The sequence below is a fragment of the Heteronotia binoei genome, chromosome 1, assembly GCF_032191835.1.
Source record: "Heteronotia binoei isolate CCM8104 ecotype False Entrance Well chromosome 1, APGP_CSIRO_Hbin_v1, whole genome shotgun sequence".
Classification (NCBI taxonomy): Eukaryota; Metazoa; Chordata; class Lepidosauria; order Squamata; family Gekkonidae; genus Heteronotia; species Heteronotia binoei.
In genome coordinates, this window is record NC_083223.1 from 279,311,007 (window position 1) to 279,453,559 (window position 142,553).

At 48.6% G+C, this 142,553-nt stretch overlaps 4 protein-coding genes across 5 annotated transcripts in view; 3 read left to right on the plus strand and 1 right to left on the minus strand.

Annotated features, from left to right (window-relative positions):
- The first annotated feature begins 9,973 nt into the window (after positions 1-9,973).
- On the plus strand, positions 9,974-31,911 carry LOC132586359 (zinc finger protein 436-like). The gene is made up of 9 exons (XM_060258432.1): positions 9,974-10,042; positions 13,007-13,510; positions 14,869-14,983; positions 15,925-15,980; positions 16,162-16,288; positions 19,298-19,417; positions 19,777-21,268; positions 31,412-31,460; positions 31,855-31,911. The coding sequence occupies exons 2-9, from the start codon at positions 13,085-13,087 to the stop codon at positions 31,909-31,911; spliced, it is 2,442 nt and encodes an 813-aa protein (XP_060114415.1). The 5' UTR covers positions 9,974-10,042; positions 13,007-13,084.
- Positions 31,912-35,190: 3,279 nt separating this feature from the next.
- Positions 35,191-66,377, plus strand: LOC132586432 (zinc finger protein 436-like; the record flags this gene model as incomplete). The annotated part of the gene is made up of 7 exons (XM_060258547.1): positions 35,191-35,298; positions 55,084-55,587; positions 57,233-57,347; positions 59,489-59,544; positions 59,713-59,839; positions 64,361-64,480; positions 64,831-66,377. Coding segments are annotated over exons 1-7 (2,577 nt in total), but the record flags the coding sequence as incomplete, so codon positions are not given.
- Positions 66,378-82,592: 16,215 nt separating this feature from the next.
- APH1A (aph-1 homolog A, gamma-secretase subunit) lies at positions 82,593-108,384 on the plus strand. Of its 2 annotated transcripts, XM_060261191.1 has the most exons (7): positions 82,593-82,770; positions 88,656-88,826; positions 91,124-91,197; positions 92,495-92,617; positions 100,779-100,906; positions 102,769-102,892; positions 106,317-108,384. In XM_060261191.1, exons 1-7 carry the CDS (start codon positions 82,658-82,660, stop codon positions 106,379-106,381), a joined length of 798 nt encoding a protein of 265 aa, XP_060117174.1. In that variant the 5' UTR covers positions 82,593-82,657; the 3' UTR covers positions 106,382-108,384. The 2 variants fall into 2 exon arrangements, with proteins under 2 accessions (XP_060117174.1, XP_060117183.1); XM_060261200.1 differs by lacking the exon at positions 100,779-100,906 and having other exon boundaries at positions 82,649-82,770; positions 106,317-106,401.
- Positions 108,385-115,190: 6,806 nt separating this feature from the next.
- CA14 (carbonic anhydrase 14) overlaps positions 115,191-142,553 on the minus strand; it is a 91,418-nt gene continuing 64,055 nt past the window's right edge. Inside the window, exons 10-11 of the mRNA XM_060261212.1 lie at positions 117,836-117,920; positions 115,191-115,260 (exon numbers count right to left, since the gene is read on the minus strand). Coding sequence (XP_060117195.1) covers positions 115,191-115,260; positions 117,836-117,920 — 155 coding nt within the window. The remainder of the gene's footprint in view (positions 115,261-117,835; positions 117,921-142,553) is intronic.

Consider the following 142,553-nt stretch of genomic DNA (forward strand, 5'->3'; position numbering starts at 1 on the left):
GCATCCAGAAGGTCCCAGGTTCAATCATCAGCATCTCCAGGTGAAAGGACCAGGCAGGAGGTGATGGGAAAGACCTCAGCCTGAGACACTGGAGAGCCGTGGAGAGGGGCCCTAGCTCAGTGGCAGAGCCTCTGCTTGGCATGCGGAAGGTCCCAGGTTCAATCCCTGGCATCTCCCAGTTAAAAGGACCATGCAGGAGGTGATGGGAAAGACCTCAGCGTGAGACCCCGGAGAGCCATGGAGAGGGGACATAGCTCAGTGGCAGAGCCTCTGCTTGGCATGCAGAAGGTCCCAGGTTCCATCCCTGGCATCTCCAGTTAAAAGGAGCAGGCAGGAGGTGGTGGGAAAGACCTCAGCCTAAGACCCTGGAGAGGCATAGAGGGGCCATAGCTCAGTGGCAGAGCATCTGCTTGGCATGCAGAAGGTCCCAGGTTCCATCCCTGGCATCTCTCAGTTAAAAGGACCAGGCAGGAGGTGATGAGAAAGACCTCAGCCTGAGAATCTGGAGAGCCATGGAGAAGAGCCCGAGCTCAGTGGCAGAGCATCTGCTCAGCATGCAGAAAGTCCCAGGTTCAGTCCCCAGCATCTCCCAGTTAAAAGGACCAAGCAGGAGGTGATGAGAAGGACCTCAGCCTGAGACTCTGGAGAGCCATGGAGAAGGGCCATAGCTCAGTGGCAGAGCATCTGCTTGGCATGCAGAAGGTCCCAGGTTCCATCCCTGGTATCTCCCAGTTAAAAGGACCAGGCAGGAGGTAATGAGAAAGACCTCAGCCTGAGACTCTGGAGCGCCATGGAGAAGGGCCCTAGCTCAGTGGCAGAGCATCTGCTCAGCATGCAGAAGGTCCCAGGTTCAGTCCCCAGCATCTCCCAGTTAAAAGGACCAGGCAGGAGGTGATGAGAAAGACCTCAGCCTGAGACTCTGGAGAGCCATGGAGAAGAGCCCGAGCTCAGTGGCAGAGCATCTGCTCAGCATGCAGAAGGTCCCAGGTTCAGTCCCCAGCATCTCCCAGTTAAAAGGACCAGGCAGGAGGTGATGAGAAAGACCTCAACCTGAGACTCTGGAGAGCCATGGAGAAGGGCCATAGCTCAGTGGCAGAGCATCTGCTTGGCATGCAGAAAGTCCCAGGTTCCATCCCTGGCATCTCCAGTTAAAAGGAGCAGGCAGGAGGTGGTGGGAAAGACCTCAGCCTAAGACCCTGGAGAGCCATGGTGGCAGATAATGTAAAAGACCTTCGCCTAAGACCCTGAAGAGCTGCTGCCAATTTCAGCAGATCGTCTGACCTTGATTGACCTAGGGTGTATTAGTGAGGGGCTGTGGCTCAGTGAGAGCCTCTGCTTGGCATGCAGAAGGTACCAGGTTCAATTTCTGGCATCTCCAGTTAACAGGTCAGAGGGTGATGTGAAAGACCTCAGCCTGAGACTCTGGAGAACTGCTGCCAGTCTGAGTACACAAGACCGACCATGACGGCGTGAGAGTCTGGTTCAGTATAAGGCAGTGTTTTGTGTCTTTCTGCCTTAAAGAGTCCAAGGCAACCTCTAATGTATATGAAGTTCATAAAATGAAGTGTGTAAGAATACATCAATCCAACACATTTAAAATATCAGTTTAGGGCAGCTTTAATCAATTGCAGTCCTGTAGTCGTGTTCTGTTACCTCTTAAAGGCCGAAGGTGTGGGGTTCAAGCACACCTTCCAGGGGAGCTTGTAGAATTGTGGAGCTGCCACTGAAAAGGCCGTGTCATATGTACCCCCCAAATGGTCAAGGGAGGAGGGAAAGATGGGAACCACTGCTGGAAACTATTGCTGTGGGATGCTGTTAACCTCTCAAGTTTACTAGATCTATCAGCGACGAAAGGTGTCTTGGTGCAGAGTTAGAGTCCAGTCTTTTTGAATCTGGGAGACTTGGAGCAGAATGGGCTTTCTCTGGCTGGCAGGCCCTGTTCCCCCCTGCCCTCTTGGTTCTCCTCAACACCTGCCTCTCCATTCAATCGCAGCTGCCACAGCCTGACTTTTGTAGGGATCGCCCGCCAGGAGGGTCAGGACTCCAAACTTCTCTTCCACGGCCTGCTGCAGCCCAGCCCCTGGTTGCCATGGGGACAGCTTTCTGCCTTGTGCCCCCGCTGGGGGAGGAGCCAGTGGCTGGCAGACTGCCTCCCCTTCCTTCCGGTGCTTCTTTTGGAATAGCATCTCCCAGACGACGGAGGTCAATGTGGCACAGAGAACCACTACCAGGATCCAAAATTAGAAAGTGGTTATTTTAAAACAAATGTTCACCAGCATACTTTCAGCTCAGCACCAGACTGAGCAAAGAATTGTAAAGAAAAGGGTAAAATGCAAACCCTCCTTCTATACATGCCCTAGCTGGGGTTGCCAATTCCCAAGGGATCCCCTGGTTTGAGCCCCCCCCCCTTTCAGGGTTTTCAGAAAACAGGGGAGGGGGTTGAATGTCCAATCAACACTCCATTATACTCTAGGGAGACTGGTCCCCATAGGATATTATGGCCTTAGACTGTGACAGAAAAGCTATCCAATGCAGGGAGTTTTGACTGGGAAGCTAACTTAGAGGGGCTGGGAAAGAAGGAAGGAGCCAGCTTTACCAGGAAAAGGACAGGAATCACACCGTGGATGCCATTGAGAGTCAAACTAGGCATAACGGATGACACAAGTCAGGACTTAGGTGTGCGCGAGCCAAGACTCGGGCGTCCAACCAACGGGACTCTTTGCCAGACACATAGAAGGTGGAAAGCACCTAGAAAGGGCTCTGGTCTGTTCCGTTCAACTCCCGATCGCTGAAGGGAGCAGGACGCCTACTGGTTTTGGTGGCCAGTGGAAATGGACATGGATCCAGAGGAAGGTGCTAAGCGGACCCCTTGACATTGCCAGCGGTGAAAACAGAATGACGAAGACACTCTACCTCATCAGAGTTCTCCAGAGCCAAAGAAAGTGCATTTAGGGTAAGTGCCACCTGTCCCAAGTGTGACAATGAGTCAGATTAGACGCCCGCATCTGATTCTTGCCACTAGAAGGATCCAGCCTGGCTCTTGGAGAGAGTAAGAGGAAGAGGGATCGTTCCCTTCCTAGAAAAGATAAATTCCTCTCCTGGCTGGTCTCCTATCCCTTTTTTGTCCGGTTGCCATGAAGGAGGGGAGGAAGCTGGATTGGTCCAGTCATCCACCCACTGAAATCCAACGGAACTGGGAACTTCCAACTTTGCCCACTGGGATTTCAGGTGGATCTTTACGGCATTGGGGAGGGCAGAAGTGCCCCAGAGATTGGGGAGGGGGTCCTGATGAAATTCATATGCTTGTTCTGTTTGCCAAATTGCCCTCGAAAGAGATGTGGGGGGATTTCGTTAGGTGGCTAAAGACGGCGAATGCACGGGGTCAATACCCTGTGTATGCGAGATATAAGGGCCTTAGACCGTGACAGAAAAGCTATCCAATGCAGGGAGTTTTGACTCTGGGAAGCTCCTACCCCCAACTCCTTGCTGGTCTCTGAGATGCCACCAGACTCGAATCTAGAGAAATATACCAGGTGACTGATAAAAATATAGAAGCACTTGGAGGGGCTTCAAAAGAAGGAAGGAGTCAGCTTTACCAGGAAAAGGACAGGAACTGCTCCGTGGATGCCAGTTAGTCAAACTAGCCTCATGGGTGACGCAAGCCAGGACTCGGGCGCCCAACCATGCAACGGTCACCTCGAGGTTAGACTACTGTAATGCCCTCTACATGGGGCTGCCCTTGTGCCAAACCTGGAAGCTGCAGCTAGTGCAGAACGCGGCCGCCCGGCTGTTATTGGGGCTCCCCACGTGGGAGCACATTCAGCCGGGACTGCGGGAACTGCACTGGCTGCCAATAGTATACCGCAGGGGTGGCCAACGGTAGCTCTCCAGATGTTGTTTGCCTACAACTCCCACCAGTGCCAGCCAGCATGGCCAATGGCTGCAGCTGATGAGAGTTGTAGGCAAAAAACATCTGGAGAGCTAACGTTGGCCACCCCTTGTTAACAGATAAAGTATACAGGGTTCAACCCCATATAATAAAAGGGGATCTTTATTCCGATACTCTGGGAAGAACACCCCTCAGGGACAAAGACACCAGACTATCAGGTTCTGACAGATATTGAGAATTTATTTAAATCTTAATTACTGCAGTATTCTGACAAGACCAGGGACAAATGTATAATCCCAAGGTTTCATGATTACATAGCTACATGGGCTCATGGGTGTATGGTTACATGACCCATGGGTCCAAGGTTACATGATTACATAGTTTCTTAGTTACATGGCTATACTCTTTCGACTGCTCAGGTTCCTTAGCCTATTACATTTAGTAAAAGCAAAGCCATTGTATAGATAGCAAAAAGCATTTCATCCTCACCTCTCTTATGGCTTCAGGTGGTTGTCTATGCAGAAGTGCGGAGGGGTCTTGCTTCCCAGGAGGCTTCCCTTAAACTCACTGTTAATGAGCTAACTGACCAACCCCTTTGATCTCCTCCTAAGTTATACTTTTCTCCACAATGTCTACCCCTTCCTTCTATCCAATCAAAAACCAGAAAGCCAGATTCTGGCATCTTTTGGCTGGAAAGCCCCCGAAAACCCGTTACATAAGAAAACCACCTATTGTTGCCAAATACTTCTGCTAATTAGTACCAGATAGGCCACTGAACCCTAAAGGGAAAAATCCCCATCTGGGACCAAAGACTTTCCCACGAAAGCTTGGGGACCCTATCTCACCCATCCTAATCAATACCTTAATACCTATAATAAAGCATGCAATATATATATATAGAAAAGGGAAAGACTATGTATGTGTGTATATGCAGAGAGCTATATAAAGCCCACAAAGATTCTGTATAGCCACTATACTTGCCCTGCATGATTTTCTAACCATTCGATCCACTGTAGTTCCCTAGCCTGAATTCCTGACAGGTTTTCCCCTTTTGGCAATCTCTCTCTCATTCTCCCTCCTTTTTCCATTTCACTACGGTATTGGGATAATTGTTATAGAAACCCCCTATAGGAGATCATTTCGGCCTCCTAGCGATCTCATCTCTTCCCAACAGGGTATAGACAAACATCCATAATATTATTCTATAGAATTCAGGCTGTTTAACAATATTTCTCCACGCCGGACGCATTGGAGCTCCATACGAGGCCATCGTCAAAGTCCACGTGCTCCTAAAAACTGGGATATGAATTCCAGCAGACATGGGGGCTCGGCAAGGGAGTGGAGCGTACTCTCCGTGTTGGTTTATTGCAGCCAAGTGTTGATCATTTAAGGTGACATACAACTAGAAAGTGGTGGTGGTGGAGGAAAGTGCTGTCAAGTTGCAGCCGTGGCAACCCTGTAGGGTTTCCAAGGCATTTCCTGCGTCTGCACCATGACCCTGGAATTCCTTGGTGGTCTCCCATCCAATACTAACCAGGGCCAACCCTGCTTAGCTTCTGGGATCCGAAGAGACTGGGCTAGTCTGGGCCATCCAGGTGACGGCCAACTAGAAAGACGCTCCCCATATAGCTGGTGATAGTTCATGGGTATTCCAAGCTATTCCATTTGTTTTTCCCCCAAGGAATTGTTAAAAGTGTTTTTTAGAGCCAGTTTGGTGTAGTTGGAGCCAGTTTGGTGTCGTGGTTAAGTGTGCAGACTCTTATCTGGGAGAACCGGGTTTGATTCCCCACTCCTCCACTTGCACCTGCTGGCATGGCCTTGGGTCAGCCATAGCTTTCGTAGCAGTTGTCCTTGAAAGGGCAGCTGCTGTAAGAGCTCTCTTAGCCCCACTTACCTCACAGGGTGTCTGTTGGGGGGGGGGAAGGTAAAAGAGATTGTAAGCTGCTTTAAGACTCTGAGATTCAGAATATAGGGCAGGATATAAAGCCAATATCTTCTTTTTAAAAAAATGTGTTCACTGCCTGATCCATGCTAGCGAGTCTATGTGAACAGATGAAACCAGGTTTGGACCAAGGACAGCGGATTTTAAAGTAGTGTAGGTTGGTTTACATTCAGCATTACTATTTACCCTACAACAGGAATGCTTGCTGGCTTTTCTGGAAAGTAAAGCTGTGTGTGTAGAGGCTTTATTATGAAAATGTGGGTGTTACATGGAGTTTTTCTCTAGGGCAGACTGGCAGACACTTAGCAGAAACAGTGGTGATATCTTCTGCAATTGCAATGCCATTATTTCATAAAACACAGAAGTTTAAAAATGTAAGTTGGAGGAGGGACAGTACATTGCTTTCTGGAGGGTGCCTTGCAACCTGTCCACAAGTAGATTGTACCAGATGGGGCCACAACCATCTTTTGATGAGAGAGAAAAAGAGATGGATTAACAGTAAAAGGAGAAAGTCTAACAGAGAAAAGGCGAAAGACACAAACGTCTTGATCTAGCTTTGTATACTTAAGCCAGTTCCCCACATTCCACCACAGTGTGCTCTAGTGTATCCAAGAAATAGAACCTTGGCTGCTATTGTTGCAGAGGGAAAGTGGCTTGATTCTTGCTGGCCAGAATTGTGAGACTGGGAACAGGTTTGATCCCTTCTGTGATGGTATCTCCAAGACCACTTTTTATTTCTGCCATATAAGTGAATGATTGCCATTCTCTCCTATGGGAGAAATGCAAACACTGCATCCAGGACGCTGTTAGAGAGTGAAGATATAATCTGCCATCCACCTATGGGAGGCCTAGTGCTCACTGATATGGATCTCCCCCCCCCTGCCCCCCAGGGACTGCCACACTCTCTAACAGTGTCCTGGATGCAGTGCTTGCATTGGGTAGGAACGGTGGCTCAGTGGTAGAGCATCTGCTTGGGAAGCAGAAGGTCCCAGGTTCAATCCCTGGCATCTCCAAAAAAGGGTCCAGGCAAATAGGTGTGAAAAACCTCAGCTTGAGACCCTGGAGAGCCGCTACCAGTCTGAGAAGACAATACTGACTTTGATGGACCCAGGGTCTGATTCAGTAGAAGGCAGCTTCATATGTTCATATGCTCTTCCGCAATGAGATTAATAGACTTGTTTTCCCAGATCCTCATTAGTACTCCATGTGTTGAGGACACCGTTATCAAAGTTTACTTTATCATCTTCAGATGTTTTGGGAACAAACTTGTTTACAGCATTTTTGTGCAACTATGCAGTCACATAACAAGATATTGACTCCACACATACTTTTGCCGCTAAGTTTATCCGGCCAGCCACTAAGTAGTACCAAATGTGTTTTCCCAGATAAGTTCATTCGTCGGCCAACCGTCCCTTTTTATTAGAGAAATACGGGCCCTTCAATAAGAACAGTCATATAGAAACATCATATATATAAAAATCCAACACACCCCTCATCCAGATCACAAGCAATACTCCTTCTAAGCCAGGGGTGTCAAACATGCAGCACGGGGGCCGAATCAGGCCCTAGGAGGGCTCCTATCAGGCGCCCAAGCAACTGGCTGTCTTCTGCTTCCTTCTCCCTCTGTCTTTCTCCCTTCTGCATCACAGCTTGCTCTGCATGGCTTGCTCAATCGTACAGGAACTACAGAGCAAAACCTCTATTTTCTCCATTGGCTGAGGTTTCTCCAGGAGGAAGGGGAGGAGGGAGGCAGAGCTTGTTTTTCCAGGCTCTCTCAATCACACAGCAGAGCTACTGAGCCAAGCCACTCTTCCTTCAGTTGGCTGAGGCTCCTCCCCCATCAGTCTCCTGGGGAAGGAAGGAAAAAGCCAGTTCTCTGGATCCCATGGGAGAAATACAAAGAAAGCACCTTTAAAACCAACAAGCGCTAACATTTTAAGAATGTTTTGTTTTTTTTCTAAATAGTTAATTGTGTTTGTCTGTGTCCTTTATAAAGTTTATATCTCTGCTATCTAATCTTAAAAAGGTACACACATGGCTTAGCTCAACATGGCCCGTCCCCACCCAATATGGCTCAGCCCAACAAGGTCTAATTTATGTCAGATCCGTCCCTCATAATAATTGAGTTTAACACCCCTGCTCTAAACTGCGTTGTGAGCAAAAATTCTACTTTGTGTTCTACTGGCATTAAAGGTGTGAGCTACTGCAGCAATAGTTTGTTCTGGGGCCATTTTTCCTGAACTGAGACAAAAAATGTGTCAGCCAGAGGCTAAAAAGCGGTGAGCTAGCTCACACTCACTCAGCTTAGAGGGGACACCGAATTCACAAGACGTCCTAGTCCCAATGTGCACAGCGCTGTTCAGGCCACACCTGGAGTGTCGTGTGCAGTTCTGGAGGCTTCACTTCAAGAAGGAGGTGGACTAGGGTTGCCAAGTCCAATTGAAGAAATATCTGGGGACTTTGGGGGTGGAGCCAGAAGACATTGGGGGTGGAGCCAGGAGCAAGGGTGTGACAAGCATAATTGAACTCCAAAGGGAGTTCTGGCCACCACATTTAAAGGGACCACACACCTTTTACATGCCTTCCCTCCATTGAAAATAATGAAGGAGAGGGGCACCTTCTTTGGGGGCTCATAGAATTGGACCCCCTGGTCCAATCTTTTTTGAAATTTGGAGGGAGGGGGGCTTTTGAGGAAATGCACCTATGCTGAAAATCTGGTGCCTCTACCTCAAAAAAAAGGACCCCTCCCCAAACCCCAGATACCCACAGATGGATTCTTCTTTATACCCTATGGGAACCAGTCTCCATAGGGAATAATGGAGTGTCCCCCCTGCTTTCTGCTAACCCTGAAGGGGGGAGGGCCTCCAAACCAGGGAATCTCCTGCCCCCAAATGGAGATTTAGACAACCCGAAAGGTGAACGATTCAGTGAGGCCTACAGCCCTCCAGAAGGCCTCTGAGGCCTGGTATAAAGTTTGCAAGAGGCCTGTGTTTCCCAGGCAACCTCTAAGCCCTGTGATTGGACTGGGGTGAGAGTGGAGGAAAAGGAAAGCCCAATCACCATCCAGGGGGGCTGGTCCATGGGAGAGAGCATATAAGGCCCTGTTGCCGGGGGCGGGAATTCAGTCTTCTCCAGGGAGCTGAGTGAGTGGAAGAAGGGCTGCTGCCAGCTGAAGGGGAACACCCTCTCCAATCCATCCGAGGACAGTGGTGGGCTGAGCTTAGGAGCACCCCCCCCCCGGGTTAGGGTTGCCAATCCCCAGGTGGCGGCAGGGGATCCCTCAGTTTTGAGCCCAACCCCCCGTTCAGGCTCATCAGAAATTGAGTGTGGGGGGGGGGGGAATGTCTGCTGGGTGCTCCATTATTCCCTATGGAGACCGATTCATAGAATCCTAGAGTTGGAAGGGACCTCCAGGGTCATCTAGTCCAGCCCCCTGCACGGCAGGAACTCACAAAGACCTCTCCCTAAATTCACAGGGTCCTCAGTGCTGTCAAATGGCCATCTAGCCTCTGTTGAAAAACCTCCAAGGTAGGAGAGCCCACCACCTCCCAAAGAATCTTAGAGTTGGAAGGGACCTCCAGGATCATCTAGTCCAACCCCCTGCACAAGGCAGGAGACTCCCAAACACCTCTCCTTAAATTCACAGGATCTTCATCACTGTCAGGTGGCCATCCAGCCTCTGTTGAAAACCCTCCAAGAAAGGAGAGCCCACCAGCTCCCAAGGAGGACTGTGGAAACTTAGAATCATAGAGTTGGAAGGGACCTTCAGAGTCATCTAGTCCAGCCCCCTGCACGGCAGGAACTCCCAAACACCTCCCCCTAAATTCACAGGATCTTCATCACTGTCAGGTGGCCATCCAGCCTCTGCTGAAAACCCTCCAAGGAAGGAGAGCCCCAAACCTCCCGAGGAGGAAGCCTGTGGAGTCCCAGGGTTGGAAGGGAAGCGAAGGGATTCTCTCCCAAGGCCAACGGGAGGGACTGGGAGGCAGCCCAGGGGGAGAAGGAGCCTGGCGGATTCCTCCTTGAAACATGCTGCTTCCTGCTCTCCCAATCACCAGACAGCGGCGCCATGGGATGACGACACCAGTGGGGGCGCTCCACTCCCAACCAATCACCAGCCAGTGCTGTGAGATGACGACAGCGGGCAGCGCCGAGCACCGTTGGCTGCTGGGAAAGCGAGGCAGGCAGGCGCAGGCAGCGGTGAATGGGAGGTAAGGGCTGCGGGGCGCGGCTGGGCAGAGCTGATGTGTGGGGCTTCCTTCAGGTAGGCGGGCAAGGCTTGGTGTGGCTGCCCTGCGGCCAGGGGGCGCCCCAGGCAGCCGCCTACTTGGAATCAGAATCCTGGGCGGCGGCAGCGGAGCGCGAGCGGCGGGTGCAGCGCAATGCACTGGCCAGCTTATCTTCATCCCTCAGGACTGGGCTTGCAAGCCTTGAGGGGGGTCTGAAAAGCGCGCGCGGCAACCATTTTGTCTGCCGCACGAGGCCGCTTGTGTGGCTAATTTTGGTGGCAATAAGTGGCACGGGGGGGGGGGGGTCCTTTGTGGGCATTTGACATCTCCCCCACCCCCCTACCCTTTAGGCCAGGGTGGGTAGGAGCTCGCCTTGTCAAAGGGAATACAGGGCAGTGCTTGGGGCTTGGTTTTCCTGCACTTTTCTGCCGCCAGGCACCCCCCCCCCCCCGCCAAGTTGCTCAGGCCTGGACTGGGTTTCCGTCCCCTTGGGGCTAGAGGTTTAATTGTATTTCATCTTTATGTGGGGGATTCCGTGGGTTAGTGGGGCAGAGGAGCTCAAGTTCAATCCCCGGCATTTCCAGTTACAAGTTAGGACAGTGGAGGCGATCAGGCAGCAGGCAAGGGGTAAGATCTCTGCCTGGGACCCTGGAGAGCCACAGCTGGGGCTTCGTGGAGAGGGACGGTGGCTCAGTGGAAGAGCATCTGCTTGGTAAGCAGAAGGTCCCAGGTTCATTCCCCGGCATCTCCCAAAAAGGGTTCAGGCAAAGAGGTGTGGAAAACATCAGCTTGAGACCCTGGATCACAGGATCCTCATTGCTGTCAGGTGGCCATCTAGCCTCTGTTGAAAAACCTCCAAGGAAGGAGAGCCCACCACCTCCCACGGAGGAAGCCTGTTCCACTGAGGAACCGCTCTTAACAGTCATAGAATCCTAGAGTTGGAAGGGACCTCCAGAGTCATCTAGTCCAACCCCCTGCACAAGGCAGGAGACTCACAAACGCCTCCCCCTAAATTCACAGGATCCTCATTGCCAAATCATTAATGATTTGGAGTTGGGAATAAGCAGTGAAGTGCCCAAGTTTACAGATGACACTAAATTATTCAGGGTGGTGAGAACCAGAGAAGATTGTAAGAGTTGGGAGTGAGCAGTGAAGTGGCCAAGTTTATAGATGACACTAAATTGTTCAGGGTGGTGAGAACCAGAGAGGATTCTGAGGAACTTCAAAGGGATCTGTTGAGGCTGGGTGAGTGGGCGTCAACGTGGCAGATGCGGTTCAATGTGGCCAAGTGCAAAGTAATGCACATTGGGGCCAAGAATCCCAGCTACAAATACAAGTTGATGGGGTGTGAACTGGCAGAGACTGACCAAGAGAGAGCTCTTGGGGTTGTGGTAGATAACTCACTGAAAATGTCAAGACAGTGTGCGTTTGCAATAAAAAAGGCCAACGCCATGCTGGGAATTATTAGGAAGCGAATTGAAAACAAATCAGCCAGTATCATAATGCCTCTGTATAAATCGATAGTGCGGTCTCATTTGGAATCCTGTGTGCAGTTCTGGTCACCGCACCTCAAAAGAGATATTATAGCATTGGAAAAAGTGCAGAAAAGGGCAGCTAGGATTATTACAAGGTTGGAACACTTTTCCTATGAAGAAAGGTTAAAACGCTTGGGGTTCTTTAGCTTGGAGAAACATCGATTGAGGGGTGATATGATAGTTGTTTACAAGATTACACATGGGATAGAGAGGGTAGAGAAAGAAGTACTTTTCTCCCTCTCTCACAATGTGGGCATTCAATGAAATTGCTGAGCAGTAGGTTTAGAACTGATAAAAGGAAGTACTTCTTCACCAAAGCGTGTCTTACACATGGAATTCATTGCCACAGGAGGTGGTGGCGGCTACAAGCATAGCCAGCTTCGAGATTGGATAAATATGGAGCAGAGGTCCATCAGTGGCTATTAGCCAGAGAGTATTGTTGGAACTCTGTGTCTGGGGCAGTGATGCTCTGTATCCTTGGTGATTGGGGGGGAGGGGGCACAGTGGGAGGGCTTCTAGTGTCCTGGTCCCACTGATGGCTCCTGCTTTTTTTGGCTACTGTGTGACACAGAGTGTTGCATTGGAGGAGCCATTGGCCTGATCCAACATGGCTTCTCTTATGTGACACAGAGTGTTGCATTGGAGGGGCCATTGGCCTGATCCAACATGGCTTCTCTTATGTGACACAGAGTGTTGCATTGGAGGAGCCATTGGCCTGATCCAACATGGCTTCTCTTATGTTCTTATGTTGGACTTGATGGGCCACTGGCCTGATCCAACATGGCTTCTGTTATGTTGTTATGGACCTCCTGATGGCACCTGGTTTTTTTGGCCACTGTGTGACGCAGAGCGTTGGACTGGATGGGCCACTGGCCTGATCCAACATGGCTTCTCTTACGTTCTCAAGTGACACAGAGTGTTGGACTGGATGGGCCATCAGCCTGATCCAACATGGCTTCTCTTATGTTCTTCTAGTAGTGACGAAACCATGAGGAGTTGGTTTTCAGGCTCCCCAAAATCCAGGATCTAATCAAGTGAATCCCACAGTTCAGAAAGGGACCTCCATTGTTTTTGGAGGTGTTGTTCTTCTTACCTAACGCTTTATGTCTATTGAAGAGGTCACCAGTCCCTGTGGTCGTTTGGGGGTCCAGCTCCCCTGAAGAATTAGCCCCTTGCCAGACTGAACCCATGTAAGGTGGGCTAAGCTTTTAACTTTCTTAGAACCAGAGATGGCCAACTTTCCCAAAGAACCCTGGAGGTATATCTAAAATCTCTTGGTATGTAATATAGCAAAATGATATGAAACCTGGTCTGCAAGCCACAGCAAACCCTCTTGAGCTGACCTGCCAAGGCGATTCTCAGATTCTCTCCTTGTGATAACCTTACAGTCTCTGTCTCTCCTTCCCTCTAGAAAGAAGTCTGTCTTCATAGCCGAGTCATTCAAGGTACCTTTACCCAGCTGGAGGTGACCCAAGAGCAGGTGAAGGAGATGGAAGAGGAGGACCCAGGAGAACCTGGAGGTGGCACGATATCGAACAGAGGCCCCCGTCGCACCCAAGCTGGGAGTGGTGCTGCTGAATTACAGGAAAACACTGTGCCAGCTATGTCTTTCCAGGTCATGCCTATCTCAGACGTGCATTGCCAACGCTTCCGGCAGTTCCTCTACCGAGAGGCGGATGGGCCCCGAGAGGTTTGCAGCCAGCTCCATCGACTCAGCAACCGCTGGCTGAAGCCAGAGAGGCGCTCCAAAAAGGAGATCCTGGACGTGGTGGTCCTGGAGCAGTTCCTCGCCATCCTGCCCCTGGAAGTGCAACGCTGGGTCAGAGAATGTGGGCCAGAGAGCAGCTGCCAGGCGGTGGCCTTGGCTGAAGGCTTCCTGCTGAGTCAGGCCGAGGAGGAGAGGCCGGCAGAGCAGGTGAGGGGGTTCCCTCCAGGTATGTCCCCTTCAAATCACATTCCCTGACCTGATCCTGAAGTTCCCCTGAGAGATATTTGTCCACGTGGTTTCTTCTTTTGAAAGATATAATACTTACTGGACTCCAGCAAGATATAAATTGTTCTATTTCCCCAAGTGTTAATCCTCCGTATGGGAAATGAACAGCCTCCTTCGGCAGCCTCTTCTGCTAGGAAATTTCTTATCCCCCCGGATATCTCACCAGGTGCGGCTGGAAGGGTGCAGACTCCAGGAGCGGCGAACAACATCAAAAATGGGCTCCTGTGTTAAAACAGTGCACAGCTATAGAAAAGAAAGGGAAATGCACTCCTCATACAATTCAGTATCATACATCACAGTGAACTTTATATGTTTTGTACTACAGTATATCTGTAGCTATATGCAATTACTGTGTTAATACAAAACGTTCAAGAGCAGCTTGGGCTTGTCAGACGCATAAATTGTAGGTCAGAGTGGCCACTTTTGGAACTGTGGAAGACTTTACCGTTCCGTACGAATTCTTGGTGAGGAGGAAATCTTGAAAAAGACCTCACTTCTGGGGGAAACGGTCGTTGGGCAAGGGGCCCCAGGTGCAAGAGACTTCAGCGTCTTTCGAAGAGTTTCATTTTCTCCCAGAGTTTTTTGTATTGTTAAATAATTCTTTGAGCACTCTGTTTGAAGGACTTTTGCTTGGTGTAGTGATTAAATGTGCGGACTCTTATCTAGGAGAACCGAGTTTGATTCCCCCCTCCTCCACTTGCAGCTGCTGGAATGGCCTTGGGTCAGCCATAGCCCTTGCAGAGGTTGTCCTTGAAAGGGCAGCTGCTGGGAGAGTACTCTAAACCCCACCCACCTCACAGGGTGTCTGTTGTGGGGGAGGGAGATAAAGGAGATTGTGAGCCGCTATGAAACTCTTGAGTGGAGGGAGGGATATAAATCCAATGTCATCGTCTTCTTTTTTAGAGTGCACTTGTTTAATGAGATATGGACTGAGTAACCTACTTCTGGAGACAAAGGACCTGAACGTTTTGTATTGATGAAGTCATTGCATATAGTTTCATATTAGTCGTTGTTGTTCGGTCGCAGTCGAGTCCGACTCTTTGCGACCCCATGGACAAAGTCATGCCAGGCCCTCCTGTCTTCTACCATCCTCCAAAGTCTGCTAGTTTCATATTTCCTGTTGTATAAAACATATAAAGTCCACTGTGATATAAGGTGTTGAATTGTATGAGGCGTGCATTTTCCTGTATTCCATATAGCTGAGTATGGGAGTGGGGCGGGAAACATTGCTCACTCTCTTCCATTCCATCTCTTTCCGTTCTCCCTGGCTGCTGTTCCAGGTGTGGGGACCATCCGTGGAGAGAGACGCAGCATTCCCCGAGGCGGAAGAAGCTTCCCTGGAGCGAGAGCAGAGGGCGCACACCCAGGAGGGTGCCCAAGATGCCCTCTCCTGTGGTAAGGACCCATTTTGCTTGCATGCGGTTGGGGTGCCCTGTGAACCGGATGGGTAGAGAGTTCAGGACAGGAAAAGAATTAAATACTTCTTCACATAACAAACAGCACTCAACGCCAACGAACTGCGATTCTTCTTGAAGGGGATTGGAGAAAATTATAGAGATGGTACATTCCTCCCATTCATTGAAATTCTCATATCTCACCTTCCTTCCATAAAAGGAAGTCAGGGTGGCTCAAGAAAGAAAAGAAAAGGCAGACAGACCGGGGCAGAGCTATTCCACCTGGAGGGCACAGGGAGCCTCTGTCTCTTGGGGCAGCATTGAGCGCTGAAAGCCAGTTCCTAGGGGCCAGTAATCATGCGGAAATGTGGCTTCTGTGCCCAGGCTTATAGGGGCACTGGGGGGAATAGGATGCTGAGGTAGGAATGAGAGGCTGTGGTCTGGCACCCCAGGAGATTGGGGGGAGGCCTTAGCTTGACACTGATATTACCCTGGCTTCTCCAGAACGCTCAAGTGATGTCTGGTTTTTGGCTGAATGCGATGGTGACATGTCATGTGATGTCATTTCCATTCCCTTTTCCCACCACTAGACCTGACCTGAAGGCCCAGACAGCAGGAGAACGGGATTCCTGGGCTTTTGGTCTGATCCAGCAGGGATGCTGTGACCTTTGAACTCCAGAGTTCATAGGGCACATTTCAGGTCTCAAAGAAGCCTGAAATACGTTGGTGGCCTTTGTCACCCCTGAGGCTCATGCGTACTTCTCTTCTGCCTCTCCCAGAATTGAGTAAAAGAATGTGTTGCGTGTACGCAGGGCAAGGTTTCAGCCTCCTGGGAAGGGAGTGTGTGAAGAGGGGAACAAACCTGCTAATGGAATAGGAAGTCACGACAAACACCCTTCTTTGTTTCAACTTTCTCCTTCCTTCTTTCTCCTTCCTCCCCAGGTAGCGGAGAGATGCTGTTGAGTCCTCATGTGTTTGGGGGTGTGGAAACAGTCCAGGTAGGAGAAATAAACAGGGAACAGCCTGGGTTCCCCCCTCCTTTCTTGGGGGGAGGGCTTTTGCTCCTGCGGTTTCTACAATGGTCCAGGAGAGAGAGGCTGTCCCCAAGTCAAGCCATACATCCTGTGCCCTTTAGACCAGTGTGCAGTCTCTGAGGACTAAATCTGCTTGTTCTTTCAGTGTCCCTTTTCCTTTGAGGAGGTGTCTGTCCGTTTCACTCCAGCAGAATGGGCCCTGCTGGACCCAGGCCAGAGAACTCTTTACAGGGAAGTCATGCGGGAGAACTATTGGAGCGTCATCTCTCTGAGTAAGGAAGATCTTCCACGAGTGCCGAAGTTAGAACTTGAACAGCAGTACATCATTTTGAGGACTTTCCAGCTCCTTGCCCAGTGTTGTGGCCTTCGCCCAAGCCAGAGAAATTGTCCTGGTCAGAGGCCAGAGGCAAAGGTGGGGATGAGAGACTGGTATGTAGCAGCTGCAGGCCAACAAGCCAGACATGTCCAGGTGCTCACAAGCTGGGGGGTGGCTCTGGATCAGCTGTTGGTAGTGAGTGTTGGTCAGCCTGCAGCTCACCAGCCTGTTTGCTGGCTTCTGCAGACTCAGAGCCAGCCATATGTGGCTCCCTATCTCCTGAGGAGTCCTCTCCCCCAGGGGACTTTGTGGAGAGCTCAGGCTGGCGCACGACAGAGACGCTCGGAAAGACTCTGGGAGGGGCCAGATCCTCATTTCTCTCTTGCTAAAATTTACAACACCCCCTCTACTCCCCGCGATGGGATTACAGACATCCCCTTGAACTGAGATCTGGAAATGATCCCGTTAAGAACCCAAGCCTGGGTCCCCCTGGGTTACTAGTCTTTGTACCGGAACAGCACCCAGTTCAGTCGGTTCACAAGGAGAGTGGACACAAGTCAAGCAGGGACTTTTAAAACTATATAAAGATTTATACAGAATGTAAAAACAAGTCATCTACAGTTCTAAAGATTTATGAAGGATGTAAAAACAAGTCATATATAGCTCAGAAGGACAAGAAGATATCGGATATATATACCCTGCCCTTCTCTCTGAATCATAGTCTCAGAACGGCTCACAATATACTTTATATTCTTCCTCCACAACACACACTCTATGAGGTAGCTAGGGCTGAGAGAGCTCTCACCGAAGCTGCCCTTTCAAAAACAACTCTGCAAGAACTATGGCTAACGCTGCATCTGGATCGGGGTGGTGTGGCGGTGCTGATGTTGCTAGACCTGTCGGCCGTGTTCGAAACGTTCGACCATCGGCTACTGACCCACCGCCTCGCCGATATAGGGGTTAGGGGGTCAGCCTTACAATGGCTTTCCTCCTTCCTCGAGGATCGGGGACAAAGGGTGGCAATCGGAGGCGAACTGTCCCAGAGGCGCACACTGGAGTGTGGGGTGCCTCAGGGAGCAGTTCTCTCACCGATGTTATTTAATATCTACATGCGCCCCCTTGCCCAGATTGCCAGGAGATATGGGCTTGGGTGCCACCAATATGCCGATGACACCCAGCTCTATCTACTAATGGACAGCTGGCCTGACTGCGTCCCAGAGAACTTGGACCGGGCTCTGCAGGCTGTGGCAACATGGTTAAGGCAGAGTGGGCTGAAACTGAATCCAGCGAAGACAGAAGTCCTTTGCCAAGGTCGGGGCGCCCGGGGAAGGGAAATACCTCTCCCGGTCTTCGACGGGGCGCCGCTGAAAGTGGCATGCCGGGTCAGGAGCCTGGGAGTTTTACTGGAGCCTTCATTAACAATGGAGGCCCAGATTGCAGCCACTGCCGAGTCAGCCTTCTTCCACCTGAGGCGGGCAAGGCAGCTGGCTCCCTTCCTAGAGCGTCAAGATCTGGCAACGGTGATTCATGCAACGGTCACCTCGAGACTGGACTATTGTAATGCCCTCTACATGGGGCTGCCTCTGTACCGAACCCGGAAGCTGCAGCTGGTGCAGAACGCGACGGCCAGATTGCTGTTGGGGCTCCCAAAGTGGGAGCATATACAGCCTGGGCTGCGTGAACTGCACTGGCTGCCAGTTGTATACCGGATTCGTTACAAAGTGCTGGTTATCACCTTTAAAGCCCTATATGGCCGAGGACCTGCCTACCTTAGGGACCGTCTCTCCCCATATGAACCCCAGAGAGCACTGAGGTCAGCTGAGAAAAACCTGTTGACTATTCCCGGGCCGAAAGAGGTGAAGCTGCAAAGCACCCGCGATCGGGCCTTCTCTACTAAGGCTCCACGCCTATGCAACCAACTTCCAGAGGAAACGCGGGCCCTGTGGGACCTTGAACAGTTTCGCAGGGCCTGCAAGACTATCCTCTTCCGACTGGCCTTCACTGACTAAGAGGGAAGCTGCTAGGAAATTCGCCATCGTAAAATAGCACTAGCATATTATTTTCTTAATTTTAGAATTTTAACCGGAATTTTAATTAAATTGTTAATGTAATTGTTTAAATATTTTGTATAACTAATGTTAGCCGCCCTGAGCTTGCTGCGGCGGGGAAGGCGGGATATAAATAAAAATTGTTGTTGTTGTTGTCGTAACCCAAGGCCCTTCCAGTAGCTGCAAGTGAAGGAGTGGGGAATCAAACTCGGTTCTCACAGATAAGAGTCCACACACTTAACCAGTACACTTATGTTAGCCACTACACCAAACACTTAACCAGTTCGGCAACAGAAAAACTATCTTATGTTCATGAAATGTCTGGCATTAGGTGGTACCTCTCCTTACAGCATAAGTATTCCAGCTGTAGCTTAAGTTACTCTACATAAAAACAGTTCGTCAGAACAAAGGAAGAAACATCCAAGTGCACCAGCATGGCATGAGCATAGAGTCTGCATGGCTTCTCTCTGGTCTATATCGGTATTATACTTTCCACCCCTCTAGGATCAGGTGGCTCAAATGAGCCAATCAAGGGTCCTCCAAGACGGAATCTTCCAGAGGCTGGTAGCACCATTCCCCTCCCCCCTCCATCCTGATTACACAGCGGGATTAATCTCACAGTTAACCAATTACCAGAGTCTTGAGTCTGGCCTTGAAAGAGATAAGGATGTTACCTGCAGGGAGAGTCAAATCATGAACACCTGCAAGGCAGACCAGGCCGCTTAAGAATCCTGTTACACCTTGCAGGGAAATGGGGTGCTTTGCCTCACAGATCCGTACCAGTTGGGGTTATGGGCTATGATCTCGACCACGGTTCCATCCTCCCAGAAGAATTTTTACTCTTGAATTTCTTTCCTTCCCCATATAAGAATGATCTCTCTCTCCCTCTCTATCTCTGTGTGTGTGTGCAAAAGAAGACCGAAGTGTAAGAGAGACGTTGGTGGAGAAAGACAAGAGTCTCGCATCTGAAGAAAGGCTGCAGAGTTTCTCGGGAGGATCCCAAAAACATGTATCCTTCCCAAAGGAGGTGACTGACAGTGAGTACCCTTCACGGTTATGTCAAGAGAACAGGCAAGGAATAGCCATGGAAATTTCTGATTCACTTCTGAGCAACATTTGGCTTGGTACAGTCCTACAGCCTGCTGGGTAAAGAGGCCTTTTGGGAACTGGGATTTGGAGGGTCAGGAGTTCCTTCTGAGCAAGAGCTGTGGCTCTTGAGGGGATGAGGGATCCTTAAATATAATATATCCTAGGTATGTTGTGGGGGGGGGGGGTTATGTCCAGGAAAGCTGGAGGAGGTGAAAGGGCCATCAATCCTTTCTTCCTGAAGTCATGTTGGTGCTTTGGGATCTTACCTGCTCCCTCAGGTATAAATGGAATTTCTTTATTCCAGCAGAGGATGATCAGAAGAATGAAGAGGGTGATGAACTTGATCAGCAGTTGCCAGAAGGAGTTAAGATCGAAGACTTGAGAGAAAACATCAGGAGTCGAGGCAGACCTAAGAGAATGAAAGTCAGGCATATAATTGAGAAAAGAGATATAAGATGGCGTATTGTACATTTTCCAAATCAGAGAATAATAAAGGCAAGTACATCCATTCAATGTGGAAAGTATTTCAAAAGTAGATCGGAGCTCCTTGTGCACCAAAGAACCCACAGAGGCGAGAAACGCTTTGGCCATCTTCAAGAACATAGAAAAAGCCACACAGGGGAGAAACCTTTTGAATGCTCAGACTGTGGAAAGAGATTCAGTCAGAGTGGCCATCTTCAAAGCCATCAGAGAACCCACACAGGGGAGAAACCTTTTGAATGCTCAGAGTGTGGAGAGAGATTCAGTCAGAGTGGCCATCTTCAAAGCCATCAGAGAACCCACACAGGGGAGAAACCTTTTGAATGCTCAGAGTGTGCAAAGAGATTCCGTCACAGTGGCCATCTTCAAAGGCATCAGAGAACCCACACAGGGGAGAAACCTTTTGAATGCTCAGAGTGTGGAAAGAGATTCAGTCGGAGTAGTCATCTTCAAAGCCATCAGAGAACCCACACAGGGGAGAAGCCTTTTGAATGCTCAGAGTGTGGAAAGGGATTCAGTCGGAGTGGCCATCTTCAAAGCCATCAGAGAACCCACACAGGGGAGAAACCTTTTGAATGCTCAGAGTGTGGAGAGAGATTCAGTCAGAGTGGCCATCTTCAAAGCCATCAGAGAACCCACACAGGGGAGAAACCTTTTGAATGCTCAGAGTGTGCAAAGAGATTCCGTCACAGTGGCCATCTTCAAAGGCATCAGAGAACCCACACAGGGGAGAAACCTTTTGAATGCTCAGAGTGTGGAAAGAGATTCAGTCGGAGTAGTCATCTTCAAAGCCATCAGAGAACCCACACAGGGGAGAAGCCTTTTGAATGCTCAGAGTGTGGAAAGGGATTCAGTTGGAGTGGTGATCTTCAAAATCATCATAGAACCCACACAGGGGAGAAGCCTTTTGAATGCTCAGAGTGTAAAAAGAGATTCAGTCACAGTGCCAGTCTTCAAAAGCATCAGAGAACCCACACAGGGGAGAAACCTTTTGAATGCTCAGAGTGTGGAAAGAGATTCAGTTGGAGTAGTCATCTTCAAAGCCATCATAGAACCCACACCGGGGATAAACCTTTTGAATGCTCAGAGTGCGGAAAGAGATTCAGTCAAATTTACAATCTTCAAAACCATCAGAGAACCCACACAGGGGAGAAGCCTTTTGAATGCTCAGAGTGTGGAAAGAGATTCAGTCAAAGTAGCCATCGTCAAAAGCATCAGAGAACCCACACAGGGGAGAAGTCTTTTGAATGCTCAGAGTGTGGAAAGAGATTCAGTCACAGTGGCCATCTTAAAAGCCATCAGAGAACCCACACAGGAGAGAAACCTTTTGCATGCTAAGAGATTCAGTCACAGTGGCCATCTTCAAAGCCCTCACAGGGGAGAAGCCTTTTGAATGCTCAGAGTGTGGAAAGAGATTCAGTCTGAGCGTCCATCTTCAGAGGCATCAGAGAACCCATACAGGAGAGAAACCTTTTGAATGCTCAGAGTGTGGAAAGAGAGTCAGTCACAGTAGTATTCTTTAAAGCCATCAGAGAACCCACACAAGGGAGAAACTTTTTGAATGCTCAGAGTGTGAAAAGAGATTCCGTCAGAGTCGCCATCTTAAAAACCATAAGAATACTCACACAGGGGAGTAACCTTTTGAATTCTCAGAGTGTGGAAAGAGATTCAGCATGGCGGTCTTTGACAGTATCTAAGAATCCAGAGAATTAGAAATCACGGAACATCTTAGTTCATTAAAAGACTTCTCGAAAACATGAATCTACATAGAATTTTTGCCGTCAACAGGCAGAAATGTTAAAAATAGGCTATTGAAGGAGCTTAGCCATATTTGAAGTCCTCAAGTACATCCCACTATCCCACATGGTATTAACGAAATGTTTACCCCCTCCAGATAGTTGGCAACTCATGATTAAGTGTTACGTTATGAGCAGGAGAAAACAAAACTCATTTACGGGAGGGTCATAGCTCCTTAAAGAGATGATTATTTGTTTCAAGTAAATGAGACATTTTGTTTGCGGTGCTTTCTGGAAGTTTTTATGAGTCCTGTCCTGGAGTCCAGGAGGCAAGCCTGATCTTCAGATCTGGGAAGCTAAGCAGGAGTCAACTCCGGCTTGTACTTAGATGGGAGACCTCCAGGAAATATCTGCAGTTGGGAGTATAGGGGCAGGCTTTATTCAGCCACTTCTCTGAATATCCTCTAGTCCCCTAGTAGGGGTCAGTCGCTGTAGGTCGCCCTAATCTCCAGGTGCAGACACGCACACAACCATGCATAATAAATAAATAGAAGTAGAAGGAAAATTCTCTTGCAGATGCTTGAAACCCACACTATGGGCATGACTGATATTCGTGAATGAATGAAACCAACCCAGTTCTCCCCCATTCATGAGGTTGGTCAGTTGAAGAGTGTTGGGTTTAGACTTGGTGGGTCTGGGTTCAAATCCATTGTAAGAATATTAAAAAAGTAAGAGCATAAGAGAAGCCATGTTGGATCAGGCCAATGGCCCATCCAGTGGAACAAAAAACAGGCGCCATCAGGAGGTCCATTAGTGGGGCCAGGACACTAGAAGCCCTCCCACTCTGCCCCCCTCCCAAGCACCAAGAATACAGAGCATCACTGCCCTAGACAGCGAGTTCCAACAATATGCTGTGGCTAATAGCCACTGATGGACCTCTGCTCCTCACGCTTATCCAATCCCCTCTTGAAGCTGGCTATGCTTGTAGCCGCCGCCACCTCCTGTGGCAGTGAATTCCACATGTTAATCACCCTTTGACTTCCTTTTATCCGTTTTAACCCGACTGCTCAGCAATTTCATTGAATGCCCACGAGTTCTCGTATTGTGAGAAAGGAAGAAAAGTCCTTCTTCCTCTACCTTCTCTATCTCATACATAATATTGTAAACCTCTGTCATGTCACCCCTCAGTCAATGTTTCTTTAAGCTAATAAAGCTCTGTGGATGCCCTTTAGCCAGGCATATTTTCAGCCTAAAAGATCGTCTTTGACTTTCTTTCTCCCACTCCTCCGCATGCAGCTGGTGGTTTGACCTTGAGCCGGTCGTAGTTCTCTCAGAGCTGTTGTCCCAAGAGCAGTTCTCTTGAGAGTTCTCTCAGCCCCACCTACCTCTCAGGATGACATTTGTGGGGAGGGGGAGAGATGGAGATTGTAAGCTTCTAGGAGACTCCAAGAGAACGGCAGGGTATAAATTAAAACTTTCTTCCTTATTACCTTTTGGAGCGCCTGTGATTAGGGGGATCTTGACTAAAAGAAAACCCACATTGTTTACTAAAGGAAAATATGTTTGACAGACATTTGGTGACCAAATACCAAATGTTGAAGGCTGTGCTCAACTTTCGGGGCTTCTCTTTTGTTTGATTTTTACCCACAGGGATAATTTGTTAACTGTCATTCTGTGGGGCCATGGCTCAGTGGCAGAGCATCTGTTTGGCATGCAGAAGGTCCCAGGTTCCATCCCCGGCATCTCCAGTTAAAAGGACCTGGCAGGAGGTGATGGGAAAGACCTCAGCCTGAGAGCCATGGAGAGGGGCCATAGCTCAGTGGCAGAGCCTCTGCTTGGCATGCAGAAGGTCCCAGGTTCCATCCCCGGCATCTCCAGTTGAAAGGACCAGGCAGGAGGTGATGGGAAAGACCTCAGCCGGAGATGCTGGAGAGCCATGGAGAGGGGCCATAGCTCAGTGGCAGAGCATCTGCTTGGGATGCAGAAGGTCCCAGGTTCCATCCCCGGCATCTCCAGTTGAATGAACCAGGCAGGAGGTGATGGGAAAGACCTCAGCTGGAGAGCCATGGAGAGGGGCCATAGCTCAGTGGCAGAGCCTCTGCTTGGCATGCAGAAGGTCCCAGGTTCCATCCCCGGCATCTCCAGTTGAAAGGACCAGGCAGGAGGTGATGGGAAAGACCTCAGCCGGAGATGCTGGAGAGCCATGGAGAGGCGCCATAGCTCAGTGGCAGAGCATCTGCTTGGGATGCAGAAGGTCCCAGGTTCCATCCCCGGCATCTCCAGTTGAAAGGACCAGGCAGGAGGTGATGGGAAAGACCTCAGCCGGAGATGCTGGAGAGCCATGGAGAGGCGCCATAGCTCAGTGGCAGAGCATCTGCTTGGGATGCAGAAGGTCCCAGGTTCCATCCCCGGCATCTCCAGTTGAATGAACCAGGCAGGAGGTGATGGGAAAGACCTCAGCTGGAGAGCCATGGAGAAGGGCCAGAGCTCAGTGGCCATAGCTCAGTGGCTTGGCATGCAGAAGGTCCCAGGTTCAATCCCCAGCATCTCCCAGTTAAAAGGACCAGGCAGGAGGTGATGTGAAAGACCTCAGCCTGAGACCCTGGAGAACTGCTGCCAGTCTGAGTACACAAGACCGACCATGACGGCATGAGAGTCTGGTTCAGCATAAGGCAGTGTTTTGTGTCTTTCTGCCTTAAAGAGTCCAAGGCAACCTCTAATCTAAATGAAGTTCATAAAATGAAGTGTATAAGAATACATCAATCCAAAACATTTAAAATATCAGTTTAGGGCAGCTTTAATCAATTGCAGTCCTGTAGTCGTGTTCTGTTACCTCTCAAAGGCCGAAGGTGTGGGGTTCAAGCACACCTTCCTGGGGAGCTTGTAGAATTGTGGAGCTGCCACTGAAAAGGCCGTGTCGTATGTACCCCCCCAATGGGCAAGGGAGGAGGGAAGGATGAGAACCACTGCTGGAAACTATTGCTGTGGGATGCCGTTAACCTCTCAAGTTTCCTAGATCTATCAGCAACAAAAGGCGTCTTGGTGAAGCGTTAAGAGTCAAGTCCAATTGGACCCTGGATCCCGTCCTGCACTCTGAATCACAGAGTCTCAGAGAAGCTTACAATCTCTTATACCTTCCTCTCCCACAACAGACATCACACAACAGAGAGCCAATTTGGTGTAGCACTTAAGTGTGCGGACTCTTACCTGGGAGAACTGGGTTTGATTCCCCACTCCTCCCCTTGCACCTGCTGGAATGGCCCTTGGGTCAGCCATAGCTCTTGTAGGAGTTGTCCTTGAAAGGGTAGCTGCTGGGAGAGCCCTCTCAGCCCCCCCCCCCCACCTCACAGGGTGTCTGTTGTGGGGGAGGTAGATTTAAGAGATAGTAAGCTGCTCTGATTCAGAGATTTGGGTGGGGTATAAATCTGCAATTCTTCTTCTTCTGTGAGGTGGGTGGGGCTGAGAGAGCTCTCCCAGAAGTTGACCTTTCAAGGATAGCTCTGCCATAGCTGACCCAAGGCCATTCCAGCAGCTGCAAGTGGAGGACTGGGGAATCAAACCCGGTTCTCCCAGATCAGAGTCTGCGCACTTAACCACTACACCAAACTGGCTCTCCCTGCCCCTTCAGGGTAATCAGAAAGTGGGTGTGGGGTTGAATGTCCACTGGACACTCCACTATACCAGGGGGTCCAATTCTATGAGCCTCCAAAGAAAGTGCCCCTATCAATTATTTCGAATAGAGGGAAGGCCTTTAAAAGTTGTGCAGTCCCTTTAAGTGCATTGGCCAGAACTCCCTTTGGAATTCTATTACGGTTGTCACACCCTTTCTCCTGGCTCCACTCTCAAAAGTCCCCAGATATTTCTTGGACTTGGCAACCCTATCACTCGGAGAGCTGCTGCAGACCACAAAGGTTAGTTAGGATCCTTAAATTAGGATGCGGTTGTAGGGAGCAGCCAAAAATCCTGTTAAAACAGAAGAATACTTTGTGTAGAATTCAGCTGGGAATACTTGGGTGGGTGATCACCCGTGTCTGTGCTGCAGCAATCTTGCATATGCTGTTCAGGTGTGTGTGTGTGTAAGTTGCAAACCTACGTTTGATTTATTAGCATTCATTACAGAAATCTCATGGTCAGTAGTTCGAGCCTGAGACCCTGGGGAAACATGAGATGGCGCAGCAACTGAAAGGCATGGGATGTGAAAACTTCTTGAGAGCGGTGGAAGCAATATATTCTTCATAAAATGCAAGGGTGACAGTGAACAGCGAACTAACATGTAATTGAACATATGAAGCTGCCTTCTACTGAATCAGACTCTCGGTCCATCAAAGTCAGTCTTGTCTACTCAGACTGGCAGCGGCTCTCCAGGGTCTCACGCTGAGGATTTTCGCGCCTACTTGCCTGGACCCTTTTGAGTTGGAAATGCCATGGATTGAACCTGGAACCTTCTGCTTACCAAGCAGGTGCTCTACTACTGAGCCACTGTCCCTCCCCTAACTGGCAGCTGCTCTCCAGGGTCTCAAGCTGAGGTTTTTCACGCCTGCTTGCCTGGACCCTTTTTGGTGGAGATGCCGGGGATTGAACCTGGAACCTTCTGCTTACCAAGAAGATGCTCTACCACTGAGCCACCGTCCCTCCTCTAACTGGCAGCTGCTCTCCAGGGTCTCAAGCTGAGGTTTTTCACGCCTGCTTGCCTGGACCCTTTTTGGTGGAGATGCCGGGGATTGAACCTGGAACCTTCTGCTTACCAAGAAGATGCTCTACCACTGAGCCACCATCCCTCCCCATTAATTTTGAATTAACATTCAAACAGGTACAAGACAAGGCTGTCCATTGTCTCCTCTACTTTTTATTTTATCTCTGGAGGTATTGAATAATCAAATAAGGGAAGATACAAGTATAAAGGGAGCTGTGATAAAAGATGAACAATACAAAATGAGAGCTTTCGCAGATGACCTAGTTTTTATACTAGAACAACCGATGGACTCAATAGACTATCTTATAAATAAGATTAAACAATTTGGTCACTGGGCAGGATTAAAGATTAACTATCATAAAACGAAATTTCTGACAATATGACGATGGAACAAATTCAATCCTTCCAGCAAAAATCAGGGTTTTTGTATGAAAAAAATAATCCAATATCTAGGTGGTGTTATTTCAGATAAGTGTAGTAATTTGACAACAGATAATTATGACAAATTGTGTAAAGAAATTAAAAAAGATTTGGAAAAATGGCACGACTTGAAACTATCCTTAATGGGAAGAATAGCTTTAATAAAGGCACACCATCCATCAGGCTGTCTCTTCCTTTGAGAACGCACACATAGCTGGTCTTGAGGACAAAAGGAGATTGAGGAAGAATCGCACTGCTACAGCACCAACCCCAAATCAGACTTTTCCCTGCAGCCACTGTGGCCGGACCTGCCTGTCCCGCATTGGTCTTGTCAGCCACCAGCGAGCCTGCAGCAGACGTGGACTACTGCACCCTTCTTAAATCTTCGTTCGCGAAGTCAAGCCGAGAGAGAGAGCTTTAATAAAGATGAATATCCTTTCAAGGTTGCTATTCATCTTTCAAACAATTCCAATATTTTTAAATAGTGGATTCTTCCAAGAACTGAACAAGATGGTTGCTAAATATGTTTGGCAAGGCAAAAAACCTAGAATTAAAGACATTACAAGGCTCTAAATTAAGAGCAGGTATGAGTCTTCTAGACTGGCAATTGTATTATAAAGCTTCTGCGCTTCTATGGGTAAGAGACTGGATACTGCTGAACGACAAGACAATTGTTGTTAGAAGTACATGATCTCACTATGGGGTGGCATGCATTTTTATGGTATCAAAGACTTGAAGGCCATTCCTATTTTAAGAATCACTGGTTTCGAAAATCCTTATACCATACGTGGTCATGGCTAAAGACTAGAATTTATCAAAAAAATTCCGAGATGAGTTTCTCCAGTAGAAGCATTTACTCATCCAAATCTCCTAAAATTAAATCAGAACTATAGGTATGAAGATCTGTTGGGAAAAGATAATCAATTGAAAACCAGAGAAGAGCTGGAAAATATGGATGTTAAAATGAATTGGTGGTTAAGAATGCAAGTTGAATCCAGATATGCCAAAGACAAGGTGACAAGGTTTCAACACAGAACAATATCTATTTGATAAAATCCTTTTGGATCCACAGGAAAAACTAATCTCCAAATTATATGTGTCAGACAATGTTTCATTGAAGTCTTTTTTGCTTTATGAATGTATTTAATCCCTGCTTACTAATATCACTACTGAATAAAATGCCATGCTACTAACACATGTGTCCTGCAAGAAAAAGAAGGAGGGGTGGGAATGGAGGCTGCCAAAACTCCAAAGGCCAGTAGGGCCTTTGAAGTGCAAAACACTCGGCTAGCCTCCTTGCGCCTCCTGAGCAAAGCAAGGACATCACAAAGGGGGGGAATGTAAACATCACCGGTAAGAGATAAGCGGGAGTGTGAAAGTGTTACTTGCAGGAACTGTTGGAACTCAGTCCTAAAATGGCTGGCTGACTCCATCTTAGTAATAGTAAATGTTGTTTCTGCAATGTCATGCTGAGTCATGCTGCATCATGGCCCAGCTGTTACCTGTTACTGAGGTAAGGTGGAATGACCTCACCTGTAATTAGGCTTTGTGCTGACTCACAGAGCTGATGCAACCTCTGGTGAGGTTGCATGATTGGTGTGTGTATTTAGGGAAGCTCAGTGAGCTTGCTCTGCCTGCCTGTAAGGATTGTGGGTACTGTGAGACTCACTGTCTGGGTGGCAGCAAACACTGCTGGTGTTGGATCCTATGCTACCATGCTTGGATCGTGCTGTGTATACTTACTGGTGTATACTGTTATCTCCTGAAGTGTGTACTGATTACTGTGTATGACCTTGGCCTGGCAACGACTCTGAATATTGGATACTATCCTGGTAATATATTCTACCATTGAATACAGTTATCTCTCTTGTCTATTAATTCCTGTGTTTGCCTGTCCCTCTCCTTCAGTATTTTTCTGCTGCCCTGCAAAATTCTCTAACAACTGTAGGTTTTATTATGAGAAGGAATTTAAAGCCCAAAGCCTTTGACGTGTATACATAAATGCCAATGGTTCAAGCTATCTGTTATCAGTTTCAATGAATCCATGTAGAGAGTAACATTGTTGTAATCAATAAATGAAACTTAGTTTTCAACAAAGCCAAGTCTGATCATTTTGAAACTTCAATGAACCCTTTGCTGACATTATGCATATTTACTTCAAATGAAGACACAAGACGAAGTTGTAAAAGATTGTATGGTCCAATGGGCAAAAAAATTTGGTCATAATATTACATTAGAAGAATGTGAAAGCTTAACGTTAAATTAACTAGATCAGCAATGTTTAAAGAAAATTTGTATAAGATGTTTTCTAGATGCTACCTGACTCCACATAAATTGTGTAAGATTTATACTAATATGTCGAACAAATGTTGGAAATGCACTAAACAGGTTGGTTCTTATTACCATAAGTGGTGGACATGCGAGATGGTGAAGGGTTATTGGAAAATGAAATATTACAGAAGATTATGAAGACACAGATTCATTTCAAACCAGAACTATTTTTATTGAACATATTTCCTGAGGACTATTCCAAAGAAATGAGACATTTGTTGGCACACTTTAACACAGCAGCTAGAATTCTTCCGGCACAGAGATGGAAATCTCAGGAAATTCCCATGAGAATGGACTTGGTGGGAAAAATTCTAGAAACAGCAGAGCTAGACTTTCTATCCCAGCTGTTGGCTGGGAAATCTAAAGAAGAAGCAAGAAAATATTAGATGAAATTTTATGCCTGGTTGACATTCAAGACTCTTAAGATTCTCTGGTGTGAACTTATTTCTCCTTCCCCCCTCCCCTGTGTTTTATATTACAAAATTGCCTTTACTAGAATTGTCAAAACTAATAGATAATTGTAACAATAGTTTTATGCTATAAAATTTTAAAATGTGGATGATGTTTAGTTTAGACATAATAATATGGGACACTTCATGTAAAGAAAATATTGTAGAACTAAGCTTGTACTTTTTGAAAATATTCTATGCAGAACAAAGTCAAAATGAATTGTGTTTTCTACTCCCTCTATTCCCTACCCCCAATCTTTCTGAAATCAATAAAACTTTTGAAAACTGGAAACATGAGATGGCTGGGCATAAGAACATAAGAGAAGCCATGTTGGATCAGACCAATGGCCCATCCAGTCCAACACTCTGTGTCACACAGTGGCCAAAAAAATTATATATCTATACACACACACTGTGGCTAATAGCCAGTGATGGACCTCTGCTCCATATTTTTATCTAACCCCCACTTGAAGCTGGCTATGCTTGTAGCCACCACCAGCCCCTGTGGCAGTGAATTCCACACGTTAATCACCCTTTTTTAAAAGTTTTATTAAGAAAAAATAATACAAATAAAAGAAAAGACAAAGAAATAAAATAAAAATAAACAGAGAATACATAAACAATCATCTCTCACAAACCACAAACAAGATAGATACAAACAATCAACTACAAACTAACATCTAACAACTGACATCTACCCAACCATACACACTGGGAGATGGAGAGAGTTAAACATCAAAAAAGGCAAAGGGGGAAAAACCCCATGGTTACTCCGATCCCACACCTTTGCTTTTAACCCATTTATAAATAGGGTCCCATTCCTCTTGACATTTTTGCACATTGCCATTTCTTAATCTTGTGGACATTAGGTCAGATTCTGCGGCTGCCAACAATTTGTTGATAAATTCCTCTCTATTGGGAGTTTTCCCATTTTTCCAATATTTAGCATACAAAATTCTAGCTGTGGTAACTATATACAATAACAGTTTCAATTTAGAAAGAGGCAAGCTTTATCTACAGATATTTAACAAATACAATTCCGGCACATGGTTAATTTGCATTTTTAAAATTTTTTGGATCCAAATATTAACCTGTGACCAATATTTTTTAGCATATTTACATTTCCACCATATATGAAACAGGGAGCCTTTGACTTCTAGACATTTCCAACATTTGTCAGAGTATGTAGGATAGATTTTTGCCAACCTATCAGGCGTAAGGTACCATCTATAGACCATTTTATATAAATTCTCTTTCAGTTCTGCTGGTTTGATCAATTTTATGTTACGCTTCCATAATTGTTCCCATTCCTCCAAATCTATATTGTAACCAAAGTCCTTCAACCAACGTATCCATGTTTCTTTCACAACCTCGTCCTGCATCTTAATTTGAAGTAGCCAGTCATAAACTTTAGAAATTATCTTCTGTTTAAATTCTAGTATGAGATCTAGATCAAGTGGAGTGTTCGTAAAGCCCTTTTCTTTATCTTTGCGAAATCTTGACTTAAGTTGGCACTGGAGCCACCAACTTAACTTAGAAAGTTCCTCCTCAATCAGCTCATTCTGGCTGTTTAACAGGAAGGCATAGTCTTGTAAAATGTCCCAGTTGTACAAGTTTGGATGGGTCAGAGCTTCTACCGGAGATAGCCATCTTGGAGTATAAGTATAATGTACTTTAATTTCTTCCCAGATCTTGTACAGAGATCTTCTTATTTCATGTCTAAGAAATCGGCCAGTTTTGCTAGGAGGATGATACCAGATATAACTGTGCCAGCCTTCCCCCAGGCCAGCACCCTCAATAGTCAATAATTTTTTATTGTCTAACTTACACCAGGCTCTCAGCCAAGCAATACAACAAGCTTTATAATACAAGTTCCAGTCAGGTAAGGCTAGACCACCTCTTAGTTTACTATCTTGTAAAACTTTCAATTTAATTCTAGCTTTCTTGCCTTGCCAAATGAAGGTCTTGGTGATAGAGTTGAGTTGCTGGAAGAATGATTTAGGTAAGGTAATTGGGATTGTTTGAAACAAAAACAAAATTCTTGGGAGGATGTTCATTTTTATTGTGGCAATCCTGCCTAGTAGTGAAATTTGTAAGTCTTTCCAGTTGGTTAAGTCATTGCGGATTTCTTTCAATATTTTTTCATAATTGTCTCTATATAAAGACTTTAAGTCACTTGTAAGCTGAATCCCCAAATATTTTATCTTTTTTTCATGCTTAAAGCCTGAAAGCTGCTCTAAGATTTCGATTTGGTCTTTTCCCATATTTTTCGTTAGAATTTTGGTCTTAGCGACATTCAATTTGAATCCGGATACTTCTCCAAACTCTCTTAATCTTTGCTTTAAAGGAACTATCGAGGAAGAGGGTTGTTCCAAGGAAAACACAAGATCATCCGCAAACGCCATAGTCTTAAACTCTATGTTATTTATTCTAGTTCCTCGTATTTGAGAGTCTTCCCTGATCTTCTTAATCAACGGTTCTAGAGTGAGAATGAAAAGCAAAGGGGATAACGGACATCCCTGTCTGGTACCTTGTTCTATCTCAATTGAGTCAGTCATTACTCCATTAAAGCTCACTTTTGCAGCCTGCTTCGAGTAAACCGCTTCAACCATTCTGGAATATCTCTCACCACAGCCGACTGCAGACAATGTCGCTTTAATAAAGTTCCAGTTAACATTATCAAAGGCCTTCTCAGCGTCCACAAATATGGCAGCAAATTCTTTGTCAGGATGTTCTCTATAATATTCAAACGCGTTCAACAATAGCCTCACGTTCTGGTTCATTAAACGACCTGGAACAAAACCAGTCTGATCTTCATGAATTAAGCCAGCAATTACTTTCTTCAACCTATTTGCCAATATGGCTGCGTATATCTTGTAATCACTGTTCAAAAGCGAAATTGGTCTATAATTTTTGATTTCTGAAGGATCTGTACCTTCCTTATGAATAAGCGTAATTAAAGCTTCTTTCCAAGAGTCTGGAATCTCAGCTGTGTTATAGGCATTCTCAACTACTTTTTTGAAGGGTAGCAATAATAAATCTTCAAAGGCTCTAAAAAACTCAATCGGAAGTCCATCCGGGCCTGGAGTCTTGTTACTTTTTTGAATTCTGATTACGTCCACAATCTCCTGTATTGAGATGGGATTCTCCAAACTTGTTTGCTGTTCCCTTGTTAATTGCTTCATTTCTACCCCCTTTATGTAATCTTCTTGTTTTGGCAAATCAATCCTCTGCTTTTTATAAAGATTCCGGTAGAAATCAATTTCCTCCGCCAAGAGAGCATTTATTTGATGTTGAAAAAACATGATTCTGGTCTTCCTTTGGCTGGAGTTTCCGGTTTTCCGGGAAGATGGCCGGGTGACGCGGAGCTCCTTTCCTTGTCTGAGGAGGGAACTCTGTTTGGGGGGTAAATTGAAGGGGTTTCCCGGTTGGGAGGCACCTCTTAAGGAGCTGTCAGGAGACGCTCCGAAGCCTGGAGGGCTTCTGGACGTGAGTAACGGAGGTTCCTCATTCAGAGCCAGTTTCCTCCTGGCCATTACCCCACCAACACTTCGGTGCCTAACTGGGCCGCCGGAGAGGGAGATTGGAGAGACACCGTTAATCTCCTTTAACTATACTATACCCACTAGCCTTCTTTCTAGTAGGGTTGCCTTACCTTTCAAGTGTACTTGGAGAAGCGTGCAGCTTTGTTTGGGAACGGTCTGTCGGGTATGCAGTGGCGGCATGTTGAGCGTCGCCGGAGGAGCGAGCGGCTGAGAGACGGTCGGGCGAGCGATCGAGGGGAAGCAAGCAGAGGCTGAGACTGAGTGGATCGACCTGGCTGAGGTGAAGCAAGGGCGTGAAGTGGCGAGAGAGCGAGGGGGGAAGAGGCGCTTCATGCTTTTGAAGGACTGGCCTTTGCTGTTGTTGCAATCGTCGTCCCTACGGTGTGGGGGCTAGACTGGAGTGGGTGACCTGTAATGGCGGACACGGCAGCGGCTTGAAGTAGTGGAAGACACCGGGAGCGTCTGAATTCTAAGGCTGTGTGAGACCCCTACGCTTTATTTCTGATCTGCTTCGTTTTTCTTTTTTCGGCTTCTGTGCTGTTTTGACTCTGTACTTGTTTATTCCTTATATTTTGTTGTGGAAGGGGTTTTGTTACTGAAGGGGATTGTTTTGTCTTTTGATTGGAGCACTTCCGGGATGATTACAACTTAAAGGGTAAAGTAGCAGTTCTGAGCGGCTTTGCTGCGGCTGCACTTTACTGAAGACTCTGGGTCCTAGTGCTATAACTATTACCAATAGAGAACAGAGACATAGACTGGCAGTGTAATTGGTACTCAAATAGGAGTTAGACTTGTGGATTGTGGATTGTACTTGGACATTAAGACTGGGAACTGGAAGAAGAAAGAACTGGAGAAGGGAAGAGAGAAGAAGGAAGAGGAAGAGAGAAGAGGAAGTAAGATAAGACTGTCCACATAATTTTATTGGTAGTTTCTTGGGCTCAGCAATTTGTCTTTTGTGATCTACCATACACTCTGATTTCTTGGGCTCAACAATTTGTCTCTTGTGATCTACCATACACTCAGATTGTTGCTAATTAATTGAAGTTGTTTGATCCCAATTAATTTTTGATGCCTTAAATTTAAGCGCTTAGTCTTACTGCTCTATGTTTATGTGGGGTGGGGAGTTTGAATTTTGGAATTGTTGATCTGATTTGTAGATTCACTGTCTTGATTCTGTATATTATTGTAGTACATACTGCCTAGGGTTGGCTACGATAATTTTGAAATTGAGTTAAAGGTACTGGGACGTGGCAGTATACTAGCATGACAGAAACTAAGGTAAAAAAGTATTTGCAGGGTACTCCCCCGGCAGGAGGAGGTAAAGTAGTCCCTGGCGCCACCGATCATGATGCTTTGGAAAAATTACAGAATACTGTTACAGCTGGCTTTAAAAAGAACCAAGAAGCTCTTAACGAGATGAAAATAGACTTGATGTTCCAGATTAAGAAAACTAATGACCAGCTGGCAGACTTTCAGAAACAAGTATTGGCTAACACGCAACAAGTCCATGACTTAACTGCCAAGGTTGAGAGAATGGAAGATCGAGATAAGAGAACTTTTAATATAGTTAGAGAAAACCAAACAGAATTGATGGAGCTGGAGGATCGTGTGATGAGGCTTGAAATGGAAAAAGCTGCAACTATTCTTTGATTTCAAAATTTACCAGAAGAGAAGGAGGAAGATTTGATTAGTAAGATTATAGATATCCTGATAGTGGATGACGAAGACTTACTGGAAGAAGGACCCAAGGACATCCTTTGGGCCAAAAGAGTGTCCTCAAGATATATAAGGAAATTTAAACTTCCCAGGGAAGTCCAAGTAAAGTTCATCCGCCCTGAAACCACGGAGAGAATTCTGCGGAAAGCAAGAGAGTGTGACATGAATTGGAAGGGAACCAAGATCAAAATTTTGAAAGAGATACCCTGGAGTGTGCGACAACGGAGATTTAAATTTAAGAAACTGTCCACTTGGCTGATTAAACATGAAGTCCAATTTAGATGGCTTATTCCTCAGGGCCTTTTTTTTACATACCAAGCTAAGAGATACAACATCACCACTGAGGCAAAGATGGAAGAATTTTGGGAAGAATGGGTGGAGCGATCTGATTCAGGAGAAGAACAAGAAGGTGCTAAGAAACCTCTTGACGAGGAGTCCCCCAAAAAACAACGTGAGAAAGTTAAAACCAGACTTCAGAGTAAGAAAGACTTAGCTAAGATACCTGATAGTATTGACCAAGAAAAATGAATTCTAAGGTGGGAACTAAGATACTTTCCCTGAACGTTAATGGCTTAAATGAACCTGGAAAAAGAAAGAGGACTTTCCAACAATTAATTAAATCTGGTGCGCAAATTATTTGTTTACAAGAAACCCATATTAGGACAGATGACGTGAAGTATTTGAAAAACAAGAAGTTGGGTACTTTATACTCATCATGTGATCCTCTTAAAAAGAAGAAGGGGGTAGCTATATATATATCTCATCATATTAAGTCAAACTGTTTATATTCGGATGAACAAGGAAGAACTATCATTGTTGAATTGGAATTAAATGGCCTCAAAACAATTGTTGGGAACATTTACGCTCCTAATGAAAACCAGGACAAATTTTACCAAGATCTGTATTTAAAATTTAGAGAATTTAATTCGGACAGGTACTGCATTGTTGGGGACTTTAATGCAATATTTGACATCAAAATGGACAAAAAATATGATGATCCCCGAAAAAAGAAGAAGAATCGGAATTTACTACCTGGTTCTTTCTTGAAAATGGTAGAAGAACTAAATTTAGTAGATGCCTGGAGAACAAAAAATCCGACTACAATGGACTTTACCTTCTATTCCCATGCACACAAATCTTGGTCAAGAATAGATATGTTCTGGATATCTATGAGTATGATATTGTCAGTTAATCAAGCTGATATTCTTCCTCAGTCTTATGCAGATCATAACCCAATTGTCTTGACATTACAGGAACAGCAAAGAAGTCCTAGGTGGTCCTTAAATTTACAAATTTTAAAAGAGACTAAATTCTTGGAGGTGGCTAAAAAAGAGATACAGGAATTTTTTAAACTCAATGTTGAAAAAGATACGAAAATCCCAATTATCTGGGACGCATTTAAGGCCTTTTTCAGAGGAGTTGCGATTAGATATTCATCAGAGAGAAAGAGAGAACAAAGGAAAACCTACAATGAACTTATAACAAAACTGAAGCATTGCGAGAAGTACCTCCTTTTATCCGTTTTAACCTGACTGCTCAGCAATTTCATCGAATGCCCACGAGTTCTTGTATTGTGAGAAAGGGAGAAAAGGACTTCTTTCTCCACTTTCTCCATCCCATGCATTATCTTGTAAACCTCTATCATGTCACCCCGCAGTCGACGTTTCTCCAAGCTAAAGAGCCCCAAGTGTTTTAACCTTTCTTCATAGGGAAAGTGCTCCAACCCTTTAATCATTCTAGTTGCTCTTTTCTGCACTTTTTCCAATGCTATAATATCCTTTTAGAGGTGCGGTGACCAGAATTGTACACAGTATTCCAAATGAGACCGCACCATCGATTTATACAGGGGCATTATGATACTGGCTGGTTTGTTTTCAATTCCCTTCCTAATAATACCCAGCATGGTGTTGGCCTTTTTTATTGCAATCACACACTGTCTTGACATTTTCAGTGAGTTATCTACCACAACCCCAAGATCTCTCTCTTGGTCAGTCTCTGCCAGTTCACACCCCATCAACTTGTATTTGCAGCTGGGATTCTTGGCCCCAATGTGCATTACTTTGCACTTGGCCACATTGATCCTCATCTGCCACGTTGACGCCCACTCACCCAGCCTCAACAGATCCCTTTTGCGTTCCTCACAATCCTCTCTGGTTCTCACCACCCTGAACAATTTAGTGTCATCTGCAAACTTGGCCACTTCATTGCTTACTCTCAACTCCAAATCATTTATGAACAAGTTAAAGAGCATGGGACCCAGTACCGAGCCCTGCGGCACTCCACTGCTTTCCGTCCCCCACTACGAAGACTGTCCATTTATACTCACTCTCTGCTTCCTATTATATCGCCAGTTTTTGATCCACAAGAGGACCTGTCCTTTTACTCCATGACTCTCGAGCTTACTAAGGAGCCTTTGATGAGGAACTTTATCAAAAGCTTTCTGGAAGTCATGGTAAACAATATCTATCGGGTCTCCTTTGTCCACATGTTTGTTCACCCCCTCAAAGAAATGTAACAGATTAGTGAGGCAAGTTCTTCCCTTACAGAACCCATGCTGAGTCTTCCTCAATAACTCGTGTCCATCAATAATGCTTTCTACCAACTTTCCCGGTATTGAAGTCAGACTGATTGGCCTGTAGTTTCCCATATCTCCTCTGGAACCCTTTTTAAAGATGGGGTGACATTTGCTATTTTCCAATACTCAGGAATGGAGGCAGATGTCAATGAAAGATTACATATTTTTGTCAGAAGATCCACAAGTTCAACTTTCAAACCTATTGGATATATGCCATCTGGACCTGGTGACTTATTAGTTTTTAATTCGTCTATCAGCTGTAGGACCTTCTCTCTTGTCCCCTCAATCTGACTCAGGTCTTTCAACACCCCTTCCAATATAAGTGGTTCTGGAGCAGGCAAACACTTCTCATCTTCCACAGTGAAGACAGAGGCAAAAAATGCATTCAGCTTCTCAGCCATTTCCCTATCCTCCTTCAGTAATCCTTTGACCCCTTGATCATCCAAGGGCCCCACTGCCTCCCTGGCTGGTTTCTTGCTTCTAATATATTTGAAGAATTTTTTATTGTTGGTCTTTATGTTTTTTGCAATATGCTCCTCATAGTCCCTTTTTGCCTGCCTGATCACAGTCTTGCATTTGATTTGCCACTGCCTGTGTTCCCTTTTATTAATTTCACTTGGACTAGCTTTCCACCGCTTAAAGGAGTCTTTCTTACCTTTTACAGCTTCCATTACTTTGTTTGTTAACCATGCAGGCCTTTTCTTATGCCTGTTTGTGCCTTTCCTAACTTGTGGTATATATTTTATCTGAGCTTCTAGGATTGTAGATTTAAATAGCCTCCAACCTTCCCCAAGGGTTTTGACCGTATTTACCTTTCCTTTCAGTTTCCTCTTCACATGCCTCTTCATCTCAGAGAATTTACCCCTTTTAAAGTTAAACGTGGTTGAACTGGTCTTTTGGGGCAACTCTCTGTTTATACAGATGGTGAAATCAATAATGTTATGGTCACTGCTCCCAAGCGGTGCAATCACTTTTGCATCTCTCACCAAGTCTTGGGCATTACTTAGGACCAAATCCAGGATCGCCCCACCCCTGGTAGGTTCAGAGACCATCTGTTCCATAGCACAGTCATTGAGAGCATCAAGAAACTCAATCTCTTTCTCTCGACCAGAACACATATTGACTCAATCAATCTGCGGGTAGTTAAAATCACCTGTTACGACACAGTTTTTACGTCTAGCCACTATCTTTAAGGCTTCCATCATATTATAGTCATCCTCTATCTTTTGATTTGGTGGGTGATAACAAACTCCCATAGTTAAATTTCCTTTTGGACCCTCTATTTCAACCCAAAGCATTTCTAGAAGGGAATCTAATTCTCTGACCTCAGTCTTACTGGACCGTATGCCCTCTCTGACATACAGAGCCACCCCACCTCCAACCCATCCCTCCCTATCCTTACGATATAACTTATATACAGGAATCACCGTGTCTCACTGATTCTCCTTATTCCACCATGTTTCTGAAATTCCCACAATGTCTATGTTTTCTCCCAACACTAAACATTCCAACTCACCAATTTTACTTTGAACACTTCTAGCATTTGTGTACAAACATCTATAATTTCCCAGGCAAGCTAGGCCCGCCACTTTCCTCCTGCCGCCTCAAGACTCTGGCAGGCAGTCCATTCTGTTTGTCACCATCTCAGTGGACAACTCTGATCCATTACCCGGTAGAAAAGTAACAGCTAACTCTTCATCTCTTTGAGATGAGTTCTCCCGAACCAGAGATATTTCATCTCCTGTCTGCTTTCCTCCAAGATTTAGTTTAAAAACTGCTCTGCCACATTTTTGATTTTAAGCGCCAGCAGCCTGGTTCCATCTGGGGACAAGTGGAGACCGTCTTTTTTGTACAGCTCCCACTTGTTCCAGAAAGCATCCCAGTGCCTAACAAACTTAAACCCTTCCTCCTTACACCATCGTCTCATCCACACATTGAGACTTCTAATTTGTGCCTGTCTCTCCAGCCCTGCACGTGAAACAGGTAGCACTTCTAAGAAGGCTTCCTTTGAGGTCCTGGCCTTAAGTCTCCCGCCTAGCAGCCTAAATTTTTCCTCCAGGACCTCACGACTGCATTTCCCCACATTGTTGGTGCCAACATGCACCACAACCACTGGCTCCTCCCCAGCACTGTCTATCAGCCTATCTACTACACGCGTAATGTCCGCTATCTTCGCACCAGGCAGGCAAGTCACCATACGGTCAGTACGTGGTTTTGCCACCCAGCTGTCTACTTGCCTAAGGATCGAATCACCAGCTACCAAGACCCCCCCTCTCTCCCTGCCCAGGGATGGTTCCTTAACGTGAAAGGATTCCCGCTCACCAACTGAAGAAGAGGTCCCTTCTGAGGGCGCATTCCCCTTATCCTCAGCCCGGTGCCCTGTTCCATCTCGACCCTCATGCTCCGTGGCAGCAACGGGGCTGCCACATTCAGAGCGGGGCTCATTTAACACGTCCCCGAGAGTCTTCTCCGAGTGCCTAACTGACTGTCTCTGCTTTGCCAGGCCAGTCACTTCAGCCTTAAGGGTACAAACTCGTTCCCTGAGGACCAGGAGCTCCTTGCATCTAGCACACACCCAAGACTTCTGTCCTGTGGGAAGATAGTCATACATATGACACTCAGTGCAAAACACTGGAAAGCCCCCACCCCTGTGCTGGAATTCTACCTTCATGATAGCTTTTTAAAAATATACAGTCTCCTTTTAAACCCTGTTTGTTTATGTGGCTCCCCGCCTGGAGAGTCTACTTACCTTATTGGGAACGCAAGGAATCTGGGTTCCTGGTCCTTACACAGCCCCCTGGCTAAGAGTAACAGGCCAAGAGCCCTTTAGCTTAATAATGCAAAGAGGGTGGGGAACACAGCCACTCCTAATCAATCAGCAACAATCACCTTCAATCACCTTCACCTTCAGCCCTTCACACGAACTCAGAAGTTTTCAGAAACTTCTCAGCTTGACTTCACGAACGAAGATTTAAGAAAGGTGCAGTAGTCCACGTCTGTTGCAGGCTCGCTGGTGGCTGACAAGACCAATGCGGGACAGGCAGGTCCGGCCACAGTGGCTGCAGGGAAAAGTCTGATTTGGGGTTGGTGCTGTAGCAGTACGATTTTTCCTCGATCTCCTTTTGTCCTCAAGACCAGCTATGCGTGCGTTCTCAAAGGAAGAGACAGCCTGTTGGATGGTATGCCTCCATGCTTTGCGATCTGAGGCTAGGTCAGACCACTGGTGATGGTTAATGCAACAGGTACCAAAAGAATTATTTTAGGAGTCCTTGTACCTCTTCTTTGGTGCCCCTCTATTTCGATGGCCGGTGGAAAGTTCGCCATAAAGGGCAATCTTGGGAAGGCGGTGGTTTTCCATCCTGGAGATATGCCCTGCCCAGCGCAGCTGCGTCTTCAACAGCAATGCCTCGATGCTTGTAACCTCCGCCCGCTTGAGGACTTCAGTGTTGGTCACAAAGTCACTCCAGTGAATGTTGAGGATGGTGCGAAGGCAGCGCTGATGAAAGTGCTCAAGGAGTCGCAGGTGATGATGGTATAAAACCCATGATTCGGAGCCGTAGATGAAGGTTGTCATCACAACCGCTGAAGAAATCCTCGGGTTCTCCACGAGGAAGAACAAGGACTGGTTTGACGAGAACAATCAAGCGATCCAAGAATTACTGGCGAAAAAGAGATCTGCCTACCAAGCACATCTTGCTCAGCCCTCCTGTCCCGGGAAAAAAGCAACCTTTCGCGCTGTATGTAGCAACCTCCAGCGCAAGCTTTGAGACATTCAGAACGAGTGGTGGACCAAGCTTGCAGAGAGAACCCAGCTGTGTGCAGACACTGGTGATTTAAGATGGTTCTACGAAGCCCTGAAGGCAGTATATGGTCCATCATATCAGGCTCAGAGTCCCTTGTGTAGTGCAGACGGCCAAGTGCTCCTCACAGACAGGGCATCCATATTGAACCGGTGGTCGAAGTATTTTCAGGTTCTCTTCAGTGCCAGTCGCGTAGTTCAAGATTCAGCAATCCACCTCACCCCACTTCAACCAGTGAAAACAGAGATGGATGTGATCCCCACGCTAGAAGAGACTGTTAAAGCCACCAAGCAACTGAAAAGTGGAAGGCAGCGGGAGTTGATGGAATTCCACCAGAGATCTGGAAGCATGGGGGCATAGTACTACATAGTACACTTCACAAACTACTTGTCACCTGCTGGGAACAAGGCAAACTACCACGGGACTTTCGCGATGCAATCATCATTACTCTTCATAAGAACAAAGGGGAAAAGTCAGACTGCTCCAACTACCGGGGGATAACCCTGCTCTCCATCGCAGGCAAAATCCTTGCCAGAATACTCCTGAACAGACTGGTGCCCACCATTGCAGAAGAACTCCTCCCAGAGAGCCAGTGTGGCTTCAGAGCTAACAGGAGCACCACCGACATGGTATTTGTTCTCAGGCAGCTCCAAGAGAAATGCAGGGAACAGAACAAGGGTCTATATGTGACTTTTGTCAACCTTACCAAAGCTTTTGATACCGTTAGCAGGAACGGCCTGTGGCAAATCTTGGAACATTTAGGATGTCCCCCAAGGTTCCTCAGTATGGTCATCCAGCTACATGAAGACCAGCGAGGCCAAATCAGACATTGCAACGACTTCTCGGAGCCCTTCCCAATAGGCACAGGTGTAAAGCAAGGCTGTGTTCTCGCGCCAACTCTCTTTACGATCTTTTTTAGCATGATGCTTCAAAGAGCCGCAGTAGATTTAGATGATGGCGATGGTGTCTACATCCGCTATCGCACCAATGGCAGCCTGTTCAACCTGAGGTGACTAAAGGCCCACTCCAAGACAATGGAAAAACTTATCCGAGAGCTACTGTTTGCTGATGCTGCTGCACTTGTCTCCCACTCGGTATCAGCTCTGCAGCATATGACGTCCTGCTTTGCAGAGGCTACCAAGCTATTCGGCCTAGAAGTATAAGAATACATCAATCCAAAACATTTAAAATACCAATTTAAGGCAGCTTTAAAAAATTGCAGTCCCATAGTCATGTTTTGTTACCTCTTAAAGGCCGAAGGTGTGGGGTTCAAGCACACCTTCCTGGGGAGCTTGTAGAATTGTGGAGCTGCCACTGAAAAGGCCGTGTCATATGTACCCCCCAAATGGGCAAGGGAGGAGAACTTGCATTTTACCCTTTTCTTTACAATCCTTTACTCAGTCTGGTGCTGGAAACTATTGCTGTTGGATGCTGTTAACCTCTCAAGTTTACTAGATCTATCAGCGACGAAAGCTGTCTTGGTGTAGAGTTAGAATCCAGTTTTTTTTAATCTGGGAGACTTGGAGCAGAATGTGCTTTCTCTGACTGTTCCCAGCTGCCCTCTTGGTTGTCCTCAACACCGGCCTCTCCATTCAATCGCAGCTGCCACAGCCTGAGTTTTGTAGGGATTGCCCGTGAGGAGGGTCAGGACTCCAAACTTCTCTTCCACGGCCTGAGGCCTTGTCTCTGTAGCTGCTGCAGCCTAGCCCCTGGTTGCCATGGGGACAGCTTTCTGCCTTGTGCCCCCCTGGGGGAGGAGCCAGTGGCCGGCAGACTGCCCTCCCCTTCCTCCTGGTGCTTCTTTTGGAATAGCATCTCCCAGACGATGGAGGTCCATGTGGCACAGAGAACCACTACCAGGATCTAAAGTTAGAAAGCGTTTATTTTAAAACAAATGTTCACCAGCACCAGACTGAGCAAAGGATTGTAAAGAAAAGGGTAAAATGCAAATCCTCCCTCTATACATGCCCTACCTGGGGTTGCCAGGGGATCCCCTAGTTTGAGCACCCCCCCCCCCTTTCAGGGTTTTCAGAAAATAGGGGAGGGGGTTGAATGTCCACTCAACACTCCATTATACTCTAGGGAGACTGGTCCCCATAGGATATAATGGCCTTAGACTGTGACAGAAAAGCTATCCAATGCAGGGAGTTTTGACTCTGGGAAGCTAACTTGGAGGGGCTGGAAAAGAAGGAAGGTGTCAGCTTTACCAGGAAAAGGACAGGAATCACACCGTGGATGCCACTGAGAGTCAAACTAGGTCTCATGGATGACACAAGCCAGGACTCAGGAATGCACGAGCCAAGACTCGGGCGTCCAATCAACGGGACTCTTTGCCAGACACTTAGAAGGTGGAAGGCACCTAGAAAGGGCTCTGGTCTGTTCCGTTCAACTCCCGCTCGCTGAAGGGAGCAGGACGCCTACTGGCTTTGGTGGCCAGTGGAAATGGATGTGGATCCAGAGAAAGGGGCTAAGCGGACCCCTTGACGTTATTGCCAGCGGTGAAAACAGAATGACGAAGACACTCTACCTCATTCAAGTTCTCCAGAGTCAAAGAAAGTGCATTTGGGGTAAGTGCCACCTGTTCCAAGTGTGACAATGAGTCAGATTAGACACCTACATCTGATTCGTGTCACTAGAAAGATCCAGCCTGGCTCTTGGAGAGAGTAAGAGGAAGAGGGAACGTTCAATTACTAGAAATGATAAATTCCTCTCCTGGCTGGTCTCCTATCCCCTTTTTGTCCACTTGCCATGAAGGAGGGGAGGAAGCTGGATTGGTCCACCCACTGAAATCCAACAAAACTGGGAACTTCCAACTTTGCCCTCTGGAATTTCAGGTGAATCTTTACGGCATTGGGGAGGGCAGAAGTGCCCCAGAGATTGGGGAGGGGGTTCTGATGAAATTCAAATGCTTGTTCCGTTCGCCAAATTGCCCTCGAAAGAGATGTGGGGGGATTTAGTTAGGTGGCTAAAGACGGTGAATGCATGGGGTCAATACCCTGTATATGCAGGATATAAGGGCCTTAGACCATGACAGAAAAGCTATCCAATACAAGGAGTTTTGACTCTGGGAAGCTCCTACCCCCAACTCCTTGCTGGTCTCTGAGGTGCCAGCAGTCTCGAATCTAGAGAAATATACCAGGTGACTGATAAAAATATAGAAGCACTTGGAGGGGCTTGAAAAGAAGGAAGGAGTCAGCTTTACCAGGAAAAGGACAGGAATTGCTCCGTGGATGCCAGTTAGAGTCAAACTAGCCTCATGGGTGACACAAGCCAGGACTCGGGTGCCCAACCATGCAACGATCACCTCGAGGCTGGACTACTGTAATGCCCTCTACATGGGGCTGCCCTTGTGCCGAACCCGGAAGCTGTAGCTAGTGCAGAACACGGCCGCCTGGCTGTTATTGGGGCTCCCCAGGTGGGAGCACATTCAGCCGGGACTGCGGGAACTGCACTGGCTGCCAATAGTATCCCGCAGGGGTGGCCAACGGTAGCTCTCCAGATGTTTTTTGCCTACAACTCCCACCAGTGCCAGCCAGCATGGCCAATGGCTGCGGCTGATGGGAGTTGTAGGCAAAAAACATCTGGAGAGCTAACGTTGGCCACCTCTTGTTAACAGATAAAGTATACACGGTTCTACCCCTATATAATAAAAGGCGATCTTTATTCAGATACTCTGGGAAGAACACCCCTCAGGGACAAAGACACCAGACTCTCAGGTTCTGACAGATATTGAGAATTTATTTAAATCTTAATTACTGCAGTATTCTGACAAGACCAGGGACAAATGTATAATCCCAAGGTTTCATGATTACATAGCTACATGGGCTCATGGGTGTATGGTTACATGACCCATGGGTCCAAGGTTACATGATTACATAGTTTCTTAGTTACATGGCTATAGCCTTTCGTGTGCTCAGGTTCCTTCGCCTATTACATTTAGTAAAAGCAAAGCCATTGTATAGATAGCAAAAAGCATTTCATTCTCGCCTCTCCTATGGCTTCAGGTGGTTGTCTATGCAGAAGTGCGGAGGGGTCTTGCTTCCCAGGAAGCTTCCCTTAAACTCACTGTTAATTAGCTAACTGACCAACCCCTTTGATCTCCTCCTAAGTTATACCTTTCTCCACAATGTCCACCCCTTCCTTCTATCCAATCAAAAACCAGAAAGCCAGATTCTGTCATCTTTTGGCTGGAAAGCCCCCCAAAACCCTGTTACATAAGAAAACCACCTTTTGTTGCCAAATACTTCTGCTAATTAGTACCAGATAGGCCACTGAACCCTAAAGGGAAAAATCCCCATCTGGGACCAAAGACTTTCCCACGAAAGCTTGGGAACCCTATCTCACCCATCCTAATCAATACTTTAATACATATAATAAAGCATACAATCACAGTAACATATATGAGACCAGAAATATTACCCATATGTAAATATAGAAAAGGGAAAGGCTATGTATGTGTGTATATGGAGAGAGCTATATAAAGCCCACAAAGATTCTATATAGCCACTATACTTGCCCTGCATGATTTTCTAAAAGGGACTATGAGGAGCATATTGCAAAAAACATAAAGACCAACAATAAAAATTTCTTCAACTATATTAGAAGTAGGAAACCAGCCAGGGAGGCAGTGGGGCCCTTGGATGACCATGGGGTAATAGGATTACTGAAGGAGGATAGAAGAAGAAGAAGAAGATATTGGATTTATATCCCGCTCTCCACTCCGAAGAGTCTCAGAGCGGCTCACAATCTCCTTTACCTTCCTCCCCCACAACAGACACCCTGTGAGGTGGGTGGGGCTGGAGAGGGCTCTCACAGCAGCTGCCCTTTCAAGGACAACCTCTGACAGAGCTATGGCTGACCCAAGGCCATTCCAGCAGGTGCAAGTGGAGGAGTGGGGAATCAAACCTGGTTCTCCCAGATAAGAGTCCGCACACTTAACCACTACACCAAACTGGCTGAGGGAAATGGCTGAGAAGCTGAATGAATTTTTTGCCTTCATCTTCACTGTGGAAGATGAAAACTTTTTGCCCGCCCCAGAACCACTAATTTTGGAAGGGGTGTTGAAAGATCTGAGTCACATTGAGGTGACAAAAGAGGAGGTCCTACAACTGATGGACAAATTAAAAACTAATAAGTCACCGGGTCCGGATGGCATACATCCGAGAGTTCTGAAAGAACTCAAAGTTGAACTTGTGGATCTTCTAACAAAAATCTGTAATCTTTCATTGAAATCTGCCTCCATTCCTGAGGCCTGGAAGGTAGCAAATGTCACCCCCATCTTTAAAAAGGGTTCCAGAGGAGATCCAGGAAATTACAGGCCAGTCAGTCTGACTTCAATACCGGGAAAGTTGGTAGAAAGCATTATCAAGGACAGAATGAGTAGGCACATTGATGGGCACGGGTTATTGAGGAAGACTCAGCATGGGTTCTGTAAGGGAAGATCTTGCCTCACTAACCTGTTACATTTCTTTGAGGGGGTGAACAAACATGTGGACAAAGGAGACCCGATAGATGTTGTTTACCTTGACTTCCAGAAAGCTTTTGATAAAGTTCCTCATCAAAGGCTCCTTAGAAAGCTTGAGAGTCATGGAGTAAAAGGACAGGTCCTCTTGTGGATCAAAAACTGGCTGAGTAATAGGAAGCAGAGAGTGAGTATAAATGGGCAGTCTTCGCAGTGGAGGACGGTAAGCAGTGGGGTGTTGCAGGGCTCGGTACTGGGTCCCATGCTCTTTAACTTGTTCATAAATGATTTAGATTTGGGAGTGAGCAGTGAAGTGGCCAAGTTTGCGGATGACACTAAATTGTTCAGGGTGGTGAGAACCAGAGAGGATTGTGAGGAACTCCAAAGGAATCTGTTGAGGCTGGGTGAGTGGGCGTCAACGTGGCAGATGCGGTTCAGTGTGGCCAAGTGCAAAGTAATGCACATTGGGGCCAAAAATCCCAGCTACAAATACAAGTTGATGGGGTGTGAACTGGCAGAGACTGACCAAGAGAGAGATCTTGGGGTCGTGGTAGATAACTCACTGAAAATGTCAAGACAGAGTGCGTTTGCAATAAAAAAGGCCAACACCATGCTGGGAATTATTAGGAAGGGAATTGAAAACAAATCAGCCAGTATCATAATGCCCCTGTATAAATCGATGGTGCGGTCTCATTTGGAGTACTGTGTGTAGTTCTGGTCGCCGCACCTCAAAAAGGATATTATAGCATTGGAGAAAGTCCAGAAAAGGGCAACTAGAATGATTAAAGGGCTGGAACACTTTCCCTATGAAGAAAGGATGAAACACTTGGGACTCTTTAGCTTGGAGAAACGTCGACTGCGGGGTGACATGATAGAGGTTTACAAGATAATGCATGGGATGGAGAAAGTAGAGAAAGAAGTACTTTTCTCCCTTTCTCACAATACAAAAACTCGTGGGCATTCGATGAAATTGCTGAGCAGACAGGTTAAAACGGATAAAAGGAAGTACTTCTTCACCCAAAGGGTGATTAACGTGTGGAATTCACTGCCACAGGAGGTGGTGGCGGCCACAAGCATAGCCACCTTCAAGAGGGGTTTAGATAAAAATATGGAGCACAGGTCCATCAGTGGCTATTAGCCACAGTGTGTGTGTGTGTGTGTATAAATTTTTTGCCACTGTGTGAAAAAGAGTGTTGGATGGGCCATTGGCCTGATCTATCATGGCTTCTCTTATGTTCTTATGTTATAGTTCCCTAGTCTATTAGGAAAGTCTAACAAATCCATTTAATAAAAATCTCTTCTCTGTGTCCATGCCTGAATTCTTGACAGGCTCTCCCCTTTTGGCAATCTTTCTCTCATTCCCCCTCCTTTCTCCATTTCACTACGGTATTGGGATAATTGTTATAGAAACCCCCTATAGGAGATCATTTCGGCCACCTATCTATCTCATCTCTTCCCAACAGGGTATAGACAAACATCCATAATATTATTCTATAGAATTCCTCCACGCCGGACTCATTGGAGCTCCATACAAAGGCATTGTCAAAGTCCTCTTCCGCAATGAGATTAATAGACTTGTTTTCCTAGAGCCTCATTAGTACTCCATGTGTTGAGGACATGGTTATCAAAGTTTACTTTATCATCTTCAGATGTTTTGGGAACAAACTTGTTTACAGCATTTTTGTGCAACTATGCAGTCACATAACAAGATATTGACTCCACACATACTTTTGCCACTAAGTTTATCCGGCCGGCCGCTAATTAGTACCAAATGTGTTTTCCCAGATAAGTTCATCCGTGGCCATCCATCCCTTTTGATTAGAGAAATACAGGCCATTCAATATGAACAGTCATATGGACACATCATATATATAAAAATCCAACACACCCCTCATCCAGATCACAAGCAATACTCCCTCTAAGCCAGGGGTGTCAAACATGCGGCACGGGGGCCGAATCAGGCCCTAGGAGGGCTCCTATCAGGTGCCCAAGCAACTGGCTGTCTTCTGCTTCCTTCTCCCTCTGTCTTTCTCCCTTCTGCATCACAGCTTGCTTTGCATGGCTTGCTCAATCGTACAGGAGCTTCAGAGCAAAACCTCTGTTTTCTCCATATTTTCCTAGGAGGAAAGGCTGAGGGACTTGGGAAGCTTCGGGGGGGGGGGGGGGGACAGGATGGATCTCTTGAAGTCTCTGAAGGGCTGTCCCCTAGAGGAGGGCAGGGAGCTGTTTTTCCTGGCAGCGGAGAAGAGGACTCATAATCATGGGTTTAAATTAAGGATGGGAAGGTGCAGAGCTGGATATTAGGAACAACTTTTTTTACAGGGTCGTTCAGTGGTGGAATCAGCTCCCAAGGGAGGTGGTGCGTTCCCCCTAGCTGGCAATCTTCAAGCAGCGGCTTGACAAACACAGGTCAGGGATGCTCTAGGCCAGTGGCCAAACTGGCTTAAGATAAGAGCCACACAGAATAAACGTCAGATGTTTGAGAGCCTCACGGAAGGAAGGAAGGCCAACAGATAGGGGGAGGGGGAAAGAAAGCAACTTTCATTTTAAAAGCACTGTCCAAGCTACCAACTGGCTTGTCTTGGAGAAGAGTTTTCTATAGACAAATGCCTTCTCCAAGCCAGTTAATGATGGGATGATGGGGGTTCAAGAGCCACACAATGTGTGTGAAAGAGCTGCATGGGGACTCCTGAGCCGCAGTTTGGCCTCCGCTGCTCTAGGCTGACCTGCATTGAGTAGGGGGTTGGACTAGATGGGCTCTGCGGCCACTTCTAACTCTATGATTCTATAAACTTAAGGAGATCGTCCAAACCTGTTTTAACAGATAAACAGGAGTAAGAAGCTAGGTTACCCTGAATAAAACTCTGTTGATCGTAAAAGTGCCACTGGACTCAAAGTCTGTTCTGCTAGGAAGCGTACAGCAGTTAACAATAGGGCATTTGGGAGGTCTGCAGACTGTAAAGCTGAATTATTCCAGATGGCTTTTTCTATGCAGGCAATAGAGTCACACTGTAATAAATGATTCACAAGGTAAACTTGGGAAAATTATTAGGGACTGCGGTCTGTCCTACCATGCATAGCTGGGGTGGCCAAACTTGCTTAATGTAAGAGCCACATAGAATAAATGTAAGATGTTTGAGAGCTGCAGAACTCAGGAAATATCTGGGGACTTTGGGGGTGCAGCCAGGAGCAAGGGTGTGGCCAGCACAATTCAACTCCAAAGGAAGTTCTGGCCATCACATTTCAAGGCACCGTGTCCCTTTTAAATGCCTCCCCTCAGTTTAGAATAATGAAGGATAGGGGCACCTTCTTTGGGAGCTCATAGAATTGGACCCCCTGGTCCAATCTTTTTGAAACTTGGGGGGAGGGGGGCTTTTGAGGAAATGCACCTATGCTGCAAATCTGGTGCCTCTACCTCAAAAAACAGGACCCCTCCCCAAGCCCCAGATACCAACAGATTGATTCTCATTTATACCCTATGGGAACCAGTCTCCATAGGGAATAATGGAGTGCCCCCCTCCCCGCTTTCTGCTAACCCTGAAGGGAGGGAGGGCCTCCAAACCAGGGAATCTCCTGCTCCCAACTGGAGATTTAGACAACCCGAAAGGTGAAAGACTCAGTAAGGTCTACAACCCTACAAAAGGCCTATGAGGCCTGGTATAAAGTTTGCAAGAGGCCTGCGTTTCCCAGACAACCTCTAAGCCCTGTGATTGGACTGGGGTGAGATTGGAGGGAAGGGAAAGCCCAATCACCATCCTGGGGGCGGGGCCATGGGCCATATAAGGCCCTGTTGCCGGGGGTGGGAATTCAGTCTTCTCTGGGGAGCTGAGTGAGGGGGTGAAGGGCTGCTGCCAGCCGAAGAGGAACATCCAATCCAATCCATCCGAGGACGGTGGTGGGCTGAACTAAGGAGCACCCCCCCGGGTTATGGTTGCCAATCCCCAGGTGGGGGCAGGGGATACCCCAGTTTGGAGCCCAACGCCCCTTCAGGCTCATCAGAGAGTGGGGGGGGGGATGTCTGCTGGGTGCTCCATTATTCCCTATGGAGACCGATTCATAGAATCCTAGAGTTGGAAGGGACCTCCAGGGTCATCTAGTCCAACCCCCTGCACAATGCAGGAAACTCACAAACGCCTCCCCCTAAGTTCACAGGATCCTCATTGCTTTCAGGTGGCCATCTAGCTTCTGCTTAAAAACCTCCAAGGAAGGAGAGCCCACCACCTACAACGGAGGAAGCCCGTTCCACTGAGGAACCGCTCTTAAAAGTCATAGAATCATAGAGTTGGAAGCGACCTCCAGGGTCATCTAGTCCAACCCCCTAAACAAGGCAGGAAATGCACAAAGACCTCTTCCTAAATTCACAGGATCCTCATTGCTGTCAGGTGGCCATCTAGCCTCTGCTTAAAAACCTCCTAGGAAGGAGAAACATGGAATCAGAATCCTAGAGCTGGAAGGGACCTCCAGGGTCATCTAGTCCAACCCCCTAAACAAGGCAGGAAACGCACAAAGACCTCCCCCTAAATCCACAGTATCCTCATTGCTGTCAGGTGGCCATCCAGCCTCTGCTTAAAACCCTCCAAGGAAGGAGAGCCCACCACCTCCCGAGGAAGCCTGTGGAAACTTAGAATCCTAGAGTTGGAAGGGACCTCCAGGGTCATCTAGTCCAACCCCCTGCACAAGGCAGGAGACTCACAAACACCTGCCCCTAAATCCACAGGAACCTCATTGCTGTCAGGTGGCCATCTAGCCTCTGCTGAAAACCCTCCAAGGAAGGAGAGCCCCAAACCTCCCGAGGAGGAAGCCTGTGGAGTCCTATGGTTGGAAGCAAAGGGATTCTCTCCCAAGGCCAACGGGAGGGACTGGGAGGCAGCCCAGGAGGAGAGGGAGCCGGGCGCATTCCTCCTTGAGGAAACATGCTGCTTCCTGCTCTCCCAATCACCAGCCAGCGGCGCCATGGGATGACGACACCAGGGGGGGTCCACTCCCAACCAATCACCAGCCAGTGCTGGGGGATGACGACAGCAGGGGATGCAAAGCACTGTGGGCTGCTGGGAAAGCGAGGCAGGCAGGAGCAGGCAGCGGTGAATGGGAGGTAAGGGCTGCGAGGCGCGGCTGGGCAGAGCTGATGTGTGGGGCTTTCTTCAGGTAGGCGGGCAAGGCTTGGTGTGGCTGCCCTGCGGCCAGGGGGCGCCCCAGGCAGCCGCCTACTTGGAATCATAGAAAACTAGAGCTGGAAGGGACCTCCGGGGTCATCTAGTCCAACCCCCTGCACAAGGCAGGAGACTCACAAACACCTCCCCCTAAATTCACAGGATCCTCATTGCTGTCAGATGGCCATCTAGCCTCTGCTTAAAACCCTCCAAGGAAGGAGAGCCCACCAACTCCCACGGAGGAAGCCTGTTCCACTGAGGAACTGCTTTTAACAGTCATAGAATCCTAGAGCTGGAAGGGACCTCCAGGGTCATCTAGTCCAACCCCTTGCACAAGGCAGGAAACCCACAAATACCTCCCCCTAAATTCACAGGATCTTCATCGCTGTCAGATGGCCATCTAGCCTCTGTTTAGAAACCTCCAAGGAAGGAGAGCCCACCACCTCCCAAGGAGGAAGCCTGTTTCACTGAGGAACCGCTCTTAACAGTCATAGAATCCTAGAGTTGGAAGGGACCTCCAGAGTCATCTAGTCCAACCCCCTCCACAATGCAGGAAACCCACAAATACCTCCCCCTAAGTTCACAGGATCCCCATTGCTGTCAGGTGGCCATCTAGCCTCTGCTTAAAAACCTCCAAGGAAGGAGAGCCCACCACCTCCCGAGGAAGCCTGTGGAAACTTAGAATCCTAGAACTGCAAGGGACCTCCAGGGTCATCTAGTCCAGCCCCCTGCACAAGGCAGGAGACTCACAAACGCCTCCCCCTAAATTCACAGGATCTTCATTGCTGTCAGATGGCCATCTAGCCTCTGTTTAAAAACCTCCAAGGAAGGAGAGCCCACCAACTCCCACGGAGGAAGCCTGTTCCACTGAGGAACCGCTCTTAACAGTCATAGAATCCTAGAGTTGGAAGGGACCTCCAGAGTCATATAGTCCAACCCCCTGCACAAAGCAAGAGACTCACAAACGCCTCCCCCTAAATTCACAGGATCCTCATTGCCAAATCATTAATGATTTGGAGTTGGGAGTAAGCAGTGAAGTGCCCAAGTTTGCAGATGACAGGGTGGTGAGAACCAGAGAGGATTGTAAGAGTTGGGAGTGAGCAGTGAAGTGGCCAAGTTTATAGATGACACTAAATTGTTCAGGGTGGTGAGAACCAGAGAGGATTCTGAGGAACTTCAAAGGGATCTGTTGAGGCTGGGTGAGTGGGCGTCAACGTGGCAGATGCGGTTCAATGTGGCCAAGTGCAAAGTAATGCACATTCGAGCCAAGAATCCCAGCTACAAATACAAGTTGATGGGGTGTGAACTGGCAGTGACTGACCAAGAGAGAGCTCTTGGGGTTGTGGTAGATAACTCACTGAAAATGTCAAGACATTGTGTGATTGCAATAAAAAAGGCCAACGCCATGCTGGGAATTATTAGGAAGGGAATTGAAAACAAATCAGCCAGTATCATAATGCCTCTGTATAAATCGATAGTGCAGTCTCATTTGGAATCCTGTGTGCAATTCTGGTCACCGCACCTCAAAAGAGATATTATAGCATTGGAAAAAGTGCAGAAAAGGGCAGCTAGGATTATTACAAGGTTGGAACACTTTTCCTATGAAGAAAGGTTAAAACGCTTGGGGTTCTTTAGCTTGGAGAAACATCGATTGAGGGGTGATATGATAGTTGTTTACAAGATTACACATGGGATAGAGAAGGTAGAGAAAGAAGTACTTTTCTCCCTTTCTCACAATGTGGGCATTCAATGAAATTGCTGAGCAGTAGGTTTAGAACTGATAAAAGGAAGTACTTCTTCACCAAAGCGTGTCTTACACATGGAATTCATTGCCACAGGAGGTGGTGACGGCTACAAGCATAGCCAGCTTCAAGATTGGGTAAATATAGAGCAGAGGTCCATCACTGGCTATTAGCCAGAGAGTATTGTTGGAACTCTGTGTCTGGGGCAGTGATGCTCTGTATTCTTGGTGATTGGGGGGGAGAGGGCACAGTGGGAGGGCTTCTAGTGTCCTGGTCCCACTGATGGCTCCTGCTTTTTTTGGCTACTGTGTGACACAGAGTGTTGGACTTGATGGGCCACTGGCCTGATCCAACATGGCTTCTGTTATGTTGTTATGGACCTCCTGATGGCACCTGGTTTTTTTGGCCACTGTGTGACACAGAGCGTTGGACTGGATGGGCCACTGGCCTGATCCAACATGGCTTCTCTTATGTTCTCAAGTGACGCAGAGTGTTGGACTGGATGGGCCATTAGCCTGATCCAACATGGCTTCTCTTATGTTCTTATGTGACACATTGTTGGACTGGATGGGCCACTGGCCTGATCCAACATGGCTTCTCTTATGTTCTCAAGTGACACAGAGTGTTGGACTGGATGGGCCATTAGCCTGATCCAACATGGCTTCTCTTATGTTCTTATGTGACACATTGTTGGACTGGATGGGCCACTGGCCTGATCCAACATGGCTTCTCTTATGTGACACAGAGTGTTGGACTGGAGGGGCCATTAGCCTGATCCAACATGGCTTCTCTTATGTTCTTATGTGACACATTGTTGGACTGGATGGGCCACTGGCCTGATCCAACATGGCTTCTCTTATGTGACACAGAGTGTTGGACTGGAGGGGCCACTGGCCTGATCCAGCAGGGCTTCTCTTCTGTTCTTATGTGACACAGAGTGTTGGACTGGATGGGCCACTGGCCTGATCCAACATGGCTTCTCTTATGTTCTCAAGTGACACAGAGCGTTGGACTGGATGGGCCACTGGCCTGATCCAACATGGCTTCTCTTATGTTCTTCTAGTAGTGACGAAAGCCATGAGGAGTTGGTTTTCAGGCTCCCCAAAATCCAGGATCTAATCAAGTGAACCCCACAACTTCCATTGTTTTTGGAGGTGTTGTTCTTCTTACCTAACACTTTCTGTCTATTGAAGTGATACATACAGTGGTTAAGAGGTCACCAGTCCCTGTGGTCGTTTTGGGGTCCAGCTCCCCTTAAGAATTACCCCCTTGCCAGACTGAACCCATGTAAGGAGTGGCTAAGCTTTTAACTTTGTTAGAGCCAAACAGAGATGGCCAACTTTCCCAAAGAACCCTGGAGGTATATCTAAAATCGCTTGGTATGTAATATAGCAAAATGATATGAAATGATATGGTCTGCAAGCCACAGCAAACCCTGTTGCGCTGACCTGCCAAGGCGATTCTCAGATGGTCCCCTTCTGATAACCTTACAGTCTCTGTCTCTCCTTCCCTCTAGAAAGAAGTCTGTCTTCATAGCCGAGACACTCAAGGTACCTTTACCCAGCTGGAGGTGACCCAAGAGCAGGCGAAGGAGATGGAAGAGCAGCACCCAGGAGAACATGGAGGTGGCACGATATCGAGCAGAGGCCCCCGTCGCACCCAAGCTGGGAGTGGTGCTGCTGAATTACAGGAAAACACTGTGCCAGTTATGTCTTTCCAGGTCATGCCTATCTCAGACGTGCATTGCCAACGCTTCCGGCAGTTCCTCTACCGAGAGGCGGATGGGCCCCGAGAGGTTTGCAGCCAGCTCCATCGACTCAGCAACCGCTGGCTGAAGCCAGAGAGGCGCTCCAAAAAGGAGATCCTGGACGTGGTGGTCCTGGAGCAGTTCCTCGCCATCCTGCCCCTGGAAGTGCAACGCTGGGTCAGAGAATGTGGGCCAGAGAGCAGCTGCCAGGCGGTGGCCTTGGCTGAAGGCTTCCTGCTGAGTCAGGCCGAGGAGGAGAGGCCGGCAGAGCAGGTGAGGGGGTTCCCTCCAGGGATGTCCCCTTCAAATCACATTCCCTGACCTGATCCTGAAGTTCCCCTGAGAGATATTTGTCCGCGTGGTTTCTTCTTTTGAAAGATATAATACTTACTGGGCTCAAGCAAGATATAAATTGTTCTATTTCCCCAAGTGTTAATCCTCCGTATGGGAAGTGAACAGCCTCCTTCGGCAGCCTCTTCTGCTAGGAAATTTCTTATCCCCCCGGATATCTCACCAGGTGCGGCTGGAAGGGTGCAGAGTCCAGGAGCGGCAAACAACATCAAAAATGGGCTCCTGTGTTAAAACAGTGCACAGCTATAGAAAAGACAGGGAAATGCACTCCGCATACAATTCAGTATCATACATCACAGTGAACTTCGTATGTTTTGTGCAGCATTAAATATGTAGCTATTTGCAATTACTCTGTTAATACAAAACGTTCAAGAGCAGCTTGGGCTTGTCAGACGCATAAATTGTAGGTCAGAGTGGCCACTTTTGGAACTGTGGAAGACTTTACCGTTCCGTACGAATTCTTGGTGAGGAGGAGATCTTGAAAAAGACCTCACTTCTGGTGGAAACGGTCGTTGGGCAAGGGGCCCCAAGAGCAAGAGACTTCAGCGTCTTTCGAAGAGTTTCATTTTCTCCCAGAGTTTTTTGTCCCGTTAAATAATTCTTTGAGCACTCTGTTTGAAGGACTTTTGTTTGTTGTAGTGATTAAATGTGCGGACTCTTATCTAGGAGAACCGGGTTTGATTCCCCACTCCTCCACTTGCACCTGCTGGAATGACCTTGGGTCAGCCATAGCCCTTGCAGAGGTTGTCCTTGAAAGGGCAGCTGTTGTGAGAGCCCTCTCAGCCCCACCCACCTCACAGGGTGTCTGTTGTGGGGGGGGGAGATAAAGGAGATTGTGAGCCGCTATGAAACTCTTGAGTGGAGGGAGGGATATAAATCCAATGTCATCGTCTTCTTTTTTAGAGTGCACTTGTTTAGTGAGATATGGACTGAGTAACCTACTTGAGAGCCAGTTTGGTGTAGTGGTTAAGTGTGTGGACTCTTATCTGGGAGAACCGGGTTTGATTCCCCACCCCTCCACTTGCACCTGCTGGAATGGCCTTGGGTTAGCCATAGCCCTGGCAGAGGTTGTCCTTGAAAGGGCAGCTGCTGTAAGAGCTCTCTTAGCCCCACCCACCTCACAGGGTGTCTGTTGTGGGGGAGGAAGGTAAAGGAGATTGTGAGCCGCTCTGAGACTCTTCGGAGTGGAGGGCGGGATATAAATCCAATATCTTCTTCTTCTTCTTCTTCTGGAGACAAAAGACCTGAACGTTTTGTATTGATGGAGTCATTGCATATAGTTTCATATTTGTTGTTGTTGTTCGGTCGCAGTCGAGTCCGACTCTTTGCGACCCCATGGACAAAGTCATGCCAGGCCCTCCTGTCTTCTACCATCCTCCGAAGTCTGCTAGTTTCGTATTTACTGTTGTATAAAACATATAAAGTCCACTGTGATATAAGGTGTTGAATTGTATGAGGAGTACATTTTCCTGTGTTCTATATATCTGAGTACGGGAGTGGGGCGGGAAACATTGCTCGCTCTCTTTTCCATTCCATCTCTTTCCGTTCTCCCTGGCTGCTGTTCCAGGTGTGGGGACCATCCTTGGAGAGAGACGCAGCATTCCCCAAGGCGGAAGAAGCTTCCCTGGAGCGAGAGCAGAGGGCACAGACCCTGGAGGGTGCCCAAGATGCCCTCTCCTGTGGTAAGGTCCCATTTTGCCTGCATGCGGTTGGGGTGCCCTGTGAACGGGATGGGTAGAGAGTTCAGGACAGGAAAAGAATTAAATACTTCTTCACATAACAAACAGCACTCAATGCCTACGAACTGCGATTCTTCTTGAAGGGGATTGGAGAAAATTATAGAGATGGTACATTCCTTCCATTCATTGAAATTCTCATATCTCACCTTCCTTCCATAAAAGGAAGTCAAGGTGGCTCAAGAAAGAAAAGAAAAGGCAGACAGACCTGGGCAGAGCTATTCCACCTGGTGGGCACAGGGAGCCTCTGCCTCTTGGGGCAGCACTGAGCGCTGAAAGCCAGTTCCTAGGGGCCAGTAATCATGGGGAAATGTGGCTTCTGCGCCCAGGCTTATGGGGCACTGGGCAGGCCCTGCGGGGAATAGGATGCTGAGGTAGGAATGAGAGGCTGTGGTCTGGCACCCCAGGAGATCGGGGGGAGGCCTTAGCTTGACTCTGATATTACCCTGGCTTCTCCAGAAACGCTCAAGTGATGTCTGGTTTTTGGCTGAATGTGATGGTGACATGCCATGTGATGTCATTTCCAGTCCCTTTCCCCACCACTCTCTCTCTCTCTCTGCTTGGCTTTGCGAACGAAGATTTAAGAAGGGTGCAGTAGTCTACGTCTGCTGCAGGCTCGCTGGTGGCTGACAAGACCAATGCGGGACAGGCAGATCCGGCCACGGTGGCTGCAGGGAAAAGTCTGATTTGGGGTTGATGCTGTAGCAGTGCGATTTTTCCTCAATCTCCTTTTGTCCTCAAGACCAGCTATGCGAGTGTTCTCGAAGGAAGAGACAGCCTGGTGGATGGTGTGCCTCCATGCTTTGCGATCTGAGGCTAGGTCAGACCACTGGTAATGGTTGATGCGACAGGTGCCACTGTGTCAAGCATGGTTCTGATGTTCCAACACGCAAGCTTTAGTCTTTGCACACTTTGTGAGGCAGGTGCATGCCTTTTCTTTGTTGTTATTTTTTGACCGCAAGTAAGGGTGCCCGTTGACCGCGGCTAGCCAACTGGGGGGGGGGAGGAGATGAGCTTTGTTTAGGCCACCTTTTCTTGGCCCCTCTCCGTGTGGGGAAAGCAGTGCTGTCCCTAGATAAGGCTGCTTGGTCGTTCAGGGTGCTGCCAAAAAATGCTTTCGTCTCCGGGTCAGCATCAGGCAACCAATACCCTGAACCGCCTACATGCAGGATCAGGACTGCGGCTTCCAGTGGCACCTTCCACCTGCCGTTTTGCCCGTTGCCCATCGCTGCAGGACTTGGTGTGTTGTGGGCTGTGGATGTGGATATACCCTTCAGGCCTGCGCAGAGGAATTTTAGGTGAAGCGTAGTGTGCGTGGTACTGGCTCTACCCTTTCACCTGGGGGTCATCTGCCATGGCCCAGTAAGCCGAGACGCCGGCAGCGAGTCCTCCAGGTGGTAGGTGTTGCATTAATGAGCTCTATCTGCCCGGGTTTGATGTTAGAGTTTTCCTTCTCTTAGGCTGGCGAGGTTGGTGGGCCCAGCCTGCCCATCCGGTTATACCGCCGGACATTCGGTCGCACCATGACGTGGCAAACTCTGTGAAAAACGGGGGGGACCAGCGAGAAGGTGTTGCCATGGATGCAGTAATGCAGGAGAGGCCATTGCAGTGACCATCTGCCAGGCATAGCCAGACAGTGACCACGCGGCGTTCACTACACCGGGAAAGGAGAGGCGATGTATTGCGCATACACTTTCCGTGGGGGGGCAGGATACCCGGAGGGAGCCCACCCCCCCTTCCCACCACTAGACCTGACCTAAAGGCCCAGCCAGCAGGAGAATGGGATTCCTGGGCTTTTGGTCTGATCCAGCAGGGATGCTGTGACCTTTGAACTCCAGAGTTCATAGGGCACATTTCAAGGCTCACAGAAGCCTGAAATATGTTGGTGGCCTTTGTCACCCCTGAGGCTCATGCGTACTTCTCTTCTGCCTCTCCCAGAACTGAGTAAAAGAATGTGTTGCGTGTACGCAGGGCAAGGTTTCAGCCTCCTGGGAAGGGAGTGTGTGAAGAGGGGAACAAACCAGCCAATGGAATAGGAAGTCATGACGAACACCCTTCCTTGTTTCTTCTTTCTCCTTCCTCCACAGGTAGCGGAGAGATGCTGTTGAGTCCTCATGTGTTTGGGGGTGTGGAAACAGTCCAGGTAGGGGAAATAAACAGGGAACAGCCTTGGGTGGCTTTTGCTCCTGCAGTTTCTGCAATGGTCCAGGAGAAAGAGGCTATCCCCAAGACAAGCCATACATCCTGTACCCTTTAGACCAGTCCCTTCCAGTGTGCAGTCTCTGAGGACTAAATCTGCTTGTTCTTTCAGAGTCCTTTTTCCTTTGAGGAGGTGTCTGTCCGTTTCACTCCAGCAGAATGGGCCCTGCTGGATCCAGGCCAGAGAACTCTCCACAGGGAAGTCATGCGGGAGAACTATTGGAGCGTCATCTCTCTGAGTAAGGAAGATCTTCCACCAGTGCCAAAGTTAGAACTTGAACAGCAGTACCTCATTTTGAGGACTTTCCAGCTCCTTGCCCAGTGTTGTGGCCTTCGCCCAAGCCAGATAAGTTGTCCTGGTCAGAGGCCAGAGGCAAAGGTGGGGATGAGAGACTAGTATGTAGCAGCTGCAGGTCGGCAAGCCAGACATGTCCAGGTGCTCACACAAATCCCAGAGCTGGGGGGTGGCTCTGGATCAGCTGTTGGTGGTGAGTGTTGGACAGCCTGCAGCTCACCAGCCCATTTGCTGGCTTCTGCAGGCTCAGAGCCAGCCATGTGTGGCTCCCTTTCTCCTGAGGAGTCCTCTTCCCCAGGGGGCTTTGTGGAGAGCTCAGGCTGGCCCATGACAGAGACGCTCAGAAAGACTCTCGGAGGGGCCAGATCCTCATTCCTCGCTAAAATTTACAACACCCCCTCTACTCCCCATGATGGGATTACAAAAAACCCCTTGAACTGAGATCTGGAAATGATCCTGTTAAGACCCCAAGCCTGGGTCCCCCTGGGTTACTAGTCTTTGTACTGGAACAGCACCCAGTTCTGTCGGTTCACAAGGAGAGTGGACACAAGTCAAGCAGGGACTATATAAAGATTTATACAGAATGTAAAAACAAGTCATCTACAGTTCTAAAGATTTATGAAGGATGTAAAACAAGACATCTATAGCTCAGAAGAACAAGAAGATATTGGATTTATACCCTGCCCTTCTCTCTGAATCAGAGTCTCAGAACGGCTCACAATATACTTTATAGTCTTCCTCCACAACATACACTCTGTGAGGTAGCTAGGGCTGAGAGAGCTCTCACAGAAGCTGCCCTTTCAAAGACAACTCTGCAAGAACTATGGCTAACCCAAGGCCATTCCAGTAGCTTCAAGTGGAGGAGTGGGGAATCAAACCTGGTTCTCACAGATCAGAGTCCACACAATTAACCACTACACCTATGTTAGCCACTACACCAAACACTTAACCAGTTCAGCAACAAAAACAATATCCTATGTTCATGAAATGTCTGACATTAGGTGGTACCTCTCCTTACAGCATAAGAATTCCAGCTGTAGCCTAAGTTACTCTACATAGTGCAGTTCATCAGAAGAAAGCAAGAAACATCCAAGTGCACCAGCATGGCATGAGCATAAAGTCTGCATGGCTTCTCTCTGGTCTATACTGGTATTATACTTTCCACCCCTCTAGGATCAGGTGTCTCAAATGAGCCAATCAAGGGTCCTCCAAGACGGAATCTTCCAGAGGCTGGTAGCACCATTCCCCTCCCCGCTCCATCCTGATTACACAGCGGGATTAATCTCACAGTTAACCAATTACCAGGGTCTTGAGTCTGGCCTTGAAAGCGATAAGGATGTTACCTGCAGGGAGAGTCAAATCACGAACACCTGCAAGTGTCAGACGTGGAACTTCAAAATAAGGAGGAATCATTTTGTTGCAAAATTAATCCATTTATTTGAGAACAAGCGGTCTGGTAAAGTAACAAATTGAGTTTGATAACTTCCAAAGCAGTGCCTTGGCCTTTTGTACATTGCAAGGAAACAACAAAGCATTCTCACACTCTTGGAGACAGTCGGCACTTCCCATATCCCCTTATCTCTTTCCCAGGAAGAACCCCTGCTGGTTACCTTGGGCATGTTAACTTCAAAGCCCAGATGTTCCCTGTACCCAGTGTGAAATTCCTCCCCTTGCGGTTAGCGATTGCCTTGGTTTGAAATGCAGGCTTCATTTCTCAGGGTTAGTATGGAGCAGGGGTCATAGTAGGTTACAATATGGGGTTAGTCATGTCAAGCAGCTACTTCTATTCACTATAAGAACCAAGCTAAGTTACATGTCTGACATACTGCCCCCCTTCAGCTCTTGCTCGGGGTTTGTCTGGGTGCAGTAGGTAAAACTTCTTCAGCAATTGGGGTGCTCGTAGGTCCGTTGACTTCACCCACTCATCACAGGTATTAGGGAAATACTTCCAGCGGACCAAGTAATACCCCCCGTTGGACTTTAGAGTCCAGGATCTCTTGCACCTCGTGGTGGCTCTGGCCCTTCACTTGAATAGGAGGTGGCTCTGGAGGGCGGGGGTGCCAAGACGTGGCTCCAGGATCCTTGCGAAGGAGACTGCAATGAAAAACAGGGTGGACCTTACTGAACATCTTTGGAACTCCAGTTCTACTGTGACTTTATTAATTACCCTTTTTATTTTGAATGGTCCAAGGAACTTGTAGGCTAGCTTTCGACAGGCTTGTGGTAGAGGAAGGTTTTTGTGGACAAGAACACACTCTCCCCCACCTTACACTCCCACTGAGGAGAGTGCTTCTTATCAAAATAGTCCTTGTAGGTCTTTTTTGCTGCCTCTAAGTTTTCCTGTATTACTTCCCATCCTTTCCTGACCCCCTCCCACCATTGTTGGCATGAGCTAGGTGGCGCTGCGTCACCGGTCGTTGGGAGAGAGGGGAATGGTCTACCTTCGTACCCATTGACTATTTGGAACGGGGAAGCTTTGGTTGAGCTATGCACACTATTGTTATAACCATACTCCGCAAAGGGCAGGAGCTCAACCCAATTGGACTGTTGGTAGTTGATGTAACACCTTAGGTACTGCTCAAGAAGCCCGTTCACCCTCCCTGTCTGTCCGTCCGTCTGGGGGTGATAGGCTGAGCTTAGCCCTTGCTCCATTCCCGCCAGTTTGCAAAACTCCCGCCAGAAGTTGGCAACGAACTGTGGCTCGCGGTCGCTAATGACCTTCTCAGGGAATGAGTGGAGCCGGACCACGTGATGGAAAAATAGGTACGCTAGTTTTTTGGCCGTCGGGAGCTGCTTGCATGGGATGAAGTGTGCTTGTTTGGAGAAGGTGTCTACTACTACGAGTATGACCGTTTTCCCCTGTGAGGGAGGGAGTTCTACTATAAAGTCCATTGACACCACTGCCCACGGACGGGAGGCGGTGGGCGGCTGTTGGAGAAGTCCCGGCGGCTTCCCTCCCCTTTTCTTGGCCATGATGCAGGTGGGGCACGAACCTACAAACTCTGAGATGTCTTTCTTCATTTGGGGCCACCAGAACTGCCGGCTCACTAGGTGCAGGGTTTTCACATAGCCGAAGTGCCCCGCCAGCTTACTGCAATGGCAGTGCTGCAATATTTCCTGCCGGAGGCTTTTGGGCACGCAGAACTTCCCATCGTAGTAGCCTCTCCCCCGGCGGCCCCTTCAGCCCTGGCGGTTCTTCCCCCCTCGGTGGCCCTTCTGGTTCCTCCCTTGGGGTTTCGACGGGCTCTCCGCCCGGGGGGTCTTGCGGTGTTCCCCGAAGCGCTGCCCCGATCTGCTCCCGGATCGCGTCCAGCTGTCTCTTCAGTTCTCGGGTGATCTGCATGTGGCTCGCCTGGACCTTGTTATGAATCTCTCTGGCCCAGATGAACATCTCGTCCCGCAGTAGGCGCGTTTCCTCACTTCCTCGGGGAGCCTGGCCATTCCCCTCCTCCGTGCCTCTCCCCGGCCCGGCATCTTCTCCTTCCGCTCCGATGCCGGTCAGTAGCGCGGTGTAGTGCCCTGCTGCTTCGTCCATCAGGGCCGTGGAGGTCCGCGGCTTCCACTGCTTCGGGGTGTAGAGCAGTGTCGAGAAATGCACCGGCGATTTGGCTTTTCTCCGGACCACCGTTACTCCTCATGGGACCATCGGCTCCTCTATCGGTTCGGTGGGCTCTCTGTTATCTTGTGCCTTGCCGGCCATCCAGCCGAATTTCCCAGTTCGGATAAGCTCCAAGTGGATCAAACTCAAAATGTCAGACGTGGAACTTCAAAATAAGGAGGAATCATTTTGTTGCAAAATTAATCCATTTATTTGAGAACAAGCGGTCTGGTAAAGTAACAAGTTGAGTTTGAGAACTTCCAAGTGGCCTTTTGTACATTGCGAGGAAACAAAACAACAAAGCATTCTCACACTCTTGGAGACAGTCGGCGCTTTCCATATCCCCTTATCTCTTTCCCAGGAAGCACCCCTGCTGGTTACCTTGGGCATGTTAACTTCAAAGCCCAGATGTTCCCTGTACCCAGTGTGAAATCCCTCCCCTTGCGATTAGCAATTGCCTTGGTTTGAAATGAATAGCCAGCTTCAAGAGGGGTTAGCGATTGCCTTGGTTTGAAATGCAGGCTTCATTTCTCAGGGTTAGTATGGAGCAGGGGTCATAGCAGGTTACAATATGGGGTTAGTCATGTCAAGCAGCTACTTCTATTCACTATAAGAGCCAAGCTAAGTTACATGTCTGACAGCAAGGCAGACCAGGCCATTTAATAATCCTGTTATGCCTTGAGGGGAAGTGGGGTGCTTTGCCTCACAGATCTGCCCCACTTGCACCAGTTGGGATTATGGGCTATGATCTCGACCACGGTTCCATCCTCCCAGAAGAATTTTTACTCTTGAATTTCTTTCCTTCCCCATATAAGAATGATCTCTCTCTCTCTCTCTTTATCTGTGTGTGTGTGTGTGCAAAAAAAGACCAAAGTGTAAGAGAGACGTTGGTGGAGAAAGACAAGAATCTCGCATCTGAAGAAAGGCTGGAGAGTTTCTCAGGAGGATCCCAAGAACATGTTTCCTTCCCAAAGGAGGTGACTGACGGTGAGTACCCTTCAGGGTTATGTCAAGAGAACAGGCAAGGAATAGCCATGGAAATTTCTGATTCACTTCTGAGCAACATTTGACTTGGTACAGTCCTACAGCCTGCTGGGTAAGGAGGCCTTTTGGGAACTGGGATTTGGAGGGTCAGGAGTTCCTTCTGAGCAAGAGCTGTGGCTCTTGAGGGGATGAGGGATCCTTAAATATAATATATCCTAGGTACATTGGGGGGGGTTATGCCCAGGAAAGCTGGAGGCGGTGAAAGGGCCATCAATCCTTTCTTCCTGAAGTCACATGGGTGCTTTGGGATCTTACCTGCCCCCTCAGGTATTAATGGGATTTCTTTATTCCAGCAGAGGATGATCAGAAGAATGAAGAGGGTGATGAACTTGATCAGCAGTTGCCAGAAGGAGTTAAGAATGAAGACTTGAGAGAAAACATCAGGAGTCGAGGCAGACCTAAGAGAATGAAAGTCAGGCATATAGTTGAGAAAAGAGATGTAAGATGGCGTATTTTACATTTTCCAAATCAGAGAATAATGGAGGCAAGTACATCCATTCAATGTGGAAAGTATTTCAAAAGTAGATCGGAGTTCCTTGTGCACCAAAGAACCCACAGAGGCGAGAAACGCTTTGGCCATCTTCAAGAACATAGAAAAAGCCACACAGGGGAGAAACCTTTTGAATGCTCAGAGTGTAAAAAGAGATTCACAAACAGTAGCCATCTTCAAAGGCATCAGAGAACCCACACAGGGGAGAAACCTTTTGAATGCTCAGAGTGTGGAAAGAGATTCAGTGACAGTGGCAATCTTCAAAAGCATAAGAGAACCCACACAGGGGAGAAACCTTTTGAATGCTCAGAGTGTGGAAAGAGATTCAGTGACAGTGCCAATCTTCAAAAGCATAAGAGAGCCCACACAGGGGAGAAACCTTTTGAATGCTCAGAGTGTGGAAAGAGATTCAGTCGGAATGGCGATCTTCAAAGCCATCAGAGAACCCACACAGGGGAGAAGCCTTTTGAATGCTCAGAGTGTGGAAAGAGATTCAGTTGGAGTGGCGATCTTCAAAGCCATCAGAGAATCCACACAGGGGAGAAACCTTTTGAATGCTCAGAGTGTAAAAAGAGATTCACTCACAGTAGCCATCTTAAAATCCATCAGAGAACCCACACAGGGGAGAAACCTTTTGAATGCTCAGAGTGTGGAAAGAGATTCAGTCAGAGTGGCGATCTTCAAAGCCATCAGAGAACCCACACAGGGAAGAAACCTTTTGAATGCTCAGAGTGTGGAAAGAGATTCAGTCAGAGTTCCAGTCTTCAAGGGCATCATAGAACCCACACAGGAGAGAAACCTTTTGAATGCTCAGAGTGTAAAAAGAGATTCAGTCACAGTGGCGATCTTCAAAAGCATCAGAGAACCCACACAGGGCAGAAACCTTTTGAATGCTCAGAGTGTGGAAAGAGATTCAGTCGGAGTAGTCATCTTCAAAGGCATCAGAGAACCCACACAGGGGAGAAGCCTTTTGAATGCTCAGAGTGTGGAAAGAGATTCAGTCACAGTGCCAGTCTTCAAAAGCATCATAGAACCCACACCGGGGAGAAACCTTTTGAATGCTTCGAGTGTGGAAAGAGATTCAGTCACAGTGACAGTCTTCAAAATCATCATAGAACCCACACCGGGGATAAACCTTTTGAATGCTCAGAGTGCGGAAAGAGATTTAGTCAAATTTTCAATCTTCAAAAGCATCATAGAACCCACACAGGGGAGAAGCCTTTTGAATGCTCAGAGTGTGGAAAGAGATTCACTCACAGTAGCAGTCTTCAAAAGCATCATAGAACCCACACAGGGGAGAAACCTTTTGAATGCTCAGAGTGCGGAAAGAGATTCAGTCAGAGTCACCATCTTCAAAGCCATCAAAGAACCCACACAAGGTAGAAACCTTGTTTACCCCCTCCAGATAGCTGGCAACTCATGATTAAGTGTTACGTTATGTGCAGGAGAAAACAAAACTCATTTACGGGAGGGTCGTAGCTCCTTAAAGAGATGATTATTTGTTTCAAGTAAATGAGACATTTTGTTTGCGGTGCTTTCTGGAAGTTTTTATGAGTCCTGTCCTGGAGTCCAGGAGGCAAGCCTGATCTTCAGATGTCGGAAGCTAAGCAGGAGTCAACTCTGGCTTGTACTTAGATGGGAGACCTCCAGGAAATATCTGTAGTTGGGAGTATAGGGGCAAGTTTTATTCAGCCTCTTCTCTGAATATCCTCTAGTCCCCTAGTAGAGGTCAGTCACTGTATGTTGCCCTAATCTCCAGGTTCAGACACGCACACAACCATGCATAATAAATAAATAGAAGAAGGAAAATTCTCTTGCAGATGCTTGAAACCCACACTACGGGCATGACTGATATTCGTGAATGAATGAAACCAACCCAGTTCTCCCCCATTCATGAGGTTGGTCAGTTGAAGAGTGTTGGGTTTAGACTTGGTGGGTCTGGGTTCAAATCCATGGTAAGAACATTAAAAAAGTAAGAGCATAAGAGAAGCCATGTTGGATCAGGCCAATGGCCCATCCAGTGGAACAAAAAACAGGTGCCATCAGGAGGTCCATTAGTGGGGCCAGGACACTAGAAGCCCTCCCACTCTGCCCCCCCTCCCAAGCACCAAGAATACTGAGCATCACTGCCCTAGACAGCGAGTTCCAACAATATGCTGTGGCTAATAGCCACTGATGGACCTCTGCTCCATACGCTTATCCAATCCCCTCTTGAAGCTGGCTATGCTTGCAGCCGCTGCCACCTCCTGTGGAAGTGAATTCCATATGTTAATCACCCTTTGGGTAAAGAAGTACTTTTATAAGTTCTAACCCAACTGCTCAGCAATTTCATTGAATGTCCACGAGTTCTCGTATTGTGAGAAAGGAAGAAAAGTCCTTCCTCTACCTTCTCTATCTCATACATAATATTGAAAACCTCTGTCTTGTCACCCCTCAGTCAATGTTTCTTTAAGCTAATAAAGCTCTGTGGATGCCCTTTAGCCAGTCATATATTCAGCCTAAAAGATCGTCTTTGACTTTCTTTCTCCCACTCCTCCGCATTCAGTCTAAGGCAGTAATTTGTGTCTTTCTGCCTTAAAGAGTCCAAGGCAGCTTCTAATCTAAATGAAGTTCATAAAATGGAGTGTGTAAGAATACATCAATCCAAAACATTTAAAATATCAGTTTAGGGCAGCTTTAATCAATTGCAGTCCTGTAGTCGTGTTCTGTTACCTCTCAAAGGCCGAAGGTGTGGGGTTCAAGCACACCTTCCTGGGGAGCTTGTAGAATTGTGGAGCTGCCACTGAAAAGGCCGTGTCGTATGTACCCCCCCCCCCCAATGGGCAAGGGAGGAGGGAAGGATGAGAACCACTGCTGGAAACTATTGCTGTGGGATGCCGTTAACCTCTCAAGTTTCCTAGATCTATCAGCAACAAAAGGCGTCTTGGTGAAGTGTTATGTTTCGAGTCCAATTGGACCCTGGATCCCGTTCTGCACTCTGAATCACAGAGTCTCAGAGAAGCTTACAATCTCTTATACCTTCCTCTCCCACAACAGACATCACACAACAGAGAGCCAGTATGGTGTAGCAGTTAAGTCTGCGAAAGCTCTGCCCTTTCATGGACAACCTCTGCCAGAGCTATGGCTGACCCAAGGCCATGCTAGCAGGTGTAAGTGGAGGAGTGGGGAATCAAACCCGGTTCTCCCAGATAAGAGTCCGCACACTTACCCACTACTCCAAACTGGCTATACTAGAACAACCGATGGACTCAATAGACTATTTTATGAATAAGATTAAACAATTTGGTCACTGGGCAGGATTAAAGATTAACTATCATAAAACAAAATTTCTGACAATATGATGATGGAACAAATTCAATCCTTCCAGCAAACATCAGGGTTTTTTTTTTTTTAAGACCAACAAAGTTTTATTTTGGGTATATGCTTTCTTTTTTTTTTAATGTATATTTTTATTGTTATTATACATTATCCGTTTCTTTTCATGGTTTCTGATATCCATTTTACATTTTCCCCCAACCCACCCCCCTTAGTCTATACATCCTTTTCTTCTTCCAGCCAGGGACAAAGGACTTGAAGCTTCCACTGAATGTCCACTCTCCTTTCTTCCTTCGCCCATTTCAGATAGGTCCGCCACTTTTCTTTAATTCTTGATCTTCTTTCTTCCCATGATTCTTCTTGCGACATTATAGCAGCTATATCTGACTGGGCAAAATCAAAGAGGTAGTTATGCCAAGTTCTTTCCTTCCATTTACTTTTATCCTTCCATCCTGCCGCTATTACTGCTAATATCATTGCTTTTAGTAAATCTTGATTGTTCTTCCCTATTTTTTCATTCCCTAATAAACTCATCTGCGTTAGTTCAAAGTTAATTCTCGGCTCTACCTGAAAGAATTTCTTTATCATTCCCACTACCATATCCCATAGTTTCTTGGCCTCAGGACACTCCCACCACATGTGGGAATACCATCCCTTCTCTTTCTTACAGTGCCAACACTTAGGGCTCAACCCAGGAAACATATTGGCTAAAGTGGCTGGAGTTCTATACCATTTGGTGAAAAATTTCAATTCCATTTCTCTAACCTTATGTATCTTAACTTTTTTTAAACCTTCCATTATCTTCTCCCCTGTTCGTTTCGTTATTTGGCCTTCTAAACTCCATGGGCGTTGAAGGTAGCTTATTGCTCCTTCGTTGCCTGAATTCATACTCCTGTATAGGATGCCTACTAATCCTTTTTTTGTTTTACCCATTAGTTTATAAAACTTTTCCATAGGTTCTTCTTCATTTAAATTACTCTTCTCCACTTCCTTCTTAACTTTAGTATACAATCCTGTAGCCTTAAGCCAGTATTGTATTCCTACGACTTCTTGAAACTCATGTAATAGTTTTAACTTATCTAGTATTAGCAAATTTTCTACTCTTCTAAATCCTTTAGCCTTAAGTAGTTCGCTCCACCTATGCTCCTTATCTCCTTCCATCAACGTTTCTAATGGCGTCCATCTAGATACCCGATTCAGCCATTTCGGTTGCCATTTCTTCCAGACATTTAGCCCATTTTCCCTTGGTCCCACGTTTAAATTAAGTTCCTTCGCCCCCATGTTCGTAAAGATGCCATGTTTTCCTACCCCATTATTAGCTTCATTCTCAAATCTTATCCATTTCTGATCCCCTTCCTTCTCTATTTCTAATAATGCCTTAAGCTGAAATGCTTCATAATAATTGGCTATATCTGGGACTCCCCATCCAAGTTCCGATTTATGATTGTATGCCAATTTTTTGGGGAATCTAAGTTTCTTACTACAAAATATCCATTCCCTTATTTTAGTGTTCCAGTTAGTCATTTTTTGCTTATCTAACTCCAATGGTATCGTTTGAAAAAGGTACGACAACCTTGGCATCCAAAACATCGACACACTCTTTATTCTAGTGGTCAGGCTCATTGTCCTTTTCCCCCACTGCTGCATATCCCTTTCTATCTTCTCCCAAATTTTATTATAATTTCCCTCCACTATCCTGTTAATATTTTTATAAATTTCTATCCCTAGATATTTAAATTTCTTAACTCCCATCCCCATATTAGTTATCCTATTAATCTCTTTCCTTTCTTCCAAACCAACATTAAAGTACATTATTTCAGACTTTCCCATATTTATTCTTAAACCTTACATGGCTTCAAAATCCTCTAAAATAATTTTCGTTTCCCTAATGGCTTCTTTCGGGTTAGATATTGTCATGATTATATCATCTGCAAATAAATTGATTTTTATTTCCTCCTTTCCTATTCTACAGCCTTCTATTCTCCCTGAATTCCTGATCCTTTCTGCTAGTTGCTCTATCGCCATTATAAACAGGGATGGGGAAAGTGGACACCCCTGCCTCACACCTCTCTCAATTGGGATCTGATCCGTATGTTCGTTATTTACTCTCACCACTGCTGACCCCTCCCTATAGACCTCTTGAATGGCTTTTAAGAATAGTGGCCCAATCCCACACTTCATTATGGACCATAAGAATTCATGGGACAGCGTATCAAATGCCTTGTATACATCTAATTTAAGTAAAGCAAGTTGCCCAGAATGTCTATGGTACAATACATTAAATATATTCCTTATAGGATGTGCAATACTCCTATTCTTCACAAAACCATATTGATCTTCTTTTATTATACAAGGTAATATGTTCCTTAACCTATTTGCTAAAACTTTAGCGAATATTTTGTAGTCCTGGTTAAGTAGACTTATTGGTCTATATGAACCCACTTCCCGAGGATCTTTCTGGGGGTTTAATATTACGGTTATTTCAGCCATTCTCCAAGAGTCGGGAGCTTTCCCTCCCTTCAATATAGCATTAAACACTTGTTGTAATTCGGGGATCAGTAACTCCTTCATCTCCTTATAAAAATCCGCAGTAAAGCCATCTGGCCCTGGGGATTTACCCACTTTTAAATTGTTCACAACTTCCTCTATTTCTTGAACTGTTATTTCCTTCTCCAAACTCTCTTTATCTATGTCTTCCAGCACTTCTCCACTTTCTTCAATATGTTCTGTTATGTCCCTCCTAGCGTATAACTCTTCGTAGAATTCTTGAAACACTTGCCTAATTTCTCTCGGGTTCTGCGTGATCTTTCCTTGTTTCTTTATACTTTCCACCTTTTGCTTTTCTTTCCTAGTCTTGAGATAATTAGCCAGTCTCCTAACTGAGTTTATTGAATCTCTTTGAAACTAATTTCTTACCATGGTTTGTTTTTTCCATAATGCCCTCGAATCCATAAAGTCCAATTGTTTCCTAATCTCTTCTATCTTTTTTTTCCTATCAGGGCAGAATCTAATACCTTGACTCCTCTGCAGTGCACCTAATTCCTGGAGTTTCTGTGTCTTGTTAGCATACCATTCTTTTTTTATTTATTTCTCCATCATACAATGACCTCTTATCACTGCCTTTGCTGCTTCCCACAAGATATTTGTGGCCACTGTTCCCTTATTTTCTCTAAAATATTGTTTTACTTGATTTTCCATATATTGTCTATTTTTTTTTAATAAGACCATACTGTTAAATCTCCAGGTCCTTCTAATTTGCTCGTTTTTTGTCACCAGTTCTATATTTAGTGCAGCGTGATCTGAGATCCATATTGGATGAGTTGTTACTTTCCTCAACTCCCAATTATTTGATTTTTTAAGAAATATATAATCTATGCAAGGAGCTGTCTTGTGTCTACTTGATAAATGTGTCGGCTTTGGTACCAAGCCTAAGGCCTCATGCGCTTCTACCAAATTCCTTTTCCACCTAGCCTCCTTCTCCTTGGTCATATCTATGTTAAAATCTCCTGCTATAATGACTTCTCCCTCTGAGAATTTCTGAACTTTTTGCATAACTTTATTCAAAAATCTCCTCTCCTGTATTTGGGGCATATATATTTATCAACGTTATTACTCTATTTTGAAACCTACCTTTGATGAACAAATATCTCCCTTCCCTATCACTAATGAGATCTAGTATCCTAATATCAATCCTTGTGTGTACTAAAATTGCTACTCCTCTCGTCTTAGTTCTACTTCTTGCTTCAGCCAATACTTTCCACCCTGGTGTTTAATCAACGGTTTAATGTCATCCTTTGCCTTATGTGTTTCCTGTAAATACACTATATCTATATTTTGTTGTTTTGCCATTCTTGTTAATCTATATCTTTTCAGGTCTGAACTTAGTCCATTGACATTCAGTGAGAGCACTTTCAAAGTTTTAGCCATAATCATTCACCTCCCCTCCCTTCCCTGGCTGGATAACAAGGTCTATTATACTTCTCCCCTTTCTCCCTTTCCCCCTCCCACACCCTTTCCCCCCACTCTTCCCCATCATCCCCCCTCCCCTCTTCTGGTATAGGGCTCGCATTTGGGTTGATCTCTCCACCCTCCCTATACCTTTAGGTGGGCACACCTCCCCCCCCTCCTGGATCTTTTATTGTTTCCTTCCTTCACTTAAGACTGTAATATCCCCTTCCTCTTATTTGTGGGGTACTTCCCTTTTTTTAAGAAGTTCCTCCTTTTCCTTAGACGTCTTATAGTCTCGTCCTCTGTCGTTTCTCCTGACGTGTAGAGGGCCCCTCCTCTGATTCATCGACATTAAGCTCTTCTTCTGGTTGAGTTCCTGTTTCCCCTGGGTCCAGACCCATCTCCAAGAGTTTCTTTGCTTCAGCTGGGTTCCTTGCTGTGAGTCTTTTGCCTTCTTTATAGATTACAATAGTGGTTGGGTAAGCCCATGTAAACAGTATCTTGTTCTGAAAGATTTTATCTGCAAATGGCTTCATTTGTCTTTTTTCTTCCAGTGTCTCACTGCAAAAGTCTTGTCTCACATATACCCTTTTCCCTTTAAATTCCAGTGCCCTCTTCTTCTTCAAAGCCAAAAAGACTTGCTGCTGCACTTTTTCTCTTGTGAATTTAACTATCACTGGTCTAGGATCTCCTCCTGATCTTCTGGATCTAAGCCTATGAACTCTCTCGACCTGGTCAGCATTAATCATAACACCTGTTTGCTGTTCTGAAAGCCAATTTATTATCCCGTCTTCCAAGTGTCATGAGTCAATGTCTTCTGAAATACCATGAACAATAAGGTTTGCCCTTCCTGCTCTGTCGGAGAGGCTCTTAATCTGTTCCTTTAAATGAACTATGTCCTTCTTATTTGTTGAAGCTGCCTTATCTGCTTTGTTGGCCAGCTGCCTAATGTCTTGCAGTTCCTTGTTTATCTGGCTAACTTCATTTTTTAATTTCAGCAACAGTCTCCTCTATTTTCTTCTGAGATTGCATCATTAAAGCCTGGAATTGTGCTATTTGTTCGGAAAGCTGTTTCACTGTAGTGGCAGCCATTTTAACGGTGCTAATCACTGCCTCCGCTTCTTATCTGTTTTGCCAAAATACTCCCTTTTTCTCAGTGCTGGCTCTCTTCTGAGCACGCCTTTTACTTCTTTGACTCTCTAGCTTCACTGCCAAATATTATGACCCCAACAACTTCAATATTTACTTATCTTTCGGTCCTAATCTCTTTTCTTATCCGGAGAGGGGCGAGCCGAGGCTTCTTCTCTTCAGAGCGTGCTCATTCCACCGCCAGATCAGGGGTTTTGTATGAAAAAAATAATCAAATATCTAGGTGGTGTTATTTCAAATAAGTGTAGTAATTTGACAACAGATACGGTAATTATGACAAATTGCTTAAAAAAATTAAAAAAGATTTGGCAAAATGGCACGACTTGAAACTATCCTTAATGGGAAGAATAGCTTTAATAAAGATGAATATCCTTTCAAGGTTGCTATTCATCTTTCAAACAATTCCAATATTTTTAAATAGTGGATTCTTCCAAGAACTGAACAAGATGGTTGCTAAATATGTTTGGCAAGGCAAAAAACCTAGAATTAAAGACATTACAAGGCTCTAAATTAAGAGCAGGTATGGGTCTTCTAGACTGGCAATTGTATTATAAAGCTTCTGCGCTTCTATGGGTAAGAGACTGGATACTGCTGAATGACAAGACAATTGTTGTTAGAAGGACATGATCTCACTATGGGGTGGCATGCATATTTATGGTATCAAAGACTTGAAGGCCATTCCTATTTTAAGAATCACTGGTTTCGAAAATCCTTATACCATACGTGGTCATGGCTAAAGACTAGAATTTATCAAAAAATTCCAAGATGAGTTTCTCCAGTAGAAGCATTTACTCATCCAAATCTCCTAAAATTAAATCAGAACTATAGGTATGAAGATCTGTTGGGAAAAGATAATCAATTGAAAACCAGAGAAGAGCTGGAAAATATGGATGTTAAAATGTATTGGTGGTTAAGAATGCAAGTTGAATCCAGATATGCCAAAGACAAGGTGACAGGTTTCAACACAGAACAATATCTATTTGATAAAATCCTTTTGGGTCCACAGGAAAAACTAATCTCCAAATTGTATGCATATTTACTTCAAATGAAGACACAAGACGAAGTTGTAAAAGGTTGTATGGTCCAATGGGCAAAAACTTTTGGTCATAATATCACATTAGAAGAATGTGAAAGCTTAACGTTAAATTAACTAGATCAGCAACGTTTAAAGAAAATTTGTATAAGATGTTTTATAGATGCTACCTGACTCCACAGAAATTGTGTAAGATTTATACTAATATGTCTAACAAATGTTGGAAATGCACTAAACAGGTTGGTTCTTATTACCATATGTGGTGGACATGTGAGATGGTGAAGGGTTATTGGAAAATGAAATATTACAGAAGATTATGAAGACACAGATTCATTTCAAACCAAAACTATTTTTATTGAACATATTTCCTGAGGACTATTCCAAAGAAATGAGACATTTCTTGACACACTTTAACACAGCAGCTAGAATTCTTCTGGCACAGCGATGGAAATCTCAGGAAATTCCCATGAGAATGGACTTGGTGGGAAAAATTCTAGAAACAGCAGAGCTGGACTTTCTATCCCAGCTGTTGGCTGGGGAATCTAAAGAAGAAGCAAGAAAATATTAGATGAAATTTTATGCCTGGTTGACATTCAAGACTCTTAAGATTCTCTGGTGTGAACTTATTTCTCCTCTCCCCCCCCCCCCCCTGTATTTTATATTACAAAATTGCCTTTAATAGAATTGTCAAAACTAATAGATAATTGTAACAATAGATTCATGCTATAAAATTTTAAAATGTGGATGATGTTTAGTTTAGACATAATAATCTGGGACAATTCACGTAAAGAAAGTATTGTAGAACTAAGCTTGTACTTTTTGAAAATATTTTATGCAGAACAAAGTCAAAATGTATTGTGTTTTCTACTCCCCTCTATTCCCTACCCCCAATCTTTCTGAAATCAATAAAACTTTTGAAAACTGGAAACATGAGATAGTTGGGCATAAGAACATAAGAGAAGCCATGTTGGATCAGACCAATGGCCCATCCAGTCGTACACTCTGTGTCACAGTGGCCAAAAAAATTATATATCTATACACACACACACACACTGTGGCTAATAGCCAGTGATGGACCTCTGCTCCATATTTTTATCTAACCCCCACTTGAAGCTGGCTATGCTTGTAGCCACCACCACCTCCTGTGACAGTGAATTCCACACGTTAATCACCCTTTGGGTGAAGAAGTACCTCCTTTTATCCGTTTTAACCTGACTGCTCAGCAATTTCATCGAATGCCCACGAGTTCTTGTATTGTAAGAAAGGGAGAAAAGTACTTCTTTCTCTACTTTCTCCATCCCATGCATAATCTTGTAAACCTCTATCATGTCACCCCGCAGTCGACGTTTCTCCAAGCTAAAGAGCCCCAAGTGTTTTAACCTTTCTTCATAGGGAAAGTGTTCCAACGCTTTAATCATTCTAGTTGCCCTTTTCTGGACTTTTTCCAATGCTATAATATCCTTTTTTGAGGTGCAGTGACCAGAATTGTACACAGTATTCCAAATGAGACCGCACCATCAATTTATACAGGGGCATTATGATACTGGCTGATTTGTTTTCAATTCCCTTCCTAATAATTCCCAGCATGGTGTTGGCCTTTTTTATTGCAATCACACACTGTCTTGACATTTTCATTGAGTTGTCTACCATGACCCCAAGATCTCTCTCTTGGTCAGTCTCTGCCAGTTCGCACCCCATCAACTTGTATTTGTAGCTGGGATTCTTGGCCCCAATGTGCATTACTTTGCACTTGGCCACATTGAACCTCATCTGCCACGTTGACGCCCACTCACCCAGCCTCAACAGATCCCTTTGGAGTGCCTAACAATCCTATCTGGTTCTCACCACCCTGAACAATTTAGTGTCATCTACAAACTTGGCCACTTCACTGCTTACTCCCAACTCCAAATCATTTATGAACAAGTTAAAGAGCATGAGACCCAGTACTGAGCCCTGCGGCACCCCACTGCTTACCGTCCTCCACTGTGAAGACTGCCCATTTATACTCACTCTCTGCTTCCTATTAGGCAGTTTTTGATGCACAAGAGGACCTGTCCTTTTACTCCATGACTCTCAAGCTTACTAAGGAGCCTCTGATGGGGAACTTTATCAAAAGCTTTCTGGAAGTCAAGGTAAACAACATCTATTGGGTCTCCTTTGTCCACATTTTTGTTCATCCCCTCAAAGAAAAGTAACAGGTTAGTGAGGCAAGATCTTCCCTTACAGAACCCATGCTGAGTCTTCCTCAATAACTCGTGTTCATCAATGTGCCTACTCATTCTGTCCTTGATAATGGTTTCTACCAACTTTCCCGGTATTGAAGTCAGACTGACTGGCCTGTAATTTCCCGGATCTCCTCTGGAACCCTTTTTAAAGATGGGGGTGACATTTGCTACCTTCCGGTCCTCAGGAACGGAGGCAGATTTCAATGAAAGATTACATATTTTTGTCAGGAGATGTTGGAACTCAGTCCTAAAATGGCTGACTGACTCCATCTTAGTAAATGTTGTTTCTGCAGATGTCATGCTGAGTCATGCTGCATCATGGCCCAGCTGTTACCTGTTACTGAGGTAAGGTGGAATGACCTCACCTGTAATTAGGCTTTGTGCTGACTCACAGAGCTGATGCAACCTCTGGTGAGCTTGCATGATTGGTATGTGTATTTAGGGAAGCTCAGTGAGCTTGCTCTTCCTGCCTGTAAGGATTCTGGGTACTGTGAGACTCACCGTCCGGGTGGCAGCAAACACTGCTGGTGTTGATCCTATGCTACTGTGCTTGGATCGTGCTGTGTATACTTACTGGTGTATACTGTTATCTACTGGAGTGTGTACTGATCACTGTGTATGACCTTGGCCTGGCAACGACTCTGCATATTGGATACTGTCCTGGTAAATATATTCTACCATTGCATACAGTTGTCTCTCTTGTCTATTAATTCCTGTGTTTGCCTGTCCTTCTCCTTCAGTGTCTTCTGCTGCATGCAAATTCTCTAACAGGAGATCCACAAGTTCATCTTTGAGTTCTTTCAGAACTCTTGGATGTATGCCATCCGGACCTGGTGACTTATTAGTTTTTAATTTGTCTATCAGTTGTAGGACCTCCTCTCTTGTCACTTGGCATTGTGAGCTTTTGTACACAAGTTGCTTCATGTGCTGGTCAGCCAATGGAGAAAATAGAGACTTTGCTCTGAAGCTCCCGGCAAAGCAGGCCGTGGTGCAGAAGGATGCAAAAGAGAGCAAAGGAAGCAGTTGACAGCTGCTTGTGGGCCTGATCGGAGCCCCCTGGGAGCCTGTTGTGGCTCTCGGGCCACACATTTGACACCCCTACTGTATGCTAACCACATAGTCCTACAGTCTGCTGTAATCTTGAGTCTCCTCCAAGGAACTCAGTAAACATTTCACAGCAGGAAAAATTACACAGCCTTACGAAAACCAAGGATGAACAGAGATTCACTCGTCCTGTAGCATCTTCAGCCGCACCACCCTCAAGCTTGTGAACGCTCGAGCTAAACTCTGGCTCCCTCTGTTCTGGCCTGTGCATTTGGTCTTAATAGGCCAGCCAATCTAGAGGGACCTCAGGGGTCATTTCGTTGAAAAAGAGATGCTGAAGCTCATTAGTACAACTCATTTGCATAACTTTTTTCCATATGCCACACACCCCCTGATATTACTGGAAGGTGTACTAAATTATATCAGCTGAGCATCTACCTAAAGTTTGGTGTCGTGGTTAAATGTGCGGACTCTTATCTGGGAGAACCAGGTTTGATTCCCCACTCCTCCACTTGCACCTGCTAGCATGGCCTTGGGTTAGCTCTGGCAGAGGTTGTCCTTGAAAGGGCAGCTGTTGTGAGAGTCCTCTCAACCCTACCCACCTCACAGGGTGTCTGTTGTGGGAAAGGAAGGGAAGGTGATTGTAAGAGCCAGTTTGGTGCAAGTGGTTAAAGGCACGGACTCTTGTCTGGGAGAACCGGGTTTGATTCCCCACTCCTCCACTTGCACCTGCTAGCATGACCTTGGGTCAGCCATAGCTCTGGCAGAGGTTGTCCTTGAAAGGGCAGCTGCTGTGAGAGCTCTCTCAGCCCCACCCATCTTACAGGGTGTCTGTTGGGGGGGAGGAAGGGAAAGGAGATTGTGAGCCGCTCTGAGACTCTTCGGAGTGGAGGGCGGGATATAAATCCAATATCTTCATCTACCTCACAGGGTGTCTGTTGGGGGGGAGGAAGGGAAAGGAGATTGTGAGTGGCTCTGAGACTCTGTCCTTGAAAGGGCAGCTGCTGTGAGAGTCCTCTCCAGACCCACCCACCTCAAAGGGTGTCTGTTGTGGGGGAGGAAGGGAATGGAGATTGTGAGCTGCTCTGAGACTCAGATTCGGAGTGGAGGGCAGCATATAAATTAAATTTCTTCTTCTTAAAATGCTTCTCAAATTAGAATTGTCCTAATCAAACCTGACTCCCATCATACTTTTAAAATGCATTTCTCTTCTGTGGCCACAGTGGCACGATGAAGATTCCCACCTGTCTGTTTTATATGTTTTGGTTATTTCCCCATTTTTGGCAGGGGAAAATATTAGAAAGTTTGCAAAATCTTAGAGTTCAGCAAAATTCTCACAGGGGGGGGCTGAATAATGGAGCCCAGATGCAAGTATTGGAGGGTAAGAAAGAAATAAAATTTAGAAGTTCCAGAGCTCCTCTGCTGTCCAAAACGAGGCCTGAAGATGGTTAGTTGATCTAGATGCTTCACCTGGATCAAGAACGGTCAAGCTGTATGTCAGGGGTGGCCAACGATAGCTCTCCAGATGTTTTTTTTGCCTACAACTCCCATCAGCCCCAGCCATTGGCCATGCTGGCTGGGGCTGATGGGAGTTGTAGGCAAAAAAACATCTGGAGAGCTACTGTTGGTCACCCCTGCTGTATGTGATGGATGACAGATCCAGCTGCTCTGGTACCTAAATACTAGAGTTGCCAATCCCCAGCTGGGGGCTGGGGATCCCCCAGTTTAGAGGCCCTCCCCCTGCTTCAAAGTCATCAGAAAGTGGGGGGGAGGGAAATGTCTGCTGGGCACTCCATTGTTCCCTATGGAGACCAATTTCCATAAGTTATAATGGACAATTGATCTGTGGGTTGGGGGGGGGGGCGGCTATTTTTTGAGGTAGAGGCACCAGATTTTCAGTATAGCATCTGAGCAGTCAGGTTAGAACGGATAAAAGGAGGTACTTCTTCACCCAAAGGGTGATTAACATGTGGAATTCACTGCCACAGGAGGTGGTGGCGGCTACAGGCATAGCCAGCTTCAAGAGGGGGTTAGATAAAAATATGGAGCAGAGGTCCATCAGTGGCTATTAGCCACAGTGTGTGTATATATATATATATTGGCTCTGTATCACACAGTGGCCAATAATATATACATCTCTTATGTTCTTATGTGACACAGAGTGTTGGACTGGAAGGGCCATTGGCCTGATCCAACATGGCTTCTCTTATGTTCTTATGTGACACAGAGTGTTGGACTGGAAGAGCCATTGGCCTGATCCAACATGGCTTCTCTTATGTTCTTATGTGATACAGAGTGTTGGACTAGAAGGGCCATTGGCCTGATCCAACATGGCTTCTCTTATGTTCTTATGTGATACAGAGTGTTGGACTGGAGGGGCCATTGGCCTGATCCAACATGGCTTCTCTTATGTGACACAGAGTGTTGGACTGGAAGGGCCACTGGCCTGATCCAACATGGCTTCTCTTATGTTCTTATGTGACACAGAGTGTTGGACTGCAAGGGCCATTGGCCTGATCCAACATGGCTTCTCTTATGTTCTTATGTGACACAGAGTGTTGGACTGGAAGGGCCACTGGCCTGATCCAACATGGCTTCTCTTATGTTCTTATGTGACACAGAGTGTTGGACTGGAGGGGCCATTGGCCTTATGCAACATGGCTTCTCTTATATTCTTATGTGACACAGAGTGTTGGACTGGATGGGCCACTGGCCTGATCCAACATGGCTTCTCTTATGTTCTTATGTGACACAGAGTGTTGGACTGGAGGGGCCATTGGCCTTATGCAACATGGCTTCTCTTATATTCTTATGTGACACAGAGTGTTGGACTGGAGGGGCCACTGGCCTGATCCAACATGGCTTCTCTTATGTTCTTATGTGACACAGAGTGTTGGACTGGATCGGCCACTGGCCTGATCCAACATGGCTTCTCTTATATTCTTATGTGACACAGAGTGTTGGACTGGAGGGGCCACTGGCCTGACCCAACAGGGCTTCTCTTATGTTCTTATGTGACACAGAGTGTTGGACTGGATGGGCCACTGGCCTGATCCAACATGGCTTCTCTTATGTTCTTATGTGACACAGAGTGTTGGACTGGAGGGGCCATTGGCCTTATGCAACATGGCTTCTCTTATATTCTTATGTGACACAGAGTGTTGGACTGGAGGGGCCACTGGCCTGATCCAACATGGCTTCTCTTATGTTCTTATGTGACACAGAGTGTTGGACTGGATGGGCCACTGGCCTGATCCAACAGGGCTCCTCTTATGTTCTTATGTGACACAGAGTGTTGGACTGGAGGGGCCACTGGCCTGACCCAACAGGGCTCCTCTTATATTCTTATGTGACACAGAGTGTTGGACTGGAGGGGCCACTGGCCTGACCCAACAGGGCTCCTCTTATGTTCTTATGTGACACAGAGTGTTGGACTGGATGGGCCATTGGCCTGATCCAACATGGCTTCTCTTATGTTCTTATGTGACACAGAGTGTTGGACTGGAGGGGCCACTGGCCTGACCCAACAGGGCTCCTCTTATGTTCTTATGTGACACAGAGTGTTGGACTGGATCGGCCACTGGCCTGATCCAACATGGCTTCTCTTATATTCTTATGTGACACAGAGTGTTGGACTGGAGGGGCCACTGGCCTGACCCAACAGGGCTCCTCTTATGTTCTTATGTGACACAGAGTGTTGGACTGGATGGGCCATTGGCCTGATCCAACATGGCTTCTCTTATGTTCTTATGTGACACAGAGTGTTGGACTGGATCGGCCACTGGCCTGATCCAACATGGCTTCTCTTATATTCTTATGTGACACAGAGTGTTGGACTGGAGGGGCCACTGGCCTGACCCAACAGGGCTCCTCTTATGTTCTTATGTGACACAGAGTGTTGGACTGGATGGGCCACTGGCCTGATCCAACATGGCTTCTCTTATGTTCTTATGTGACACAGAGTGTTGGACTGGAGGGGCCATTGGCCTTATGCAACATGGCTTCTCTTATATTCTTATGTGACACAGAGTGTTGGACTGGATGGGCCACTGGCCTGATCCAACATGGCTTCTCTTATGTTCTTATGTGACACAGAGTGTTGGACTGGAGGGGCCACTGGCCTGATCCAACAAGGCTTCTCTTATGTTCTTATGTGACACAGAGTGTTGGACTGGATGGGCCATTGGCTTGATCCAACAGGGCTTCTCTTATGTTCTTATGTGACACAGAGTGTTGGACTGGAAGGGCCACTGGCCTGATCCAACATGGCTTCTCTTATGTTCTTAATGCCTTTCTTCAGAAAACCCTCCAAGTTTCAAAAAAGATTGGCGCAGGGTTCCCATTCTATGAGCCCCCAAAGAAAGTGTCCCGATCTTTCATTATCTGCAACTCTGGGGTGACGTCGCTTTCACGGCAGACTTTTTACAGGGAGGTTTGCACCCTCGCCTTTCCCAGTCATCTACCCTTCCCCCCCTTAGCAAACTGGGTACTCATTTACCGGACCTTGGAAAGATGGAAGGCTGAGTCCACCTCGAGCCGGTTACCTGAAAACCCAGCTTCCGCCGGGGATCGAACTGAGGTCGTGAGCAGAGCTTAGGACTGCAGCTCTAACACTCTGCGCCAGGGGCTCTCCAAGGATAAGCTGTGGCTAACAGCCACTGATGGACCTCTGCTCCAGATGCCTATCCATGAAAGAGTGAGGGTTCGGCGCTCTGCGAGGCTCTCCCGCGGACCCCTGCCTTCATCCCCCGACGGGAGGTTGGCAAGGCTTCCTCCCCGCCCGGCTGGCCGCGGAACTACAACTCCCAGCGTGCCGCGGAGCTGGGCCTGCCCCTCGGTCTCCCCGCCCCTTCTCCCTCCGCCTCTCCTGCCCGGGGCTTTGTGCTGGTGGTGCGCGAGGCGCGGGCGCGGCCGCGATGGGGGCGGCGGTCTTCTTCGGCTGCACCTTCATCGCCTTCGGGCCGGCCTTGGCCCTCTGCCTGCTCACCGTGGCCGGAGACCCCCTGCGGGTCATCATCCTGGTAGCAGGGTGGGTCAGCACCTTCCGGGGGGGAGGGGCTTGCATTTGCAAGGGGGCAGGGGGCGGGGCTCGCATTTGCAAGGGGGCAGGGGGAGGGGCTCGCATTTGCAAGGGGGCAGGGGGAGGGGCTTGCATTTGCAAGGGGGCAGGGGGAGGGGCTTGCATTTGCAAGCTGGGAGGGGCTTGCATTTGCAGGGTGGAGGGGCTTGCATTTGCAAGGGGGCAGGGGGAGGGGCTTGCATTTGCAAGGGGGCAGGGGGATGGGCTTGCATTTGCAGGGGGAGGGGCTTGCATTTGCAAGGGGGCAGGGTGGAGGGGCTTGCATTTGCAAGAGGGCAGGGGGAGGGGCTTGCATTTGCAAGGGGGCAGGGGGAGGGGCTTGCATTTGCAAGGGGGCAGGGGGGAGGGGCTTACATTTGCAAGGGGGCAGGGAGAGGGGCTTGTATTTGCAGTGGGGAGGGGCTTGCATTTGCAAAGGTGGGGTTTGCATTTGCAAGGGGGGCAGGGAGGGGTTTGCATTTTGAGGCTGGGGTGGGGAGGGTAAGCTTTGGGAAAGGTTGAATACCACCCCATGGGTTGAGTTGGGGGCGGAGGTGGCGATGGCCCTGCAGCTTCTGGGGGTCGGGTGGAAAGGAGGGCTGGCGGGAAGGGGTACCGGATCTCATACTGGCATATACCGTGTTTACTCCTGAAGAATATGCCCCCCGCCTTGACATGTGCGCATGCATGCATGCATGCACAATATATGAACAAAGCAGGAGTCAAGTATCACCTTTGACCAACCAGTTTTTATTTAGAACATCAGTTTTCGTGTGCTCTTAAGCACACTTCGTCAGACGAGGAATCCAGCACAGGGAGCTCACAGTGATGATGAAGTGTGCTTAAGAGCACGCGAAAGCGTTCGTTCTAAATAAAAATTGGTTGGTCTTAACGGTGCCGCTTGACTCCTGCTTTGTTCAGCTGCTTCAGACCAACACGGCTACCCGCTTGGATCTATGTACAATGTGTTTGTGCGTGTGTGTATTTATATATTATTGGGTATAACTAACTTGCATGGAAGTAAGGGGGAAAGGAAAGGTCCCCTGTGCAAGCACCGGTCGTTTCCGACTCTGGGGTGAGTTTCACAACGTTTTCATAGCAGAATTTTTAAATGGGGTGGTTTGCCCTTGCTTTCCCCAGTCATCTACGCTTCTCCCCCCCCCCCCCCACAAGCTGGGGACTCATTTGACCGACCTCGGAAGGATGGAAGGCCGAGTCAACCTCGAGCCGGCTACCTGAAAACGCAGCTTCCTCCGGGGATCGAACTTTCAGGTCGTGAGCAGAGCTTAGGACTGCAGCACTGCAGCTCTAACACTGCGCCACGGGGCTCTTCTTGGAAGTAAGGGGACCCCCCCCTTCTTATTTTTTGCTGGGGAGAAACCTGGTCTTACATCTGAAGAAATGTTGTAAAGGGCTCCGTTTCCAGGGGCAGCTGGGTGTGGGCTAGATGGGGGGGGGGAACAGTGGTAGCAGATGTGGGGGGAGGAAAATCTACTGGGGTGGAAGCCTTTTTTGGAGTGGGACCTCCTCTCTCCGGGGGCACCTGTGGAATTGCTGTCCCGGTTTTGAGACTGCAGGGGTAGAGAGCAGGCCTTAATCCGTCCCCGTGCCAGCAGCTTTGGGGCTGCCCCTCTTCTCACCCCCCGCCCCCACGGTCACCTATTCTCTAGCGGCCAGACCACAGTTTCCGGAAAGGCAGCATCCTGCTCGGAGGCCGGTATCCGGCTCAAACTGTGCCTGGACGACACGCCCTCTTTCCTGGGGGCCCCTGTCCAACCAGATTACTTTGGGGTGGGAGAGAAAGTGGCAATCCTTGCACAGCCAAGAGCCGTTTTTGTCCCTGGCTTGCATTTGTTAAGCCAGACTGAAATGTCAGGAGGCAAAAGTGCTTCCCGGTGAGTTGTGGTGTATTCATGTGTGACATCTCGTGGTCCCACAGAAAGTGCTTGTGCCTCGCTGTCACGTTTAAGCCGAGCCTCTTTCCCCGTTTTCGAGGGAGCAGGAAATTGCCCCTGCTGAAAAAGAATCTTTGGCCGGCGGCCCGCGAGCCTCTTGGTCACGCACGCTGGCTCATCGGGATGCCCTGCTTCAGCAGCCGTGGGGTTTTGGAAATAGAAAAAGCGTGTAAATAGAGGGCTGAATCCAGACTCCACCCCCACAGATGAGAGATGGAATGATTTAAAAGTGTTTTCTGTGTTTTTTGCTGCTTGAGGAACTAGGAAGGACAGTGACGTTATTGCAAGAGTCTGGCAGAGTTGCAACAGAGAGAGAGAGAGAGAGCAGGAACAGAACCCCTGTGAGATAACAACAGAGTGTCGTTGGCATGATAAAAAAAGCACTTTTTTTTGTTGTTCTGGGCAGCCCCGGCTGCTTCCGTCCTTCCTTCTTGTATGAACAGCTGGTGGGGAGACTGAACAACTTCCTTCAGCCGGCAGCCTGTGAGGTTTCCCAGACGGCTGGTTGAAGCTACCGGGGACTGCCCTGTCTTTCACCAGAGCTAGTCTGGGCTGGCGAATAGGGCATTGGGGTAGGAGCTGTCAGGCAAACTGCTTCAAGCTGGAGTTTAAGAACACCAGAAGAACCCTGCTAGGTCAGACCAGGGAGGGTCCATCTAGTCCAGCCTCCTGTCTCACACAGTGGCCAGCCAGTTCCTCTGGAGGGCCAACAACAGTGCAGAGAGGCCGAGGCCTTCCCCTGAGAAGAACCTCAGAAGAGCCCTGCTGGGTCAGACCAGGGAGAGTCCGTCTAGTCCAGCCTCCTGTCTCACACAGTGGCCAACCAGTTCCTCTGGAGGGCCAACAACAGGGCAGAGAGGCTGAGACCTTCCCCTGAGAAGAGCATCAGAAGAGCCCTGCTGGGGCAGGCCAGGGAGGGTCCGTATAGTCCAGCCTCCTGTCTCACACAGTGGCCAGCCAGTTCCTCTGGAGGGCCAACAACAGGGCAGAGAGGCCAAGGCCTTCCCCTGAAAAGAACCTCAGGAGAGCCCTGCTTGATCAGACCAGTGAAGGTCCATCTAGTCCAGCCTCCTGCCTCACACAGGGGCCAGCCAGTTCCTCTGGAGGGCCAACAACAGGGCAGAGAGGCCGAGGCCTTCCCCTGAGAAGAACATCTGAAGAGCCCTGCTGGATCAGACCAGGGAGGGTCCATCTAGTCCAGCCTCCTGTCTCGCACAGAGGCCAACCCGTTCCTCTGGAAGGCCAACAACAGGGCAGAGAGGCCAAGGCCTTCCCCTGAGAAGAACCTCGGAAGAGTCCTGTTGGATGAGACCAGTGAAGGTCTGTCTAGTCCAACCTCCTGTCTCGCACAGGAGCCAACCAGTTCCTCTAGAGGGTCCATCCAGTCCACTGAGGGTCCATCTAGTCCAGCCTCCTGTTTTACAGTGGCCAACCAGTTCCTCTGGAGGTCCGGCAACAGGGCAGAGAGGCTGAGGCCTTCCCCTGAGAATAACGTCGAAAGAGCCCTGCTAGATCAGACAGGGTGGGTCCATCTAGTCCAGCCTCCTGTCCTGTCTCACACAGGGGCCAGCCAGTTCCTCTGGAGGGTCAACAATAGGGCAGAGAGGCCGAGGCCTTCCCTGAGAAGAGCATCAGAAGAGCCCAGCTGGGTCAGATCAAGGAGGGTCCATCTAGTCCAGCCTCCTGCCTCACACAGTGGCCAACCGAGGCCTTCCCCTGATGTTGCTTCCTGGCTCTGGGCTTCAGAGGATTACTGCCTCTGAGTTTGGAGGTTCCGCTCAGTCTCCATGGCTAGTAGGCACTGAGAGACCTCTCCTTCAAGAATATATTCTTCTTTAAAGTTATGGCCATCCCTGCAACCTCTGGCATCAAATTCCACATTTCAGTCACTCTCTGTGTAAAGTAGATTTTCCCTTTGTCTGTGCTGTTTGTCAGCTTCACGGGATGCCCTTGAGTTCTAGCCTTGTGGGAGAGAGATGAAATTTTCTCTGTCCACTCTCTCTACCCTGTGCATAATTTTGTACACCTCCTCCTTAGTCGTCTCTTTTCTAAAGTGAAAAGTCCCAAGCTGTTTAGCCTTTTCTCATAGGGAAGGTGCTGCAACGCTGTCATCAGAGAGAGCCAGTTTGGTGTCGTGGCTAAGTGCGCGGACTCTTTTCTGGGAGAACCGGGTTTGGTTCCCCCCTTCTCCACTTGCAGCTGCTCGAATGGCCTTGGGTCAGCCATGTCTCTCACAGAGCTGTCCTTGAAATGGCACCTTCTGTCAGAGCTCTCTCAGCCCCATCTACCTAACAGGGTATCTGTTGTGAGGGAAGTAGATAAAGAAGATTGTAAAGCCAGTTTGGTGTAGTGGTGAAGTACACGGGCTCTTATCTGGGAGAACCGGGTTTGGTTCTCCACTCCTCCACTTGCAGCTGCTGATGTGACCTTGGGTCAGTCACAGGTTCTCACAGAGCCGTTCTACTCAAGAGCAGTTTCTGTCAGAGCTCTCTCAGCCCCACCTACCTCACAGGGTGTCTGCTTTTGGGGAGAGAAAGGGAAAGGAGATTTGTAAGGCACTCTGAGACTCCTTCGTGTAGCGAAGGGAGGGATATAAATCCAGTCTCTTGTTTTTCTTCATCATAAGCTGGTTTGCCCTCCGCTATATTTTTCCCAGCTCTGCAATATCTTTTTTTTAGGTGCAGTGACCAGAACTGGACAGAATATTCCAAATGAGGCCGCATCATAGATCTAATTGGGGGCTTTACAATATTGGCCGTTTTATTCTCAGTCCCTTTCCTAATAATCACTTTTTTCACAACTGCAGTTTGTGCTGGTAGAGCCCTGAATCCATGAGGGGTGAGCCAGCCTGGTGTTAGCACTTAGAGTGTTGGCCTAGAACCTGGGAGAACTGGGTTTGAGAGAGAGAGCCAGTTTGGTGTCGTGGTTAAGTATGCGGACTCTTATCCGGGAGAACCGAGTTTGATCCCTCACTCCTCCGCTTGCACCTGCTGGAATGGCCTTGGGTCAGCCATAGCTCTGGCAGAGGTTGTCCTTGAAAGGGCAGCTTCTGGGAGAGCTCTTTCAGCCCCACCCGCCTCTTAGAGTGCCTGTTGTGGGGGAGGAAGATATAGGAGATTGTGAGACGCTCTGAGATTCAGAGCGAAGGGCAGGATATAAATCCAGTATCTTCTTCTTCACCGTTCCTGGAGTAGCAAAAGCAGAATCTGCTGGGCAGAAGAAATCTATTTGACTTTGCATTGTTTATGCCCATTGTAGAGTACAGGTTGCCTTAGTGGAAGAAGAAGAAGAAGATATTGGATTTATATCCCACCCTCCACTCCGAAGAGTCTCAGAGTGGCTCACAATCTTTATCTTCCTCCCCTACAACAGACACCCTGTGAGGTGGGTGGGGCTGAGAGAGCTCTCACAAAAGCTGTCCTTTCAAGGACAACCTCTGCCAGAGCTATGGCTGACCCAAGGCCATTCCAGTAGGTGCAAGTGGAGGAGTGGGGAATCAAACCCGGTTCTCCCAGACAAGAAGAAGATGAAGATATTGGATTTATATCCCGCCCTCCACTCTGAAGAGTCTCAGAGCAGCTCACAATCTCCTTTACCTTCCTCCCCCACAACAGACACCCTGTGAGGTGGGTGGGGCTGGAGAGGGCTCTCACAGCAGCTGCCCTTTCAAGGACAACCTCTGCCAGAGCTACGGCTGACCCAAGGCCATGCTAGCAGGTGCAAGTGGAGGAGTGAGGAATCAAACCCGGTTCTCCCAGATAAGAGCCCGCACACTTAACCACTACACCAAACTGGCTCGCCAAACTGGAGCATTCTAGTTCTTTTTAATAAATTGCACACAATCCAGCCTAATACAGATTTTTTTTCTCCCCCCCCCCTCCCCAATCCCTTGTTCCGCAGGGCCTTTTTCTGGTTGGTCTCCCTCCTCCTGGCTTCTCTGATCTGGTTTATTTCGGTGCAGCTCAGCGACCGGAACAATGGGCAACTGCAGTACGGCCTCCTGCTCTTTGGCGCAGCCGTCTCTGTCCTCCTGCAAGAGGCCTTTCGCTTTGCGTACTTCAAGCTCCTCAAGTAAGAGAGCCCGTCTAGGAAGTGGGACACGCTGGTGCTTTCAGAAGGGCTCATCTGGGCCCAGAATTTTAACCCCTGGTTTTGACCGTTACGGCTTCCTCCCAGAGGATCCTGGGAATTGTAGGCTTGGACGCAAGCGAAACGTTCAAGCATAGAGAAGCATCATCCTTTTCTAGAACGACGTTTCCCTGGGTTGGTGTGTTTGGAGCCACGATGGTTAAATAAGGGTTCAATCATATTGTTGTTTCATGTGTCGGTCTCCTATAGAAGAGCTGGATTCAAGTCCAGCGGTGCCTTAGAGACCGACACCTTTGACCCTTGGAAGTTCCTGGCTCTAAAACCTTCTCGGTCTCTTAAGGTGCTCCTGGATTCGAATCTACCCGTTGTATTATATTGCTGGAAAGTTTGTTTTAGGGGGAAAGCGGACTTTTAAATCAGACGGCGGTTGCAGACTTTTGATCACATACGGAAATGGGAAATCTTTTCGCGTGCCCTCTTTAATTTCTTTGACAGTTCCTGCTTTCGTTTGAATAAAGGAGCTCTCTAGCGCTCAGGGGCGTGGGGAAAAAATGTTGAGTTTAATACAGACGGCATCAGTCAGTCAGCGGAAGAAAATTCTCTGTTGTCCCTGCTCCACCCTTGACCCTGAAGAGAAGTGAGGAAATACCAATTTCCACAGGGAGTGATTAAAATGTGGATTCGCTCCTAAAGGATGTACTGAGGGTCAAAGGAATAAACAGCTTTAGAAGGGAAGAGAGAGATTCATGGAGAGTAAGTCTGTCAATAGCTACAGGCCATGGTGGTTGAGGGGATCCTCCACATTCAGAGACCCTGAATCTCAGAGCCAGAAGGCAACGTCAGGGGAAGGCCTTGGCCTCTCTGCCCTGTTGTTGGCCCTCCAGAGGAACTGGGTGGCCTCCGTGTGAGACAGGAGGCTGGACTGGATGGACCCTCCCTGGTCTGACCCAGCAGGGGACTTCTGATACTCTTCTCAGGGGAAGGCCTCGGCCTCTCTGCCCTGTTGTTGGCTCTCCAGAGGAACTGGTTGGCCACTGTGTGAGACAGGAGGCTGGACTAGATGGACCCTCACTAGATGAGAGCCAGTTTGATGTAGGGGTGAAGTGCGCGGACTCTTATCTGGGAGAACCGGGTTTGATTCCCCACTCATAAGAACATAAGAGAAGCCATGTTGGATCAGGCCAATGGCCCATCTAGTCCAACACTCTGTGTCACACAGTGGTCAAAAATTTATATATATATATATATATATACACACACACACACACACACACACTGTGGCTAATAGCCACTGATGGACCTCTGCTCCATATTTTTATCTAAACCCCTCTGGAAGGTGGCCATGCTTGTGGCCACCACCACCTCCTGTGGCAGTGAATTCCACATGTTAATCACCCTTTGGGTGAAGAAGTACTTCCTTTTATCCGTTTTAACCTGTCTGCTCAGCAATTTCATCGAATGCCCACGAGTTCTTGTATTGTGAGAAAGGGAGAAAAGTACCTCTTTCTCTACTTTCTCCATCCTTGTAAACCTCTATCATGTCACCCCGCAGTCGACGTTTCTCCAAGCTAAAGAGTCCCAAGCGTTTCAACCTTTCTTCACTCCTCCACTTGCAGCTGCTGGAATGGCCTTGGGCCAGCCATAGTTCTTGCAGGAGTTGTCCTTGAAAGGGCAGCTTCTGTGAGAGCTCTCTCAGCCCCACCCACCTCACAGGGTGTCCATTGAAGGGGAGGAATATATAGGAGATTGTAAGCTGCTCTGAGCCTCTGATTCAGAGAGAAGGGCGGGGTATAAATCTGCAGTAGTCTTCGTCTCATTTGTCTGATCGGGACCTTCTGCCTGCCAAGCAGAGACTTTTCCACTGAAGATGATGATGATCATATTGGCTTTATATCCCGCCCTCCACTCCAAATCTCAGAGTCTCAGAGCGGCTCACAATCTCCTTTATCTCCCTTCCCCACAACAGACACCCTGTGAGGTGGGTGGGGCTGGAGAGGGCTCTCACAGCAGCTGCCCTTTCAAGGACAACTCCTACGAGAACTACGGCTAACCCAAGGCCATTCCAGCAGCTGCAAGCAGAGGAGTGGGGGAATCAAACCCGGTTCTCCCAGATAAGAGTCCGCACACTTAACCACTGCACCAAATTGGCTCTCATAATCATGAGATTATGAATTACATAGCAGCCCCTCCCTAAGCACAGCTGAATCTGCCTTATCCTGACCCTAAAGGAGTTTTCTGTCCTCACCCCCTTCTCTGCTCCCTCTGAACCCTGCCCTTAGGAAGGCGGACGAAGGCCTGGTGTCCCTCAGCGAAGATGGCCGGCCTCCCATCTCTATCAAGCAGATGGCCTATGGTGAGTGATGCTTTCCTTTGTATGTCTCACTTTGGGGCTTGTTAAGGTAGCCAGTGCCCAGCAACAAAGAGCCAGTAGGCCAGGCCTGAGGAAGCCCCTTCCGGCCTTAAATGGCTGCTGCCCAGAAGAAAGCAAGCTGTGGCAGAACACACATTATCCTGAATCAGGCTTTCAGTCCAGCAAGGTCAATAACCAGGGGTGTCAAACTTGTGGCCCAGGGGACGAATCAGGCCCCCAAGCAACTGGCTGTTGTCTGCTTCCTTCTCCCGCTCTTTTGCTTCCTTCTGCATCTCAGCTTGCTTTGCCAGGCTTGCTCAATCGCACAGGAGCTACAGAGCAAAGCCTCTGTTCTCTCCATTGACTGAGGTTCCTCCCTTGGGGAGGAGAGGGGGGGAGGGAGAGCTTGCTTTGCCAGGCTCTCTCAATCGCACAGCAGAGCTACTGAGCCAAGCCTCTCTTCCTTCTATTGGCTGAGGCTCCTCCCCCTCCTGGTCCCCTGAGGAAGGAAGGAAAGATCCGGAGCTTCCTTTGCCCAGTTCCCTGGATCCTGTGGGAGAGATACAAAGAAAGCACCTTTAAGACCAACGAGTGCTAATGTTTTAAGCATGTTTTCAGTGGTTTTTTTTAAAAAATAATCTTCAATTGTGTCCTTTGTAAAGTCTATCTCTCTGCTGCCTGGCATTACATTTTATGACATACGTGGCCTGGCCCAATAAGGTCTCTCTTATGTTACATCTGGCCCTCATAGCAAATGAGTTCGACATCCCAGAAACGGATCCTTTTTTAACTGGAGATGCCGGGGATTGAACCTGGGACCTTCCGCATGCCAAGCAGAGGCTCTTCCACTGAGCTATGGGCCCTCTCTGTGGTTCTCCAGGGTCTCAGGCAGAGGTCTTTCCCATCACCTCCTGCCTGGCCCTTTCTAACTGGAGGTGCTGGGGATTGAACCTGGGACCTTCCGCATGCCAAGCAGAGGCTCTCCCACTGAGCCACGGCCCCTCCCTAAATGCACCTGAAGCTGCCTTCTACTGAATCGGGCAACTGGTCCATCTAGGCCAGGCTGCTGTTCAGAAGGTCTGTTGAGTTGCTGCGGCGAAAAGTCGTTGATGGATCTCTCCTCTGTGAATAAACAAAAAGAGGAGGAGGAGGCAGAATTAGAACTCTCAGCACAGTGCATTGCTCTAAGTCAGGGGTGTTGGTCTCCGTGCCCTGCAGAGGGCGGCTGAAACAGATGGGCCTTTGGTCTGCTCCAGCGGTGGTTTTTAAAGGGGGTTTGCCTGTTCTCTCTGCTCTGCAGTGTCGGGCCTCTCTTTCGGGATCATCAGCGGCCTCTTCTCCGTCATCAATATCCTGGCGGATTCCATCGGTCCGGGCACTGTGGGAATCCATGGGGACTCGCCCCACTACTTCATCACGTCAGGTAATGTCAAATGGTGGTGATGCATTTTACAAGGATGCTGAGTACAGAGGATGTCTGCGCGTCTGATTAGAGTTCAGAGCTCTTCTACACACACACAACGACACCCACACCCACCCACCTACACGCCCACCCACCCCCACACACACACCGACACACCCACCCATCCACACCCACCCACACACACCGACACTCACCCACACCCACCGACACCCCCACACAGCCCCACACAAACACCAACACACACACACCTAGCCACCCACACACACACCGACACACACACCCACCCATCCACACCCACCCACACACACTGACACCTACCGACACACCCCCACACAAACACCGACACACACCTAGCCACACACACACACCGACACACCCACCCCCCCACACACAAACACTGACACACACCCACCCACCCCCACACAAACACTAACACACACACACCTAGCCACGCACACACACACTGACACACACACACACCCATCCACACCCACACACCCACCTACACACCCACCCCTACACACACACCGACACACGCACACCTAGCCACCCACCCCCACTGACACCCCCACACCCCCCCACACAAACACCGACACACACACACACCTAGCCACCCACACACACACCGACACACCCACCCATCCACACCCACCCACACACACTGACATCCACACCTACCGACACCCCCACACACCCCCACACAAACACCAACACACACACACCTAGCCACCCACACACGCACCGACACACACACCCACCCATCCACACCCACCCACACACACTGACACCCACCGACACACCCCCACACAAACACCGACACACACCTAGCCACACACACACACCGACACCCCCCCCACAAACACTGACACACCCCCACCCACCCCCACACAAACACTGACACACACACACCTAGCCACGCACACACACACTGACACACACACACCCATCTACACCCACACACACACCGACACCCACCCACACCCACCTACACACCCACCCCTACACACACACCGACACACACACACCTAGCCACCCACCCCCACCGACACCCCCACCCACCCCCACACAAACACCGACACACACACACCTAGCCACCCACACACACACCGACACACCCACCCATCCACACCCACTCACACACACTGACATCCACACCTACCGACACCCCCACACACCCCCACACAAACACCGACACACACACCTAGCCACCCACACACACACCGACACACCCACCCATCCACACCCACCCACACACACTGACACCCACCGACACACCCCCACACAAACACCAACACACACACACACCAACACACACACACACCTAGCCACTCACACACACACCGACACACCCACCCACCTATCCACAGCAATCCACACACACTGACACCCACACTCACCGACACACCCACCCACCCCCACACAAACACTGACACACACACACCTAGCCACGCACACACACATTGACACACACCCCCACCCATCCACACACACACACCGACACCCACCCACACCCACCTACACACCCACCCCTACACACACACCGACACGCACACACCTAGCCACCCACACACACACACACCCGATTGTGTGTCCTTGGCTGAGTTGTTCTGTCTTAGAAGAAGATGATATTGGATTTATATCCCGCCCTGTACTCTGAATATCAGAGTCGCAATCAATGTCCCCTCTAAGCTGCAGAGTCTTGTGAGCAAAAATTCTGCTTTGTGAGCTACTGGCATTAAAGTGGTGAGGTACTGTATCAATGAGTGTGCTCTGGGGTTGTCCTTCCTGAGCTAAGACAAAAATGGGTAAACTGGAGGCTAAAAATCTGTGAGCTAGCAGCTAAAAATCTGTGAGTTAGATCACGCCAACTCAGCTTAGAGGGAACACTGGTCACAATCTTCTTTACCTTTCCCCCCTACACACATACAACAGACACCCTGTGAGGTGGGTGGGGCTGAGAGAGTTCTCACAGAAGTTGCCCTTTCAAGGACAGCTCTGCTAGAGCTATGGCTGATCCAAGGCTACTGCAGCAGCTGCAAGTGGAGGAGTGGGGAATCAAACCCAGTTCTCCCAGATAAGAAGAAGACTGCAGATTTATACCCCGCTTTTTTCTCTGAATCAGAGACTCAGAGCGACTTACAATCTCTTATATCTTCTCCCCCCACAACAGACACCCTGTGAGGTGGGTGGGGCTGAGAGGGCTCCCCCAGAAGCTGCTCTTTCAAGGACAACTCCTACGAGAGCTATGGCTGATCCACGGCCATTCCAGCAAGTGCAAGTAGGAAATAAAGGCCATTTCAGCAAGAGCAGTAGGAAATCAAGGCCATTCCAGCAAGAGCAGTAGGAAATCAAACCCGGTTCTCCCAGATAAGAAGAAGAAGACTGCAGATTTATACCCCGCCCTTCTCTCTGAATCAGTCTCAGAGCAGCTCACAACCTCCTATATCTTCTCCCCTTACAACAGACACCCTGTGAGATGGGTGGGGCTGAGAGGGCTCTCACAGCAGCTGCCCTTTCAAGGACAACCTCTGCCAGAGCTATGGCTGACCCAAGGCCATTCCAGCAGGTGCAAGTGGAGGAGTGGGGGATCAAACCCGGTTCTCCCAGATAAGAGTCTACACACTTAACCTCTACACCAAACTGGCTATCAATTAGTTCAAGTGAGAATTGGATCCCTTTGTTTTCATTTTGCTTTCCCTCCAAGAGGCGTGCGTGTGTCTCCACTTCTGACCGTAGCCCTGTTAGGTCAAGTAGACGGAGTAGACGATGCTGACCGGTGAGGGCCAGATATGATGTAGTGGTTAACAGCAGCAGGTCTGAAGAACCGGGTTTAATTCCACACTCCTCCACCATATGCAGCCAGCTGGGTGACCCTCGGCCAGCCACAGTTCTCTCAGCATTCTCTCAGCCCCACCTGCCTCACAGGGTCTCTGTTGTGGGGAGGGGAAGAGAAGGAGATTGTAAGCTGCTCTTAGACTCCTTTGGATAGCGAAGGGCACGTTATAAAACCAAGTCTTCTAAGTAGTTGAGAGAGTGACTGGACCAGCTGGTGATAATAAACCAACTCTTCTAAGTAGTTGAGAGAACATATGAACATATGAAGCTGCCTTATACTGAATCAGACCCTTGGTCCATCAAAGTCAGTATTGTCTACTCAGACTGGCAGCGGCTCTGCAGGGCCTCAAGCTGAGGTTTTTCACATCTATTTGCCTGGACCCTTTTTTGGAGATGCCGGGGATTGAACCTGGGACCTTCTGCTTCCCAAGCAGATGCTCTACCACTGAGCCACTGTCCCTCCCCAGAGTGACTGGCCCAGATGGTGATAATAGTACGTCCTTGTGTGTAGTATAGCAGGGAGATCCTAGATGGTCTGGTAGCCAGAAGTTCTAGCTCATAGGGGGAGGTATTTATGAGTTTCCTGCATTGTACAGGGGGTTGGACTAGATGACCCTGGAGGTCCCTTCCAACTCTAGGATTTAGCATTTTGCACCACCAGGGGGCGAGCTAGACTTGTTTTTTAATATTGTAGCAAAGGAAAAACTGTATAGAAGTAATGATTGGCTTGCTACTCTGTATTTTGGAAACAAAATTTAATTTCAGTGTTATTAAACACTAGATGCCAGAATTTAACAACCGTTGGCAAAATTAGAATAGAGGGTTGATATTACAGCAACAGCAGCAGCGGATTGCCGGGGTAACCTTCCATTTCATTTGCCTTCTTCAGGCTGCAGTACATAAGGTAAAGCCTTGAATTCAATGATTGAATAACCAGTATGTCCATCAAATTTGTGCTTAGGACACTCTCTAGCTTTCACAATTGCTGTACAGATAGCTGCAGCTGGAACCTCAGAGATTAATAGTCTTTCGTTAGGGGTTACACTTTGTCAGATTCAAAATGTCAGACCGGTAAGGGTCCATCTAGTCCAGCCTCCGATCTCATACAGTGGCCAGCCAGTTCCTCTGGAGGGCCAGCAACAGGGCAGAGAGGCCGAGGCCTTCCCCTGAGAAGAACCTCAGAAGAGCCCTGCTGGGTCAGACCAGGGAGGGTCCATCCAGTCCAGCCTCCTGTCTCACACAGTGGCCAACCAGTTCCTCTGGAGGGCCAGCAACAGAGCAGAGAGGCTGAGGCCTTCCCCTGAGAAGAACATCAGAAGAGCCCTGCTGGGTCAGACCAGGGAGGGTCCATCTAGTCCAGACTCCTGTCTCACACAATGGCCAACCAGTTCCTCTGGAGGGCCAAGAACAGGGCAGAGAGGCCGAGGCCTTCCCCTGAGAAGAACCTCAGAAGAGCCCTGCTGGGTCAGACCAGGGAGGGTCCATCTAGTCCAGACTCCTGTCTCACACAATGGCCAACCAGTTCCTCTGGAGGGCCAAGAACAGAGCAGAGAGGCTGAGGCCTTCCCCTGAGAAGAACATCAGAAGAGCCCTGCTGGATCAGACCAGGGAGGGTCCATCTAGTCCAGACTTCTGTCTCACACAATGGCCAACCAGTTCCTCTGGAGGGCCAAGAACAGGGCAGAGAGGCCGAGGCCTTCCCCTGAGAAGAACCTCAGAAGAGCCCTGCTGGGTCAGACCAGGGAGGGTCCATCTAGTCCAGACTCCTGTCTCACACAATGGCCAACCAGTTCCTCTGGAGGGCCAAGAACAGGGCAGAGAGGCTGAGGCCTTCCCCTGAGAAGAACGTCAGAAGAGCCCTGCTGGATCAGATCAAGAAGAGTCCATCCAGTCCAGCCTCCTGCCTCACACAGTGGCCAGCCAGTTCCTCTGGAGGGCCAACAACAGGGCAGAGAGGCCGAGGCCTTCCCCTGAGAAGAGCATCAGAAGAGCCCTGCTGGGTCAGACCAGGGAGGGTCCATCTAGTCCAGCCTCCTGTCTCACACAGGGGCCAGCCAGTTCCTCTGGAGGGCCAACAACAGGGCAGAGAGGCCGAGGCCTTCCCCTGAGAAGAACCTCAGAAGAGCCCTGCTGGGTCAGACCAGGGAGGGTCCATCTAGTCCAGCCTCCTGTCTCACACAGTGGCCAGCCAGTTCCTCTGGAGGGCCAACAACAGGGCAGAGAGGCCGAGGCCTTCCCCTGAGAAGAGCATCAGAAGAGCCCTGCTGGGTCAGACCAGGGAGGGTCCATCTAGTCCAGTCTCCTGTCTCACACGGGGGCCAACCAGTTCCTCTGGAGGGCCAATAACAGGGCAGAGAGGCCGAGGCCTTCCCCTGAGAAGAACCTCAGAAGAGCCCTGCTGGGTCAGACCAGTGAAGGTCCATCTAGTCCAGCCTCCTGTCTCTCACAGTGGCCAACCATTTCCTCTGGAGGGCCAGCAACAGGGCAGAGAGGCCGAGGCCTTCCCCTGAGAAGAGCATCAGAAGAGCCCTGCTGGGTCAGACCAGGGAGGGTCCATCTAGTCCAGCCTCCTGTCTCACACAGGGGCCAGCCAGTTCCTCTGGAGGGCCAACAACAGGGCAGAGAGGCCGAGGCCTTCCCCTGAGAAGAACCTCAGAAGAGCCCTGCTGGGTCAGACCAGGGAGGGTCCATCTAGTCCAGCCTCCTGTCTCACACAGTGGCCAGCCAGTTCCTCTGGAGGGCCAACAACAGGGCAGAGAGGCCGAGGCCTTCCCCTGAGAAGAGCATCAGAAGAGCCCTGCTGGGTCAAACCAGGGAGGGTCCATCTAGTCCAGTCTCCTGTCTCACACGGGGGCCAACCAGTTCCTCTGGAGGGCCAACAACAGGGCAGAGAGGCCGAGGCCTTCCCCTGAGAAGAACCTCAGAAGAGCCCTGCTGGGTCAGACCAGTGAAGGTCCATCTAGTCCAGCCTCCTGTCTCTCACAGTGGCCAACCATTTCCTCTGGAGGGCCAGCAACAGGGCAGAGAGGCTGAGGCCTTCCCCTGAGAATAACATCAGAAGAGCCCTGCTGGATCAGAACAGACAGGGTCTATCTAGTCCAGCCTCCTATCTCACACAGTGGCCAACCAGTTCCTCTGGAGGGCCAACAACAGGGCAGAGAGGCCGAGGCCTTCCCCTGAGAATAACATCAGGAGAGCCCTGCTGGGTCAGACCAGGGAGGGTCCATCTAGTCCAGCCTCTTGTCTCACAGAGTGGCCAACCATTTCCTCTGGAGGGCCAGCCACAGGGCAGAGAGGCTGAGGCCTTCCTCTGAGAAGAACTTCAGAAGAGCCCTGCTGGGTCAGACCAGTGAGGGTCCATCTAGTCCACTGTATGAGACAGGAGGCTGACCAGTTCCCCTGGAGTTCCAACAACAGTGCAGAGAGGCCGAGGCCTTCCCCTGCTGTTGCCTCCTGGCTCTGGGATTCAGAGGCTTAGTGCCTCTGAATGTGGTGTTTCCCCTCAGCCACCATAGCTGGTAGCCATCGTTGGACTTCTCCTCCATGTATCTATCTCATCCCCTTTTAAAGCTGTGTATTCCTGGGGCCATTGCAACATCCTCTGGTTGTGAATTTTAATCCGTCTCTGTGCAAAGTAGTCTTCCCTTTCATCCATCCTGAATTTACTGCCCATCAGCTTCACCGGATGTGCCCTCGACTTCTAGTATTTGAGGAGAGGAAGAAGAAGTTTCTCTCTGTCAACTCTCTCCACCCCATGCAAAACTTTATAATCCTCTGTTCCTATTTCCCCTTCGTCATCTCTTTTCTCAACTGGAAAGTTCCAGACTCTTCAGCCTTTCCTCCTAGGGAAGGGGCTCCAACCCCTTCATCCTCTTCGTCGCCCTCCTCCGTACGTTTCCCAGCTCCGCCATGTCCTTTTGGAGATACGGGGGACCAGAACTGGACACTGTGTTCGAAATGAGGTTGCATCGTGGATCTGTACAGAAGAATAGATGTGGATATAAATCGATGGTGCCCCTGTATAAATCGACGGTATAGCCTCACTTGGAATGCTGTGTACAATTCTGGTCACCGCACCTCAAAAAAGGATATTATAGCATTGGAAGAAGTCCAGAAAAGGGCAACTAGAATGATTAAAGGGTTGGAACACTTTCCCTAAGAAGAAAGGTTGAAACGCTTGGGGCTCTTTAGCTTGGAGAAATGTTGACTGCGGGGTGACATGATAGAGGTTGACAAGATTATGTATGGGATGGAGAAGGTAGAGAAAGAAGTCCTTTTCTCCCTTTCTCACAATACAAGAACTCGTGGGCATTCGATGAAATTGCTGAGCAGTCGGGTTAAAACGGATAAAAGAAAGTCCTTCTTCACCCAAAGGGTGATTAACATGTGGAATTCACTGCCGCAGGAGGAGGCGGCTACAATCATAGCCAGCTTCAAGAGGGGTTTGGATAAACATCTGGAGCAGAGGTCCATCAGTGGCTATTAGCCTCAGCATATTGTTGGAACTCTCTGTCTGGGGCAGTGATGCTCTGCATTCTTGGTGCTTGGGGGGATAACAGTGGGAGGGCTTTTAGTGTCCTGGCCCCACTGGTGGACCACCTGATGGCACCTGGATTTTTTGGCCCCTGTGTGACACAGAGTTTTGGAATGGATGGGCCACTGGCCTGATCCAACAGGGCTTCTTTTATGTTCTTACATGGGGAGGGACCAGCTGAGCCCCTACAAGGCCAGCTGGGAGCAAATGGAGAGCTGCTTGCTGACAGAGGGACGCTGGCTCAGTGGTAGAGCATCTGCTTGGTAAACAGAAGGTCCCAGGTTCAATCCCCGGCATCTTCAACTAAAAAGAGTCCAGGCAAGTAGGTGTGAAAAACCTCAGCTTGAGACCCTGGAGAGCCACTGCCAGTCTGAGTAGACAAGACTGACTTTGATGGACTGAGGGTCTGATTCAGTATAAGGCAGCTTCATACGTTCATAATCTTTGGGGAAGGACAGTGACTCAGTGGTAGAGCATCTGATTAGTAAGCAGAAGGTCCCAGGTTCAATCCCCAACTAGAAAGGGTCCAGGCAAGTAGGCGCGAAAAACCTCCGCTTGAGACCCTGGAGAGCGGCTGCCAGTCTGAGTAAACAAGACTGACTTCGATGGACCGAGGGTCTGATTCAGTATAAGGCAGCTTCATATGTTCATGTTCAGAGTTTCTCCACATGCCCAGGGCTGAAATTTGTTGCATTTGTTGTGTGGAATTCCTTCGGGCGAAGGGTGGAATGCTGCCTGTGTGGAAGTTTGGCTCGGCCCGCCCTGACTAACCTTCCCTCTTCTCCCCCGTAGCTTTCTTGACGATGGCCCTGGTTTTCTTGCATACCTTCTGGGGGACCATCTTCTTCGATGCCTGTGAGAAGGGGCGCTACGGGAGGCTGGGGCTGGTGGTCACCAGTCACCTGGTCACGTCTGGGTTGGTGAGTGGATGGCGGGCGGTGACCGTAGGAACCCTCACAGTAAGAAAAGGCCACAAGCACTGAGCCCTGATGCAGCCCTTTTTGCCTCCCCTTACGGTAAGAAAAGGCCACGAGCACTGAGCCCTGATGCAGCCCTTCCCGCCTCCCCTTACGGTAAGAAAAGGCCACGAGCACTGAGCCCTGATGCAGCCCTTCCCGCCTCCCCTTATGGTAAGAAAAGGCCACGAGCACTGAGCCCTGATGCAGCCCTTCCCGCCTCCCCTTACGGTAAGAAAAGGCCACGAGCACTGAGCCCTGATGCAGCCCTTCCCGCCTCCCCTTACGGTAAGAAAAGGCCACGAGCACTGAGCCCTGATGCAGCCCTTCCTGCCTCCCCTCCCATGACCTGCCTAAGTTCACGAATCAGATGTGCCACCCGGCCTCTGTTTAAAAACTTCCAAAGTTTTAAAACGGATGTTTTTAATGATGCTCAGTTATTCCCGTTTGGAGCGATGCTTCTTCGGATGCTTCGGACTGATGTGTCCCATGGAGTCATTTGTAGAATCTGTGGAGGAGCAGGGGGGTGTCTATTTGTGTTGCTCTTCCCTCCTAGACTGGGGTGGGGAGGGAAGCCCATAAGTACAGCTTAAGTCACACAGGCCCATCTGGGCCCTCTCCCTTATCCCCTAAGCCAGGGGTGGCCAACAGTAGCTCTCCAGATGGTTTTTTTTTGCCTGCAACTCCCATCAGCCCCAGCCATTGGCCATGCTGGCTGGGGCTGATGGGAGTTGTAGGCAAAAAACATCTGGAGAGCTACCGTTGGTCACCCCTGCATTAGAAGGAAGGAGAAACATAGAATCCTAGAGTTGGAAGGGACCTCCAGGGTCATCTAGTCCAATCCCCTGCACAATGCAGGAAACTCACAAACACCTCCTCCTAAATTCACAGGATCTTCACTGCTGTCAGATGGCCATCTAGCCTCTAAAACCCTCCAAGGAAGGAGAGCCCACCACCTCCCGAGGAAGCCTGTGGAAACTTAGAATGATAGAATCCTAGAGTTGGAAGGGACCTCCAGAGTCATATAGTCCAACCCCCTGCACAATGCAGGAAACTCACAAACACCTCCCCCTAAATTCACGGGATCCTCATCGCTGTCAGATGGCCATCTAGCCTCTGCTTAAAAGCCTCCAAGGAAGGAGAGCCCACCACCTCCCGAGGAGGAAGCCTGTTCCACTGAGGAACCGCTCTTGACAGTCATAGAATCATAGAACTGGAAGAGACCTCCAGGATCACCTAGTCCAACCTCCTGCACAATGCAGGAAACTCACAAACACCTCCCACTAAATTCACAGGATCCTCATTGCTGTCTGATGGCCATCTAGCCTCTGCTTAAAAACTCCAAGGAAGGAGAGCCCACCACCTCCCGAGGAAGCCTGTTCCACTGAGGAATTGCTCTAACAGTCAGGAAGTTCTTCCTAATGTTGAGCCGGAAACTCTTCTGATTTAATTTCAACCCACTGGTTCTGGTCCTACGTTCTGGGGCCACAGAAAACAATTCCACACCATCCTCTAGATCAGGGTTGGCCAACGGTAGCTCTCCAGATGTTTTTTTGCCTACGACTCCCATCAGCCCCAGCCAGCATGGCCAATGGCTGGGGCTGATGGGAGTTGTAGGCAGAAAACATCTGGAGAGCTACCGTAGGCCACCCCTGCCCTAAGCTGTGCCAATCAGCAGCCGTAGCGATGAATGACAGCAGCTCTCTTTGTGTTGGGTTTGACCGGGCCCAGTGCAAAGGCTTCTGGGAGAAGGAGATGCCTGGACAACCGTGTGGGCGGGGAGAGGATTATTGCGGCCTGCAAGTCTTTCTCTCTCCCTTCCACAGACCTTCCTCAACCCTTGCTACGAAGCCAGCCTCATCCCCCTGTTCCTCCTGACGCTCTCCACGGGGGCCTTGGCATTCTCGACTGCCGGAGGGTCCCTGCACAGCATTCAAGCTTGCCTCTCTGGTGAGGATTTAGACGGGCTTGGGAAGGGAAGCGTGGGAAGGCTAAAACTGTGGGGTAAGGCTGTGGCTCAGTGGCAGAACCTCCGCTTGGCATGCAGAAAGTCCCAGGTTCAATCCCTGGCATCTCCAGTTAAAAGGACTAGGCAGGAGGTGATGGGAAAGACCTCAGCCTGAGACCCTGGAGAGTCATGGAGAAGGGCCATAGCTCAGTGGTAGAGCCTCTGCTTGGCATGCAGAAGGTCCCAGGCTCAATCCCCTCCATCTCCAGTTACAAGGACCAGGCAGGAGGTGATGGGAAAGACCTCAGCCTGAGACCCTGGAGAGTCATGGAGAAGGGCCATAGCTCAGTGGCAGAGCCCCTGCTTTGCATGCAGAAAGTCCCAGGTTCAATCCCTGGCATCTCCAGTTAAAAGGACTAGGCAGGAGGGGATGGGAAAGACCTCAGCCTGAGACCCTGGAGAGCAATGGAGAGGGGCCATAGTTCAGTGGTAGAGCCTCTGCATGGAATGCAGAAGGTCCCAGGTTCAATCCCTGGCATCTCCAGTTACAAGGACCAGGCAGGAGGTGATGGGAAAGACCTCAGCCTGAGACCCTGGAGAGCCATGGAGAGGGGCCGTAGCTCAGTGGTAGAGCCTCTGCTTGGCATGCAAAAGGTCCGAGGTTCAATCCCCTCCATCTCCAGTTACAAGGACCAGGCAGGAGGTGATGGGAAAGACCTCAGCCTGAGACCCTGGAGAGTCATGGAGAAGGGCCGTAGCTCAGTGGCAGAGCATCTGCTTGGCATGCAGAAGGTCCCAGTTTCAATCTCCGGCATCTCCAGTTAAAAGGACGAGGCAGGAGGTGACGGGAAAGACCTCAGCCTGAGACCCTGGAGAGTCGTGGAGAAGGGCCATAGCTCAGTGGCAGAGCGTCTGCTTGGCATGCAGAAGGTCCCATTTTCAATCCCCAGCATCTTCTGTTAAAAGGACCAGGTAGGAGGTGATGGGAAAGACCTCCACCTGAGACCCTGGAGAGCCATGGAGAGGAACCATAGCTCAGTGGCAGAGCATATTCTTGTCATACAGAAGGTCCCATGTTCAATCCCCGGCATCTCCCAGTTAAAAAGGACTAGGTAGTAGGTGATGGGAAAGACCTCAGCCTGAGACCCTGGAGAGCCATGGAGAAGGGCCACAGCTCAGTGGTAGAACATCTGCTTGGCATTCAGTACGTCCCAGTTTCAATCCCCAGCATCTCCAGCGGAAAGGACCAGGCAGTAGAAGTGAAAGAGCTTTCTCTGCCTGAGACCCTGGAGAGCTGCTGCTAGTCTTGAGTAGAGAAGGCTGACCGTGATGAATCCAAGGTCTGGTCCAGTATAAGGCTGCTTTGTGTGTTCAGGGTTTGGGTGGAAGGGGATGAGAACAACCTTTCTCTGCCCGAGACCCTGAAAAGCAACTGCCAATCAGAGGAGACAAGACGAACAATAATGGAAAATGCAGAATCCTTTCGGAAAAGGAGTGAGCAGCACTTCTGTGAGCTCCCGGAAGTCCAAATATCCCCTGGCAGCAGAATTTCCAGGGGATCAAAGAGTTATGAACATATGGAACTCATGCTGCAGGAAGCGGTGGTGGCTACAAGCATAGACAGCTTCAAAAGGGGGTTGGAGAAACATACAGAGCAGAGGTGTAGGGGGAACACTCTGTTGGGGGGCAGTGATGCTCTGTAGTCTTGGTACTTGGAGGGGAGGCAAGCACTTCTGGAGTTCTTGCCCCACTGAAGGACCTCCTGGTGGCCCCTGGTTTTTGGCCCGTGTGACACAGAGTGTTGGACTGGATGGGCCACTGTCTTGATCCAACATGGCTTCTCTTATGTCTGGGGCAGTGATGCTCTGCCTTCTTGGTGCTTGGGGGGCAGTAGTGGGAGGGCTTCCGGCTTTGCGAGTAGACCTCCTGATGGCCCCTAGGTTTTGGCCACTGTGTGACACAGAGTGTTGGACTGGATGGGCTATGAGTCTGATCCAGCATGGCTTCTCTTATGTTCTTATGTGACACAGAGTGTTGGACTGGATGGGCCATTGGCCTGATCCAACATGGCTTCTCTTATGTTCTTATGTGACACAGAGTGTTGGACTGGAGGGGCCATTGGCCTGATCCAACATGGCTTCTCTTATGTTCTTATGTGACACAGAGTGTTGGACTGGAGGGGCCATTGGCCTGATCCAACATGGCTTCTCTTATGTTCTTATGGGACACAGAGTGTTGGACTGGATGGGCCATTGGCCTGATCCAACATGGCTTCTCTTATGTTCTTATGTGACACAGAGTGTTGGACTGGATGGGCCATTGGCCTGATCCAACATGGCCTCTCTTATGCTCTTATGTGACACAGAGTGTTGGACTGGATGGGCCACTGGTCTGATCCAACATGGCTTCTCTTATGCTCTTATGTGACACAGAGTGTTGGACTGGAGGGGCCATTGGCCTTATCCAACAGGGCTTCTCTCATGTTCTTATGTGACACAGTGTTGGACTGGAGGGGCCATTGGCCTGATCCAACAGGGCTTCTCTCATGTTCTTATGTGACACAGAGTGTTGGACCGGATGGGCCACTGGCCTGATCCAGCAGGGCTTCTCTTATGTTCTTATGTGACACAGAGTGTTGGACTGGATGGGCCACTGGCCTGATCCAACAGGGCTTCTCTTATGTTCTTATGTGACACAGAGTGTTGGACCGGATGGGCCACTGGCCTGATCCAACGTGGCTTCTCTTATGTTCTTATGTGACACAGAGTGTTGGACTGGATGGGCCACTGTCTTGATCCAACATGGCTTCGCTTATGTTCTTATGTCTGGGGCAGTTGATGCCCAGTCTTCTTGGTGCTTGGGGGGCAGTAGTGGGAGGGCTTCCAGTTTTGCTAGTAGACCTCTTGATAGCCCCTGGGTTTTGGCCACTGTGTGACACAGAGTGTTGGACTGGATGGCCCATGATTCTGATCCAACATGGCTTCTCTTACGGTCTTTCATGGAGCAGTGGTCCATCAGTAGCTATTCGCCACAAGGTATAGAGGGAACACCATGTCTGGGGCAGTGATGCTCTGTTATCTTGGTGCCATGGGGCAAGAGTGAGAGGCCTTCTGGAGTTCTGGCCCTGCCAGTGGACCTCCTGATGGCCCCTAATTTTGGTCACTGTGTGACACAGAGTGTTGGACTGAATGGGCCATTTGCCTGACCCAGCATGACTTCTCTTATGTTCTTGTGAGTGCCTCTCTGCCTGTTGACCCCTGTTGCCCAACCTTATCCCACTCAGAAGATGGGGAGGAGACCACGTACCCCATGCCGTGGTTGGGTGGGGTGGAGCTTCACACCCACCTGGCACCGCCTCCATGATGCAAAACCAGCCTTTGCGCACCCACAAAAACCTGAGCGCCTTCTCTCTTGTTTTCGTTGCAGGCAAAAAGGAAGAGGGAGATTCCGTCATGGTCTACTCGGCCCTACAGCTCCCGTCTGAAGACTGAGCAGTGCTCGCACAGCTGGCCCACGAGTCCCCCTTCTTGCCAACTGGGGAAGGCTCATAGCCCCACCCCAGTCAGTGCACAACTCCAGGACCAGAGGGAGCGGGTGCGAGTCTAGCAGAAACTGAGCCCACTTGGACCGCAGACTCCCCTGCCTGGAGGGAGGAATTCTGTCTCCTTCAACGGGTCCCCACCCCACCCCTTCTTTCTGCTGCAGAAGGCCGCAGTGTTTCACTCTCCCGTCTCCTTTTTGTGGGCTGTGTGCGCAGATGCTCCCCACCCCTTGTAGCTTACGAGCCCTTTCTCAGGGGGAAAGAACGACACAACGGCAGCCAGCTCTGGGAAGACTGACTCGGACTGCTGGCGTGGATGATGATAATTTAAATTTAGTTTTTTTCAGCATGGACTCCAGTTTCTCTGGTCAGCAGCTAGCTTAGCTAGATGCTTGTTTTCTGGGGGAGTCTGTTCCCCCCCAGCGGACTGCAGGCAAGTCCCATTTTGTACCCTTCTGTACCCCCACCCCGCCTCTGTTGGCAAACGGGAACCAGTTGGTATTTCCCCCCTGTATTTGGCCCTGCGGTCGCCTGTTCTGTTCTTAACCTGTGCAAGAATTTGTTCGTTTTCAGAATTGTGGAACTTGTTCCCTCTGCTTGGCCAGTGTGGGCTACAATCGCAGCCGTCTGCTCACACATAAGCAAAGAACTTCGCACCCTGAATTTCACTTGATAATGGGGTCATTTGGTCTTTTTTGCTGGCAAAGCTGCAACCCAGGTTTGGCAGTGAAATAATGTCTTTTAGGCCAGGGTGATGAAAGGGTTGTCGAAGGCTTTCACGGCCGGAGTCCATTGGTTGTTATAGATTTTCCGGGCTGTGTGGCCATGGTCTTGGCGTTGTGAGAACTGATGTTTCACTGGCAGCTATGACTGGCCTCCTCAGAGGTGTAACCCAGAAAAGTGGAATTCTCTCTGGGTCAAATTGAGAAGAAGGTGGTAGGTAGGTAACCCAGAAAACTGGAGTTCTCTCTGGATCAAACTGAGAAGAAGGAGGTAGGCAGACAATTTGTATCTACTCCAGCAGGTGGGGTTGGGCTGAGTCATTATCTTGTGGGAGCTTCCTGGGCTGTGACATGCTAATGGAGGAGCTTCCCTGAGGGGTTCTTTTGTATATCCAATCCATATACAATAGCCAATCCATATACAAAAGTGCCCCCTCAGGGAAGCTCCTCCATTAGCATGTCACAGCTCAGGAAGCTCCCACGAGATAATGACTCAGCCCGACCCCACCTGCTGGAGTAGATATAAATTACCTGCCTACCAACTTCTTCTCAATTTGACCCAGAGAGAACTCCCAGTTTCTGGGTTACACCTCTGAGGATGCCAGTCACAGTTGTTGGCAAAATGTCAGGTCTCACAATGGCCACGGCCACACAGCCAGGAAAATCTACAACAACCAATGAAGGTGTTGTTTGAGAGGCCTGCTGTGTTCTTTTGTCTCATGACCATCTCCCTGTGCAACTCTTTGGTCTTTGAACCTTGCCTGCCACTCCACAGTATCCCAGCGCCTTTTTTCAAACAGAGTAGGCCAAATTCCTCTTGGGTTGATGTTTTCAGAGGGGACAGGAGAGGAGAGCTGTATGTCACTTCAACCTTTTCGGAGCTCCCAAGGTCCCGCAATGGCTTGACCATCAATCAATCAGCTGCCACGGCAGGGTTTTGGAAAGCAAGGGTGCTGCATCGCCATCTTCTGGCTGGGAAGTGTTACTGCGCCTGTGTTGATTTCTTCGGCCTCTTTAATAGTCTAAGAACAAAAACATCCCGGTTTTCTTCAGATGAAATTGCTCTTTCTAATTCCAGGGAGATTCAAACTTTCCCCTTCCGTGATGTTCTAGAGCAGGTGGCCAGCGTTCCCTCTTTTGACTTATGCATTGATCCTTTTTATGACTGAAGTGCAAATCTTTTTAGTATTGGCTGCTTGGTACAATGAATAAAAGAGCTTCTATCTTTCAAGGATGGGGAATTGGGATTTATTCTCTTGACTGCGATCTTTTTTTTTTGCGGGGGGGGGGGGAGTGGGAGAGGAACAAAGCAAAACCCACCCAGTGCTTGTCTTCATAGAATCATAGAGCTGGAAGGGACCTTCAAGGTCATCTAGTCCAATCCCCGGAACAATGCAGGGAATTCACAAATACCTCCAGGATCCCAAGCCAAATGGGACTGGAGAAAAATTGGCCTTCTTGCCCTCTCTCTCGTGATCTGCCTAATTCACAGGATCCTCATTGCTGTCAGACAGCCATCTAGCCTCTGCTTAAAAACCTCCAAAGAAGGAGAGCCCACCATCTCCCATGGAGGTGCTAAATTCCTTCTAATTTTTAGTCGAAAACTCTTCTGATTTAATTTGATATTGATAATATTGGATTTAAACCCCACCCTGAACCTCAGAGCAGCTCACAATCTCCATTACCTTCCTCCCCCACAACAGACACCATGTGAGGTGGGTGGGGCTGAGAGAGCCCTGACAGAAGCTGCCCTTTCAAGGACAACTTTGAGAGCTCTCAGCCCCACCCACCTAAGACAAAAATCTGTGAGCTAGCTCACACTAACTCAGTTTAGAGGGAACACTGGTGAAGTGCGTGGACTCTTATCTGGGAGAACCGGGTTTGATTCCCCACTCCTCCACTTGCATCTGCTAGCATGGCCTTGGGTCAGCCATAGCTCTCTTATCTGGAAGAACGGGGTTTGATTCCCCTCCTCCACTTGTAGCTGCTGCAATGGCCTTGGGTCAGCCAGAGCTCTCTTATCTGGGAGAACCAGGCTTGATTCCCCACTCCTCCACTTGCACCTGCTGGAATGGCCTTGGGTCAGCCAGAGCTCTCTTATCTGGGAGAACCGGATTTGATTCCCCACTCCTTCACTTGCAGCTGCTGGAATGGCCTTGGATCAGCCATAGCTCTCTTATCTGGGAGAACGGGGTTTGATTCCCCACTCCTCCACTTGCACCTGCTGGAATGGCCTTGGGTCAGCCAGAGCTCTCTTATCTGGGAGAACCGGGTTTGATTCCCCACTCCTCCACTTGCACCTGCTGGAATGGCCTGGGGTCAGCCAGAGCTCTCTTATCTGGGAGAACCGGGTTTGATTCCCCACTCCTCCACTTGCAGCTGCTGGAATGGCCTTGGGTCAGCCAGAGCTCTCTTATCTGGGAGAACGGGGTTTGATTCCCCACTCCTGCACTTGCACCTGCTGGAATGGCCTTGGGTCAGCCAGAGCTCTCTTCTCTGGGAGAACTGGGTTTGATTCCCCACTCCTCCACTTGCAGCTGCTGGAATGGCCTGGGGTCAGCCTGAGCTCTCTTATCTGGGAGAACCGGGTTTGATTCCCCACTCCTCCACTTGCAGCTGCTGGAATGGCCTTGGGTCAGCCAGAGCTCTCTTATCTGGGAGAACGGGGTTTGATTCCCCACTCCTGCACTTGCACCTGCTGGAATGGCCTTGGGTCAGCCAGAGCTCTCTTCTCTGGGAGAACTGGGTTTGATTCCCCACACCTCCACTTGCAGCTGCTGGAATGGCCTTGGGTCAGCCAGAGCTCTCTTATCTGGGAGAACTTGGTTTGATTCCCCACTCCTCCACTTGCAGCTGCTGCAATGGCCTTGGGTCATCCAGCTCACAGATTTTTGTCTTAGCTCAGGAAGGATGACTCCAGAGCACAGTAATTTACGCAGTCGCTCACAACTTTTGACGCCGGTCGCTCACAAAGTAGAATTTTTGCTCACAAGACTCTGCAGCTTAGAGGGAACATTGTCACTACGCCAGACAAGCTCTCTAATTTAACCCGTTGGTTCTGCTCTGACCTCCTGGCATTGTTATTGTGGACCTCCTGATCACTGCGGCCCCGCTTTGAAACTTTTACCTCCAACACGGTACCTGGAATCTGCTTCAGATACAGGCAGAGGGAAATACAACCCCAACAAGGACTCTGCAAATCCCAGACATCCCACCCACCCTGTTTGCACTGTGATCCTTCGACTGTGGAGGTTGGAAGCCCAGCGGTTCTGTGTGTGCATCTCTAATGTCAGGGGTGGCCAACGGTAGCTCCAGATGTGTGTTTTTTTTGCCTACAACTCCCATCAGCCCCAGCCAGCATGGCCAATGGCTGGGGCTGATGGGAGTTGTAGGCAAAACATCTGGAGAGCTACCTTTGGCCACCCCTGTCCTATGCACTTGGAGGAGCAGATGAACGCACACCTCCAGGGAGATGCGGACTTTCCCCTTCCGAGATGTTCTAGAGCAGACGCCCAGCGTTCCCTCTTGACTTGAGCATCGATCCTTTCTATGACTGAAGTGCAAATCTTTTTAGTATTGGCTACTTGGTACAACGAATAAAAAGAATTGCCGTCTTTCAAGGATGGGGAATTGGATTTTTCTCTTAGCTGCAGTCTTCTTGTTTGGTGGGAGGAGGAGAGGAACAAAGCAAAATCCACCCAGTGCTTGTCTTCATAGAGTCCTAGAGCTGGAAGGGACCCTCAAGGTCATCTCGTCCAATCCCTGTGATTATTTTCAGAACGGAATGGGGTAGACTCGGCCAATTGCCAGCTAGGTTAGAAATCGTGGGTCTCTGTTGTAGGTCCCCTCCTTTGCTGGCTTTGTCCAAGCACATTTGGGGATGCTGGATTTCAAAGGGGCTTCCCAGGGAACTGAGCAGAACGCCATGTTGGACCCTTGATGTGCCCCAAAATATGCCCCAGGGTCTTCTTTGCAAGGCAGAGATTTGACAACAAGTGGGTGAAAGGGGTTGCTCGGTCCTGGAGAAATCCAGTGTTACATAGAAGAAGCACTGCAGATTTATACCCCACCCTTCTCTCTGAATCAGAGACTCAGAGCGGCTTACAATCACAATCTCCTATATCTTCTACCCCCCACAACAGACACCCTGTGAGGTGGGTGGGACAGAGAGAGCTCTCACAGCAGCTACCCTTTCAAGGACAACCTCTGCCAGAGCTATGGCTGAGCCAAGGCCATTCCAGCAGGTGCTAGTGGAGGAGTGGGGAATAAACCCGGTTCTCCCAGATAAGAGTCCGCGCACTTCACCACTACACCAAACTGGCTCTTCATTCTCATAGAATGAAGGATTGATTCCTGTGAAATAAATTTAACTTAAAATGGGAAATGACTGAAATTGGATGGAAAGCACCATAAAATTAATCTCGGGATTCCACAAATATGAAGTAAAAATTCAGGAGTAATTTCCATGAACATTGAGGCCCAGAAAAGAGAGGAGGTGTCTGAGAGGCGATAGGATCACCATCTTCAAGTCCTTGAAGGGCTGTCATCTAGAGGAGGGTGTGGAATTGTTTTCTGTGGCCCCGGAAGGCAGGACCAGAACCAGTGGGTTGAAATTAAATCAAAAGAGTTTCCAGCACAGCATGAGGAAGAACTTCCTGACCGTTAGAGCGGTTCCTCAGTGGAACAGGCTTCCTCCTCGGGAGGTGGTGGGCTCTCCTTTCTTGGAGGTTTTTCAACAGAGGCTAGATGGCCATCTGACAGCAATGAAGATCCTGTGAATTTAGGGGGAAGTGTTTGTGAGTTTCCTGCGTTGTGCAGGGGATTGGACTAGATGACCCTAGTGGTCGCTTCCAGCTCTAATAAATCCTGGGGGTCTTCGTCTGGAACGAACCTTGAGCTGAACCACTGCATGGCATCTTTATTCATAATTGCCTAGTGTCGTGTTAAGAGCCCCGTGGCACAGAGTGGTTAAGCTGCAGTACTGCATTCGGAGCCCTCTGCTCACGACCTGAGTTCGATCCCGACGGAAGCTAGCTCAGGTAGCCAGCTCCAGGTTGACTCAGCCTTCCATCCTTCTGAGATCGGCAAAATGAGTCCCCAGCTTGCTGGGGGGAAAGTGTAGACGACTGGGGAAGGCAATGGTAAAAAAAAGTCCCCTGTGCAAGCAGCAGTCGTTTTCGACTCTGTGCAATGGCAAACCACCCCATCAAAAGTCTGCCATGAAAACGCTGTAAAAGCAATGTCGCCCCAGAGTCGGAAACGACTGGTGCTTCCACAAAGAGCCCTGTGGCGCAGAGTGGTAAAGCTGCAATCCTTCAGTCCAAGCTCTGCTCACAACCTGAGTTCGATCCCGGCGGAAGCTGGTTCAGGTAGCCGGCTCCAGGTCGACTCAGCCTTCCATCCTTCTGAGGTCGGCAAAATGAGTCCCCAGCTTGCTGGGGGGAAAGCGGAGTGGACTGGGGAAGGCAATGAGCGTCAGGTTGCTGTTTAAATTTGATCTTTGCCGTCACTCCAGTATTTTTGGTTTTACTGGAGAAATCTACCAGTTTGGGATTTAGGGAAACAAGCTTCTTACAGGGTTTTTCCGCCCCCCCTTTAAAGAGATTACAGAATAGCTCATGAGTTGTAGCTGCCTGAGCTAAAAGGCCCTGACAGCCCCCTCCTGGCCCCCTCCCCACATTAATCCCATGCAAGAAAAGGACAATTAAAAAATTCACCCAGATGAGTCGGATCTGCAAGGGCAGGAAACTCACTCCCCTTGCTTGCGCTGAAAGCGGCATCAGCATCCAGAGGTTTTAAAGGATTATGCCTGAGACAGAGAAGGTAGAGAAAGGACTTTTCTCCCTTTCTCACAATACGAGAACTCGTGGGCATTCGATGAAATTGCTGAGCAGGCGGTTTAGAATGGATAAAAGGAAGTCCTTCTTCACCCAAAGGGTGATTAACACGTGGAATTCACTGCCACAGGAGGTGGTGGCAGCTGCAAGCAGAGACAGCTTCAAGAGGGGATTGGATAAAAATATGGAGCAGAGGTCCATCAGTGGCTATTCGCCACAGCATATTGTTGGAACTCTGTCTGTGGCAGTGATGCTCTGTATTCTGGATGCTTGGGGGGCACATTGTGACAGAGTGTTGGACTGGATGAGCCATTGGCCTGATCCAACATGGCTCCTCTTATGTTCTTCTGTGACACAGAGTGTTGGACTGGATGGGCCATTGGCCTGATCCAACATGGCTTCTCTTATGTTCTTCTGTGACACAGAGTGTTGGACTGGATGAGCCATTGGCCTGATCCAACATGGCTTCTCTTATGTTCTTATGTGACACAGAGTGTTGGACTGGATGAGCCATTGGCCTGATCCAACATGGTTCCTCTTATGTTCTTCTGTGACACAGAGTGTTGGACTGGATGGGCCATTGGCCTGATCCAACATGGCTTCTCTTATGTTCTTCTGTGACACAGAGTGTTGGACTGGATGAGCCATTGGCCTGATCCAACATGGCTCCTCTTATGTTCTTCTGTGACACAGAGTGTTGGACTGGATGAGCCATTGGCCTGATCCAACATGGCTTCTCTTATGTTCTTATGTCTGGGGCAGTGATGCTCTGTCTTGGTGCTTGGGGTGGGGGCACAGTGGGAGGGCTTCTAGCCTCACTGATGGACCTCCTGATGATATTTGGGTTTTTTGGCCACTGTGTGACACTGAGTGTTGGATGGGATGAGCCATTGGCCTGATCCAACATGGCTTCTCTTATGTTCTTGTCTGGGGCAGTGATGCTCTGTCTTGGTGCTTGGGGGAAGAAACAGTGGGAGGGCTTCTAGTGTTCTGGCCCCACTGGTGGACCTCCTGATGGCACCTGGGGCTTTTTGGCCACTGTGTGACACAGAGTGTTGGGCTGGATGGGCCATTTGCCTGATCCAACATGGCTTCTCTTATGTTCTTATGTCTGGGGCAGTGATGCTCTGTATTCTTGGTGCTTGTGGGGAGGGGCAATAGTTGGAGGACTTCTAGTGTCCTGGCCCCACTGGTGGACCTCCTGATGGCACTTGGGTTTTATTTTGGCCATTGCTTGACACAGTGCTAGACTGGATGGGCCACTGGCCTGATCCAACGTGGCTTCTCTTTTGTTCTTCACTCAGCTACCAATTTGATATGTTATTACCATGGATGCATGAATGGAACACAAATCCAATGTGGTCTCCCAGGTCACTTTTATTTTTTAATGCCCAGGTAAAGCTGGCTTTTCAGTTGTTTTAAATCTGACTAATTTGGGGGGGATCAAAACTCAACATCCCCTGTTAACTCTGTACAATGCAGTCCAGTGAAGATCAGCAGAGTTCCTTCCCATTCTGAAATCGGGGCATCTTCGATAGGGTTTGGGGAAGGCAACGGCAAACCACTCCGTAAAAAGGCTGCCGAGAAAACGTCGCAACGTGACGCCATGGGTCGGTAACGACTCATTAGGATCTGTTGCCCTCTTGTGGCTGGTGTGGGAATAGGTCTTATATTCCCCCTTCCCCACATCCCCTTATCTTACACAGAAGACGTCCCGTCGTTGAAGAATTCCTGGTGTGGGGAAGGCCACCTGACTAACATAAGACTACAAAATGAGAATTCTCTGGGCTGGATGTAGCAATGCTGTTGGAGACACTGGATTTCCACTTAAACCAGGCAAATTTTTCCTCCATCCGTGCTGTATACCTGGTCCAAGATGGCCCCCTCCTGCAATGGAGGCCAAGCTTGCCTTTCAGGGGAAGCTGGGAGAACAGAGCCAAGGAGCTGCCAGTTTCTCCCACCTTAGAGGCGAGCAGTTGGGGGGTTCACCTCCTCCCACCCCTTTGGCTTTTGCCCCCAAGCCAAGTTTCCTGCCTCTTCTTGAGGGAAGGAGGGGGAGATGGCAAAAGACACCGCTTTGCCTCACTGGGTGCGGCTTCCGGTGGCCGTTCTCCTTGGCTACCCCAGCCGAAAAATCTGTCCCGATTCTTGCGTGGAGGAAGGGGAGGGAAGCCAAGAGTTGCCACTGCTGAGGTCTTTCTTAATCCGTAATGGGCCTCGGGGAGGAAGATTTGAAGACAACGCCCTTCTGGTCCTGCAGGGTCTTCTCCCTGGGTTGGGATGGGAGAGAGGAAGTCAGTACAGCAGGAGAAGCCGTGAGGTAGTCCTCGGCACCCTCTGTATTCTTGGTGCTTGGGGGGGGGGGGCAAACTGGAAGGGCTTCTAGCCCCACTTGTGAACCTCCGAATGGCAGTTGGGGTTTTTGGCCACTGTGTGACACAGAATGTTGGCCTGGATAGGCCATTGGCCTGATCCAACATGGCTCCTCTTATGTTCTTATGTCTGGGGCAGTGATGCTCTGCCTTCTTGGTGCTGGGGTGGGGGTGGGGGGCAAAGTGGGAGGGCTTCTAGTGTCCTGGCCCCACTGATGGACCTCTTGATGGCACCTGTTTTTTTTACCACTGTGTGACACAGAGTGTTGGACTGGATGGGCCACTGGTCTGATCCAACATGGCTTCTCTTATGTTATTATGTGACACAGTGTTGGACTGGATGGGCCATTGGCCTGATCCAACAGGGCTCCTCTTATGTTCTTATGTCTGGGGCAGTGATGCTCTGTCTTCTTGGTGCTGGGGTGGGGGCGCAAAGTGGAAGGGCTTCTAGCCCCACTTGTGAACCTCCTGATGGCACTTGGGGGTTTTTTTGGCCACTGTGTGACACAGAGTGTTGGACAGGATGGGCCATTGGCCTGATCCAACATTGCTTCTCTTATGTTCTTATGTGACACAGAGTGTTGGACTGGATGAGCCATTGGCCTGATCCAACATGGCTTCTCTTATGTTCTTATGTGACACAGAGTGTTGGACTGGATGGGCCATTGGCCTGATCCAACAGGGCTTCTCTTATGTTCTTATGTGACACAGAGTGTTGGACTGGATGAGCCATTGGCCTGATCCAACATGGCTTCTCTTCTGTTCTCTTCCCACCCCCGCCATTAGCCATCTGGTTTTCTAGTGGCCAGAGGTTTCTAGTGGCCAGACCTCCCGTTTTTAATGGGGGCTGTCTCCTCATTGTGTCCCCCTTCTTGAAAGTGTTGGCTATGCTCAAGTTTGGTCCTCTGAATCGGAAGAGGGAGGCACACAGACATTAACTAATAACAACTGAAATTTCCTAAGAGGCTTAAGCAGGCCTCCTTTTGGCAGGAGCTCACAAGAGTGGAGCTCTGGAACCTGTGAATTTTATTGTGCTCTTTCTTTCTTACCGCCCCCCCTCCCCAAATACTTGCTTTCGGGCTCCCTTGTTCAAACCCCCTGGGAGAATCCTGCTGAACTCTTAAGATTGGACAAACTTTCTAATATTTCTCCCCCCACACACAAAAAAATGGGGAAATAACCAAAACATCAAAAGCCGACAGATGGAAACCTTTATCACGCCACTGTGGCTACGTAGGAGAAAGTCATTGAAAAAAATATGATGAGGAGTCAGGTTTTCTTATAACAATTCTAATTCAGGAAGCATTTTAAGGTAGATGCTGAGCTGATATAATTTAGTCCACCTTCCGATGATGTCAGGGGTGTGTGGCGAGTGTGCTTAGAGAGCACACGAAAGCTTAACGTTCTGAATAAAACTTGGTTGGTCTTTAAAAAAGGTGCCACTTGACTCCTGCTATGTCCAACTGCTTCAGACCAACCCGACTGCCCTCTTGGATCTATAAATAAGTTATGCAAATGTGTTGCGCTAATGAGCTCCGGCACCTCTTTTTCTACAAATTGACCCCTGGGCTTGAGCAAGGGCGGGCTCATGGGTGCAACTGGAGGATAGTAAAATCAATAACGTTATTAAACGAACGACAAAGGCCAGCCACAGAACGGCCCTTCCCTTCCAGTTTGGTTTCAAAGCTGGTAAAGTATAAGAGGAGAAACCACTAATTAAAATGTCACTGGAAGACCAGGTCTCTTGGAAAAGAATAAATATCAAGAGACCTGGACTTCCAGTGACATTCTGTTTCAGTTTCAGTTTATTTCAATTTATTTCCCGCCGAAGCGGCTCAGGGCGGCTCACAACATATAAAATCGAACATAAAGTTTGGCTTTAAAATACATCAGTTTACAACAGTGGCTTTAAAAACACATCAATTTAGACAATTTAAAACAGTGGAATAATAAAACATATAGAACAAGCGATTTGCCAAAATGATATGCAACAACCTTCTATAAAGTTTCCAATGTCAGTTAGTTATAGGCCAGCCGGAAGAGGGCTGTCTTGCAGGCCCTGCGGAACTGCCCAAGGTCCCGCAGGGCCCTCGCCTCTTCCGGCAGCTGGTTCCCCCAGCAAGGCGCCATTACCGAAAAGGCCCTGTCCCTTTTGCCAGTTCACACGGTAAAATCCAGTTGGAAAGTGCATTGAAAGTGGATCGAAAGTGCGTTAATGTGTGTGTGTGATCGCAGCCTTCAATAAATAGTTTTACCTCTTTTCCTTTACCAGCTTTGGCAAGCAAGAGCACAGAGTCCTAGGCTAAGCCCACGTGTATCAATGCTATGGGATGTGTCTCCCCTCCCTCCCCCCCACGGGTAGATCTCCCCCCCCCCTTTTCTTTTTGCAGCACAGTGCAGTTAGTGGGGGCGGGGGATACCTCCTGAGGGAAGAATGGAACTGCTCGGCCTCCCGTCTCCGCCTGCGTCTCACCGTATTCTTTTTGCTGCAATCCAGCCGGCCAGGAAGAGGCTGAGGCAGCCCAAAAAGACCCCGAAAATGATAGCCACGATCTTCCCTGGAAGAGGAGCAGAAAGCTGAGTTAGACTCGGGTTTAGAAAAAGTTATCTCAAAAGATGGAATTGCAGGCATTCCCTGATAAGTTGGAATGTTCATGAAAATTCCAATGCATGAATAACATTCCATGACATCACAGCAGCTAACCCAATAGAGGCCTCAGGGCCAAAAGCCTGATAAAGGTAAAGGTCCCCTATGCAAGCACCAGTCATTTCCGACTCTGGGGTGACGTCACACTTTTTACGGGGTGGTTTGCCCTTGCCTTCCCCAGTCAGCTACGCTTTCCTCCCAGCAAGCTGGGGACTCATTCTACCAACCTCGGAAGGATGGAAGGCTGAGTCAACCTTGAGCCGGCTACCTGAACCCAGCTTCCGCCGGGATCGAACTCAGGTCATGAGCCTGATACAAAGAAGAAGAAGATAGAAGAAGATATTGGATTTATATCCCGCCCTCCACTCCGAAGAGTCTCAGAGCGGCTCACAATCTCCTTTACCTTCCTCCCCCACAACAGTCACCCTGTGAGGTAGATGAAGATATTGGATTTATATCCCGCCTTCCACTCCGAAGAGTCTCAGAGCGGCTCACAATCTCCTTTCCCATCCCCCCCCCCCACCCACAACAGGCACCCTGTGAGGTAGATGAAGATATTGGATTTATATCCCGCCCTCCACTCCAAAGAGTCTCAGAGCAGCTCACAATCTCCTTTGCCTTTCTCCCCCACAACAGACACCCTGTGAGGTAGATGAAGATATTGGATTTATATCCCGCCCTCCACTCCGAAGAGTCTCAGAGTGGCTCACAATCTCCTTTCCCTTCCTCCCCCACAACAGACACCCTGTGAGGTGGGTAGGGCTGGAGAGGGCTCTCACAGCAGCTGCCCTTTCAAGGACTACCTCTGCCAGAGCTATGGCTGACCCAAGGCCATGCTAGCAGGTGCAAGTGGAGGAGTGGGGAATCAAACCCGGTTCTCCCAGATAAGAGTCTGCACACTTAACCACTACACCAGACCGGCTCTCCGCTCTACACACAGGCAATTCCTGCTAAGCGTCCCGCGGTGACTTCTTTCTCAATGCTATATCTGTTTGGATGGAGGGTAGGGTTGCCAATCCCCAGGTGGGGGCAGGGGATCCACCAGTTTGGAGGCCCTCCCCCCGCTTCAGGGTCATCAGAAAGTGGGGGGAGGGGAGGGAAATGTCTTCTGATAACTCTGTTATTCCCTAGGGAGATTTATTCCCATAGAATATCATGGAGAATTGATCTGGGGGGGGGGGCTGTTTTTTGGGCTAGATGCACCAAATTTTCAGTATAGCATCTAGTCCCTCTCCCCAAAATACCCACCAAGTTTCAAAAAGATTGGACCAGGGGGTCCAATTCTGTGGGCCCCAAAAGAAGGTGCCCCTATCCATTATTTCCTATGGAAGGAAGGAATTGAAAAGGTGTGCCGTCCCTTTTAATGTGAGGGCCAGAACTCCCTTTGGAGTTCAATTATGCTTGTGGCAGCCTTGATCTTGGCTCCACCCCCAAAGTCTCCTGGCTCCACCCCCAAAGTCCCCAGATATTTCTTGAATTGGACTTGGCAACCCTAATGGAGGGTCTCTTGTGCTTCAGGCTGATGGGAAAATCCCTCCTTCCACAGTCAAATTGGCCCCTCCCACCACTACCAAGGAAATTTCCTCTTCCGGATTTCTCCCCTCAACTCCCAAATTCCGCAGCTCTTCCTTTCCCATCATCCCACAGCCCAAACTGGGGCTTCCTCCCCCCCTCCCCCTGCATCACAAAGGTCAAATTCTTCTTCAAGCCTTGGGGTTCTCCCAACTGTAAGACAATTCCCCCCCACTCTCAGCAAACAAGAAGTCAGACAGTACCTGCAGAATATCCAGAAGGCCCTGCAAAATAAAGGGGGGGAGGGTAATTTAAGAAGAGATCCGTCTCCCTGCACTCTTGAAGAGATGCCTCCCCTCTTCCCCATATTAAAGAAACAATCCCAAGGCTCTAGCTAGGGAATGACATGGGGAGGTGGAGGGGGGGGGGGCGGAAACTGTGGCTTGGGAGCCACATGTGGCTCATCACACATACCGTGTGGCTCTTGAAGCCCCCACTGCCCCGTCAGCCAGTTTGGAGAAGGCATTTGTCTCTTGAAATCATTTCTCCATGCCAAGCCAGCCAGCAGCTTGGAGAATGCATTTAAAGTTCAAGTTGCTTTCTTTCCACCCCTCCCTCCTCCATCTAAAACATGAAAGGTCCCATTCATTATTGAGACCAAGAGGCTCTGAGTGGTTTAAGCGAAATATCCACCGTGTTTCCTGTTGTGTGAGCTATTTGGCAACATCCCCAGATTTGTATTTAAAAGGGACAATTTTAGAAATAACAAAAAAAGGAATCAGAATCGTGGCTGTAATTTCTAAAGTGGTCCACCAGGGGCGCATTCCTTATGATATTACTATTGGTTTGACTATGTACGTGAGAACATAACAACATAAGAGAAGCCATGTTGGATCAGGCCAATGGCCCATCCAGTCCAACACTCTGTGTCACATAAGAACATAAGGGAAGCCATGTTGGATCAGGCCATTGGGCCATCCAGTCCAACACTCTGTGTCACATAAGAACATAAGAGAAGCCCTGTTGGATCAGGCCAGTGGCCCCTCCAGTCCAACACTCTGTGTCACATAAGAACATAAGAGAAGCCCTGTTGGATCAGGCCACTGGGCCATCCAGTCCAACACTCTGTGTCACATAAGAACATAAGAGAAGCCATGTTGGATCAGGCCATTGGGCCATCCAGTCCAACACTCTGTGTCACATAAGAACATAAGAGAAGCCCTGTTGGATCAGGCCAGTGGCCCCTCCAGTCCAACACTCTGTGTCACATAAGAACATAAGAGAAGCCATGTTGGATCAGGCCATTGGGCCATCCAGTCCAACACTCTGTGTCACATAAGAACATAAGAGAAGCCCTGTTGGATCAGGCCAGTGGCCCCTCCAGTCCAACACTCTGTGTCACATAAGAACAGAAGAGAAGCCATGTTGAATCAGGCCAATGGCCCATTCAGTCCAACACTCTTTGTCACACAGTGGCCAAAATTATATACATTATACACACACACACACATATATATACACACTGTGGCTAATAGCCACTGATGGACCTCTGCTCCATATTTTTATCTAACCCCCTCTTGAAGCTGGCTATGCTTGTAGCTGCTACCACCTCCTGTGGCAGTGAATTCCACATGTTAATCACCCTTTGGGTGAAGAAGTACTTCCTTTTATCCGTTCTAACCCGACTGCTCAGCAATTTCATCGAATGCCCACAAGTTCTTGTATTGTGAGAAAGGGAGAAAAGTACTTTTTTCTCTACCTTTTCCATCCCATGCATTATCTTGTAAACCTCTATCATGTCACCCCGCTGTCGATGTTTCTCCAAGTTAAAGAGCCCCAAGCGTTTTAAGCTTTCTTCATAGGGAAAGTGTTCCAACCCTTGAATCATTCTAGTTGCCCTTTTCTGGACTTTCTCCAATGCTATAATATCATTTTTGAGGTGCGGTGACCAGAATTGTACACAGTATTCCAAATGAGACCGCACCATCGTTAGGTTAAAAAGAGTGTGAACCCTGCATACCTATTGAGACATTTCTGTTGGTTGGACTATGTAACTATGTGGTCATAAACAGTATGAACTTTGTATACTATTGAGAAATTGTATAGTATTGGAATAATCTTGAGAGATATGTTAATGGTTCATTCTAAGGAAATTGCCACTTAGGAAATGTATGGATGTACCTTTAACAAAACTGCTTCTTGTGTAATGACCTACACCTGGGGGACCTAATTTACAGGGTCTGTAGCTTGCTGTAACTAAGTTAGTAACCTCTCTGGAACTGTAAAAAACTGAAGCTCTGGATCTTAGTGAGAAGTGCCTTGCCAAGCACGTAAGGTATGGAGAGCCAGTTTGGTGTAGTGGTTAAGTGTGTGGACTCTTATCTAGGAGAACCAGGTTTGATTCCCCACTCCTCCACTTGCAGCTGCTGCAATGGCCTTGGGTCAGCCACAGCTCTGGCAGAAGTTGTCCTTGAAAGGGCAGCTGCTGGTGAGAGCCCTCTCAGCCCCACGCACCTCACAGGGTGTCTGTTGTTGGGGAGAAAGGTAAAGGAGACTGTAAGCCGTTATAAGACTCTTTGGAGCGGAGGGCGGGATATAAATCCAATATCTTCTTCTTCTTCTTCTACCTTACCAGGTTTGTATATTGATTTATGTATACGCAGTTTTTAAATAAGATGTTTTATTGCACAGCTTAGAGAAAGCCTGGAAGCTGAAAACGGGTTCCGAATTTCCGGATACCTCGTTTAGCTTTTATGCAGTAAAAATAGAAATTTTCTGCACGTCTAGGAATCTACATTGACTAGCGATGTTTGCTGGCTCCCCTTGGTGTTCTTAAGGTGCTCCTTCATTCTGTTTGCTTCATGGGAGACTGACCTGCTATGAAATTGACTTAAGAAAAATGGAAATTGCCTCTGTGGACTTATTTTTTAAAAAAAATGTTATTAGGCATTTGGCTCTTCTCTTGCAGAACATAAGAGAAGCCATGTTGGATCAAGCCAATGGCCCATCCAGTCCAACACATAGCCAGCTTCAAGAGGGGATTGGATAAATATATGGAGCAGAGGTCCATCAGTGGCTATTAGAAACAGCATATTATTTAACTGTCTGGGGCAGTGCTGCTCTGAATTCTTGGTGCTTGGGGGGGGGGGGCAAAGTGGAAGGGCTGCAAGTCCCACTTGTGAATCTCCTGATGGCACTTGGTGGGGGGCGGGATTGGCTACTGTGTGACAGATGGGACTGGACTGGATGGGCAATTGGCCTGATCCAACATGGCTTCTCTTATGTCTGGGACAATGATGATCTGTATTCTTGGTGCTTGGCAGGGCACAATGGGAGGGCTTCTGGAGTCCTGGCCCCACTGGTAGACCTTCTGATGGCACGTGGGGGGTTTTGGCCACTTTGTGACACAGAGTGTTCGACTGGATGGGCCATTGGCCTGATCCAACATGGCTCCTCTTATTTTCTTCTGTTCTTCTGTATGTATGTATATGTGTGTACATATATATATAGGCCACACATATATATAGGCCACTGTGTAACACAGAGGGTTGGACTGGAGGGGCCATTGGCCTGATCCAACATGGCTTCTCTCATGTTCTTCTGTGACACAGAGTGTTGGACTGGATGGGCCACTGGCCTGATCCAACATGGCTTCTCTCATGTTCTCATGTGACACAGAGTGTTGGACTGGATGGGCCATTGGCCTGATCCAACAGGGCTTCTCTTATGTTCTTATGGACTGGGGAGGCTGCTGCACAGCGCGGCTGGGCCCCACGATCCTCGCTAGCCAGCCAGGCCCCAGAGAGGCTGCCACATGGCTCGGTTCGGCCCAGCAATCCCCAAGGGCCACACCAAGAGACCTCGAGGGCCGTATGTGGCCCTCAGGACGGAGGTTCCCCACCCCTGCCATAGAGTTTCCCCGGAAGCTCCTAGAGCGGCTGGCGCACAACCTCACTGGTGCGATGATGTCACTGCGAGTGACGTCATCACGCCAGTGACACTGGGGGTGGATCCCCCCTGCCGGCCCAATTCAGGCCAGCGGGTTGGGAACCTCCAGGGCAAGGGAATCCCCACCCGGCGCAGGAACTTGGCAGCCCTATGAGCCACCTGCACTGTGAGCTGCAAAGTCTGAGGGGCAACTGCAGGGATTGTCTCTTTCCGAGCGCATGGAGAAACCAGAAAACATTGTGGTGACAGGTGACTCTTCTCAGACCCTGAATTCAACCAGAGTTCACAGTAGCACAGCTCCTGAACCTTTCTGAGGGTTCTAGGTTTCCCAATTCCCAGCGGGGGATCCCCCAGTTTTACAGGCTTCCCCCCGCCCCCAGACAGCTGGCCGGCGTGGGGAAGCCCCGCCCCCACAGTCACCGTGTACTTCTAGAGCTCCGGCAGGTTTGGAAACCTGAAAACTGGTCTGTTTTTAAATCGTGTGCCTTTAAAGTTGAGCTGAGCAGGAAGCAGGAAACACTTCGTGGGGAAGGGTCAGCAGCAGTTTCATCAGAGCACAGACCCTCCGTTTGTTTTGCTTTCATTTTCAGAGGAAGTAAAGTTGTGGAGGAACCAGACCCAGTAAGTGTATGTGTGTGTGTGTGTGTGTGAGAGAGGAAGGGGACAGGGGATTCTCCGGTTTGGAGGCCCTCCCCCACTTTAGAAAGCTTTAAAAAGTGTGGGGGGGGGAGGGAAATGTCTACTGGGCACTCTATTATTCCCATAGGGTATAACGGGGAATTGATCCGCGGGTATCTGGCTTCAGGCTCCTCCCTTCCTTTGGGTCACAAAGACCCGCCCACCGCCGGCCTGCTAGTCGCTCCAGTCCGGCCTCCCTTTGCGAGGTGCATGCTGGGACTCGTAGTCCTTGTGTCCTCTCTGGCTGCCGGGTGGCGTCTCCTCGAGGAGTCTGGCCGGCGGGGGGGGGGGGGGGAGCTCCGCCCCCAGAGGACCATGTGCGTTTCTACCTCCCGAGGCTTCATTCGCTGATTGAAAGGCTTCCTCTTAGGATGGTGTGTCTGTGTTACTTTGAAGAAGTTGGCAGCAACTCGTGAGTAGAGAGGCCAATCCCCCTTCAGAGTCACCAGAAATGGGGGAGGGGAGTCTGCTGAGCGCTTCATTATTCTCTATGTGGAGATTGATTCTCATAGGATATAATGGGGAATTGATCTGGAGGTTTCGGGGGCTCTGGGGGAGCTGTTTTTTGAGGTAGTGGCACCAAATTTCCAGTATAGTATCTAGTGACTCTCCCCAAAGTATCCCCCAAGTTTCAAAACGATTGGGCCATGGGGTCCAATTCTATGAGCCCCAAAAGAAGGTGCCCCTATCCTTCATTATTTCCTATGGAAGGAAGACAGTTAAAAAGGTGTGCGGTCCCTTTAAATGTGATGGCCAGAACTCCCCTTGGAGTTCAATTATGCTTGCCACACCCTTGTTCCTGGCTCCACCTCGATGTCTCCTGGCTCCACCCCCCAAAGTCTCCTGGCTCCACCCCCAAAGTCCCCAGATATTTCTTGAATTGGACTTGGCAACCCTAAGCCAAGCATTCCCAGCGACTGAGTGAGACCGACCACCTTCCTCCACCAGAGGGCAGTGTCTCCCTGCCGGTTTGTCGCAGCCCTTTCTGAGAAACTCCGTTGGCTCTCCACAGCCAGAGATGCGGGAAGTAGGACATGGAACTTTTCAAGATGCAAAAGAACCGGCGACCCTTTCCGCACGCAGCGGATGAAGCGGCTGGGAAAGAGAGCGGCCACCGACAACTCGGAAGTCCCACTGAATCGTTGGGAAGGAAAGGAAAGGTCCCCTGTGCAAGCAGCAGTCGTTTTCGACTCTGGGGTGACGTTGCTTTCGCAACGTTTTCACGGCAGACTTTTGACGGGGTGGCTTGCCATTGCGGTAGCGTGGCGCAGAGTGGTAAAGCGGCAGCGCTGCAGTACTGTGGTCTGAACTCTCTGCTCACGACCTGAGTTCGATTCTGGCGGAAGCTGGATTCAGGTAGCCGGTCCAAGGTTGGCTCCAGCGCTGGAGCACCACATTATAAACATCACTGACATTGCACTTGAAGGATTGAGTTCCATTGTCAATTTTGTGATTTTTTTTGCATTAAGCCTGTGGAAGCTTCAGAGAAACGGAGGCAGAGAGGCGCCGCCTTCGTCGCTGTCTGCTGCTGTTGGCTTTTTTTCTACAGCAGTTCGATTCGTGAAGAAGACTCTATCTTGCCAGTTCTTGGTTGAAACCATTTGAAGGAGTATTGGTCCCAAGGAAGACTGTGCGTATTATAGAACTTCACCTATTTTGTCCTTTTCAAGGACCGTGCATATTGTATGACTTCATCTTATGTACAATTTATTGCTCTAAGTGTTTATGTTTCTGTTATAAACTTTAATGAGAATTTGTTGAGCATATTGGAGGCTGGTTCAGTCACAGAACCCTTAGCGGCTCCCTTGCTAGTCATTTATTTGTGATTCTCTATTGTTATCGGGTTACTTAATCTCCAGGTGGGAGCTTTCCTCCCCTTCAGAGTCATCAGAAATGGGGGGGGTGGAGGGGGAGGGAAATGTTTGCCGGGCACTTCATTATTCCCTATAGAGATCGATTCCCAAAGGGTATAATGGAGAATTGATCTGGGGTATCTGGGGCTCTGGAGGGGCTGTTATATGAGGTAGAGGAACCAAATTTTCAGCATAGCATCTGACGACTCTCCTCAAAATGCTCTCCAAGTTTCAAAAAGATTGGACCATGGGTTCCAATTCTATGAGCCCCCCCAAAAGGTGCCCCTATCCTTCATTATTTCTAATGTAGGGAAGGCATTTAAAAGGTGTGCGGTTCCTTTAAATGTGATGGCCAGAACTCCCTTGGGAGTTCAATTGTGCTTGTCACAACTTTGCTTATGTTTCCACCCCCACTGTCTCCTGGCTCCACCCCCAAAGTCACCTGGCTCCACCCCCTAAGTCCCCAGATATCTCCTGAATTGGACTTGGCAACCCTAACTTGGAGGCTGGCATGCCTACTCCCGAGTAAACCTACTTAGCCTATTGACTCACAACCTCAATCCCTCCCACCTTTCCCACAATGCACTGACCCGCCGGGAACGAAGAGAGGACCAGGCGGTGGTTCAAGTCTTGCAGCCTCCGGAAATTGTCCACGAGAGCCAACTGTGGAGTTTCGTCATCTTCAGTGGAGTAAAGAGATTTCTGCAGTTTCTCTAGCTGGAAGAGAAAAGAAGCCCCTCACTCCTCTGATACAACAGCCCCCTCCCTGGGCCGTGTCCAGGGCAAGCATACTGGGCTCTTCCTGACCCGGCACATACATTCCAAGGTGAAGGACAGTAAGTTTTGAATGGCATTCCACCTTAAACCAAAGTACAAATTTTAAAATATCAAAATACTGAAGAGAAGGCCGAAACCATTAGCTTGAAAAAAATTGATTTAAAGTAGCTCCAAAGGAGCAATACATAAAATGCACAAAGACTAGAGATGGAAGCAGTGACTGGGGGAATCGATAATGATGGAGGAGGAGAAGGAGGAGATTAGATTTATACCCCGCCCTTCACTCAGAATCTAAGCGCATCTTACAATCTCCTCTCCCTTCCCCTCCCCACCCAGACATCCTGTGAGGCAGGTGGGCCTGAGAGAGCTCTGACAGAAACTGCTCTTGAGCAGAACAGCTCTGCGAGAACTTGTGACTTGTGAGGATTAAGAGGATCACAGTGAAAGTCTGAAACCAAGCATAGACTGTGAAATAACGGAAAAAAATGTTCAAAACACAACTTGATAATCTAATTACAAAATGTTAAAGACAAAACCTCATAAACGAAATAGCAATAGCTTATAGATACACAACACAAGAAGTGAAATATCAAAAATTCAACCTAATTACAACAAAGTGACAACAATTCTATCAAAATGACATTAATTAATTCATTCAAGTCCTTTTAATAACATCAATTTCCAGCTTCTTAAAAACTCACGACGATTCATCTGTTCTGACGGACTGAATTAATGTGCTGGTGCTCCATATATATATATATATATACACACACTGTGGCTAATAGCCACCGATGGACCTCCGCTCCATATCTTTATCCAATCCCCTCTTGAAGCTGGCTATGCTTGTAGCTGCCACCACCTCCTGTGGCAGTGAATTCCACATGTTAATCACCCTTTGGGTGAAGAAGGACTTCCTTTTATCCGTTTTAACCCGACTGCTCAGCAATTTCATTGAATGCCCACGAGTTCTTGTATTGTGAGAAAGGGAGAAAAGTACTTCTCTCTCTACCCTCTCCATCCCATGCAGAATCTTGTCAACCTCTATCATGTCACCCCGCAGTCGACGTTTCTCCAAGCTAAAGAGCCCCAAGTGTTTTAAGCTTTCTTCATAGGGAAAGTGTTCCAACCCTTTAATCATTCTAGTTGCCCTTTTCTGGACATTTTCCAATGCTATAATACCCTTTTTGAGGTGCGGTGACCAGAATTGTACACAGTATTCCAAATGAGACCGCCCCATCGATTTATACAGAGGCGAAGTTTCTATGTTTCTGTGTTTTCAACATACTTTTTCAGTCATGCCAAATTTCTTGGCTTCCAATATTCATACAGGAACTTTTCAAGTGTGACGTTGAAGTGGGTATACAGCAAGCCTCTAACAGGAAGATGCCTTTTACTTCTGTTTCAGGGAAAACCTTTCCTCAGAGAGGCATATCCCACTGTACATTCACCATAATTTCCAAGTGCCTATTGCCGAAGGAACGTTGCCCTTTTCAGCATATTTGGAAACCAAGAAATTTGGCATGACTGAAAAAGTATGTTGAAAATACAGAAACTTTTCCTGTGGAATTATATCCGGAGCAACAGCACTTTAACTCAGTCCGTTGGAACGGATGAATCGTCATTTTAAAGAAGCTGGAAACTGACATTATTAAAAGGACTTGAATAAATGAATTAATGTCATTTTGATAGAATTGTTAATTGTCACTTTATTGTAATTAGGTTGCATTTTTGATATTTCACTTCTTGTGTTGTATATCTTTAAGCTATTGTTATTTAGTTTATAAGGTTTTGTCTTTAAAATTTTGTAATTAGATTATCAAGTTGTGTTTTGAAAAAAGAAATTCGTTTATTATTTCACAGTTTATGCTTGGTTCCTACCTGAAGGCTGGCATCCTTGCCCCAGAGAATCATGGGTATGCGTATGATACTCCGCTCAGCACTGCCTCAACAATGGGCGTTTTCGCACAGGGCTTACTCTGGAGCGATGTCCCTCTTCACCGCGCAGCGTCTGCGCGGATTTCGCACCAACTGCTCCGCAGAACCCGGAAGAGCCGCGTAGTGCTGCGGCTTTTGCGTCGCAAATGTAAACCGCCAAAACCCAACTTTACATTTGCGACGCAAGAGCCGCGGCTCCTCGCGACTCTTCCGGGTTCTGCGGAGCAGTTGGTGCGAAATCCGCGCAAACGCTACGCGGTGAAGAGGGACGTCGCTCCGGGGTAAGCCCTGTGCGAAAACGCCCAATATTTCCCAGGATTCCTTGGGGGAAGCCATGGCACTTACATGACTACCAATCAAAACAACATAACCTCTTCACCGAGGGAAGTTCGAAGTCCTCTGGGACTGTGCAGAAAGATGCTAGGGTTGCCAATCCCCAGGTGGGGGCAAGGGATCCCCCGGTTTGGAGGCCCTCCCCCCGCCTCAGGGTAATCAGAAAGCGGGGGGAGGGGAGGGAAATGTCTGCTGGGAACTCATGATTGCCTAAGGAGGCTTGTTCCCATAGAAAATAATGGAGAATTGATCTGTGGGTATCTGGGGCTCTGGGGGTCCTGTTTTTTGAGTTAGAGGCATCAGATTTTCAGTATAGCATCGAGTGGCTCTCCCCAACATACTCCCTAAGTTTCAAAAAGATTGGACCAGGGGGTCCAATTCTATGAGCCCCCAAAGAAGGTGCCCCTATCCTTCATAATTTCCTATAGAAGGAAGGCATTTAAAAGGTGTGCGGTCCCTTGAAATGTGATGGCCAGAACTCCCTTTGGAGTTCAATTATTCTTGTCACACCCTTGCTCCTGGCTCCACCCCCAAAGTCCCCAGATATTTCTTGAATTGGACTTGGCAACCCTACCACTGTGTGACACAGAGTGTTGGACTGGAGGGGCCATTGGCCTGATCCAACATGGCTTCTCTTATGTTCTTATCCCTACCCCAGAGAATCATGGGTATGCATATGAGGAAAGGGCATGAGGATCTCTGGCAGATACTCCGCTTAGCACTGCCTCAACAATATTTCCCAGGATTCCTTGGGGGAAGCCATGGCACTTACATGACTACCTACCAAACAACATAACCTCTTCACCAAGGGAAGTTCGAAGTCCTCTGGGACTGTGCAGGCTGCTTTCTCCCAGGGCCGTGAGACCAGAAGCCATGACAGACGGAGGCTAAATTTATATTTAGATTTAAAACGTATGAACCATATGGTCTTAAATGCTGTATATTCTATCTCCTTAATTTCATTGGCTACACCATGGTAAGCAGCAGCTAATATCCCTTTAAAACTAAGATGGGGGCAGGTTCTATAATGAAAGAGCCCCATGTTCACACTGAAAAGGAGAAGCTTAATGCTGTGATTAGAGAATGTAGAACATATAATTGCATATAATGATTGTTTTGATAGGGTAAAGTGTAATTTGTATAGATATTTTTTTTTGTTTAAGCCTTGGTTGGTCATTATTATCATTGTAGTTCCTAAACAATTGAGCCATTAAAACTGAAGAAGGAATTGAAACGTCCGAGAGAGTAGAAGAGAGAGAGAAGGTCAAACACCCAAGCACGAAGGCCACAGCTGTATTGTTGTGGTTCACCTTGGGTTCTGTGGAGTTCTCCCCATCTGAGACCCTCCAGGGAGCTTCGGGGCTGGGAGGTTTTTGGATCTTCCACCTCAAGGCCCCAGAAGGTGCATTTCCCTCAGAGCGACGATTGCCAGTTCCCTCAGGGTTCCCAGCTCTAGGTTAGGAAATACGTGGAGATTTTGGGAGTGGAGCCTGAGGAAGGTGAAGTTTGGGGAAAGGAGGGGAGGGCCTTCAATGGGACATAATGCCATAGAATCCATCTTCCAAATAAAGGGTGATTAACATGTGGAATTCACTGCCACAGGAGGTGGTGGCGGCTACAAGCATAGCCAGCTTCAAGAGGGGATTGGATAAAAATATGGAGCAGAGGTCCATCAGTGGCTATTACCCACAGTGTGTGTGTGTGTGTATTTTGGCCACTGTGTGATACAGAGTGTTGGACTGGATGGGCCATTGGCCTGATCCAACATGGCTTCTCTTATGTTCTTATGTGTGACATAGAGTGTTGGACTGGAGGGGCCATTGGCCTGATCCAACATGGCTTCTCTTATGTTCTTATGTGACACAGAGTGTTGGACTGGATGGGCCATTGGTCTGCTCCAACATGGCTTCTCTTATGTTCTTATGTGACACAGAGTGTTGGACTGGATGGGCCATTGGCCTGATCCAACATGGCTTCTCTTATGTTCTTATGTGACACAGTGTTGGACTGGATGGGCCACTGGCCTGATCCAACAGGGCTTCTCTTATGTTCTTATGTGTGACATAGAGTGTTGGACTGGATGGACCATTGGCCTGATCCAACATGGCTTCTTTTATGTTCTTATGTGACACAGAGTGTTGGAATGGATGGGCCAGTGGCCTGATCCAACAGGGCTTCTCTTATGTTCTTATGTGTGACATAGAGTGTTGGACTGGATGGGCCATTGGTCTGCTCCAACATGGCTTCTCTTCTGTTCTTATGTGTGACATAGAGTGTTGGACTGGAGGGGCCATTGGCCTGATCCAACATGGCTTCTCTTATGTTCTTATGTCATCAAAATCTAGAGCGATATCTTTTGAAGAAAGCGGCTGCGTTGAAGCCACGTTCCTTAGGAGCACCCACCTTGTGAATTTCAGTTGGACTATTTCCAAGTTTGGACTTATATCGATTCATTTGGGGATGGGGTTTTTGGCCCCCTTGGGGTTTCTGTTACGTTAAAAGGCCCTAGCACTGCTGGCCTCTATCAATATTGTATTGTTTATTACGTGTTGTACACAATCCTTGTAATATATTTGTGGAAACTGAAAGACGTTGTATTACCTGGTGGCTTTGATCAGTCTACTAATTACACCAAGTGCCCTTCAAGCAGGAAAGGATGGAAAGGGGCCGAAGGGATACAGACCTGGGCAGCAGAGATGTGGGCAGCCTGGTGGAAGACAGTCCACAGCACACTCTGGTAGCAGGGCGGGGTGGTCAGAGAGCCGTTGTAGCGGAAATAGCGGCCCAAGTGCGCCGGAAGGAGGTCGCGGACGTTGAAAGGCGAGAGAGAGATTTCCTGTTCTGACAAGTTCCGGGAGAGTAGAAGAGAGAGAGAAGATGAAACACCCAAACACGAAGGCCACGGCTGTGTTGTTGTGCTACACCTTGGGTTCTGTGGAGTTCTCCCCATCTGAGGCCCTCCAGGGAGGTTCGGGGCTGGGAGGTTTTTGGATCTTCCACCTCAAGGCCCCAGGAGGTGCATTTCCCTCAGAGAGATGATTCCCTCAGGGTTCCCAGCTCTAGGTTAGGAAATACCTGGAGATTTTGGGGGTGAAGCCTGAGGAAGGTGGGGGAAAGGAGGGGAGGGGCTTCAATGGGACATAATGCCATAGAATCTACCTTCCAAATAAGCCATCTTCGCCCAGGGAACTGATCTCTGTCACCTGGAGATCAGCCATAACACCGTGAGATCTCCAACTACCACCTGGACATTGTTCTCTGTATTCTTGGTGCTTGGGGCGGGACACAGTGGGAGGGCTTCTGGAGTTCTGGCCCCACTGGTGACCCCTGGGTTTTGGTCACTGTGTGACACAGAGTGTTGGACTGGATGGGCCATTGGCCTGATCCAACATGGTTTTTCATGTCTGGGGTAATGATGCTCTTGGTTTTTGGGGCAAGAGTGGGAGGGTTTCTGGAGTTGTGGCCCTACTGATGGACCTCCTGATGGATCTCCCGGATCTCCTCTGGAACCCTTTTTAAAGATGGGGTGACATTTGCTACCTTCCAGTCCTCAGGAACGGAGGCAGATATCAATGAGAGATTACATATTTTTGTCAGAAGATCCACAAGTTCAACTTTGAGTTCTTTCAGAACTCTTGGATGTATGCCATCTGGACCTGGTGACTTATTAGTTTTTAATTTGTCTATCAGTTGTAGGACCTCCTCTCTTGTCACCTCAATCTGACTCAGGTCTTTCAACACCCCTTCCAAAATTAGTGGTTCTGGAGCGGGCAAACACTTCTCGTCTTCCATAGTGAAGATGGAGGCAAAAAATGCATTCAGCTTCTCAGCCATTTCCCCATCCTCTTTCAGTAATCCTTTTACCCCTTGGTCATCCAATGGCCCCACTGCCTCCCTGGCTGCTTTCCTGATTCTAATATATTTGAAGAAATTTTTATTGTTGATCTTTATGTTTTTTGCAATATGCTCCTCATATTCCCTTTTTGCCTGCCTGATCACAGTCTTGCATTTGATTTGCCATAGCCTGTGTTCCCTTTTATTAATCTCACTTCCATGTGTAACTGGCCAGCTTGCCCTTCAGGGATACGCTTGTGAGGAAGGGGCTGGGGGGGGGGTCTCACCTGTGTGCCTGATGTCTTCCAAGTGGTCAAAGATGTGGCTGTAGGCAAAATTCTCTGAGTCGCCAACCTGCCAGACAGATGAAGTGACAAGATGGCCTTTTTACACTCATGTTTATTGAGCTATTTCTCCCCATGTTTATGCTGCTTGACTGGGCAGCAGAGCCTCGGACGGATATGGTTTCTCTTTGCCCCAAGGTGCTTCCATCCACATTTTGACAGTGGGCAGAGAGAAGGGAGCCACTGAAATATATAGCTTTAGAAGGGGATTAGCCAGATTCACATAAAACAGGTTATCAGCGGCTGCTAGCCTTGGGGACTAAAAAGAAACTCTACGTTCAGAGGCAGTCAACCTCTGAATCTCAGCACCAGCATCAGAGGAAGACTTTGGCCTTTGTGTTAGGGGAGGGATGGTGGCTCAGTGGTAGAGCATCTGCTTGGTAAGCAGAAGGTCCCAGGTTCAATCCCTGGTATCTCCGACTAAGAGGGTCCATCAAGTACGTGTGAAAAACCTCAGCTTGAGACCCTGGAGAGCAGCTGCCAGTCTGAGTAGACAATACTGACTTTGATGGACTGAGGGTCTGATTTAATATAAGGCATCTTCATATGTTCATATGTTCCTGTTGCTGGTCATCTAGAGGAACTGGTTGGCCACTGTGTGAGAAAGGAGGCTGGAGGGACCCTCACTGGTCTGACCCAACAGGGCTCTTCTGAGGTTCTTATGAAGGCCTCAGCTTCTCTGCCCTGTTGTTGGCCCTCCAGAGAAACTGGTTGGCCACTGTGTGAGACAGGATGCTGGACTAGATGGATCCTCACTGGTCTGACCCAGCAGGGCTCTTCTGATGTTCCTCTCAGGGGAAGGCCTCGGCCTCTCTGCCCTGTTGTTGGCCCTCCAGAGGAACTGGTTGGCCACTGTGTGAGACAGGAGGCTGGACTAGATGGACCCTCCCTGGTCTGACCCAGGAGGGCTCTTCTGACATTCTTCTCAAGGGAAGGCCTCGGCCTCTCTGCCCTGCTGTTGGCCCTCCAGAAGAACTGAGTGTCTACTGTGTGAGACAGGAGGCTGGACTAGATGGACCCTCCCTGGTCTGACCCAGCAGGGCTCTTCTGATGCTCTTCTCAGGGGAAGGCCTCAGCCTCTCTGCCCTGTTGTTGGCCCTCCAGAGGAACTGGTTGGCCACTGTGTGAGACAGGAGATTGGATTAGACCACTGGTCTGATCCTGCAGGGCTCTTCCCATGTTGTCCTTTCTTAGATATGACAGTTTACATTTCATACGAGGTAATTCTAAAATGGTATTGGCAGGAGGGGGAAAAGAGGGAACTTGTAGAAGTATCCAAGCCTTCTAAATAAGCATTCTGGTTTTGTGTGGAGGCACAAGCTCACCTCCAGAAAGATCCCCAGCACAGCCAGCCCGTCGGCCTGATGTTTCGCCTCACTCAGGTTGGCATACTTCTCTGAGTTGAAATGGACAATGTGAACCTGCAAAAAAGAGAAGGAAGCTGGACTGGATGGACCTTCATTGGTCTGACCCAGCAGGGCTCTTCTGATGCTCTTCTCAGGGGAAGGCCTTGGCCTCTCTGCCCTGTTGTTGGCCCTCCAGAGGAACTGGCTGGCCACTGTATGAGACAGGAGGCTGGACTGGATGAACCCTCCCTGGTCTGACCCAGCAGGGCTCTTCTGATGCTCTTCTCAGGGGAAGGCCTCAGCCTCTCTGCCCTGTTGTTGGCCCTCCAGAGGGACTGGCTGGCCACTGTGTGAGACAGGAGGCTGGACTAGATGGACCCTCCCTGGTTTGACCCAGCAGGGCTCTTCTGATGTTCTTCTCAGGGGAAGGCCTCAGCCTCTCTGCCCTGTTGTTGGCCCTCCAGAGGAACTGGTTGGCCACTGTGTGAGACAGGAGGCTGGACTAGATGGACCCTCCCTGGTCTAATCCAGCAGGGCTCTTCAGATGTTCTTCTCAGGGGAAGGCCTCGGCCTCTCTGCCCTGTTGTTGGCCCTCCAGAGGAACTGGTTGGCCACTGTGTGAGACAGGAGGCTGGACTAGATGGACCCTCCCTGGTCTGATCCAGCAGGGCTCTTCAGATGTTCTTCTCAGGGGAAGGCCTCGGCCTCTCTGCCCTGTTGTTGGCCCTCCAGAGGAACTGGTTGGCCACTGTGTGAGACAGGAGGCTGGACTAGATGGACCCTCCCTGGTCTGATCCAGCAGGGCTCTTCAGATGTTCTTCTCAGGGGAAGGCCTCAGCCTCTCTACCCTGTTGTTGGCTCTCCAGAAGAACTGGTTGGCCACTGTGTGAGACAGGAGGCTGGGCTAGATGGACCCTCACTGGTCTGATCCAGCAGGGCTCTTCTGCTGTTCTTCTCAGGGGAAGGCCTCAGCCTCTCTGCCCTGTTGTTGGCTCTCCAGAGGAACTGGTTGGCCACTGTGTGAGACAGGAGGCTGGACTAGATGGACCCTCCCTGGTCTGATCCAGCAGGGCTCTTCAGATGTTCTTCTCAGGGGAAGGCCTCGGCCTCTCTGCCCTGTTGTTGGCCCTCCAGAGGAACAGGCTGGCCACTGTGTGAGACAGGAGGCTGGACTAGATGGACCCTCCCTGGTCTGACCCAGCAGGGCTCTTCTGAGGTTCTTCTCAGGGGAAGGCCTCGGCCTCTCTGCCCTGTTGTTGGCCCTCCAGAGGAACTGGTTGGCCACTGTGTGAGACAGGAGGCTGGACTAGATGGACCTTCCCTGTCTGATCCAGCAGGACCCTTTTGATGTTCTTACATATATTTAGAGGATTTATAAGCTGTGTTTCCATCCCTTGGGTTCCTCAAAGCAGCTAAGATGTCCATTAAATCATATAGAATTCCTTCTGAGTTGGCGCTCCTGAGGTAAAATTACCCTCTCCAATGCTTGCTTAAGGCTGCACAACATTTCTTTGTCAACCATCAGTCAGTAGGGAAGATTTTTTTCTCACTGACTGGTCAGGATCTTGTATTTTTCCAAAGTGTCGCCATAATTTGCAAACAGGATCACCCAGCTCCAGGTGAGGCCTGAATTTCTCCTTGAATCACTACTTCTTCTCCAGACAGTTGAAATCACTTCCCTGGAGAAAAATGACTGTTTTGGATTCTATGACCTTGTGCCCGGCTGAGGTCTCCCTCCTCCCTAAATCTAGGGTTGCCAATCCCCAGGTGGGGGCAGGGGATCCCCCGGTTTGGAGACCCTCCCCCCGCTTCAGGGTCGTCAGAAAGCGGGGGGAGGGTTGGGAAATGTCTGCCGGGAACTCCTATGGAGATTTATTCCCATAGAAAATTATGGAGCATTGATCCGTGGATTTCTGGGGCTCTGGGGGGGCTGTTTTTTGGGGTAGAGGCACCGAATTTTCAGTATAGCATCTAGTGCCTCTCCTCAAAATACCCCCCCAAGATTCAAAAAGATTGGACCAGGGGGTCCAGTTCTATGAGCCCCAAAAGAAGGTGCCCCTATCCTTCATTATTTCCTATGGAAGGAAGGAATTGAAAAGGTGTGCCGTCCCTTTAAATGTGATGGCCAGAACTCCCTTTGGAGTTCAATGATGCTTGTCACAGCCTTGATCTTGGCTCCGCCCCCAAAGTCTCCTGGCTCCACCCCCAAAGTCCCCAGATATTTCTTGAATTGGACTTGGGAACCCTACCTAGATCCTACCTTCCCCAAAGCTCCATCCCCCAATCGCCAGGAATTTCCCAGTCCAGAGCTGCCAGCTCTCTTTGTAAATGTTAGCAGTGTGATGCGGTATCTGAAAAGACAATGTGATTTTGGGCTGTACCAAAAAAGGCCTAGTGTCTGGATCATGTGAAGTGATGGTATCGCTTTACTCTGCTCTGGTTAGACCTCACCTAGAGTATTGAGTTCATTTTTGGCTGCCACAATTTAAGAGGCATATAGAGAAGCTGGAATGGGTCCAGAAGAGGGCAACAAAAATTGTGAGAGGTCTGGAGATCAAGTCCTGTGAAATTCCTGGAGATTAGGAGATTAGGAGTTTCGGGAATGGAGGAGCCCCATCAGGGTACATTGGCATGAAGTCTACCCTCCATTCGATGAAATTGCTGAGCAGACAGGTTAAAACGGATAAAAGGTCACTGTGTGAGACAGGAGGCTGGACTAGATGGACACCTTCAAGAGGGGTTTAGATAGAAATATGGAGCACAGGTCCATCGGTGGCTATTAGCCACAGTGTATGTGTGTATATAAAATTTTTTGCCACTGTGTGACACAGAGTGTTGGACTTAATGGGCCATTGGCCTGATCCAACATGGCTTCTCTTATGTTCTTATGAAAAGTTGAAAGAGCTGCTGGGTATATTTAGCCTGGAGAGGAGGCGGCTGAGAGGTGATAGGATCACCATCTTCAAATACTTGAAGGGCTGTCCTACAGAGGAGGGTGTGGAATTGTTTTCTGTTGCACCAGAAGGTCAGACCAGAACCAACGGATTGAAATTAAAACAGAAGAGTTTTGGAGGAGAGGTATTTGTGAGTTTCCTGCATTGTTCAGGAAGTTGTACTAGATGACAGTAGTATGTGTGAAAAGGATCTAGGATAGCAGTCTCTCTCTCGGCTTGGCTTCGCGAACGAAGATTTAAGAAGGGTGCAATAGTCCACGTTTGCTGCAGGCTCGCTGGTGGCTGACAAGACCAATGTGGGACAGGCAGGTCCGGCCACAGCGGCTGCAGGGAAAAGTCTGATTTAGGGTTGGTCCTGTAGCAGTGCGATTCTTCCTCAATCTCCTTTTGTCCTCAAGACCAGCTATGCGTGTGTTCTCAAAGGAAGAGACAGCCTGGTGGATGGTGTGCCTCCATGCTTTGCGATCTGAGGCTAGGTCAGACCACTGGTGATGGTTGATGTGACAGGTGCTAAGGGATTTCTTCAAGGAGTCCTTGTACCTCTTCTTTGGTGCCCCTCTATTTCGATGGCCGGTGGAGAGTTCGCCATACAGGGCAATCTTGGGAAGGCGGTGGTTTTCCATCCTAGAAATATGCCCTGCCCAGCGCAGCTGCGTCTTCAACAGCAGTGCCTCGATGCTGGTAACCTCTGCCCACTTGAGGACTTCAGTGTTGGTCACAAAGTCACTCCAGTGGATGTTGAGGATGGTGCGAAGGCAGCGCTGATGAAAGCGCTCAAGGAGTCGCAGGTGATGACGGTATAAAACCCACGATTCGGAGCCATAGATGAGGGTTGTCATCACAACCGCTTTGTAAACATTGATCTTTGTGCGTTTGTTCAGATGCTTGTTGCTCCACACTTTTTTGTGCAGTCGGCCAAATGCACAGTTTGCCTTTGCCAGCCTGTTGTCAATCTCCTTGTCGATCTTGGCATCTGAGGAGATGATGCACCCCAGGTAGCTGAACTGCTGGACTGTCTTCAGAACTGATTCACCCACAGTGATGCAGGGAGGTTGATAATCTTCCTGGGGTGCAGGCTGGTGGAGAACTTCTGTCTTCTTCAGACTAACTTCTAGGCCGAATAGCTTGGCAGCCTCTGCAAAGCAGGACGTCATATGCTGCAGAGCTGATACCGAGTGGGAGACGAGTGCAGCATCATCAGCAAACAGTAGCTCTCGGATGAGTTTTTCCATTGTCTTGGAGTGTGCCTTTAGTCGCCTCAGGTTGAACAGGCTGCCATCGGTGCGATAGCGGATGTAGACACCATCGTCCTCATCTAGATCTACTGCGGCTCTTTGAAGCATCATGCTAAAGAAGATCGTAAAGAGAGTTGGCGCGAGAACGCAGCCTTGCTTTACACCTGTGCCTATTGGGAAGGGCTCCGAGAGGTCGTTGCAGTGTCTGACTTGGCCTCGCTGGTCTTCGTGTAGCTGGATGATCATGCTGAGGAACCTTGGGGGACATCCTAAACGTTCCAAGATTTGCCACAGGCCTTTCCTGCTAACGGTATCGAAAGCTTTGGTAAGGTCGACAAAAGTCACATACAGACCCTTGTTCTGTTCCCTGCATTTCTCTTGGAGCTGCCTGAGAACAAATACCATGTCGGTGGTGCTCCTGTTAGCTCTGAAGCCGCACTGGCTCTCTGGGAGGAGTTCTTCTGCAATGGTGGGCACCAGTCTGTTCAGGAGTATTCTGGCAAGGATTTTGCCTGCGATGGAGAGCAGGGTTATCCCCCGGTAGTTGGAGCAGTCTGACTTTTCCCCTTTGTTCTTGTATAGGGTGATGATGATTGCATCGCGAAAGTCCTGTGGTAATTTGCCTTGTTCCCAGCAGGTGACAAGTACTTTGTGAAGTGAGCTATGTAGTACTGTGCCCCCATGTTTCCAGATCTCTGGTGGAATTCCATCAACTCCTGCTGCCTTGCCACTTTTCAGTTGCTTGATGGCTTTAACAGTCTCTTCTAGGGTGGGGATCTCATCCAACTCTGTTTTCACCGGTTGAAGTGGGGTGAGGTGGATTGCTGAATCTTGAACTACGCGGTTGGCACTGAAGAGAACCTGAAAATACTCCGACCACCGGTTCAGTATGGATGCCTTGTCTGTGAGGAGCACTTGGCCGTCTGCACTATGCAAGGGACTCTGAGCCTGATATGATGGACCATATACTGCCTTCAGGGCTTCGTAGAACCCTCTTAAATCACCAGTGTCTGCACACAGCTGGGTTCTCTCTGCAAGCTTGGTCCACCACTCGTTCTGAATGTCTCGAAGCTTGCGCTGGAGGTTGCTACATGCAGCGCGAAAGGTTGCTTTTTTCCCAGGACAGGAGGGCTGAGCAAGATGTGCTTGGTAGGCAGATCTCTTTTTTGCCAGTAATTCTTGGATCTCTTGATTGTTCTCATCAAACCAGTCCTTGTTCTTCCTTGTGGAGAACCCGAGGACTTCTTCAGAGATCTGCAGGACGGTAGTTTTTAGGTATTCCCAGAGTGCTTCTGGAGAAGGGTCTGTGGGGCAACTGAGGTCCTCAATTCTTGACTGGAGTTTTGCCTGGAAGGCAGCTTTAACTTCGGCTGACTGGAGGCTGCCAACCTGAAACTTCCTCCGAGGGATACCTCCTCTCCTGGGTGTGGGTTTAAAGTGAAGACGGAGATTGCAGCGTACAAGACGATGATCCGTATGACATTCTGCGCTGGGCATTACTCGGGTGTGTAAGACATCTCGAAGGTCTCTCTGGCGCACCAGAATGTAGTCGATAAGGTGCCAATGCTTGGACCGTGGGTGCATCCAGGTTGTCTTCAGACTGTTCTTCTGCTGGAAGATAGTGTTGGTGATGGTGAGCTGGTGCTCCATGCAGAATTCTAGCAGGAGGCGCCCGTTGTCATTGCAGTTGCCAATGCCGTGTTTGCCAAGTACTCCTTTCCAGGCTTCCGAGTCTTTACCTACTCTGGCATTGAAGTCGCCAAGGATGATCACCTTGTCCTCTGTAGGGGTCTTCCGTACGAGGTTGCGTAGATCAGCATAGAACTTGTTCTTTTCTGCAGGATCTGCTTGAAGGGTTGGGGCATACACACTGAAGAGTGTTGCATGCTGCTTGTTTTGAAGTGGGAGGCGCATGGACATGATGCGATCTGAGTGACCTGTTGGCAGGTTTTCGAGTTTGGAGGCAATGGAGTTCCTGACCATGAAGCCAACGCCAGAAAGGCGGCTCTCAGCCTTTGACTTACCCGACCAGTAGAGGGTATAGCCAGCACCGTGTTCTTGAAGACTACCTTCCTCAGGGAAACGGACCTCACTGAGAGCTGCTATGTCGATATTCAACCTGAGAAGTTCGTGGGCAACTAGAGCAGAGCGTCGTTCAGGGCGACCACTGTCTACTGTGTCAAGCATGGTTCTGATGTTCCAACACGCAAGCTTTAGTCTTTGCACACTTTGTGAGGCAGGTGCATGCCTTTTCTTTGTTGTTATTTTTCGACCGCAAGTAAGGATGCCCGTCGACCGCGGCTAGCCAACTGGGGTGGGGGAGACGAGCTTTGTTTAGGCCACCTTTTCTAGGCCCCTCTCCGTGTGGAGCAAGCAGTGCTGTCCCTAGATAAGGCTGCTTGGTCGTTCAGGGTGCTGCCGAAAGATGCTTTCGTCTCCGGGTTAGCATCAGGCGACCAATATCCTGAACCGCCTACATGCAGGATCGGGACTGCGGCTTCCAGTGGCACCTTCCACCTGCCGTTTCGCCCCTTGCCTATCGCTGCAGGACTTGATGCGTTGTGGGTTGTGTGTGTGGATATGCCCTTCAGGCCTGCGCAGAGGAATTTTTTAGGTGAAGCGCAGTGTGCGCGGTACTGGCTCCACCCTTTCACCTGGGGGTCATCTGCCATGGCCCAGTAAGCCGGGACGCCGGCAGTGAGTCCTCCAGGTGGTAGGTGTTACATTAACGAGCTCTATCTGCCCGGGTTTGATGTTAGAGTTTTCCTTCTCTTAGGCTGGCGAAGTTGGTGGGCCCAGCCTGCCCATCCGGTTATACCGCCGGACAATTCGGTCGCACCATGACGTAGCAAACTCTGTGAAAACGGGGGGGACCAGCGAGAAGGTGTTGCTACGGATGCAGTAATGCAGGAGAGGCCATTGCAGTGACCATCTGCCAGGCATAGCCAGACAGTGACCACGCGGCGTTCACTACACCGGGAGAGGAGAGGCTATGTATTGCGCATGCACTTTCCCTGGGGGGGTAGGATTCCCAGAGGGAGCCCACCCCCCACCCCCCCCCCCCTCATATAGCAGTAGTCTGTGCGAAAAGCATCTAGGGGTCTTAGTGGACCATGCATTGAATATGAGTCAACAGTGTGATGTGGTGGCTAAAAAGGCAAATGGAATTTTGGGCTGTATCAACAGAAGTATAGTGTCCAGATCACGTGATATGATGGTATCGCTTTACTCTGCTCTGGTAAGACCTCACTTGGAGTATTGTGTTCAGGGGAGGGCAATGAAGATGGTGAGGGGTCTGGAGACCAAGTCCTACGAAGAAAGGTTGAAGGAGCTGGGCATGTTTAGCCTGGAGAGGAGGCAGCTGAGAGGTGATATGATCACCATCTTCAAGTCCATTTTTCCTTGAAGGTTTTAAACCAGAGGCTAGATGGCCATCTGACAGCAATGAAGATCCTGTGAATTTAGGGGGAGGTGTTTGTGAATTTAGAGCGGTTCCTCAGTGGAACAGGCTTCCTCGGGAGGTGGTGGGCTCTCCTTCCTTGGAGGTTTTTCAACAGAGGCTAGATGGCCATCTGACAACAATGAAGATCCTGTGAATTTAGGGGGAGGTGTTTGTGAGTTCCCTGCATTGTACAGGGGGTTGGACTAGATGACCCTGGAGATCCCTTCCAACTCTATGATTCTATAACTTGCATAAACTATTATATTGATTTGCTAACTACTTTTGGCTATAGAATGAAGTTTGAGTCCAGGGGCACTTTTTAGACCTATCAATTTTTATCCTGGGTATAAACT

Bases quoted from the DNA above. Each gene is read 5' to 3' on its own strand.
- LOC132586359 (XM_060258432.1), top strand. From the start codon at position 13,085: ATGGAAGAGGAGGACCCAGGAGAACCTGGAGGTGGCACGATATCGAAC. The intron at 16,289-19,297 runs GTAAGGAAGATC...GTGCAAAAGAAG, and splicing joins TTGGAGCGTCATCTCTCTGA to ACCGAAGTGTAAGAGAGACG. The intron at 21,269-31,411 runs GAAACCTTTTGC...AACTTACACCAG, and splicing joins CAGAGAACCCACACAGGAGA to GCTCTCAGCCAAGCAATACA.
- APH1A (XM_060261191.1), top strand. From the start codon at position 82,658: ATGGGGGCGGCGGTCTTCTTCGGCTGCACCTTCATCGCCTTCGGGCCG. The intron at 82,771-88,655 runs GTGGGTCAGCAC...CTTGTTCCGCAG, and splicing joins GTCATCATCCTGGTAGCAGG to GGCCTTTTTCTGGTTGGTCT. The intron at 100,907-102,768 runs GTGAGTGGATGG...TCCCTTCCACAG, and splicing joins ACCTGGTCACGTCTGGGTTG to ACCTTCCTCAACCCTTGCTA.